The following is a 144,179-nucleotide window of genomic DNA, read 5'->3' on the forward strand; positions in this document are numbered from 1 at the left end:
TTCTTTTCCTTTGGAATGTTGCCACGATTGGTGGAAGGAAGCGTCCAGTGTTCGGCTGAAGGAGGCCGCCCTGGTAGAGGCGCACCGGTTGGCGATGGAGAAGCCCGACTTGGTGGAATTCTTACCTGACTGGATGTTGGACTTCCTCTGGAGGTGTGAGTTCCAGCCTGCTGACTACAGACGTCTCGGAGTGTTCCGTCTGGAGTCAACCTCTGCTTCTTCCCCAGTTCCTGCTCCTATTCATGAGTCTTATGCTGGAACTCGTCAGGCTTATGGAGGCCCACGGAGCATTCAGGCGGCTGCTAAGAGGAGTCGTCGCAAGGCCAGACAAGGAGCCCGGGCCCCAGCAGCCATGGTCCCAGTACAGGCGCCAGCAGCCATGGTTCCAGCCTCAGTCCTGGCCCCAGCAGCCACGGTTCCGGCCCCAGCAGCCACGGTTCCGGCCCCAGCAGCCACGGTTTCGGCCCCAGCAGCCACGGTTCCTGCCCCAGTGCAGGCTCCCGCAGCCATGTTTCCGGCTCCGAGTCCGCCCCACACAGTCATGATCCGGGCTCCAGAGCTGGATCATACAGCCATGTTTCCGGCTCCAGGGCCGGCCCCAGCGGCTATGGTCCCGGCTCCGGGAGCGCCCTATACGGCCGTGTTTCCGGCGTCGAAGCTGGAGCTTATAGACAGGATTCTGGCTTCAGCAGCCATGTTTCTGGCTGCTATTCCGGTCCCTGCAGCCAGGGTTTCGGCCCCAGTTCTGGTCCCAGCAGCCATGGTCCCGACCCCAGCTGCCTTGGTTCCAGACCCGGATCTGGTCCCAGACCCGGATCTGGTCCCGGCTGTCACGGTCCCATCTCGGGTTCCCTCCTCTGGTTCCTCCTCGAGTCCCCTCTCTAGTTACTCTTCTAGTCCCTCCTCTAGTCTCTCCTCTAGTCCCCTCTTTAGTCTCTGTTCGAGTCCCCTCTCTGTTTCCATCTCAAGTTCCCTCTCCAGTTCCCCCTCGAGTCCCCTCTCGAGTTCCCTCCTTTAGTCCCTCCTTTAGGCCCTCCTCTAGTCCCTCCTCGAGTCCCCTCTCTAGTTCCCCTCTCGAGTTTCCTTCTTTAGTTACTCCTCTAGTCCCTCCTCTAGTTTCTCCTCTAGTCCCCTCTGTAGTCCCTTCTCGAGTCCCCTCTCTGTTTCCATCTCCAGTTCCCTCTCGAGTTCCCTCCTTTAGTCCCTCCTCTAGTCCCTCCTCGAGTCCCCTCTCTAGTTTCCCTCTCGAGTTCCCTTCTCTAGTTACTCATCTAGTCCCTCCTCTAGTCTCTCCTCTAGTCCCCTCTTTAGTCTCTGTTCGAGTCCCCTCTCTGTTTCCATCTCAAGTTCCCTCTCCAGTTCCCCCTCGAGTCCCCTCTCGAGTTTCCTCCTTTAGTCCCTCTAGTCCCTCCTCGGGTCCCCTCTCGAGTTCCCTTCCCTAGTTACTCCTCTAGTCCCCTCTGTAGTCCCTTCTCAAGTTCCCTCTCTGTTTCCCCCTCGAGTCCCCTCTCGAGTTCCCTCTCGAGTTCCCTCCTCTGGCCCCTCCTCTGGAGTCCGCTCTCCAGTCTCCTCTCGAGTCCCCTCTCAAGTCTCCGCTCGAGTTCCCTCTCCATTCCCTATTCAAGCCCCTACGCAAGTGTCGTTGGAGGTCCCGCCGTCTACTCCCCTGCCGGGGGTCCTGCCAACCCGGTGTCCTGTGCCGTTGGAGGTCCCGCAGAATACTCTTCTGCCGGGGGTCCTGCCAACCCTGTGTCGTTGGAGGTCCCGCCGTCTACTCCCCTGCCGGGGGTCCTGCCAACCCTTTCTCCTGTCCCGTTGGAGGTCCCGCAGAATACTCTTCTGCCGGGGGTCCTGCCAACCCTTTCTCCTGTCCCGTTGGAGGTCCCGCCATCTACTCCCCTGCCGGGGGTCCTGCCAACCCTGTGTCCTGTGTCGTTGGAGGTCCCGCCGTCTACTCCCCTGCCGGGGGTCCTGCCAACCCTTTCTCCTGTCCCGTTGGAGGTCCTGCCGTCTACTCCCCTGCCGGGGGTCCTGCCAGCTCTGTGTCCTGTGTCGTTGGAGATCCCGCCGTCTGCTCCCCTGCCAATCCTGTGTCCTGTGCCGTTGGAGGTCCCGCCGTCTACTCCCCTGCCGGGGGTCCTGCCAACCCTGTGTCCTGTGTCGTTGGAGGTCCCGCCGTCTACTCCCCTGCCGGGGGTCCTGCCAACCCTTTCTCCTGTCCTGTTGGAGGTCCCGCAGAATACTCTCCTGCCGGGGGTCCTGCCAACCCTTTCTCCTGTCCCGTTGGAGGTCCCGCCGTCTACTCCCCTGCCGGGGGTCCTGCCAGCTCTGTGTCCTGTGCCGTTGGCGGTCCCGCCGTCTACTCCCCTGCCGGGGGTCCTGCCAACCCTGTGTCCTGTCCCGTTGGAGGTCCCGCCGTCTACTCCCCTGCCGGGGGTCCTGCCAGCTCTGTGTCCTGTGCCGTTGGAGGTCCCGCCGTCTACTCCCCTGCCGGGGGTCCTGCCAACCCTGTGTCCTGTGCCGTTGGAGGTCCCGCAGAATACTCCCCTGCCGGGGGTCCTGCCAACCCTGTGTCCTGTGTCGTTGGAGGTCCCGCCGTCTACTCCCCTGCCGGGGGTCCTGCCAACCCTATATCCCGTGCCGTTGGAGGTTCTACCGGGGGCCCTGCCAGCCCCATGTCCATCACCGGTCTCGCCGGGGTTCCTGCCAACTCCTGGTCCTTTTCCGTGGGGGATCCTGCCGAAGCCTGTCCGACCGGCTCCGGTTTCTGTCCGGCCGACACCGGGTCCTGCCCGATCTCCGGAACTGACCCATCAGCGCTTTCCTGCCCGGCCTCCTGATCCTGTCCGGTCTTCACCCTCGAGCCCGGCCCCCTGAGAGCCGCGGTCTTCGCCCTCGAGCCCGGCCCCCTGAGAGCCGCGGTCTTCGCCCTCGAGCCCGGCCCCCTGAGAGCTGCGGTCTTCGCCCTCGGGCCCGACCCCCTGACTCTTCCTGCCGTTGCCTTCGCCCTCGGACCCGGGTCCCTGACTCTTCCTACCGCTGCCTTCGGTCCTCCATGGTCCCCACCTTGGACTCTGTTTTGACCCCGGGCCGTCCGCCCGAGACCCCTTCCTGGTTCTCTGCCTTGTCCCCGGGCAGTCCGCCCGAATCCCCCTTTTTGGACTGTAACTTGCCCCTCGGGCCGTCCGCCCGTGACCCCTTCCTGGTCCTCCGCTGTGTTCCTGGGCTGTCAGCCCAAGACCCGTCCTCCGGACCCCCTCCACCCACCCTGCTTGGGGTTTTGGACTTTTTTGTTTTGTTTTTTTTAGGGACGTCTGGAATCCGTCCCTTGAGGGGGGGGTTCTGTCACAATTCACATGTTATGTCACGCTTGTAGTTTTGTCTGTGTTGGTGTTTTTCTTGTCTTTGGGTTTCCTGTCTTATTGTGTAAAGTGTTCACCCCCGTTTCCTGCCTGCTTTCTGTCTGTTTCCCTCCCTGATTACCCGATTGTGTTCACCTGTTGTCCTTGTGTTTCTCCTCCCCTGCCCGGCTGTTTCTCGTTGTCATGATTACCCCTTCTTGTATTTAGTCTTGTCTCTGTCTGTGTTCAGTGTTGGGTCATTGTTTGTTGGTGACGGAGTTCACCGGAGAGTGTTCTGTTCTTTATTTGTCATTTATCCTTTATCCTTGAAATAAAGGGTTTCTCAAAAGTTATCTGCATTTGGGTCCTGCTTCCTTCACTCATCCGTGACAGTTGCAGCTCTTGCCCCCCCCTCCCTATGAGCCCAGTGTGCTCCGATTGGTCGGGACGTTGTGAATCGCGCTGAGCTCCGTGGAGGTGTGATTTCCTTGTTTAGCGATACACAGCCAAACTCACCCTGAGCACACACAAAGTCAAGTAGTAAAAACAATAAGTGTAAAAACAATAAGTGTGGCTTGATATTGAGAAAGAAAAAGGTTGATAAACGCTGTGAGAATGGGTCTGCAGAGAGAATTTTGCCGCGATCCCAACTGTCTGTTATCAGCCTGCAGCCAGGGAGGAGAGATCAGCAGAGCTGCATGCACTGAGTGTGTGAGGAAGTCCGTGGATTGGTCAATTTGGACCAATCAGCAGGGGCTTAACGTAACGGCTCCGCGGACGTAACGTAACGGCTCCACGGATTGGTCCATTTCGTTCCGGGGACAACATGACATCATGTCCCCGGAAGAATCAAATGGACAGTGACGTATCTCCAACGAGGCGTTTTGGGGAGGTATTTTCTGTTTTAGAGTTTTACTCCCTACATGGTGACTCTGCAGACCGTTTACATGCATAAAAACCTTCATAACACACAAGGGGACGGGTAATAACCGGAAAAGCATGACATGTCACCTTTAAATGAGTAAGTAATGGCTGATAGAATGCAAAGGATTCCTGATGTTATTACTCTGGATATGTCATGTCAGATTCATTCCAGCGTAGTAGCACATTGTGTGTCCATAAGCTTAATCATATCAAACATACTGTTGATGAATGCCTGCCAGTGTGTACAGTATGCTCTGCTGTCACTGCACAGCCTTAAGCCTTATGTCACACTCACTCAGAATCTCAAGCATGTTGGGATTTAGTGTAAATACTTTACCCAGCAAGAGAAGGAAAGCTGTGGATATCGTCAGTATTGTTCTCAAATGCCGGGGGTTAGTTTGGGGTGCATTTCGCCATGGGGGTTGCTTAAAGAAATACACAGTTTGTTGTTGTCTTATTTGTGGAGGTTTTGTGTCAGTAAAATCAGTGCGATCCTTCTGTGAATTTACCACTGAGTGAATTGTAGCTCGATGTCACAGGCCGTCTGGTGCTAACATTAGGTGACATGTTCACTAGACAAGAGCAAAAATAACATTTATTACGTCTTCATCCTATTAAGATTTGTACTAGTGATATGAATACTATATTTACAGTGTTGACCATCATTTTCAATTGAGCTAGAATTGTTGTATTGACCTACATTGGCTCTATGTATGCCTTAAATCCATTTCATGTTCCATATTCCATGAAGAAAAAAATTAATAGAATAAAGAATATAAGATAACAAATTATAAACTAAAAGATTGAAAAATACAATTTGTGTAAATAAAAAAAAGAGATTTCTTATTTTGTTATTTGGTTTTAATTTCAATAAGTATTAATATTGAAATTTAGATTAAATTGCTTTTTTAGTGTTTTTCAAATTAATAAAACCCTGTAAAGCGGCTGCAAGTGACATCTTCATAAACCTGCCCTATTAATTAATTTAATTAGTCGACATTTGAGTTTAGTCATGACCGAAAGAACGAGATCGCGGATACAAAGAACGAGATCGCGGATACAAGCGGCCGAGATGGGTTTTCTCCGCAGGGATAAGGTGAGAAGTTCGGTCATCAGGGAGGGACTCGGAGTTGAGCCGCTCCTCCTTCGCGTCGAAAGGAGCCAGTTGAGGTGGTTCGGGCACCTAGTTAGGATGCCACCTGGGCGCCTCCCTAGGGAGGTGTTCCAGGCACGTCCAGCTGGGAAGAGACCAAGGGGTAGACCTAGGACCAGGTGGAGGGATTATATCTCTTCGCTGGCCTGGGAGCGCCTTGGGATCCCCAGTCAGAGCTGGTTGATGTCGCCAGGGAAAAGAAAGTTTGGGGCTCTCTGCTGGAACTGCTACCCCCGCGACCTGACCACGGATAAGCGGGAGAAGATGGATGGATGGATGGATGGATGGACATTTGAGTTGAGAAACTCATATCTGTGTGGAATGTTTGAGAGCCAGTGCTTTGACAGCCTGAGGTTGCAGAACTTGAAAAAGAAAACACTAACGTTTGCTGTTTCATTAACAGAGTAAAAACTCCTCAAACTAAGTTGGCCTGTCATGGTTCAGCCGGTGTCATGCTAATCAGATTTGTATTATGGTGAGTGAAATATGATGTATGAGCATCTGCTTTCCAAATGAGTTTGAGTCAGGGCCTGATATCTCTGGGCAAAGGTAATCATTTCTTCTTGTGTCTTTTAAGCTGAGAGATGGAAGAAGGTGCAGCAGAGGTGGGAGAGAGCCAGATGGATATTACGCTGACTTTTGAGGAATGGAAGGCAAACAAAAGGGTAACGAGGAAGGAAGGTAAACTCAATCTTCCATTTCAGAGTTTTTTTCTCTTTATATCCGTCATGGCTTTCATGTGCAGTGTCCTAATGACACTGGCTGGTAAACAGAGAGGTGAAGAACAGACTAAGAAAATGGCTATGCCCCAATATCAACCCTTTTCACACTTGTAATGCAACAAACTGTTCATTTCCTTATTGCCTGAAAAAAGCATGTCTGTGTCCAATAAAGTGCATATCTGCTGAATTAGAAAGTTCTGTCTCATTCCCCATACAACATTTCTAAGACCTCACCTCCATAGACCTGAAATGATTGAATATTATAGATTTTGTGAAGTCTTTTATGTTTTCAGGGCTCCAGAAAACAAACGTTTGCTGTCAGGTTAAACTCTGTAACCAAGCAACAATGGCCTTGGTCAGGCAGGTGACCAAAAAGAGCTTTAGAGTTCCTCTAGAGCAGGGATGGGCAACTTTGATGGTGGTGGGGGCCACATCATTGATGTCCTGGCCACCAGGGGGCCGCATATTCACTTGGAACACACACACAAACATTCCATGTGTTGTATGTAATTATTAACAAATATACTAAGTCTGACATCTTCATTGACATTTTACAATCAAAGGGAACATCCTCTAATAAGCTCACTAAACACATATCAGTTCACAGAAATGTTATTTCATTTTTACAAGTGGCATGTTTATATTGAACAGGTTATTAAACAGTGGAATAAAACTATTTTAAACTATTGGAAAGCACGGAAAATGTGTGTGTATTGAGATTAACCATTAAGATGACATAAACATGAAGTCATGAACACTAACCCAGACATTAGTTGTCTAACTTGAACCTAAAACACTTGTAGCCAGTCTCTGCATTCCCCTTATTCCACAATAAGGGGAGTGTCAACACAGACACCTGTCAGCCCGCACTCTGCTGTTCCTCAGCGCCACTCCCCCTCCCTCCCGCTGAAATTATGAATGAAAAGCGTAGTAATCATAGATAACACGGCAGGGTCCGTGACAGTTTGTTGTCATCTGATTTCAAATAAACAAAGTCTTGGTAAGAATATTAAACTTGTTTCGCCAAATTCAGATGATAAATACAACTTTTAAGCTTGTAAAGGCATAATTACAAGAGGCAACTTAACGTCTCACAGCAGGCATAACAACAGCCGGTGTTTCTTGTGAGGGTTTCCCCGGGAAACAAACACAATACACAAAAATGCATCACAGATTATTTTGCGGTATTTGAAATCATGTACGAAGCTCGCGACGTAACTAGGAGTCTAGTGGACGGTATCAGAACTACAAGTAAAACAAATAAAAAATATATTTAAATTTTTTTTTTCATTTTTTTTTTCAATTAATTACGTTGTTTAGAAATTAATCTCAGGGCCACAAAAAGAGGAGGTGGGGGCCGCATGCGGCCCGCGGGCCGCCATTTGCCCATCCCTGCTCTAGAGACACGAGTAAACCTTCCACAAAGACAAGCATTACTGCAGCAATCCATAAATCTGACCTTTATTCTGTTTTGGCCAGACAGAAACAACTCCTGAGAAGAATAAATAAAACATGAATTGAAAATAAAATAACTTGCATATGTTATTCTGTCTGGACTCCGCCCAGTGGCAAAGATAAAATAAGTGTGAGGAAAGAGGAACTGAACCATGTGATGGCAAATCATGATGAAGTATTGTGGAAAAGAACAATAACATATGGTATCTGTAAGGGAAACTTCTGCAGCAATGGAGAGTCAGGACTCAGAGAGACACAAGGAGAGTTGGAGCTTTGATGTCAAACACTGGTAGTTTATTACAAGCATCGGCCGGAGAATTCATATCACAAGTCACAGCAGCAAAAGGTTCTGACTGCACGGGTGGGTTGTCATGTCAATTCTGATCACCCTCTCATCTTGGTAGACCTTTTAACTAGCTTCACTAAGAGTCAACCCACATATTGGGGGAAGGTATACGTGAACACCTGGAGGCACTGAATCACTTATCGGACTCTATGGCTCTGTGACCGAGAGTTGACCGGTCATAAAACAGGTAATGTCAACAATAGCTGAGACTTTCCATTCCTTAAGACAGATAACAGACTTAGGGTTCGGTCGTAAAACGTCAACAGGCAATAAAGTTATATATCTTAGGAGTAAGGAAGAATTATTATTTGACACTTAGAGAGAGAGAAGAAATATTCTCTAACAGTCCACTGTTTTTATCATCTTTGATAACCTGAAAACATTAGTCTAATAATAATTTGGTCAATACTTAAATCAATAGGTGTCTTCAGATTTGAATGTGGTCTCACCGTACATTAGGGGTGTAACGGTTCACAAACATTTCGGTTTGGTACGTACCTCGGTTTTCAGGTCACGGTTCGGTTCGGTACAGCATAAAAAATTATCACAAAACATAACATATTTTTTTAAAATTATTATTAAACTGTGAATAATGTATTCACTCAAATAAATACAAAATATAATAAAATAAACATTAAGGTGCAGCATTTCGATGAACTGAAATAATCTGTATTTGAACTGTACTGTTCTAGTACTCACAAAACATAAACTATTAGTTTTGGGTTTTTAATTATTATTAAACTATGAATATTCACTCAAATAAATGCAAAATATAATAAAATAAACATTAAGGTGCAGCATTTCGATGAACTGAAATAATCTGTATTTGAACTTTACTGTACTAGTACTCACAAAACATAAACTATTAGTTTTGGGTTTTTAATTATTATTAAACTGAATATTCACTCAAATAAATACAAAATATAATAAAACATTAAGGTGCAGCTTTTTGATGAACTGAAATAATCTGTATTTGTACTGTACTGTACTAGTACCTAAGCAGCCAGTTTGACATTAGGACTTGCTTGTCATTGTATTTTCATGTTTTTTTAAAGAAAGATGTACTTGTCCACATTGCTTGCCGAAAGGGCAGATCTGCTGGCACTAGCAATGTCTCCTGATGTGGAGAACACCCTCTCGCTAGGGACAGAGGTAGCAGATACAGCCAGGTAGCGCTTTGCTAACATGGCAACATAAGGATATTTGCCGTTTGTAATAGCTTTGGCTCGGTCTGAAGTTTTTGCGAGTGGTGGAGGCTCAAATGCTAGCGGGAGTTGGGTTTGCACTTCAGTCTTTTGGTACCGGTGATATTCACGTTCGGGTGATACCTTTTTAAATGAGTGTGCAAGTTTGATGTATTGCCAGCCGCGTAACCAATTTTAGTTGAACAATGCCGACAAACAGCTTTGGTTCGGTCCACCTGTCTTTGTCCGTCATCCTTGTACATAACTGCGAAACCAAAATGTTCCCAAACCGGAGACTTCAATGATGCTGGAGGATTTTCGAGCTCAACTTTATCTGCGTTCGCCATTTCGACAGTTCCTCAAATTACTGACTACATTTGAACGCATCCCTCTGACCAGCTCGTCCAATGAATTGACTTGCTCGCTCTATGACGCGTTGAACACAATGGAAGCAAATTACTCTGAATGCTGCGACGCAGCACCTGAGATTACTTCCAAGAAGTTGTTCACGTTCTCAATTTTTTACGTTTAACGTTATATTCGTTCGGTACACTTCGGTACACACGTGTACCGAACCGAAGGGCCCGTACCGAATAATTTCGGTACGAGTACGTGTACCGTTACACCCCTACCGTACATCAATTTACATCACAAAGTAGAATAAGACTGAAACATTCAACCACAATGATTGATACAGACAATCACAGTAGAAAATCATCTTTCAACAATGTTTGGATCATCTGTTGTCAAAAGCATAATAATGAACACACATAAAACACAGACGCATAATAGCAAAACATCTTCTTTAAAATAATATGTTTTTAACATGTAACCATTAGTTGATCTCACTTATCAAACTATAAAATCAAAACCAGCTTGCAGTTCAAAGATTTAGTTTAAGGCAATCACTAGTCAAATGCATTTAAAACATAGGATCATAAGAGATCCAGGTGAGGTATACAATCACAGTTAAGGTATACATTCACAGTGGTGATTTGATCAATTTGTAATCTGCAAAGTTACAGTGTCCTCAATTTTAGGATTACTTTACATTTACTTCATTACATATTAAATCAAAAGACTATGGCATGATAACATAATTACATTACTTCAACTATCAATCATTATGTCATTTCAAAATCTCAAGGGAAAATTAAACAATTCTCAAAATGTTTAACAATCTGAAAAGGAAACATTAGGCAAATATTCAAAGACTTTTGTAAAAACCTGGAAAGGAAGGTTTAAACGTTTAAAACTTGAAACATCATTTTAGGTCTGTTGTTAAATGTGAGCTAGTCCCTGTGGATAGAACCTCTTCTCAATGATTCTAAATGTTATATTAATTCACCATTTACCGTTTGATAAAAGATTAGTTTATCAGAAATACATTTCCTCTTCCATAAAACATAGGTTTGAGAAATGAATGTTCCAATATGAAATCAATTACTCAATATAATTGACTCTCCCCTCCCTTTTCTTACATATGTCACATATGTAATAACAACAACGTAGGAGTCTATTTAAACATGGTATCGTCTATAAGCTATTAATCGAGAAGACGCAGTATCAGTATGCAACTCGCAAATATCTCTTCTCTCTTTCCTATCCCTCTCTTCCCTCTTCTCCCTATTCTCCCTATTCTCTCTATACTCTCTTCCTCATCCCTCTCATCTTCCTCATCTCTCTCTCATCCTTATCTCCCTCTTTCCTCATCTCCCTCTTTCCTCATCTCCCTCTTTCCTCATCTCCCTCTTTCCTCACTTTCCCATGTCTTTCTTCTCACTTTCCCATGTCTTTCTTCTCTCACTTCTGTTAGATATGAAATAAAACATACGAGTCCATGTAAGCATGGTATAGATCATAATCCATTCCTCGAGAATTCTCAGTATCACCTGTGCGCAGCTAACAAAAAACAGGAAATGCATACCTTTGTTAAAAAAACAAAACAAAGCAAAGCCGATTTGGGAGGAAAAGCTTCAACCCCCTTAACATCTGAGTTACCACTGAAGGCATAGCATGAATAGTGGGCGTCTGAAGGTGTCATTACTGAGAAATGTCAAACAAATTCAAAACCTTACGGCCCGTCCACACAGCGGCGTGCGTTGACGCTTCACCATTCACTTTGAATGGGGTGACGTCACTTTTAGCCGAAATGCATCGTGGGAAGCGACGCGGAGCGTAGCTGGCGTGGCTCGCTGCAAAAGTTGAGCAATGTTCAACTTTTGACGCCTCGGCAGAAGCGTCAGCCAATCGAATCATATGCCAGTACAAGCTCTAGCCAATCAAACCGCTGCTTGTGTGTCAGGGGCGGGAGATTCATGTGATTGGTTGTTGGTCGAGTTTCAGACACGCCCGCCGGCAAGCGTCAGCCGCTGTGTGGACGGGCCATTACATTTGAAAACAGGTTTGCATTCCTCCACTTAAGGTGACGTTATCATTGGAAACAATAAAAACGAAATGTTTTGATGTAGAATCTATCAATTGAATCGTTAGAGCCAAACAGAATGGTTGTATTGTAGCCTGAATTCTGTGCAGCCTCTAGTTTCACCAGGTGGAAACATGGTCCATATAATGTGAATACATGCAGAATTAGACAGTAAGAGGCCCTTGACATCAGGCCTATACTAAAAATAGTAGGGGCTTTTAACAGCTTGCCAACTTACAGGCATCTTCAGCATAGCAGTATGAATAGCCTTAAAAAACAACCCACTCTGTGGTAACGAGAGTCATATTTCTGACCCATATGCCCTAAGTGAAGCCGTTAGTCTCATCCGACTGACCCAAGGGTTGGTGTGACAGGGAGGCTTCCAAGTGTTCAAAGCAGATGTCAAGCTTTCAGTTCATCGCTCGGTGGAGGGGAGCAGACCCACGTGAGACAGTATCAACGGCTGTAATGTTCAGTTTGAGGAGCGTCATTCTATCTGGGAGCAGGAAATGGTGTCCATTCTCGGACCAGACCATTAATGTCATGTAGAGCAGCCATAGCATCTCTGTGACTGCACTCAGCCGGACTGTAGCAGGGCAGAACTGGGTGACTCTTCGTGAAGCCGTCCGAGGCCATAGACAAAATGGAACGACGTACTAACAAAAAAGGACACAGGGTCATCAATGTCTCTCTTTACCATTGGCCTAATCATAAAACAAATTAGTTTGAAAAATGTGGAACACTAATCCATCATGTGAAATGTTGAGTTAATTTAAATAATTACTTGTGTTGAAATCAAATTAACATTAACATTAGAACTAAAGTCAGTTAAAATTGGACTTGCACCGATCAGAATCTAATCAATACACAATTTTCCCAGCTCTGTAATGAAAAGGATAACAAGCAGGGATGTAAACTTGTCACCTTTTGGCGAAATTCGCCGTTTTGAATCCAAAATAGGTCGTTTGTGTGAGTCATGTAGATCTGCAATAAAAATATTATTGGGGTGTGGGGGGGGTCTGGGACCCGGAGTAATCTGCGGCCGCGACCTGTTATGTGCCATCATGACACTCATGGTGTTCTTTTTTTACATATTATAATGAAGCGCGAGCTGTGTGCTCGAGTCTTCCTGCCTGTCGGCTCTGCTCATGGATGTATAATAAGGCTCTGCTGCTCCGCGAAGATGGTATAGCTTCAGCAGCTACATTACCTACGGGTGCGTTCGTTAATATTAACTGTGTGGTCCGGAGTCACTGTGGCACAGACTGGACCGCTGGTGAACAGCTGTTAGAACGGGGCGTTCAGGTGTTCAGAGCAGAGCTCCCTGTCGAGCAGCAGAGCGTGATGTGAACTGAAAAATGTTTCTGTCGCAATATTATTTAAGGAATCGTTGAGCTAGCTAACTAGCATACTGTCACGGATGAGTGAAGGAAGCAGGACCCAAATGCAGATAACTTTTGAGAAACCCTTTATTTCAAGGATAAAGGATAAATGACAAATACAGAACAGAACACTCTCCGGTGAACTCCGTCACCAACAAACAATGACCCAACACTGAACACAGACAGAGACAAGACTAAATACAAGAAGGGGTAATCATGACAACGAGAAACAGCCGGGCAGGGGAGGAGAAACACAAGGACAACAGGTGAACACAATCGGGTAATCAGGGAGGGAAACAGACAGAAAGCAGACAGGCAGGAAACGGGGGTGAACACTTAACACAATAAGACAGGAAACCCAAAGACAAGAAAAACACCAACACAGACAAAACTACAAACGTGACCTAACATGTGAATTGTGACAGAACCCCTGGGCGGAGGGGGTCCGGAGGACGGGTCTTGGGCTGACAGCCCAGGAACACAGCGGAGGACCAGGAAGGGGTCTCGGGCGGACGGCCGGGGGGGCAAGGTACAGTCCAAAAAGGGGGATTCGGGCGGACTGCCCGGGGACAAGGCAGAGAACCAGGAAGGGGTCTCGGGCGGACGGCCCGGGGTCAAAACAGAGTCCAAGGTGGGGACCATGGAGGACCGAAGGCAGCGGCAGGAAGAGTCAGGGACCCGGGTCCGAGGGCGAAGGCAACGGCAGGAAGAGTCAGGGGGTCGGGCCCGAGGGCGAAGACCGCAGCTCTCAGGGGGCCGGGCACGAGGGCGAAGACCGCGGCTCTCAGGGGGCCGGGCTCTCAGGGGGCCGGGCTCGAGGGCGAAGACCGCGGCTCTCAGGGGGCCGGGCTCTCAGGGGGCCGGGCTCGAGGGCGAAGACCGCGGCTCTCAGGGGGCCGGGCTCGAGCCGGTGCCGACCGGACAGGATCAGGAGGCCGGGCAGGAAAGCGCTGATGGGCCAGTTCCGGAGATCGGGCAGGACCCGGTGTCGGCCGGACAGAAACCGGAGCCGGTCGGACAGGCTTCGGCAGGATCCCCCACGGAAAAGGACCAGGAGTTGGCAGGAACCCCGGCGAGACCGGTGATGTACATGGGGCTGGCAGGGCCCCCGGTAGAACCTCCAACGGCACGGGATATAGGGTTGGCAGGACCCCCGGCAGAAGAGTCTTCTGCGGGACCTCCAACGGGACAGGAGAAAAGGTTGGCAGGACCCCCGGCAGGGAAGTAGACGGCGGGACCTCCAACGACACAGGACACAGGGTTGGCAGGACCCCCGGCAGGGGAGTAGACGGCGGGACCTCAAACGGCACAGGACACAGAGCTGGCAGGACCCCCGGCAGGGGAGTATTCTGCGGGACCTCCAACGACACAGAACACAGGGTTGGCAGGACCCCCGGCAGGGGAGTATTCTGCGGGACCTCCAACGGCACAGGACACAGGGTTGGCAGGACCCCCGGCAGGGGAGTAGACGGCGGGACCTCCAACGGGACAGGAGAAAGGGTTGGCAGGACCCCCGGCAGAAGAGTATTCTGCGGGACCTCCAACGGGACAGGAGAAAGGGTTGGCAGGACCCCCGGCAGGGGAGTAGACGGCGGGACCTCCAACGACACAGGACACAGGGCTGGCAGGACCCCCGGCAGGGGAGTAGACGGCAGGACCTCCAACGGTACAGGACACAGGGTTGGCAGGACCCCCGGCAAGGGAGTAGACGGCGGGACCTCCAACGGCACAGGACACAGGGTTGGCAGGACCCCCGGCAGGGGAGTAGACGGCGGGACCTCCAACGGCACAGGACACAGAGCTGGCAGGACCCCTGGCAGGGGAGCAGACGGCGGGACCTCCAACGACACAGGACACAGGGTTGGCAGGACCCCCGGCAGAAGAGTATTCTGCGGGACCTCCAACGGCACAGGACACAGGGTTGGCAGGACCCCCGGCAGGGGAGTAGACGGCGGGACCTCCAACGACACTTGCGTAGGGGCTTGAATAGGGAATGGAGAGGGGACTCGAGAGGAGACTGGAGAGGGGACTCCAGAGGGGACTAGAGAAGGGAACACGAGAGGGGATTTGAGAGGGGAACTAAAGAGGGGACTCGAGGAGGGACCAGAGGAGGGAACTCGAGAGGGAACTGGAGAGGGGACTCGAGGGGGAACTGGAGAGGGGACTCGAGATGGAAACAGAGAGGGAACTTGAGAAGGGACTACAGAGGGGACCAGAGGAGTAACTAGGGAAGGGAACTCGAGAGGGGAACTAGAGAGGGGACTCGAGGAGGGACTAGAGGGCCTAAAGGAGGGACTAAAGGAGGGAACTCGAGAGGGGACTCGAGGGGGAACTGGAGAGGGAACTTGAGATGGAAACAGAGAGGGGACTCGAACAGAGACTAAAGAGGGGACTAGAGGAGAGACTAGAGGAGGGACTAGAGAAGGGAACTCGAGAGGGAAACTAGAGAGGGGACTCGAGGAGGGACTAGAGGAGGGACTAAAGGAGGGAACTCGAGAGGGAACTGGAGATGGAAACAGAGAGGGGACTCGAGAAGGGACTACAGAGGGGACTAGAGGAGAAACTAGAGGAGGGACTAGAGGAGTAACTAGAGAAGGGAACTCGAGAGGGGAACTAGAGAGGGGACTCGAGGAGGGACTAGAGGAGGGCCTAAAGGAGGGACTAAAGGAGGGAACTCGAGAGGGGACTCGAGGGGGAACTGGAGAGGGAACTTGAGATGGAAACAGAAAGGGGACTCGAACAGAGACTAAAGAGGGGACTAGAGGAGAGACTAGAGGAGGGACTAGAAGAGTAACTAGAGAAGGGAACTCGAGAGGGAACTCGAGAGGGAAACTAGAGAGGGGACTCGAGGAGGAACCAGAGGAGGGAACCCGAGATGGGACCGTGGCAGCCGGGACCAGATCCGGGTCTGGAACCAAGGCAGCTGGGGTCGGGACCATGGCTGCTGGGACCAGAACTGGGGCCGAAACCCTGGCTGCAGGGACCGGAATTGAAGCCAGAAACATGGCTGCTGAAGCCAGAATCCTGTCTATAAGCTCCAGCTTCGACGCCGGAAACATGGCCGCATAGGGCGCTCCCGGAGCCGGGACCATAGCCGCTGGGGCCGGCCCTGGAGCCGGAAACATGGCTGTATGATCCAGCTCTGGAGCCCGGATCATGACTGTGTGGGGCGGACCCGGAGCCGGAAACATGGCTGCGGGAGCCTGCACTGGGGCAGGAACCATGGCTGCTGGGGCCGGGACTGGAACCGTGGCTGCTGGGGCCGAAACCGTGGCTGCTGGGGCCGAAACCGTGGCTGCTGGGACCGGAACCGTGGCTGCTGGGGCCAGGACTGAGGCTGGAACCATGGCTGCTGGCGCCTGTACTGGGACCATGGCTGCTGGGGCCCGGGCTCCTTGTCTGGCCTTGCGACGACTCCTCTTAGCAGCCGCCTGAATGCTCCGTGGGCCTCCATAAGCCTGACGAGTTCCAGCATAAGACTCATGAATAGGAGCAGGAACTGGGACAGAAGCATGGGTTGACCCCAGACGGACCACTCCGAGACGTCTGTAGTCAGCAGGCTGAAAATCACACCTCCAGAGGAAGTCCAACATCCAGTCAGGTAAGAATTCCACCAAGTCGGGCTTCTCCATCGCCAACCGGTGCGCCTCTACCAGGGCGGCTTCCTTCAGCCGAACACTGGACGCTTCCTTCCACCAATCGTGGCAACATTCCAAAGGAAAAGAAAAATGTTGCAGCTCCACCTCAAAAGGATCGTCTGCTGGGTCCATTTCTGGTTGGGTCATTCTGTCACGGATGAGTGAAGGAAGCAGGACCCAAATGCAGATAACTTTTGAGAAACCCTTTATTTCAAGGATAAAGGATAAATGACAAATAAAGAACAGAACACTCTCCGGTGAACTCCGTCACCAACAAACAATGACCCAACACTGAACACAGACAGAGACAAGACTAAATACAAGAAGGGGTAATCATGACAACGAGAAACAGCCGGGCAGGGGAGGAGAAACACAAGGACAACAGGTGAACACAATCGGGTAATCAGGGAGGGAAACAGACAGAAAGCAGACAGGCAGGAAACGGGGGTGAACACTTAACACAATAAGACAGGAAACCCAAAGACAAGAAAAACACCAACACAGACAAAACTACAAACGTGACCTAACATGTGAATTGTGACACATACATTGTCACTATCTGCTAATGTTATCTTTAGCCTTCGTCTTCTAATAGTTTTTTTTTTTTTTTTTTTCATAGGCTATAAACGGAGGTGGTATAAGTATAGATATTGTACTTGAGCAAAAGTAGAAGCACTCAGATCTTGTACTAGAGTAAAAGTAGAAGTACCAGAGTGTATGAATACTATGTTACAGTAAAAGTACTGCATTCAAAATGTTACTCAAGTAAAAGTATAAAAGTATTCTCATCAAAATATAGTGAAAGTAGCGACAGTAAAAGTAGTCATTATGCAGATTGGTCCATTTCAGAATATGATATGTTTTATAATGATTGATCATGAAAGTGTTCTCAAAGCTGGTAAAGGTGCAGCTAGTTTGAATGACTTTGTAGACTGCAGGGTAGCTGGTGGATTTACTCCAGGTGGAACTAAAGTCTGATTCAACACTTGGTTAGATTTCACATCATTCATCCAGATCTGTAAAGTAACTAAAGGTATTAAATACATGTAGTGGAGTAGAAGTACACCATGTACCTCTGAACTGTAGTGGAGTAGAAGAACAAAGTAGCAAAACATTTAAATACTTAAATAAAGTACAAGTATCTCAAAATTGTACCCAAGTATAGTACTTGTTGAGTTTATGAACTTAGTTACTTAGTTACTACACCAGTGGCTATACAGATAGAAAGACTAAGCCTTGCACAGAGGCATGAAAATACATTTTCAAAATGCTCAACAGTGCTGCAAAAATTATAAACTGACTGCTACACAATTAATGCTTTTATATATTTCTATTAAATGTTATTATTACCACTGCTGCCTTAGTTGTTTTAGTTGCTCTGTCTGTTCGCATTTGGAAGTCTCATGATTTATTGTGTGGGCTTGTGAAGGAGAGGCCCAGGGAAAACAACATATATCTTGGAACTGCAATTACTTATCTTAAAGAGATTGCAACATTATACTCCTTTAAAAAAATTGCTCAATTCATTTAATACATTTATTATGCACACAATAAAAACCTCCACAAATATATTGATCCTGGCTTAACCAGCGACCTTTACTCTATTGTTCATAAGCTCAGTAGTTTAACAACTATTAGAATTGTAGTAATGTCTGTAGACCAATTGTACTAGAAATAATTTGAAACAGTTTAATAAAGAATGTTAAACTATATTTAAAAACTGTAATTGAACTTCAACTTATATCAATTATCTGATTCCAGTGGCCAGTTGGAATAGACAATCAACAAAGTTTCCATTTTGCAGCAACAGCGCAAAAGGTTTCAACCACAATTAGTATTATGTCTGAGTCTAGTTCTGTCTTATCTGCTTTGTTTCGGAATGTGTTCAATACATTACGGTTTTTTTTTTTTGTTCATTCATTATCACCATACAATACATAGATTAAGAATAAGTGAAACAAATAATACAACATTGACCTAATTGAGCAGACAGATTTTTGTTGCAACCCTGATCTCCTCAGGCCGGTATTTACGACCAGCAGTGATGCCTCTGAGGGTCTCAGGGTGTAAGACAGATGCAGGACATAAAAACACTCTTTTGCTATTTATTTTCATTTTTTTTTGCAGCACATTTGTAGCACATTTATACTACAATATATAATTTTGCTTTACATCTTTACATTATTTATTTTTCTCAAGTCATTTACTTTTGGTGAGATAACTAAAGTTTAGTTCATTTTACCCTGGCTATGGACTGATTCATTATTAGTTGTTACAAAGCATACACAAGACGGCGGGTAGGCAAACCAATATAGAAACAATTAGACAAACAAACATGAACTCGCAATAAACACCAGCGCGACAGCAAAGTTCATCCAGCTCAATTTAGTTCGAATTAAGAGGTTTCAGAGGGGGTAGGGAATTATAGAAATGGAGCACCTACTCGCGCATCCACCCTTGTACAAGTGCTAAGATCGTGCCTGAAGATCGTCCAAAAGCGATAACTAGCTTATCCTCTTGCAACACCACTACTCTATTCTAGTGGCGCTATGATCCCCCGACCAGGAGAACATAGACTTTTTTCCGCTACCCTTTCTCTCCAAACAACAGCACAGTTAACTGTAGTCCTACACGACCAGCCTATACACCCGCCATCGAGTTCATCACAACGATGAAACACAGTTTTGTTCTACACCTTGCTTGCCACTGCCCACCCGTGATCAATTAGCCTATAATTTTATGTATGCACCCCGGATCGCCACCAGCTGGTCCAGCAACGTAGGCAACGCTTCCAAGCAACGTAGGAAATGTTCCTCCAGCAGAGTAGAGAGCTGTGGCGCATCGGGTGATGCACGCGTCTCGCGCTGCCCCGGTCTTACCAGCAATGCAGAAGACGGTCACAGACAACGAGTGCTTTTAGACCATCTCGTTTTTAATAGAGATGGCGGTGGTGAGAGTTAAAGCTATAGACAAAAAGGCTGTGACTTTCTTCCTCTCAGCTGCACGGCTGCAGCCACCCAACAACGGGGGGATATTTACACACACCCCCGCGGCTGCTGCTAGAGCCGTGTTCACAGAGGCAATGGGGGGAAATATCTCGGGCTGCTTATTTTTAACTGCTGTGTTGGCGGCTGAAACCCCCAGAATTCGGCGATTTGTCCAATACAAATCTTTACATTGCTTTCATACAGAAGCTCCACTTTACTGATGTATTTCTTTAAGGTTACTCTGAACATAAGCTGTGCATGCTTGTATGGTACTTCCGTTCCAAGCAGCTACACAGAGACAATCAGCCAAATGTTCATTAACCAAAAATGAAACACAACCGCTCAGTTTCACAGGTAATTTTAGGATACCGTCAATCACAGATTCTGGTAAGGCAATGTCCAAATGTAGATTTGAAATGACACTTAACAGTTCTGAAGATGTATTGGTATCCTGCCGACAACGCCAATTTGTAAGGGAAACTTCTGCAGCAATGGAGAGTCAGGACTCAGAGAGACACGAGGAGAGTTGGAGCTTTGATGTCAAACATCCATCCATCTATCCATCTTCTCCCGCTTATCCGTGGTCGGGTCGCGGGGGTAGTAGTTCCAGCAGAGAGCCCCAAACTTTCTTTTCCCTGGCGACATCAACCAGCTCTGACTGGGGGATCCCAAGGCGCTCCCAGGCCAGCGAAGAGATATAATCCCTCCACCTGGTCCTAGGTCTACCCCTTGGTCTTTTCCCAGCTGGACGTGCCTGGAACACCTCCCTAGGGAGGCGCCCAGGTGGCATCCTAACTAGGTGCCCGAACCACCTCAACTGGCTTCTTTCGACGCGAAGGAGGAGCGGCTCAACTCCGAGTCCCTCCCTGATGACCGAACTTCTCACCTTATCCCTAAGGGAGACACCAGCCACCCGGCGGAGGAAACCCATCTCGGCCGCTTGTATCCGTGATCTCGTTCTTTCGGTCATGACCCATCCTTCATGACCATAGGTGAGGGTAGGAACGAAAATGGCCCGGTAGACAGAGAGCTTTGCCTTCTGGCTCAGCTCCCTTTTCATCACAACGGTGCGGTAAAGCGACTGCAGTACCGCTCCCGCTGCTCCGATTCTCCGGCCCATCTCACGCTCCATTGTTCCCTCACTCGAGAACAAGACCCCGAGATACTTGAACTCCTTCACTTGGGGTAAGGACTCATTCCCTACTTGGAGTGGACAGTCCATCGGTTTCCTTCTGAGAACCATGGCCTCAGATTTGGAGGTGCTGATCCTCATCCCAGCCGCTTCACACTCGGTTGCGAACCGATCCAGTGAGTGCTGAAGGTCGCAGACCGATGAAGCCATTAGAACCACATCATCTGCAAAAAGCAGTGGTGCAATCCTTAGTCCACCGAACCGCAGACCCCCTCCCCCACGACTACGCCTCGAAATCCGATCCATGTATATTACAAACAGGATTACAAAGCGCAGCCCTGGCGGAGGCCAACCCTCACCGGAAATGGGTCCGACTTACTGCCGAGGACCCGGACACAGCTCTCGCTTTGGGAGTACAGAGATTGGATGGCCCTGAGTAGAGACCCCCTCACCCCATACTCCCGCAGCACCTCCCACAGTAACTCCCTGGGAACTCGGTCATACGCCTTCTCCAAGTCTACAAAACACATGTAGACCGGATAAGCGTACTCCCAAGCCCCCTCCAGGATCCTTGCGAGAGTAAAAAGCTGATCCGCCGTTCCACGACCAGGACGGAATCCGCATTGTTCCTCCTCAATCTGAGGTTCGACAATCGGCCTGACCCTCCTTTCGAGTACCTTGGAGTAAACTTTCCCGGGGAGGCTGAGTAGTGTGATGCCTCTGTAATTGGCACACACCCTCTGATCCCCCTTTTTAAAAAGGGGAACCACCACCCCGGTCTGCCACTCCTTCGGCACTGTTTCCGACTTCCACGCAACGTTGATGAGACGTGTCAACCATGACAGTCCCTCAACACCCGGAGCCTTCAGCATTTCCAGGCGGATCTCATCCACCCCCGGGGCTTTGCCACTGTGGAGTTGTTTGACGACCTCAGTGACCTCCCCCCGGGAGATTGGCGTTGATCCCCCGTCATACTCCAGCTCTGTCTCTAACATAGAGGGCGGAGTTGTCCGGTTCAGGAGTTCCTCAAAGTGTTCCTTCCAACACCCTAACACTCCATCAGTTGAGGTCAACAACGTCCCATCCTTACTGTACACAGCTTGGATGGTTCCCTGCTTCCCCCTCCTGAGGTGTCGGACAGTTTTCCAGAACAACTTTGGTGCCGCCCGAAAGTCCTTCTCCATGTCTTCTCCGAACTTCTCCCACACCCGCTGCTTTGGCAATAGAGGCTTTGAACACCGACCACTCTGGTTCAATGTCCCCAACCTCCACAGGAATGCACGAAAAGCTCCGCCGGAGGTGCGAGTTGAAGGCCTCCTGAACTTGGGCCTCCTCCAGACGTTCCCAGTTCACCCGAACTACACGTTTGGGCTTACCAGGTCTATCCAGAGGCTTCCCCCGCCACTCGACTCAACTCACCACCTGATGGTGATCAGTTGACAACTCCGCCCCTCTCTTTACCCGAGTGTCCAAAACATACAGCCTCAGGTCCGATGATACGATAACGAAATCGATCATGGACCTTCTGCCTAGGGTGCTCTGGTACCACGTACACTTATGAGCATCCTTATGTTCGAACATGGTGTTTGTTATGGCCAATCCATGACTAGCACAGAAGTCCAGTAACAAACCACCACTCCGGTTCAGATCAGGGGGGCCGTTCCTCACAATCACGCCCCTCCAAGTGTCTCCATCATTGCCCACATGTGCGTTGAAGTCTCCCAGCAAGATTAAAGAGTCCCCTTCAGGAGCCCCATACAGGGCTCTTTCCAGGGTCTCCAAGAAGGCCGTATACTCTGAACTGCTGTTGGGTGCATAAGCACACACAACAGTCAGAGTTTTCCCCCCCCCATAACCCGCAGGCGTAGGGAGGCGACCCTCTCGTCCACTGGGGTAAACTCCAACAACGAAGCACCTAACCGGGGACTTGTGAGTATCCCCACACCCGCCCGGCGCCTCACACCTTGAGCAACTCTGGAGAAGAATAGAGTCCAACCCCTATCCAGAAGTAAGGTTCCAGAGCCGACGCTGTGCGTAGAGGTGAGCCCAACCTGATCCAACTGGTAACGCTCCACCTCCCGCACAAGCTCCGGCTCCTTCCCCCCCAGACGTTCCACGTCCCCAAAGCCAGCTTCTGCCGCCCGGGTCTGGTCCGTCGAGACCCTCCGCTTTCACTGCCACCCTTCTGGCAGCGCACCCGACCCCATCGTTGTTTCCCGTAGGTGGTGGGCCCGCGGGAGGGAGAAGTGGAGGTGTTGCCCACGTTGCCTTTTCGGGCTGGGCCCGGCCGGGCTCCGTGGCAAGCCCGGCCACCAGACGCTCGCCGACGAGTCCTCCTTCTGGGCCTGGCTCCAGAAAGGGACCCCGGGCTTCCTCCGGGCCGGGTATCCTCACTTCTTGTTTTTCCTTTCATGAGGTCTTTTGAACCAATCTTAGTCTGGCCCTTTGCCTGAGACCAATTTGCCATGGGAGACCCTACCAGGAACACAAGGTTCCAGACAACACAGCCCCCAGGTTCATCAGGGCACACAAACCTCTCTACCACGGTAAGGTGCTGGTTCTTCAGAGAGGTGCTGGTTCTTCAGAGAGGTCAAACACTGGTAGTTTATTACAAGCATCGGCCGGAGAATTCATATCACAAGTCACAGCAGCAAAAGGTTCTGACTGCACGGGTGGGTTGTCATGTCAATTCTGATCACCCTCTCATCTTGGTAGACCTTTTAACTAGCTTCACTAAGAGTTAACCCACATATTGGGGGAAGGTATACGTGAACACCTGGAGGCACTGAATCACTTATCGGACTCTATGGCTCTGTGACCGAGAGTTGACCGGTCATAAAACAGGTAATGTCAATAATAGCTGAGACTTCCCATTCCTTAAGACAGATAACAGACTTAGGGTTCGGTCGTAAAACGTCAACAGGCAATAAAGTTAAACATTTTAGGAGTAAGGAAGAATTATTATTTGACACTTAGGGAGAGAGAAGAAATATTCTCTAACAGTATCCAAAATAATCTTGTTGTTAGAAGACATATAATCTGGGATTCCACATTAACCTGAAGCACACATCCTACACCTCCAAACAGTTTGGCAGATGTTATTGCAAAATCTGCTTGTTTCTATGTTACATTATTTGAATTGATTTAATATTAAGGGAATCATCTGACAATACTGTAACAACCTCCACGAGGAGTAGACTGCTGTCTTGTGCACAGCCCATATGTTATTGATGTTGTGGTGCTGCACTTTGCAGTGTGAGTTCTCTGGATACACAGAGGCCTCAGTCTGCAGTTGACTGTTAAATATTGCATTGTGATGAACTGCCTCTTGTGCACCACGGTCAAGGCACCAGCCACAATAGTGGTTAATCTATTCTGCTGCCTTCAGGCATGAATGGAGAGGATGGGGGAGTGTGTGAAGTGGACTTTCTTACTGCCATTGTGGAAAATGTACATGAGATAGAGGTATAAAAACATTTTATTAAATTCAAATCCAGGCTGGTATCCTTTTATCAAATCTGAATCGTTCTACATTTCTTTACATACTTTTTCTGATCTAGTCAAGTGTTTGATAACTAAATAGTTAAAGCAGTATTTTGGAACGTGCTTAAGAAATCCTGTCGCCAAGCAATGAAATAATCCAGTTGAGGATTTGACATCAACTTTTCTTGCAAATAAATATAATGTATTATTCGCTCAACACAAACATTACTTGTTGGAATAACTAACTGCTACAGTAGTTGCTAGCTGGCTTTGTTGGGGCTTTGTTACCTTTGGTAAGAAACAAGACAACAGTTTTCCTCATTTTACAATTGTTAAACTAAGCTTAGATAAGAGAAGTTTGAACCTACCTATTTTACTCAAGGCAATAAAGCAAATGAAGGTGTCAAACCAACATTTTAGTCTGTCAAGATCAACCTTTGAAGAACTTAAACACTTAGTTGGACCTTTGATATCAGGCGACATTTTCAAAAATTATTTTAACGCATTTTTATATAAGTGCCTTTGTACCTAGGATATCATTGCAGCTAATTAACTCTTGGAAAAATGGGCTTCAGCAATAACTAAAGTCAAAAAAGAAATGTTGTCTTTCATCACAACCTTTCGTCCTAATTTGTGCCAAAAATTCCATGCAACCCTCCTTCGCTAAATCACATATCTTGCTATGTGCTGTGGAAGTGATTTTTTGTTAAATTGAGTCAGCAGTATTACGAAGTTGAATGGCTGGTTGTTATTTATTTTATTGAGGTAAATACTATTTAATTGAATGGAGCAAAAGTATCATACTTGGAAAAACGGTGATTGAATGGAGTTCGGCTGAGGTGAGTTATGGTCTGAATCTTCTCCCCAAGGTAATCCCTCTCTATACATGGGGATGAAAGGATAGTCAGGGCAGTAACATTTTAATTTGGAGATGGTACAGTAGCAACATTGTTTTAATGTTTTCAGAGCTTAACAGGGAAATCTTCCTCTAAGCTTCTGGCAGCACAATAAAGCTATTTCTTTTGATTTTGAATTACAGTAAAAGCTTGTATTCGACATTGAAGAAGATTAAGTTATGTCATGCTGACCTTAAATGTCGCCCACTCACTTTATTTAAGGAACACAGCGCTGAAGGTCCGTCAAGGCCACAGTATAAATATTATTTTGTATCAGCTGTTTGTTCATACAATTTGATTAATGCTCCGTATTTAAATCGACATATGATTTCAGAAGTCACAAGTGATCCATGTTCCATAGCTTCTTCCTCTATTCTGAACCCAATAATTGCAACTTTGTGAGACACCTCTCTCCTTACGTGACCTTTTACAACTAGGTCATCACCTGACTGTGAAGCATAGGTACATCGCACATGATTCCCCTACCCATCAGCTCTAAACGTCCATTATAATCCCACCAACCTTTGATCGTGATTTCCTGCTAATCCGGTTGAAAGTGTTGGGTGAAGACAGCCAGAGGCAATATGTCTGCTTGGGGTAGGATACCCTTTTCCTCTCGTCTTCTTCTCGGAGAAACGCCGTTAATTACCTCCATTTGTTCATTGAAACTAACCCAAGTGACCAAAGTGAAAGTTAAGTCCCTGATTGGAGGAATCAGCAGCACGGATTGTTGCGTTCTTATTGATGTGAGCTGGAAACCACAGCTGGAGAGGCAGTGGAATTTTTCACTGCACCCTTTCTATTAAAACTTCATTATAACTGATTAAAGTGACTTTGCAACACCACATCATCTGGTCCCATCAGATGAGTGGATAACCAGAAGGTAGGGATTTCTTCTTTATTTTTTCTCCTCTGAGATTTAAGTAGACTGTGCTTTTAAGCCTTACATAATAATAATAATATTAAATTGAATTTATATAGCGCTTCTCATCTGCCAAGACAAATCCCGAAGCGCTTACATCATACACTTTACATGCAAAACACACACGCACACACATCTCATAACCAAAATCACCTGCCACCACCCACCAAGATCTGACCTTTTGTTCTCTGCTGGTTAAGCAGATAAAAGACGATGGACATTGACAATGACATTGGAAGTCATTTAAAAAAACTTCACGAAAATAGGTGCTGAGCCTCAAATCCTGTCATTGAAAAAACTGTGACATGATATGCACGTTCTTATATTCCTGAAACACCTAAGGTACCATTCAAGTGTATTACTGCTAGTGTGTGAACTGTATGATACTTTGTCGGTAGGTTTTTGGCACAGTTGAACATAATGTTTAGTCTCAGATATTAACGTGTTATTTTTCCTGCTGGTTCCAGACCTCTCCTATTCCTAATTCGTTAATTTCCGGGTCCCAAATGCTGTGTATCTTCTCAGTTGTTTCCTCCATGACCCCATGCAGACAACTGGGACTGTATTTATCTTATCACACTCATCAGACCTCAGACATTTAGAGACCAAAAAAACGTTTAATCAATTGGTATTATTCTACAAAACTGCTCAGTTTCAGAACAAGCCTTCTTTCTGTAACTCAAATGTACTCCTATGATGCTCAACATCTGTGATCGCACCAGGAGACAGATGAAGATCACCTGTGAGTTTTCGACACTTAAGAGCACCTGCTCACTCGGTTAAAGCTGACAGCGCTTATATTTTTAGTCTTTTGAATTCTCTACATAGCTGTGGAAGGGCAGAGCTCACTACTAGAAAGTGTGAGAGGATAATGGCTCATAATATAGCTAAAGAAATGTCACAGCTATTTACATCAGCTACTATTATTAAGTCAAACAGAGATCTTTCAGTTGACTCACGGCTGTGTGTTTAACTACAATATTCAGTAATAATCCACCACAACTATGATATGTATAAGCATTACATTTGATTTCAATACATATAGTTTGTTTCCGGTATTTACTACAACTTTACAAAAATGTTACTGTCGAGGGACGGTCAGATTCAAAGGCCTTTCTGTCCTAAAAATATTTGCTTTCTGGGCAAATAACTTTCACGTTTTGTCTGAGAAAGTCTTAAAGATTTTGAATATCAGTACTTTTTGCATATCCAAATGTAATTCTATATATTGGCATTGAAAGAATGATATGAATGGCTGAAAAGAGAGCTACCTTCATCAAGTTGTATCCTTAATTCTTTTCCACATGCCTTTACTGCTTATTAAAGTTCCATGAGTCATTGTCAGAAATCAGTGTATTATTGTCAGCTGCTCTCACCACTAATTATAGCAATCAGACTTGGCAGAATTTGGCATTGAGATCTTTATAATAATCAGTTGCCTTTTTATTAATATATCTGCAAAAAGACACCATCAATTAAATGTGATTGTTGAAGAAGCACTGTCCATTTTATAAGTTGCACATTGCCCTGTTTTAGCACTCTGTTATGATTGAGATGCATTTTAAGAGGATTTGAGTCCCTTGGTTGAGTCTGTGTTCAGCAGCCATGTGTTGAATGGGATTAAAGCAGTGTTGTTATCTGACTGTGGTCTTTGGCCCCTGCCTTGCTGTTCTCTCCCATATCATCACTTCAGGACCCAAAAGAAGCCAAACCGATCAAAAAGCAGTGGCATCAAAGAGAGAGAGGCAACCCGTTCTCATTCAATGTTATTCGGCTTATCCATAAACCCATGGAAAGACCTACATGACACGACAAAATGCACTTCTGTATGCTGCTTTTAAAAGGTATTTTACTCTACTTCTCATAAAATAGGAGACGCACATATCAATTTCAGAATTCAGACATGGATCGACAAAAAGGCATTCATCAATTGTCTTATCCTTGAACAGAAAGCTACCCAGAGACGTGCATATAATTCAAGCTTTTTCATGTCGTTGGTTGAGGCTCCCGATTCCACACATTGACATTGTGAAACACAATATTCAGAAAGATCAGTGTATTTGTCAAAATTGCGTTGACCAGCAATACAGAAGTCTTTACTCAGTATTCCCTGTTTACAGTGCACAATACACCCTATATGCTTTATAAGGAATTCACCACAGCTGTGACATATATTTGTCACTTTGGGTTGAAAGGAGAATCGCAGCCATCTACCTAGTGCTGAGAACGTTAGAGGGATGGCTCGGAAGGTCATACTCGGTCAGACGGGTAAGCTGTGCGGTGATACTCACTTTAAGAAAGGTCAGCTGTCAGTTGAGAGATAAGCCAGCAGAAAGGAAGCATCAAAGCTTAACACAGCAGAAGGAACTTCCATAAAGTGAAAAGCATGTAAAAAAAGAAATAACATTTTAAATTTACATTTGGGATACCTTTTTATATAAATATGATCCAATGATTAATACAAATAGTTTTAAAAAAGCTCAATATTAAATCACATTATTTTTATTATTTTTGATCAATAATAAACACTGAAGATGTATAACCCTGCTGGCTTAAACACAAGTTTCCCTATTAGCCTCTGTAACTACGCTGCATTAAGTGCTTTGACCCTGGAAAACCTGCTTGCATTACTTGTTCTCTACAAGCTAAAGATTTACCTCGAGACATTTATGTAACAAGAATAATGGCTGATTGGACTCAAAGTGAAGTTGGACAGTTTGAAATGTATTACCAAAGTGCAAAAGTACAGGAGCTGGACCACCTAATGATGTCACAAAGTAAGTTCTCAAACTGAGTCTGAAATTGGATATATGCAAGTCTGTATATCTGTAAACCTTTCAGCTGAAATGGCATGTGGTGGTGACTATTATTGAGAAATAATGACTTACTGTGATTTAGTTGTTTTCTATTTTAATAGGATAAATTATTCTTTGCCACCGGATGAAGCAAACTTTGGAACATATTAAAGCATTTTCCATAGACACATGTTGCCCAATAGACCTGTTAATAAAACATCAGCATGAATGCAGGACAAGAAGACTCTAACTTCAACAAAATGATGATCATCTATTTGCGTGGGGCATGCTTTCCTCCTGTAGTGACAATTCATTCGATTGTCACAAAACCTTGGCTTGTGCCACGGTGAATCGACATAAGAATAGACATTCATGCAAAATAAGAATTCATTTACGTTTCTTGCAGCGCTCCCTTGAGGTTTGCCTTTGTCCCAGCCCTACCGCATCTCATTTCAACCTCTGTCAGAAAGTACATCGTTCTATCATTCTCTCATCATTCGCCACGGACCACTTTGAATTCTCATCTCATTGTGTTTCACAAAGCACAATTAGAACACAGAGAGTGATGCAATATTACTCAAATCCTTCTGAAGGACTTCTTCCTTGCCCTTACTTCCTCCTCATCCCAGCCACACAGAAGTACTACCGGCTCATGTTGGTGTCTCACGTGTATTTCCTCAAAGTAACTCTGAGCAAAAGACCAAGTAATTGGCAACAAGAACAAAGCGTGAAACAATATTCAAAGCCCTCCCCCTATTGCTTTATCCTGTCTGAAGGTTCCCAGAAAAGTTCCACCGGTGAGCCAGGTCAACCTCTTTTACACAACTAGCCGTCCTGTGACATTTCACTGTGTTACTAATGAGACAGGCTTGGCGAGGAGGACTGTGCTGAGACCAGCAGCCCAGCAGAGTGCAGCCCCCAGGGCCTTTCACTGGGCCCTGATTCCAATTTACCCCTCTGATGTATTCTGCTGCTGTTGTATTCCATAAAGCTAAAAGTCTGCTATGCACTTGCCGCAGGTTACCAGCACTGTGGTAAAAAATTGAAAACAAAAACGATTCTGTTGGGGTGTAATTGGTGTTATCAAAAGACTTAATTTCAAACGACTTTGAATGTAATATGTAGAAAGTCCTCCACAACCGACAGTGACTTATCTAGACCTATGAATTCCCCAAATGTTCCATATTCAAAGTAGTTTTATCGTCACGCCTTAAATTTATTTACATTAAGTCAAGGACTTGAATACGGAAGACATTTGATTGGTGTAAAGTCTCTTGGTTCTGGGCACTCTGTGGGAGCGGGTGGTTTGCATATTTTCTGAATACCCCCTGAAAGGATATGTATTCACTGTCGTGAGGGTACAGGGGCTTAAGCTAAGGAGGTCTTTTTAAATTGCTAAGCTAAACCTGACCCTTACTGTGATCACTGCAGTACACAAAGACACACAATGCTGAAACATGAATTAATTGTAATTCTCCATGGTGAAATACAATGTAGCTATCCGGATACAGCTATTCGTAGTAATGTAGATGTTCTAATCATATCTGTCTGCTTTTGACTGAATGAAGGCCGGATTGGAACATTCAGAAAAGACAAAATGGCTGTGTAATATGAGCATTTGGTTGCATTCTCGGTCAGGTTGACATAGCCTCTGTGATAACTATTCCTCCAAATCGTTTTCTATCTGAAAATATTTCCACCATGGATGGTTCTGACATGGCCTGCCCAGGAGTACATATGTCCATTGGACACAGTGGAGGCACAGGGAGCCATTCAGAAGTGTAATCAACCTCTCTTTCACCTATGTTTGCTGATAGCTCTCTGTGTGAGCAACAGGCTTTAATCCCGCTCTCTCTCAGACCGGTGAGAGTTGCCATAGAAATACAGGTTGGTAGGTAGTGACCTCCACCATGCACTCAGGCTATTCTACCACTTCGGAGGGGGCATGTTCACAGGAAGAAAAGAGCGCACAGCCCATGGCACTCAAGCAGCAGGATACTTCGAGGTTGAAACTGCGGATATAAAGGCCATGATTGATTTTTCAGCACTCTTTTTGTACGTTTTTACGTCTCTCTTCACGGTTTTGTTGGGGGTTTGTTTTAAAGTGCAGTGGCCTGGTCCCCTACAATTGTTAATATTTTCAGAAGCAAAGAAAATGAATAAGGTGTATGTCTGTGGTCCGTGTTTGCAGGGGGGATCGCAGGGGTAACAGGTTGGTTTTAGAAGTGCTCTGACTTTATGCTGCAGATTCAAGTCAATGTCCCGTTTACGGCAACGATGAGCTTTGTTTGCGTAGTTTATTAGTCTTAGGTGTTTTTTATAGATACTAGAGTAAGATACGGTAAGCTTTTTTGCTCTACTTGTTTTGGCCAATGTACATAATCCCAACTGGAATAATACAAGCTTTATATCCACATTATGGCAACACTAACTAACCCTAACCCTTTCGAAGTGTTGCGCTCAAAGTGACATTTTCTAAAAAGGATTTGAGGGAACACAACCAGAAAAAAAGGATGAGAATATGTATGGCACTAGAAACATTTGAAAGGCAGCTAAAGGATGAATCAGTGTAATTTAGTTATTAGAACAGAAAGAAACAAAAAAAACCTTTTCAACCACTAAAACCATTGAGTAAATAATCTCAAGCCTCATTTAAAATGCCATCTGTTTAAGTGCAGGGGAAAGTAAAGTTATTGCTGAATTTGAGACCACACAACAATTATCATAAAACAACAATACTTATTGTTGTCCTAACTTATCTATGAGAACATACAAGTGCTCAAAGTGCCGTGTTACTTACTGTAGAACACTTTTAACTGCCCAGTCACTCTGAGCAGGGTGTAACGATTAACACCTGTCTCCACTAACTGTTAACGAGCAGGTGATCTGCAACAGTACCACAACCTGAACACACCTGACATACATTCGATCATCACCACGGTAACACTATCAGGGTATATGCAGGAATCCTGAAGTCAAATGTAAGACCTTTTAAGACCCTTTCCATACATTTTAAGACCTCATCGCCACTTTGAGTTTTAACCGGTTACATTGGCGACACACTTCACCTCACATTGACTATATACAGTATTGATTGTCCTTCCTCCTTATCTTCCAACCGTTTGGACGCAAACTTGCATTTCCCCATAACGATGTTGTTTAACAACCGGCGTAAACGGACCTTCACACTATCAAGCAGTGAGCGAGCGATGTCCTGTTCAGATGACGTCAAATCCAACGGGATGTCATAAATAAACTACACAGAATCACACTACACACCTACGCCATGATTACATTCAGGATCACTTTAGAACACAACCTCTTTGGACAATTTATATACTTATTGAAAACAAGCTACACAATGTAATACCTTTAATACGTTTTTAATACTTTTTAATAGCCTTAATTTTCGCTAAATTGATCAACTTTTAATACTTTTTAAGACCCCGCGGACACCCTGACTATCCATAAACTGTTCACAGCCTTGTGCTGCAAAACAATTAGATGAAATGATAATTCTCATTTAATAGGAACTATATGAACAAAGGTTTGAATACTGAGAATAAGAAGTTGTGTTTAGTCACACATTGCTTGAATTGAATCTCAATGACTTCTGTATTGTACACTTTCCTGTCCAATGCAACTGCATCAATGTGTCCAAAGCAGGTGTGTAAGCTAATATCCTTTTTCCAACACACCTAATTATTCCATGCTCACTGTTGTCCAAGGTCTACCTTTGTTTCTGGCTTCCATCAGCTATTAGGTTTCTTGAAATGTCAAAGTGTTCAGGTGTCACATTTCAGGTGTCCCCGCTATGAAATCCAAAAATCTGTTAGTCAATCAATCAATCAATGTTTATTTATATAGCCCAATATCACAAATGTTAGTGAACAGCTGTGTCACAGGGTGGGGATGATTCTTTGTACTTATTTTGGAAGAAGATTGACAAAGGACAGGTCTCCATCTGTAGTCAAGTGTCTAATACACTTGGCCATTGTTTCCCATAAGGATACCATTGTAGTGTAAATCGACAATCTGGATGCAAATACCACATGAACACCTGAGGAAACATCACCTAAACAACTTAAACTAAGTGAAAAACAATTGATGAGTTGCAGAGCTATCATTAAATCCTTTGGTTTGGATTACACTGACCTTGAGGCCAGATAATTAACCACCAAGAGGCCTGTGTTTTACTTGCATGATAAATACCTCATGCAGTAAATCGTGGGAACTCTTCTCACTCAGACAGACAATGAGAGGAGGACCTTTTCTCAGCATAAAAGCTCCAGTCAGCAGCGCCATAATTGCTTTTCATACGGCAAATTTGCTTTTACTTTCCTTCAGTTAATGAAGATAAACCAGAACATTCTTCCCACAATCGGCAGTGCAGTAGAGCTAAATGTCAGTGGCTCCTGGATTTCTTCATTCATTTTGAGCAAACACACAGGAGAGAGGGTATATGGCATGAATTGATTGACAGAGTTCCATTACAAGGGCTTATCAGACCCCTGTCTGCAATTATCCAGGTTCAATATGGCAGTGGGATTTGATTTGTGCCGGTATTATGGTCACAAAGATGTGTGCAGAAAGGGGTACTGCTCCACATACTGACCCCTAAATAATGTCCATTAGCATGTTCCCCCCTGCTAACACCCAGGCAGCACCCACTGCCAGCTCATTGTTATGTCAGTGTTTTCCTGTTTTTTTCACGTGCCTTTTAAAAGCGGAATTTGATATTTATATTTGACATTTGGTTCATGGTTTGTTGTCTTTATGTAACCTTTGGCTGTGAAAGTCAAAAGTGTACTGCCCGGGTGGTTAGCAAACAACAGCCCATGAGCCGGCTGCAGTAAACAGAGAAACAGAGGCCAACTGAAACAGCAGAGATAGCATGTGAGACACCGCAAACATCAAACAACATCCTTGTTGTTCTTTTGTTCTGAGTATTAAAATGGTCAAAATTGAGTGACCCCCTGCAGCGTTAAAAATTGAGCCACTTTAGAGTGAAACATATTTTGTAAAAGGTTACTTGGTTGACTGTGCCAAGCTGGTGTGGGAGTGTGGTTCTCATAAACCCTTACGGCCCGTCCACACAGCAGCGTTAAAAAATCTTCCAACGCTTCTGCCCATTCACTTTGAATGGGGTGACGTCACGTTGCCTCACTTTTCGCCGAACTGCATTGTGGGAAGCAAAGCGAAGATTTCCAGGATTCAAAAGTTGAGCAATGTTCAACTTTTGAAGCTGAGGTGGAAGCGTCAGCCAATCAAATCCCGTTTATGCAAATCTGACAGTACAAGCGCTAGCCAATCAAACCGCGTGCAAGCTGGGAGATCCAGACCGCAGTTCATTTTCTATATTACTGAAAATGGAGGAGAAATTAGCTATTGCGGTAGCAAGTTCTTTATGACTAAGGTTGGGTACCGAGAACCGGTTCCGAACTGGAACCGGTTCCGATATTTCGATTCCAACGGCATCATTTAGAAATGTGAATTTCGGTTCCGCTTTTCGATGCCTGAGGAAATGTTTCTCGCCGCTCTCCGTAGCCTACTGTATGACTGCGGCGGGGCGGGAAATGTAGCGTTGTACCTACACTTCCTACAGCGTAACCTGAGACCAGGGATCTGTGGAGGCGCTGCGCTGGCAGCTCTGGGAGAAAAAAAAAAGTTTTGACCGTTGGTGCTCATCCTAATTTTCGGCCTTGATGTAACAATATTTGTTATTTGATTTGAACATTCAAATAAAATAAAATCAAGTTTTATTTATATAGCACATTTATAACCGATTTTTGGTCGAGCCAAAGTGCTGTACATATAATAAAAATAGCATAACAGTAGAGACACTTTACAGCAAATACAACAGCACAGATTGTTCAGAATATCAGTATGAGAAAAACGACACCCCCTATCCTTTGACATTCATAATTAAGTAAATGTAACACCCTTTTCATCGCGGTTACACTTTTCATTTGCCCTGTACGATGGGTGCTGTAAGTGATGAAAATGGGGGATGTTGGCTTATCTGGCAACCGCAGCTGCCAAAGTGCGAGTGAGCGTGGGAGTGAGCGAGGAAGAAAGGGAGGGTGCACCGGTACCAGCACTGTTGTTCTTAGCATCTGGTGCTAGCTGCTCTAACGGATATAAGAAGTAGATGTTTCTACAATAATGTGGAGGGAGAGTCCTCTCCAGTCAGACTGAGAGGCTGATAACTACAGCTCAGTGAGGTAAAGGACTCTGAGTGTTTGGATAGTTCACTTTAGTCTAAGTTATCTCAGTGGGTCTCAAACGTTTTGATCACAATTTATGTAAACACATATTTCCAAGGCACTCCTTTATAATTATTGGGATAAAACAGGTTTGAAATCATTCCAATGTATACTATAGGACAGTAAACCAGTAAACATATCGTTGTAAACTGGAGAGATAAAGAAATATGCATAAATAAAATAGTAAAATAAGGTATTCTGAACAACAACAAATAAAATACGTTACATGTATTTTTTATTGGCTATGGTAGGTTATTGGTTATGTTGACATACTTATTTAATTATTAAAATGTAAACCGATCTTTTTCATATGGGTGTTTAGAGTTGTACCCCCTAGATCAAGTCTCTAGTAATTCTGCTTAAAGTGCACCAGATTGAAGCATTTTATTTTAAAATGTTCAAACATTTCTTCCCGGTATGCCTGAGAAGGCAGATATGCTTGTTTTTCTCAACAAGAACTGTTTTTAAATGGGGGGGGGTTCTTTAAAAGTTGGACTGTTGCACTGTTGTAGCTTCAGTGGTTCTCAGGTTACAGTTACATAGCAGTGAATATAAACAGACTGATTAATGTGAATATACTGTAAACTAACCTGTATAAAAGTTTCTCGAATAAATGTAATTGTTTTGGTGGAAGAAGCATGTATAATTGTTTTACCCTGCCCCTCAAAGAATCGGAATTGAGAACCGTTAAGAACCGGAATCGAAAAGTAGAATCGGAATCAGAATCGTGGAAATTCAAACGATACCCAACCCTATTTATGACCAGTCGCTAATAACTTACCAGGATACAAACCGGAGGAACCAGGCATGGAGGGAGGTGGCAGAGACAGTGGGTGAAACTGGTAGGTTTTCGCCTGTTTGGGGATTTTATATCCAGTTTACTTCGTTTTAACATTACTATGGCTTTGTATGTCGGGGGTGGGAGATTCATGTGATTGGTTGTTGGTCGCGTTGCTCGCCAAAAAATCCCCAAGCTTTCAGACATGCCCACCTCCAAGATTTTCAAGATTTTTTTTAACGCTGCTGTGTGGACGGGCCGTCACTACAGTAATATTATTGCACTTTTAGAATTCCGGCACAAATTAGGCATCCTTTGGGTACATATTCTCAAGGGTATTTAAAATAAACATTGGTTTTTTAGCTGGATTTTAACCATAGATGTACCTCTCTAGAGAGCAAAGGCAATCTTGTATGGACAGCCTGTTTGCTGGCTTCGATCACTTATACCTAGCTTCCAGTTAAGAAAGCTCAGATTATTTGTTATACATTTTCAGCTAGGGAATTTGGCTAGACCCCACTCCCACCAGTTCTCCCAACTCCAACCCCCAAAGGGTGTTAGTATGGTGCTTACCCAAGACGTCATCTTCTACATCAGCTAGGGGTGTAACGGTATCCGTATTCGTCCCGTACCGTCACGGTTCGGACGTCACGGTTCGGTGCATGCAGTCACATGACGAATACGCCTTTTTTTTTACAAGTGGGAAAAAAGTCTGTCATTCAGGGCAGTATCCACTACACTATATATAATCCAGGGGGCGGCATTGCGCCTAAAAGCTGTTTGCCAGCCGCCCTTAAACAACAAATGAAGAACAAGAAGAAACAACAACAAAACGAACAAAATACCAGAAGAAGAAAAGTTAGTTTTGCGAGTTCAGATAACACACAGGAGCTAGAACCCATCTGCTTCTTTTAAATCAGCTGTGTGGGAACATTTCGGGTTCCCTGTGGACTACAATAACGATGAAGTGCGCGAGTGGTGGATCGGACGAGGACGGTGTGTCGGCGTTGTTCGACAGTGGTGCGGTATGCTAATGGAAACACACACCAAACATGCTAAATCATATCAGAAGGCATCACCCAGATTTGCCAATCACCGGAGCCCGGCAAAAGACAACAGCAGTTCAACAGCTGATCCCCGCTGTTTTTAAGAAGCCAATAGACATGAAAGCCGAGAGACATAACGGAAGCTTTTGGCATATGTTTTTCAACGACTTTGCGCTCTTGAAACAATTTTATTTATTATTTATTTTGTAATATTTTCAAGACATTCTTTTTAGTTTTACAGCTTGATGAAATCTTTTTGTTTGACATCAGCCATTATAGATAATCTGGCCATCTGAGTGTGTGTGTTACTGTTTGTGGTTTGTTTTTATCTGTGTAATACAGTTAATTATTCAAAATGTTAGAGTTCCTTATTTTTATAGCCTACTGAAACTTGCACTACTGTTCAAAATAAATAAAAAACAAACCTGGAATTATGCATTTGGGACTTTTTTTTGCTTTTTCTTGTTGTACCGAACCCGTACCGAACCGTGACCCCCAAAACGAGGTACGAACCGAACCATGACTTCTGTGAACCGTTACACCCCTAACATCAGCGGTTTTCAAAGTGTGACGCAGCATCCACACGGCGGCGTGCGTTGAAGCTTTCAGGTGGGCGTGTCTGAAACTCGACCAACAACCAATCACATGAATCTCCCGCCCTGGACACAAGGGCACGCGGTTTGATTGGCTAGAGCTTGTACTGGCATATGATTTGATTGGCTGACGCTTCCGTCGAAGCTTCAAAAGTTGAGCAATGTTCAACAACGCAGCGCGAGGAAATACCTTTCCCTTTTAAAAATGTAATATATATCTATGTAAAAAACGGACAAGTCAAATCAAGCAATCTGATTCTTAGCCGTGATATAATGAGCGTATATCACGGGTAGAATTGTAGTTACTTTTCACAACAAGTCAGTATCCCTTAGCGTCTGAGAAAAGCTACAACCGTTACAACTGTTACATTACGTCCGTTACAAAACTAACTAACTAACTAACAAAGCTTAAGATGGAAACATGTAAGGGATAATGTGCAGCAAGGACTTACTTATTGACCGTTGTTAAGGACGCTCACATCTGCAGAAAGAAGTCCGGTCGATTTAACTGTATACAGTTGGGCTGAAAAGCACACTGCATGCAGTGTGCTTTTCAAACTGGGACAAGAAAACAGCGGAGAAGTAACGGGGCAGAAACCCTCCTTTTTACCCAACGGTCCAGACATAGACATCAAATGGCAAAACATATTCAGTTGCCAGTTACTTTGGCTTTAGGGCAGGGATATCTAGATACTTTCCAAGGTTTCACATAACTAATTGTGCTACTTTTAAAGCAAGCAACGATATTTTCAAATCTGTAATCAAAAAGGTCCGCAAAAACGCTATCGAAGCAGTTCCTACCGTTGCTACATAGTTCAAACAGTAACAACGGACTATTTTTGATCTGCCTGTCGGGTGTTCTTTTACCCATAATGACCGCCTCGCTACACATTATTATCCCTTATTAAAGGGGACCTATCATGCAAAATGCACTTGTGTACGTCTTTTATACATGAATATGTGTCCCCGGTGTTCCAGGGAACTCACCAGGGCCCTTTCTCATTTCATAAAATCCCCCTCCTCGACTCCTCGGTCCTCCGGTAGTGACCCGGAAATGAATTTCAGTGCGCCATGGACATCTCATTTCTCTAAATGCACTTCGAGGATCGAGCATCGAGGAGGCTCTCTGGAGGAGCTATAACCGAGGATACACTGATGGGTCCTCCACGGCTCCTTTGTGGGCACTTTTCTGGGAACAGAGATGTTTCAAAGAGTCGTGACGCACGGCCGGACTTATCTCCTATCGCCAATGACAGCTCTGCATGCGTCCCCTGGATATTATTTTATTAACTGCTTTCATCGCAACGCGATGTTTACAGTGAGAACAGCTGTGAGGTCCGTGCAGAAAGCAGAGCAGTGTGAGGCCCATGGTGGTGGTGGGGTTATGGTATGGGCAGGGGTATGTTATGGACGACGAACACAGGCCACTCGATTCACAACATTACCCTAACCCTCACACCAGATACTGCCTGGTTTTCGGACCCCCCCAGACCACCCCAATAAAGCAAAAATGCACGTTTCAGAGTGGCCTTTTATTGTGGCCAGCCTAAGGCACACCTGTGCAATAATCATGCTGTCTAATCAGCATCTTGATATGCCACACCTGTGAGGTGGGATTGATTATCTCGGCAAAGGAGAAGTGCTCACTATCACAGATTTTTTTCAGATTTGTGAACAATATTTGAGAGAAATGGTTATTTTGTGTTATATAGAAAATGTTTTAGATTTTTGAGTTCATCTCATGAAAAATGGGAGCAAAAAAAAAAAGCATTTATATTTCTGTTCAGTGTAGGTATGGCCCTACAATATTGTTCAAATATAGCATGATAGGTGTCCTTTAACTTCGACCTCCGGAGGAGTGGATTGAGCATTGCCCATCTCCAGAAAAAAAAATACACCTAACCGACGACATGCAGAGCTACGTGAAGAGCATGGTAGACCAACTGGAAAAGTCGGGCCGAACCACGCCCCTTAGCTGTGATATAATGAGCATATCCCACGGCCTGTCGTGAGCTATTGCTTAAGTGTATCTCGAGCCGGTTTCTGAAACTTACCTACCCAACCTTTAATGTAAATAAATAGCCAAATAATGGAACAACGCTCTCTGTCTAATATGTTCGCTAGCTGTTAGTGTTGTTGCATAGCAACCACCTAGCACTGTTTTGTGCAGAAGGCAACAGAGGGACTATTTTATTTTGAACATCATTATTTACCAATAAAAACTATTTAAATTAGAGTGTGTATTTTTCTTTCACACTTGGTAACCGTTTTATAAAACGCTTCGCGTCGGGCCGAACCACGCCCCTTAGCTGTGATATAATGAGCATATACCACGGCCTGTCGTGAGCTATTGCTTAAGTATATGTTTCACTATGTTTTTGTGCCAATCAAAATATATAGAATTTAAAAATGTTATCTTTTGGTTTAAGTGTAAGTCAGAACATTTGTTTCAATATCTCAGCATCTGGCCCTGTAATCACTCGTTATTTGATGGCCATTTTGTGCTACAGACTGGTGAACATTTGCTCACTGCACCTCTTAATTATCTCCTCCGGGCTTAAGCCTGGGGGGGTCATGCATTCAGTCATATGTATGTGTGTGTCCGAACACTTTTTATACTCATTTATGTATGTTCAAGGACAAAGTGATTAATTGAAAAGCCAATTTTAATGATACTGTCAATGACTGCTGATTGCTCACTCCACCCAACCACCTGGTAGCCTACTGTCCACAAGTAATCAACCATTTTTTTTGCCAGATCCAGTCGCAATGGTATTACAATTGTGGTTTGAAAAAGTTCAATCATACTTTTAGCATGTGTGTAACTATCAGTCCACAAATGCTCTGACTGCAACCAAGTGGATATTTTCAGGCTATAGTAAAACTATAGTATCTAACACTGGAGAGCTGGTTAGCTGCGAGTCTTGTGGTGTGTTTGGCTAATGGAGCTAACAGCTAACATGGCTGATAGAGTTTACAGAGCTAATAGCTAATGGAGCTAAAATGGGTGTTTTCTCTTAAAATAATTTGAAGGGTTAAACAACGAACTGCATAAGTAAAAACACATAACGAATTAGCATATTGCTGCTTAAATCTGAATTCTGCAGCAGGACAATTTAGAAAAAGGAAGGTATTTGACTTCAATTCTTGTTTTCTCCTCCTAGCAGGCGGTGCATTTTTCAGCAACGTGTCCTGTGGTCAGCACAATTACGGCAGTCTGAGGCCAGTAGCGACTTGATAGGCCGAAATAAATGCTTTGAGTCGCAGATGCAATCAGTTGTTAAAGGACAGCAATGCCTCACAAATCCCTCAGAGGGAGCGGGTGGGAGGGGGGGGGTCTGCTGTGGTTGGGTCAGCACCTGCGTAGCATTAGACACTGATTCTGTTTGACACTGATTCTGTGCTGCCCATAGACTGTATAGTTAGCCAAAGACAAAATATTACACACACACACACACACACACGGTTAAAAAAAACACACAGTGGCTGAGTATTTACACACTAGTCACAACATGCCAGGGGAGTGATCTGCTAGCAACACACTCCACACAAACCGCACGGAGATCATCTCGAGAGGCCTCTAAACAGAGAGAATATAAAATGTTAATTGTTTGTCTTGCTACATAAAAATGCAGCCAGCACAGACAGTGTATTTCCATAATGACTCCGGCTTGGTGTGCATATGGGCGGTAGCTCCCCCCGGCAGGCGCTGCATGTGGAATGAGCTGCTGCTTCGTCTGCCTCTTTCATGAACTCTCGGGGGCTCGTCGACCAGCACTCGCTGCCCTGACATTAAATGCAACACCTCCAAGCCAGACAGGTGGGCCCTGTTATTCAACATTTATGATGTCTGCCCATGCAAATTTCAAGACGACCGGCCGAGGAGTGCGTGGTGCTGAATGCAGCCAAAAATATTTGTAGAAGGGATGTGGACATTCTGAGATTATATACACTCTGAGATGCATCGCAAACTATTTTCAGGAGAAATTCTGCCGTTGGAAACTTTATCAGTCGCCTCTCTTAAGTCCATTTTAGAATGAAATCAAATTAAAATTAGAAAGAAGGATTACAACTATTTATAAAAAAAGTTGGACAATAAAAGGATGAAGTGAAACTCACTCTGTTCAGTTTTTAAATTGATATTTTCTAGCTTTCTCTCAGATACTGTTGCATTCCCAAAGCATCACAATGAAGTTCTACTCAAGCAGCTGTCAATAACAAATGCTACAGAATATACAGCATTTGTTAGGCATTTATAAACATATATACAAAAACTCACATTTATTTGTACTATTACAAAAATGCTATCATTAAATCTGATGTTAAATTGGGCTGAAATGTTAGGTAAACCGACACAGGGTGGGTCTCGTCACTGCAACAGAAATGCTGCTTTTTAATTCCTGCTTTACTGGAAAAGTCAATATTGTTGCTGTGCTCATCGATAGAGGCACTTCCACCATGCCTGCAGCTTTCCTTACACAAAATGGTGACTAATTATAATTATAGGTTGATAATATTGACAAGATGGTTGTACTGCAGATGATACAGGCACATGAGCAAAGTGAAATAAGATATTCCTCAGTAATTGAAAAAAGTATGCTCAAGTGATTATATATTTTGTGTTCCTTCTGTTGCCCCGCTACCTTGCAAAGATGCAAAAACTGTAAACTATATTTACCTTTACATACATCGAAGATTATTTCTTTTTTTTCGATGTACCTCATGAAAAGGATGGCACTTCTCTGCATAAAGTTGATAGCTTTAAATATCTTGGTGTATGGCTAGACCCTGAACTTTCATTTAAACTACATATAAAGCATGTAATACAAAAAGTCAATTACAGAATCAGTGTTTTACACCGCTCTCGCAATTGTTTTACGCTCAGTGTCCGAAAGAGAATTGCTTCTCAACTTATTCTTCCGATTAATGGACTATTGTGATGTTGTCTACCAAAATGCACATAAATCAGATCTTGCTCCACTCAACATAGCCTACAAACAACAGACTCTGCAGATTTGTTCTTGGTTGTCCTTTTCGTACACATCACTGCACAATGTATAACCAACTTAAATGGTCTTCTTTAAATGTATGAAGACACATGCAATGGCTTCAGCTGATATTTAAATGCATTTATCTTAACTATCCCCCTTATTTAAAGCAGTATTTTGTACCCTACTCACCAATTCATCAAGTTAGACATTCTGTTCAGATTTATTCTGTCCCCTCTGCACAAAAATTGATTGGCAGAAGAGCGTTCATGTTTAAAGCCCCAACTGACTGGAACACTTTACCTGCTTCTACTAGATCTCTTGCTTCATTGGGTATATTTAAACATGCATTGTTATCTCACGTTCAACTGGTCTGTACTTGTTATAACTGATATTGATGAAACTGATTTGCTCGACTGTCTCAAATTGTAATGATTGTGGGCATTGCTTGAATTTTACTTAACAGACTATGTGGTGTGTCTTGTGTGTCATGTTTTGCATTTTGTCTTTTTGTTTGTGTATGTCTGTAAGTTGTTGCTATTGTCGGGACCCCCTTGAAAACGAGATGGTGCATCTCCAGGGGTTTATCCCAATGAATAAAATGTCTATTTATATATGTTGTATTCCTTCTGTTGCCCCGCTACCTTGCAAAGATGGAAAAACTGTAAACTATATTTACCTTTACATACATCGAAGATTATTTCTGTTTTTCGATGTTCCTCATGAAAAGGAAAAAAGATTAATAGATTGTGTGCTGGCCCTTAAACAACTTAGGTGTTTTATGGCCATTTCATCATATATTCTATTCTTAGTTTCCCGTTAAACACATGGGAAATAAACAGCTCAGCAAAGCTTCGCTCAGAGGTGCACAATTTGGCAGAGAAGCTGAGGAAAAAGAAGATGAGGGAAAAAGTTAACCCCACTAATGAGCTGGCGAGAGATTTACATAGCTTGATGACTAAGGATCCTGGGTAATTACTCACGTGCACCTCAAGGTTTAATCTGTGATGAGTATAGGTCTGGTTGCAATGCCAGCCAATCAATCCCAGTCTCAGGAGGTCAACGAGAACAGGAGAACAGGAGCCCCCCCTTTGTTAGTGGGACACAAGGTGCTGTTCATGGCTGCTGTGAAAACAAACATTCACATTCTGTGATATGAATAGGTATTGTGATTAAGCTGTGAAAAATGTAATGACAGTGTTTCCTCCAAATAAAGGACAGGAAATGATTCAAACTTAACTTAAAAGTGCATCGCGACTGCATATGGTATTGTGTATGCTTTATTTGTCATTGTCATTAAGATTAATTTGCAATGATGGTTCAAATTGACCTGGAATCAACAACTTGTGAAGCGAGGGTAATGTTTCCTAAAAGCAGGATTTCACTCCAGAGGCTAAACACACAGGCAACTTTAAACCAGTGCATGTTTTCTATGACATTACTTAAGCCATTCAAGGACTTCATTTGGAGTGAAAGCATGTCAGATTTGATTGATTGGGATGATATAATGCTTGCCCCGGGTACTACACAACTGTCATGGAAATAGGTTGACAGCTGGGGTGGTTACTTTATCAGACTTATACAAACGGATTTATCTGTGGCGCCTGGCCCGTGATTGTATTAAAATATGTATTGAAGCTTTGAGAGAGTGGAGGAATTCATGTTGCCTTCCAGTGAGACAATGAAATTAAACGTTCTGAAGATGTAAGAGACACATACATTGCCTGGAGATGAGCTGGATCAAACTTAAGTGGAAAGGTTGTAAGCAGGTGATCATGTCTTGGAAGAAAAGGCAGGTGATAACTACTGTTCATATTCATATTAAAGCAATCTAGACGAAACACTTAAAGTATGTCCCCTTAATTACTTGTGTATAAATAACTATAAGAGGCTAGTGAACTGTTTCTGAAAGGAATAACACAGTAATACAGACATTAATCACAGCTCAAGATGGATTCCAAGGTTATTCCAGATCATTATTTCCTCTAAATAATATTTGTAAACAGTCACTCAGAATGCTGTTGCTCTTTTGTCTATCTGTCATGTAGTCCTGTCCACCTGACTGATTTCAGAATAGATTTCTCAAGAATACAAGTTGTTGAGAGGCTCTTACATAAGAAGCCCCGTAATCTTTATGCTTGATTAAATGTATACAACAAGCCAATATTTACACCATGCTTACTGACAGTCAGTGGAACATGCCCAACAATTCCATTTCAAAAATATCCTCCTGCAGCAGTAGGTAGCAGTACACACACAGAGCATTGACTCAGTGCTTGCCATAGAGGTAACAATCATTTTGGTGGTTCAGCAGTCGATGTCTGTATTAAATGAGTGCTCCAGTTCCCTTCTTCTGGAGGGGCTTCACGCTGTGCCTGTGAATCAGCACCACATTTACAAATGATATTGAGGGCCTCCTAATCCAAAGTGCTTAATAAAAGAAACGTCTGCATTAAAATGCTGAGGAGACAGCCCGTTTGGGATCAACGGCAATCACTGCATGCAGTGCACACGCCTTCTCTTTCTTGGAAAGACAACCTTAAAACAGGCCTGGTTTCACCTCCTCTGCTCTGTGTGCCAATGCTCTGTTTTGACCTGCCTTCCAGGGGTGATAAAAGACCCACATGTGATTACAATTTCACTGCCGAAAGCCGTCAATAATTCATAGCTACGCATCCATGCAACTGGTGATCTACAAGTCAGTCAGTTCTCCTCACAATCTCCCACCCATCCCCCGCCCCTGCTTGTATACAGTACAGTACATCCATCCGTCCTCTGACCTCCGCTGTAAATCTCCGAGCCCAATACTGACACCAGGCGGCGTAGGCAGGTCGCTGGGTAATGAGATAAATAAAACAACAGATTTTATGGCTCTGGAGGATGCCGCAGTAAGGCTTAGTAAGCCTTGCACTTGATTGTAGTAAGTCACATTTACTGAGCACTGAACTCCCACTCCATTAGCTGCAGTGCATAAAGGCTGTTAATCCAATGCAGCTCGGAGCGGGACATCCTGACAGTGCACGAGCCTAACTCACTTACCCCAGCACACATGGGAGGCAGTAAAGGCAGACTTACGCAAATTCAACAAAATGGCTTTTAACATTGTAACCATGAGTCCAAAAATCAAGGGAAAAGCCTACTAAGAATATATTATAAATACATTAAGTAAATGAATAGTGTGTTGCATTTTGTCTGAATTGTTTTCACCTCACAAGAGCTGTGTTTTTTCTTTCTTGTCCTGTTGCTTTAGGATGCAACCATTAGGAAACACCAGCCCTCCACGTTGCAGTGTTAACCTCCTCCTGATGGAGGGCCACTGTGAGGCTGAAAACACGAGCTGAGCGTGGAGCCAGCTGAAAATAAATGCTTTGCCACAACCCAGGTAAGCTGCGACCTGAGGGGCTGTTAGGCGAGACAGGATGGAGTCGTGGATATATAGTGCATGACAGTCAAAGACTACGACAACCAAAAAGCCAGTTACTCATTTATCAAGGCGACATGCAGCGTCTTGAAGAATGGATGGCTGCAGCAACCTTGGAGCAAGTGTAACAGCCTGACAAACACACATGATGAATCTACATTAGCACAAGGGCCTCAGCCTCTAGGCAAAGAGCTCATCCTGTGATCACAACAGGAAACAGAAAGACAGTGATCTCCACTGCTGTCAGCATGGGATACGTATAGTCTGGGTGCAGCTGGTCAGGAGAGGGCCTAGAACTATTAGATGGGTACTACTGCATCTTTAAATGTTACACTAAGTATTTGTAATTCGGTCAAATGTACTGTATACTGGATAAGTCAAGTTAGTTTATTAGTTTTGTTGACTTTAAATGACATACTGTATAGTTTAGTCTCAAGGACACTTCTTTACTTCCTGTGTTAATACTTAGTGTAAAGAAGATTGTATCCAGACGCACTGTAAGAATTCTGTATATTAGTCCAAAATGTATTTGGTCAGTTTTTCTCATACAATACTATTTCCATATCCCATTGGACTTTGCACAAAGGATTTCTAAACTCCATGTTTAAGTTATCACACTTTTTTTACACTAAGAATTCAAACCTATTTCCGTGAAGCCCCAACACGTTTCGGACCATCATAAAAAAACTTGATTTAGTTTAGGTTGTTTAAAAGTTAATGTGTTCCCTTTCATTTTAGTTCGCCAATGTAATCTTCGATGACCCTTACAGAATCCTCGAGCGACAGATAGACACGTACACGCAATGCCTTAAAGCGTCAATAATCCAGAGGCTGCTTTAAAATGGCAGTCCTGCAGGTCTTTCTAACAGATTTGTACAAAGCAAGAAGCTGTTGGGAGACGGAAGGTGGAGTGGAAGCTAATTAAAATCTGAAGTTACCTTAAAGATGTCTCTCTTTGACGCCCAAAGACATTGAGTTATCCATCAGGGTGCTACAGGGTTATGATGGGATTTTCAGTAAGTGGACAATATTCTCAAAGAGCTCATGTCCTTGACAAGTATTGTTACTTAAAGTCATCAGCTGATGACTGCTTCTCCTGCCTCAATAATGAAGCAACTGAAACGTGCATGCAGGAGCACCGGCCTCCTCGTGTTAGCTCTTTCCTCTGAGCTGGATTGTCGGCTCATTTATCAAGGAAACATCATGTTAACATAAGTCTGCTCTAAAACAGGGGAAGCATCTCGGCTTCCCCATTGTCTACAGTGACATAAAAAAAGATATGGATGCAGTTGACAGAAAGAGTGATGACATTCTAAACTGGCTGCGAACTGCCGGTTGTCTCGTGCAATGAAATGGATAAAACGGCAGGCAATCCATGTTTTGTTGATAGAGCAACTGCATTAGTGTCATTACATGTAACAATCGTAAGCTAACTTTCTCGATTCCTTAGGATTTTCTATTATGCAAGAAAAGTTTTTGTCATTTAGAAAAAAAAGTCATGCTGTCAGTCTTAAATTCTGCTGTTGATCTTTGTGTCATTCATCAAAACTCCACAAGAACATGCAATGGCGTAATTATTTAAACAATGATTGGCAGCTGAAATCACATCATATTTCTGGAGAACCTTTCCAAAGGGTGTACATTTGCATAAGCAAGGCGGATTATTGCGACAGTGGAGCAGCTGCTCTCACCGGGAGGCCAGCGCGATAACAACTTTCAGTGATTTGGTGTAATCAGAAAAACTTTCTGTTTCGACGTTGAATTTGTGAGAATATGAGATGAGGAAGGTCTTGGAGAGGGGAAGGTAAACTCAGAGTAGAGTGACACCAATTTACATCCACTAGCTAAAATAAATCAGTTTGAGTTGTTAGAAACGGTGTTATTTTGTGGCTTTTAACGAGATGTAAATATGTTTATGACTTTTCTTGTTTCTCACAATGCAGATTGTTGGGCCATTCCATGATGAATAGCTCTGTGTGTTCTCGAAAGCATGGAGTTGTACTGTACAGCGTATTGTGGGAAATGTCAGGTCCTTTCATATTTGATATCAAATTAGAGCAGTTTTATCACTGAACTGACCTCCGAAGAGACATTTCCTGTACTGAATGCTAAATGTTCATTGTGATTTATAGAACACTGGTCGATTACAGACTCAAATCTTTGGTAACAGCCGACTAAAAACCACTTCAGTTAGACATGTTTCCAGCACCTCAGAAATCACACAGAACAGAAAGGGGGATATAAATGGATTTTTAGAAAATGCCTGCACTGATTTTTTTTGTTTAATATGAATGAAGGGAATCAATCCATGTAACCTTCCATCACATTTAGTGTCTGCCTTCATCCAAACTTGACATCAGATAACTTCAACTTTCAAGGAATAATGAAATCAAAAACGATGTCAATGCTCTTTCCACTAGTGGGAAGCTTTCTGACTTTCAGACATCTGTGAGAGCAGCATTAGAACAGGCTCCGAATGGGTGACAGGCAGGCATTCTGAAATGTGTGTGCTCAGGGCGGCCAACATCACACTTTTCGAAAAACCCTTCTACTGATACCTGAACCCTCCAGCTTACAAGAGAATTAGACCTGTAAGATGTCTGACACATTTCTATTTGACAGTTTCTTCCCTTCTTTTGGCATTTCTAATTTGAACCAACTGAAGCAGGTGTCACTCCCCGCCAATCCTGACTCTCAGCCTGGCTTTTCATTACAGGGACTCGGATTGCACTGAGGTGTGAGATAAATTGGTTATGTCTAAAGTCAAATTATATCCAGGGTCTTTGCAATTCAATTCACTTATCTAAAAGAGGAGGGGGAAAACTGCTAAAAAGGAATGTTCCAAGTTGCCACTTTTGCTGAAAGACGCATTCACAAAAGAGGGAAACTCACGCCGGATTGCCTGCCAATTTCTGGCCCAGACATGAGCGAAGTGTTATTTCACCGCCATTCATGTAATGCTTGACGGGAAAAGAAATGGCTTCAAAATAGAAAAGTCAAGTCCCTCTCAGCAATTATTTGACAACTTAAAGGTGCTTTTGAATGGCATGAAACCTTCAGGCCCACGCAGAGTGGCATTGTAATTTTACGGTTGTGCTATTTTAGCCATCTGGAACTTTGGCTAAACACACGCACCCATCTGCACACTTTGATTCTGATTATATTGAGTTGCAATTTCTTAGAGTTCCATTAAAGGTAGTTTTCTTTTCTTCGGGTGACCCAGATTAGATTTGAATAAGCCTTTCATCTTTGTTCTATTTAAAACGGATCAGAAATAGTGTTTTACTAATTTTCTTTTTTTTTATAAGAGCCAAATATGGTGATGAGTCAGAGAGAAATGTAAAGTAACACTGGATTAGAAAATTAAAATCTAAGTGTCTAATATGAGCTCATGATAGTTGTGGTGATCGAAGATTCCTTTTATACTCTAACCAGTATACCAATTGTATACTCATGTTATAGTTTATGTTGATTACCAATAGGTGTTAGTATATATATAGATTTTAGTTATTTCAGTCTGTATCAATGTGGTGGACTGACACAGCTTTCAAATAAAAATAAAAAAACACAATTCCAGCTACTTTCTCACTTTCCGTTACTTATTTGTTCCATCAGCAGAAAGATCTGCCAGAAAAATGTTAACTCACATTAGTCAGCATAAAGAGATTTTTGAATAATATGACAAGTTTTGTGATGAATGAACCCCATTAGGATACTTTGGTCAGCATTGCAATTGTATTATTGGTGGAGTTAGTGCTGGCCCAGGAGCCAATGCAGTGTTTGTTGTAGCAACAAATGAAATCAGTGGCCAACAGCTGCAGTAAACACAGGAAAGACAACAAGGAAACAAGGCATGTACCTAGAAAAGTCAAAAATCAACCAGTGTGGTTCTGCAAAGCTACAAATACATCTCTTTTATAGAACGTGCGGTCACTCGCAATGATACCAAGTGAGTGGAAATGGAAAATGAGTTACTGTTCGAAGATGAATCCCTCTCACTGATAGTCTAGTGTACATCCTACTCTACCATACAGCTGATGTTTTACTTTGACAACTGCAAGCAGTGTTTCTTATGACTGCCTTTCAGTCATGGAGGTGACTGTCTCTGGGGCGCTAGTGGAAGAAAGCTGACACTGAACTTACTCATGACCCACTCACGCTCTCTGCCTTCAATGAGTTGTGGGACTGAGCAGTCCCTAAAAGGATTTAGTAAATGATGAAGTCATGCCTGCAGCTAGAGGAGGACAGAGCTTCACTGGTAAGACAGGATGGACTTCGAACAGCAGAACGCTTTCTTCCCAGCTAACCCTAAGCTACATCTCCAGATTGTGAGGGCCAGGGCAGCCTATTGGCAGGCCAATTGATTTCCTGATTAATAAACCTCTCCACCATTGGCATTTACCGCTGCCGACATCATTTTAATGTGTGCGTGATCAATAGCACCATCAACACTGAGAATATCCCGCCGTCAAGCTGCGGGGGATTTGTCCAGGCTTATGTTCCCATCAGACCGATCATGGTGAGGTCCGATAGGGCATACAGCATGGGTGCAACAGAGAGTGGGTGTGTTAGATTCTTTAAATGTGAGAGAGGTATGCTTTTCGCAGGAATAAAGGTGAGAGCTTGGTTCCTAGAAGTAGATATATAGTAAATATGTGGTATCTGCAATGCCAATAGTTGTACCCTGACTTGCATGCTTTATTTCCACAGTAGCCTGATTCAGTTAGTGTTGCAAATGTTAATGTGTGTTGGTGAGTTGTCAATAGAAGTCTCCGAAGTTGTGATTTACCCTCGATTCGTATGTTAATTTTGAATCTAGCTGCAATATGCATTAGGCAGAATATGTTATGTAAATCACACAAACTAACATCTTAAGTGTAAAGTTAAAATTAAGCAACTGTATTCCTTCTACTCTACCAACCCCATCCTCTCCCCTTCTTTTAGCTTTATACACCGTAATACTACATTATAGGGTGTGTTGTGGGGAATGAGATTGGTTGTTTCAGATTGGAATTGACTGTAATAAGTATGAGTTTATGGAGGCAAATGAAATGTAACTTTAATTATTAACACAACGTGAAGAAGTTACATTTAAATATATAAATACAGCATAATAGCTATGAAGTAATTTAGTTTGAGATACGGTTTTTTATGTTCTGTATGACAAAAGGCAAGTGGACCTGATTCAGGCAGAGGAATTTATAGAAATTTGAATACAAAAACATCTGTCAAAAAACTGTAGATTCGTATTCTGACCTAAAGGCTTAGCCCCAATATCTTATGGCCAGCAGGAGAAGATTGGTTCACATATTGAGAATTTCAACTAATTTAGATTAGGTGGAACCATTGAAGCACATTCTACACTGAGTAATAGCTTCCTTAAAGGTGGGGTAGGTAAGTTTCAGAAACCGGCTCGAGATACACTTTTTGTTATATTCCATGGAATGCTCTTAACATGCCGATAGCAATGAATATCTGAAGTGCTTTGACAAAAAATCCATAAAAAAATGTCATCTGTGGAAGCCGTAATACTGTAAAAAGTACAACGGTATTACAGTATTATTGCCGCCCTGTCTGTCAGCCTTCCATCTCGTGCACGCACAAATGTATCTCGTGCCGTCATTGGGCGTGCATTGCAGCAGTACTTCAATGACTCGCCAGCAACAGGCGGCCACTTTCACCAGTCTGCTGACGTCATGTGTGCGTTCATGTGTGTTGGAGGAGGTGCTCTGTAAGGAAGTCTGAAGGAAGGGGCGGATTCTTTTCGGCTGTGTACTTTCAAATTTTAGAAACTTACCTACCCCACCTTTAAGGCAGCGGTCAAACTGCCCCGACACTTCCTCCTGCAGTTATCAAGAAACCATAATGTGGGTGACCACAAAACATGGAATGCAGAGAGAGAAGTTTTATAGTTTAGTTGCAGTGTTTGTTTACTTGCTGTAGCTGGTTTTATGACTTCTTAAAAGAACGTTATGGCATTTTCATTGTGTTGATTTTACGTTCAGCCTCCAAAAACTAGCTATGCCATTTAAAATGTCCATCATAAATATTCCAAATGTTCCTCGGTGGGTCTTTGCAAAAATATGAAATGACGCTCAATATTACGGGACTGACCTTCAGCGCTTGGCAAACTGCTTCTGGAACACTCTGAAGTTATGAGATTTCCTCTGGTGGGCTCAAAGAGCATGTTAATATTGTGTGGCATAAATGCTAGCATCAACATAATATGAATGAAAAACATGACCTTGCCACCAAACTATGATGTGGGATGGCAATTTTAAATCAGTTTTATTGGAGGAATATCCTTACTTTGTGGCAGCAGCAATGTCTACTACTGCTTGGTATCAACTTGAAAGTCGATGAATGTCATTTTAACATCAGAAATAAATGTATTTGATAAGAAACTGTTATAAAATAAGTTTAAAAAGCCTCAGACAAGTTGCAATATTACTCGGTTAACAAATGAATCCCCTTGCCACGCATATATTTAATACAAAACCACAAATTCTATTAACACGATTAAGTCCACAGCCGTGCTAGCTGTGAAGCTGTACTTAGCATTGAGACATATACTAACATTCATAATGACTATACTACCATGCCATTGTTTTTTATTGTCATAATCGTGGTTAAGCGTGTTAGCATTCTCACATTCGATAATTATTACTAAACTCAAGTAAAGCTAAGGCTAATGGGGATGCCATTTGCTGGGTTTTCAGATGTAAAAAAAAGAATTAATCCAATTTAAATTAATCCTTGGTTTCATAGTATTTATATAGTCATAACCACCACATTACATAGTATATATTGTGGAATGAACGTTGCATATGTTCTCAGTGACATCTGATTTTGATAAGATCAAGACTTTAAACTTCAACTGTTCCTTCCATCAATCTTTTAAAACCACATATGCTATTCAAGGTAATGGGCGGCTGGAGCCAGTCTCGGCTTAAAAAAAGGACGGTAGATTGCGGACAGGATGCCACTAACGTTGATAATCAGAATAATAATTCCTTTTAGAAATGTTAGCTACTGTGAATGTTTGTATGGAACATTGCAGAGCCACCATGGCCCCATACATACATTCCCTGCAACCATTGGATTGGATTGGATTTACTTTATTAATCCCCGTGGGGAAATTGTTTCTCTGCATTTGACCCATCCTAGTGTTAGGAGCAGTGGGCTGCCATTTTGAACAGCGCCCGGGGAGCAGTGTCGGGAACGGTGCCTTGCTCAGGGACACCTCGGTGGCACTTGGTCTTTCAGGGACTTGAACTGGTGACCTTCCAGTTGCCAAGCCAAGTCCCTATCGACTTCGCCACCACCGCACAACCATAAAACATATTCTCAACATGAACCCCCTGTTAACTCCTCATGTGCTGTAAATTCAATAACATAGATAACACATCAATTTAAGCATGAAATGAAATTGATCCATACCTAGGCTTTCCTGGTCAGACGGCCAGTTTGTTTGCATTTACATCAAAGGCTGGACATTTTAAAATCACCTCTCAAACTGAGATCCATATATTCTGCACTGAGAGGCTTATCATAGCGCCATTCATCACAGACAACATGCTAACTTGCAATATCCCAGATCAGACCTTGGGCCAGGCCGCTGGGTTGACAAATGAAGGAGTAAAGAGTTTGAATGTGCAGATGAATGATCCTGATGATTGCCCAGGACTGTAGTAAAACACTATGTCAACTCTAATGCTGTTACCATTCCGTTGGTCTGCCAAATGAGATGCTCCCTGGCTTGTCTGAGTGCTCAGAATTCATTTCAAAATAAATGGCGTGATGCTGGTTTAATTTGTGCGAGTCTACAAAAGTTCTGGGTGAGTGGAGTCGCAAACATGCAATGTTTCTTAACAAAATTGTTGAAAGGATGAAAATAATTGTTTAAATGTGGGTTAAAATACTTTTGCATGGAAATAACACATACCATTCAGAGATGGGGTATCTGTATGTGTTTGTTACAATGGAATTTTGTTTTCTTACCTTGCTGTAGGTAAGGGAGAAAGCACATTGTTTTTTTTGACTATCCTTAAGCCTCACTTGAACTTTAATTCTTCATATACTCATATTGTATAGGTAGAAATAAAGTACATGTAATCTCTGTGGGTGTGTGTCTTTGTGTGTTCTGTAGCATGTTTTGTAGTTATTACGCTGTCATACTGTAAGCACCATCATCCATCAAAAGGGCATTTAAAGACAGTTTGCAGGCTGATTCAGATTGTCCGATGATTTGTATGTGGTTAAATTGACAAAGCAAAGCTGACAGGGAGCGTAGTAGCAAACTTAATTGAATTCCCTAATTGCTAAATCGTATTTGTTTTGTGGCATTTCTCTGGAGTTTCATGATGCGGAAATTCCACACAGCACGTTTCAATTCACGATGCTACACAGAGATCAGTTTTGTTCCGTCAAACTGTTAGACTTACATAGGGCTTTTATTTGAGGCAATGTCTTTTTCAGCTTCCTGCAAGGTTTGATGTTATCCGTAATTTCTTTCAACCCCAAATAGGAATTTCATTTTGTATTGGTTTAAATCCTGCTTTTTTATGCTCTTAATCCCATGTGTGCTTGTGGTGCTAGCCTTTCATATAAATGTTAAGCTTGGAAACCAAAAAGGGTCTTTATGGAGGCGTCCTACGGTGGGAAGCTCACCTCGTTATCATTGGTGGATAGATCTGGAGGCACAAAGAGAGGCTGCTTTGAAACAGCTGGGGTTGCGGAGTTGAGCGTTGGTTGAGACCTGTGCCTGAGGCCATTTCCTCTGCATGGCTCTCATCTCTGGCCTCCAGAGAGGGGGGGCTGACGGAAAGCTTCCAGGTGACAACTGAAGGGGGGGCGGGGGGGGGGGGCAGTTTTGATAAAGACTTTGAGAGAGACCCAGAGTCTCAACCACTGTGACTTCCCCCTCCTTACTATTCGTTATTTTCTCTATACAGTGAGGGTGGCTCACTTTCACATTCAGCATGTCAAATATTGTTGCACTAAATTCATGAATATTACGAGAAGAAAGGTGTCCTCTAGTCGAGGTAGCCTTGAATCTATTACTTACATTTTTTTTCAGATTGCATTAGATTGAACAAATGCTCCTGTTATTGACCCCACACCCCATACATGTACATTGAACAATACTGAGAAACTTGTTTCTATCAGTATTTTTTCTTTAAAAATAAATAATTTAATGATAATAGTAACATTTGTTTTAGTAGTAGTAGTAGTAGTAGTAGTAGTAGTAGTAGTAGTATCCTTATTACCAGTATTATTATATATTATGTATTCATCCTAGTAGTGAGATGGATTTGTATTGTAAATAATTTTTGGAGAGTGTCAGGAGTATGTTAATATAAATACAGTCTACTATCTGCTTAACAGCCACAACTTGCCCATTAGTGTGTACATGTATATTGAGTTGGTCCCAGTTACACAAAACAAAGATACATTCCGTTTCAAAGAAAACTTAATATGTAGATCAGAATTTGTCAAATCAATATTTCTTCAGATATCAACTCAAGCTTTCCTGACTTACATGTCCTTCTTCATTTCTGTGTATGCACTGCAGCACATTGATAAAAGATGAGAAACAAGGAATAGTTTGGAACATGGATAACGATTTTTTTCAAGGATGCCGTTTGAAAGCTGCAGATGCAAGCTGCCAATAAAGTCAATGTTGTTTGCTGTACAGTATGTGCTATATTCAGTCTGTGGCAGGCAGGGAGTCTGTCAATGTAGCTCCAGAAATATTAACCGGTACCTTCTACTCACTACGGCAGTGGGTCCTACTTTCCCAACATTGCAACATCCTGAATCCAACCACATTTGAAAGCACAAGCTGTAATAGCAGCGTGCACAGTGTGTGTAACATGTTCTGTTCTCGCTGTATCTGACAGTCTGACCTATTTCTTGTAGGCACAGGCACACCTTTTCATATTGAAGTTTCACACTTCCATGTTCAGGTTTGTGCATGTTTCTGTTCCATATTTATTACCTCATCTCTGGATTTCCACTCAATTTGAGATGCACAAAGAAATGGGTTTGCAGCACTTGAGATATTCTACCAAGTATATAAATAGATAGAACAGTGTGTTGTGAATGTCAACCGGAGAGAAATCCACAAAGGTAGCTTTGTAAAAGGTCCTTAGTGTACAGCCGAGGCAGAATTCATTTATGCTTTGGACATTGTGTATTATATTTTTGAAGTACTTGCTTCTTACTGTCCATCTTTGAAATGGAAAAATACAATCCCATGTGTGTGCAGCATCAGTGAATGGGCTGCCATGGTGAACATTCACCAGCCATTAAGGCACAACTAAGCGAAAACGTTCATATATTCCAGCTCTAAAGAATTACATAATTTGACTTTAAAATCGTAAGACAACTTGTTACATCATATCCAAAGGTGACATACACCACCGCTGGAAGATTAGGCACAGTAATGCTCGAGGTATGGCCATGCTAAGGTGTGTGTTTTTCATTTACAAAAACAGGGTGCAATCGCTCATGGATTAATGAAAGAGGAGGGGACGCATCCACGGGTTACATGCCATGTCATCATCAGTAAATATAACAGGCAATCCTCTGCCATCAACATGCATGTTTTTCTGTAAACACTTGTTGTATCAACTATAGTGCAACCACATCTGTCTCTTCTCTCCTGCTCATTAAACGGTTTTCTTTCAGTCAGCTAATAGTGGATGTTTAGACTAATCCTACACCGAGAAACAGTCATTTACATAACACATAAAAGGATGTGGGTGAGTGCAATCTGCTTTTCTACCCGGGTGTGGAAGATGCTGATGGTGTTCGGAATGGCATACATCATTTTTATTCATGCACCTTGTGTTCGCCTCCTCTGGGTGCTACAGTTTTCTCAGGTGATCTGGAAACTGTGAATTACTCTGAGGTGTGGATGTGAGTGTAAATGTGGATGTGAGTGTTAGACCTGGGGAGAACTGCTGACCTGGTCATGGTGTTTCCTTCCCTTCCATCCACTGCTTGCCGGGGTACGCTGACCCTAAAGAGGAAAGTGGATGTTAAAAAATGGATGGATGTTCTGAGAATGCATTGTGGGCGATGAGATAGATGCGTGTCTGTGCTTCTGTCGGGTCTCCACTGCACTCTCCAGTCCACCTGCCTGACATGCGTTTGAACTGTGGCAGCAAAAGCCTCGAGTTAACATTCTGATCTGATGTATTAGTAGTCTGCACAAAAAAACACTACTGTACATAGCTGCAGCATGCTGCTGCTTTGTTTCCACTGATGTTGTACTTCCATATGTTAAGTTATTTAAGCATGAAAAATCTCTGCACTGGAGATTTGGGAATTTATGTAAAATATCCGTAAAGAATCTATGCGATATCAGGCTCACTTGGAGTCCCTGCAATGACCAGCAACATAATCAATTACACTTGGCTTATTTTTAAATGTTGTCTAACTTTCAAAGACTTGTCTTTAATTAAAACAATTATTTCTAGATCAATGAATAATGTCTGACATTACCTCTTTTAAAATTGCACAACTTTACAAGGCAAATCATTTATCCTTTTTTATTTATAGTTTGTATGTATTCTTGTATTTCTTAATTTTATAGTAGTTTTTGAAATATTTGTCAAGATAATTTCATATTTGCACATTTTTACAACATAATTCCTCTCTTTTTGTGTTTGTACCAACATACACCAAAGCAAAGTGCTAGTATATTCAAACCTGCACCAGTTGTTAAAGGGATACTTTTCATGACTGTAATAGAATTTGAGAACTTTATCAATTTTGTGTCAAGGTATATAACATGCACACCCACACACAGAGCCTTTTAATGCTCACAGAAGTCTCCTCTGGCTACATTCCAGCATGCTGTAAATCTGCCGTCTATACAGAAGGAGCGGTTCTTTAAGTTGTGAGCATGCAGAGATTGGGAAGGATCCATACATTCCATTAAAAGTAATTTCTTGTCTGATCCTCTGCTGAGTAAACATGCAATCCGTCCAAGTAGCCCATTATGAACAAAGATAATGCCAAACTGTGTAAAATCAATTCATGAAAATAGGGGAATGTAAAGTAAGTCCATTTCGCTGGCGAGATGCAAAGGTTGGCGTTTATGATATAAAAAATGTTTAACAACCTAGCAATATTTCTTAATTTTGTTTTACTGGAAAACTGTGAAATATTTATAGTGACAAAGGAAGCAAGTTCATTTCTGTTATCTTGGTACGTCAAAGTATTTTAACAGGTTATACAACTAGAAGTATGCAAAAACAAAAGTGTGCAGTAGGGCTTAAGTCACCTTCACTATCATAACCAGGGATACAGCCATTTCTGTTATGTTGAGACATTAAATGTCCTTCACTTGTTTTCCAACATAATATTTGCCTCGTTATATAATCATTCCGAATGTAGACACACAAGGCACAGACAAAGCTGCTGTTGCCAAATGTAATACATTAGCAATTCGCCACACTGTTTTAAGCTTCAAAAACGTGTTTACTTCACTTGTTGTATCAACTATATGGAAGTCACAGCTGTTTCTTGTCTCCTGCTCATTAAACTGTTTCCTTTCAGCTAGCTAATAGACAGAATGGATGTAAACTAATCCTACACCCGGAAACGGTAATTAACATAACGCAAAGGACCATGTGGGTGGAGGGCAGTCTGCTTATACTTGGCTGTGGAGGATGTGTAGCTGCGGCTGTTTGAAATGGCATACATCAGTTTTAATTATGCGTCTTGAGTATTTTGTTTTAATCAGTAGCTTTTTGCTTAATATACAATTCTGCTGTATTTTTACGAATACAGAAATAACATTGTTTTATTTGCAATTTTAATTACTCTTCTCTTAAGGACAGACTGAACCAAAATCGAATATGCCTTAGAAACAAGCTGTTTTGTCACAAATGGTGTGTTATTTAAATGTACATAACAAACTGTAAATTGATACAAAAAGAGTTATGCTGCAAACTTTAGAATACTTTAAAAACAACAAATATTCCTTCTTACTCTACAACGCTGCTGGATTATAAAGCTGTGGTTAGTTTGTACCATTAATGTCATAGCTGATTGGTTGCCAGCTATTTGGTCTAATGGCCGCATGACATGGTTTATACCCGTTAATTATAGTTAGATTATTGCCTGCCTCGGCTGTTCTGAGAAAGCTGGGGAGTGGACGAGCGCCGTCAGCTCTTTCTGCCCCCCAGTCTCTGACTCCCCCAGAAAAACAATCCTCAAAATCTTAAGACTGTGCCCATCATCATAAATTGTGCAGTCTGTTCATTGTCTCAAATACAAAAAATGGGGTAATGTTCAGCTCGTTACAACACAGCAGGGTGGGTGATAATGATAGTAAAATACTTTGATGGTCTGTTAAACAGTCAGTTTTGGAGCTCCTTCTCAATTAAAAGAATATTGTTCATTTACCAGATCCTTCTGATTAAAAAGGCACTGCACAAGGTTTTAGTAAATAAAGTTATCGTGTGTATAATCATTCAAAAACGTTCCTGAGAGACAATAAAAGCCAGATGAATGGGCTGTATTTCCATTTCATAGACATTATATTGCAATTGATCCTTGGCGGAGACGAGGGGGACAGCAAGATGTGACACTCCCCGTGCAGCGCACCTGCAAGAGGCCGGCAGAGGCCTTGTACGTATTCAAGGTTGATTCTCCTCCTTGGGGACCATTAGTAACAACCTTTCAGAAGTACTGATTGGAAGGAGCGGCACTCTGCATATCAACAGGAAGTAACATCCCCAGAGGTTTCGCTGTCTGGTCGAAAAGGTGTAAAGAGGAGCTGACGACGGGAGGTGGTGCGAAATGAATTAGAGGAGAGGGGAGACACAAAGGAAAAAAAGGAAAAGATCGAGGACAGCCAGAGAGGAGAGGTGATTAAGATGCATTGGGGGGGGGGGGCTTGGGGGTAGTTGGGAAGGAAGCAAGTTAGTAAACGCTCTTAATAGGCAGGATTAAAGGCAGGATTCTTAAACCAAATTCACAATATCACCAACATTATGAATCTCTTGACAAACTAAATGATTTCTCATTGCCATTTTCTAATTTAATAAAATGTCTGAAGTAAACAAAAAATACATTTATTACAGACGGGTTGTGTATATGGAAATATATTTCAAAAACCAAGTACATACCATCAATGGTTCATAACAAAGTATATGTTTTCATGTGAAATGTATCAAATCACTGTTGAAAGAATAAATAATGATATTTTCAGCCATTCTCCATTTAGATATTATCTTCCTCTAGTATGCATCATTTTAATGAAGTGCCTTGACATTTCTTTATATCGTTTGATCACTGTGCTTCCTTGCTTTCTGCAATGATTTAATGCAGCACCTCAAACACTACTGTGAGCTGATTTTATAGTTCAGATAACACATCAGAGGTCATAGGGCTGAAGCTTTCTACGGCATTGAAAACGAGAAAGAGCAAAGAGCTGGGACACAGCCTTTAGCTCAGCAGTGAAGAAAAAAAAAAAATATAGAGATGTAACCGAATGAAAATATCCTCAGCCGGAGTCCGGCACTGCTGCACCGTGTCACAGCAAACGGGTGAAATATCACCTCAGCAGGAGAAAAGTGAATCAAACAACACCCAGCAAACCTAAAGAAGAAAGAGTTCGGAGTGTATTGGTTCATCTATCAACACCATCTCTCTCTTCAAGGCAGAGCAGGCAGGGAAACCATAAGTCACATTTGTAAACAATAGTCTCTCCATCTTTGTCACCCGGCGCCGGTGCAACGACTTTACTTCAAATGTCTGGAGAGGAATCTGTAGAGGAGGCTGGATGTTGGGATACATTCTTTTTTTAAACGGTCGGACAGGCTGTCTTGGAGGTTTTACTTCAATAAAGCGATCCCCGAGTCCCCATGCTGTGTGATGTTAATTTCTTAGGAAATTGTAAGAGCCGGTACAAAGAGAACGTCAACATATTGATGGAGCGGTGGCTGGATGGAAGGAATTGATTGAAAAGTGTGAAGACTTCTATGTGAGAAGAGCCTTTTTTTTTAAGTGCCATGAGTCATCCAGGTTAGCTCTTTGCTTTCTGTGTGTGCAAACACGTCTGTCTGTGTGTGGAGGGCACACTGAGGTACACACACTACAGCCAATTCCTTTATGGTGCATTTCAAAGAACTCCCAGCTATTCCCACACACAGCCACCAACTGGATCTCAATTGACACCGAAAATATGTTGTATCAGTATCCTTTCTCCCTCAGGGGATTGAACCTGTTTTGTATTCAGCCCCTCTAGGTAAACAGTGGTGGGAAACTGTAATGCAAGCAGTAACACTTTTGAAAGACTCCAGCCTTTACAACATCCCTCTACAATTCATCAGTCTACTAAATATTCCCGAATAAAAATTAAGTAAAAATGTCATTTATATATTGAGTATGTAAGTCGCTTTAGATAAAAGTGTCTAACAATTAACATGTAATTTAAAAAAACATAGCAAAACGTCATATTTGGAGAAAGTTTGACTAGGGAAAATAGAAATACTAATCTTGTGTTTTCAGGACCTGAACTGACAGTGAAGCAGTTTCTCCATTCGACTGTTACCAACAACAAGTGGCTCCAATGGTCAGCGTTTAAACCCAATGTAAACAAAGCATTTAGGCATTTCACCATACTGTTCACTTTTCATTTCAGGCAATGTCCTCCCCTCAGTCTCCCCTGTACAGCTGTATTATATAAATATACATAATATAACAAAGAACAACTTTAACTTCAGTTTGTGTAAGGTAAGCGTTTTGCTCCTTGTGCTTTGTAAGGACAACTTGCAACACATCTCGTTGAGGCGTTGGAGGGACTAACACAGTATAGTCAGCACAAAAAGTGTGATAAGAAGTTTTTCAACATAAAAATGAAGTCTAGTGCAGTTTAAATATATTTTATATAACTTAGTTCATGTGATCAGTAAACAAACATTCCTTGCTATGCACTGCTAAGGTCGCAAATCCTCGCACCAAGTTAAAAAGACACCGACTTCTCTCCCACAGCCCCGCTGGACAGCGTGGGGGGGGAACAGCTGACAGCCAGAATTAATTGACATGCCTCCGAGAGGTTGTTCTCTAATAACATATTGATCCGCCAGGCCTGATATGCAAAGCATCTGCCAGGGAGTGTCGCTGGCGAGGTGAGACAAATGCCCTCAGAATACCTTGGACCGAGCCGTGTTGATTAAAGGAGGAATTAGAGCCTGTGATCACACAGAACCTGCGTGTCAGGTGTTCCACACTGAACCTGTGCTCATTAAAAGAAAACATATTCCACACGGACAAAAAGCTATGACAGATTCACATTAAATTACAAGAATTCACAGACAGGTTTTTTTGTTTTTTACACTGTGTGCCTGAGTCTTAACGGGATAACAATTATAGATCTGCTGCAAAAGGTGTCACTGAAATCTTTCAAACTTTTCAAATATGAACGTTGCAGCAGTCAAGAAATGAATATGAACACCTGCCTAAAGCCTAAATAACAAGGTTAAAAATACTTCTATGTATATTAACTACAAATGCACAAAACCATTAAGTGTGGAATACAGTTGAACTTCACAGGCTGCTCTGATATTACATTGATGTTACATGTGAAAAATGTATGTCTTTAACATTTTTTATAAATTGTAGAACTAAGGTTATTGGTCAAAGATCTGGACTTAGAGTGTATTTATTTGTATTTTTGTTGTCTTCTTTGTGCTGTATTCCAGTATTCCTTAGAGATCACTGAGAACAGCTGAAATACTGTAAGTGGTCCATGATAACCGGCATTGACAGGGACATTCCTTACAAGAGCAAAGTCCTCTGTAAAAGGTCAAACAAGATACTCTACTTTCAATGAGACACAGGTCAATGTGGGTTAGGTTAATGTGGGTTAGGTCTCGCAGGCGGAGAGATTGTTTTGGTAAAACTGTCAGTCTTAGAGTGCCTGACTATGGCAGCAAGCAACTACATTGGCAAAAAACAACAGTAACAATTATTTATCATGGATTTTATTGTATATGTGAATGACAATATGACATTGGCGTAAAACGAAATATTTGGATTGTGTGTTCTTGCGTGGTAACAAAGAGGGCTGTGTTGGTACAATGAAGGATGTTTTCCATGCTTCAGCTACTCAAAGCAGAGCAAACAGGTGCTTCACACACTAGGACAGTCATGTGGAAAAAGGACTGGGAAGCGTCAAAATGTTACACAACATTAGCCTACATTTAGTGGCCAGATATCTACATAAGTGTCCTGCTCTCTGAAGCAGCTGTTGGCTATGCTTGGAGGGTCTGAACCGTGCCGACTACAGCTGTCCAACTGTCATTTGTATTTGGGGAGAGAATAGTGTAGAGAAAAACAAAAATGTGTGTTTCTTATTTTTGCTCTTATTCTTCGTTACTACCATTACTTTTTTTACACATCAATACATCATCCTTTGCTTAATCCGGGCTCTAAAGTTGTGATGATAAACAGAATGAAGTGCTTGGGGAAAAAGGAACAAAAAGAGATGTGTCTGTTTGAAATGTAGATGGTCTTTTAAGAATTACTATCAAAGCAAAACTTTTCAAATAAATAAAGCTCAACTACTTGGGCATAATTATTAATTAGACCCTAACTTTTAATGAGAAACCAGAGAGCCAATCAGTGATTGTTTTTAATCAGCATACTGAGGAGCGTTAACCAACACGTGCTTCAGGTGGCAAACAGAAACCTGGTTGAAAATATTTTATCATTTACTGCAACAGCAGAGTTTGGCAACTTGAGTGCAAAGTGCAAAAGCAAGGTCTCCACGATTGTTAGTATTGCAGGGAAGGTGATGGCATTTTCCAGAAACAACTACGCAATATATTTTTAACACTGCTGTACTGTTTCGTTCACTATGGCATACAGGCATTAAATGCAGAACGACTATATTAGGTAAAAGTTATTTCTTTCTTTACCTCTTATTTGCATGGAACCTTCCATTTGCATTATTGTATATTTGGCATAAGGGAAGGACTGACCAGCACAAAATGGTAAAAACATCACATCTAACCAAGCAATAGTTTTGCAGATTTGTCTTTTGGTAAAGTTGGTTGGAAGTGGTTATACCATCAAGCTTTTGCTAACTACAATAATTACCCATAATTCAAATGGTCATGCTTGAAGTTCTTGGTTTCTATGGCTATGATGACAAGAAAGAGCAAGCAGCCAATCTGCTGTTCCTGGCTGGGATACAAAGCGCACTAATTAAAAGTCTGTCCAGTCTATACTGTAGTCCTCACTTTGCAGAAAACTCTTATTGGAAAGGAGAGCATAGAGCCCTCTGTTTTGCATTTTGATGTCTTTATCATTGTAATTGCTGGTTAAGTCATCCTGCATTATTGATGAGCTCGTACGGTAAAAACAAAGCAAGCAATATGCATGCTAAACAAATGCCCTCCAGTGCACGATGCTCGCACAGGCCTATGCAGTCTAATACTTTTTACTTGTAGCGCCTCAGAGTTATCCACACAAGCAGTTGCCTTTGGGTGTTTCATAGTTTGTGACTGGAAACATGCCTGAAGGAGGGCACAGGGAGGCAATTATACACTGTGTCTACCACTGTGTTTCTGCTCCCTTTATTTTGGCATATCCAACATGGCACATGCTCTACATAATGTCTATATCAATAAAGCAGATATATCTTAAGGCGAGACACGGCAGGCAAAAACATCGTTTTTCATGTACTGGTCAATTTTGAGATTCTGTGCTATTTTGATTCTATAACATGTTTTCTTTCAGGCTTTTGGAAGGAAAACGTACAAAATACACATTTAAGTGTTTATTTTACTATAGTTTGTCTATTTGCGTCTGTAGATTTCTCGTAAATTCACCAAAAGTTAGCATTCTAATGTAACATAAAGTACCGCGACAGCTGTGTGCACCATGTCAACAGAGATATCGCTGGAAAGCTCCGTCTCTCCTGCACAATTTCATTGGATCCAAATATGGTCATTTCCTTTGTATCAGCAACCAATCGTAAAAGCACAAAGGGGTCTTAAACCAAGAAACGAAATCTCATTGGCTGGTGTCAATTTCTGACAACGTGATTCGTTCAGATGCGTCACGTGGTGTGCTAAAACACTTCCTGGTTAGCTTTCCGCTAGAAATTGAAATCTCAAAATGGCAAAAGAACGGCGAAAAAAACGTTCACAGAGAAGACGACAACAATTGTCACTTGCACGAAGCAAGGTTATACAAAAAACAAATGACCCCGAACATGAAATACCTTCAGGGAGTGCGTCGATGCGCAAGCTGTCATCCAAAGAACAGGAGGGTTTAGCTAGCGCCTCACTGCAATCTTTAAAGGTCGTTTTCTCAAAATGAGTTTTTTCTCCTACTCTGAGTTCGAAATTTCAACTTCAGTAGCACGTAGATACACCACACCTTCCAGTTATATTCCTATCAATATTATGAAGGCTTTTACAGAAGGGTTTGTTCATATATAATTCATAGCCTGAATTATACAACATTGTACACCTAAAAACATGGCGGAAATTGATATTTTAGGGCTGTTGACAGTATTTTCTGATTTACGGAGTGACAAAAAGAGATATCCAATATCCCTTCTGTAAAAGCCTTAGATACTAATATGAATACAAAATGAGACTTTGAATCTGGCTTTATCCAAAGTTCAGATTTCGATTCCTGAAAGGTGTATATGCATATTTAATGAGATAATGAATAATTTGGATATTTAAACATGCTATTTCAGAAAACTTGTAATACAAAAGACAATTGCCTTATTGTAAGTAATTAACTGGAGAAATTTCTAGCTGATACCTTTAAGTTAAAAAAATGACCCTATTCACCTGGGGTGTCTCGCCTTAATACAATGTCCTCAATTATCTCTTGGTCTAACTCTAAGCCAAACGTTGGTTATTTTCCAAAATAAGTGTCTCACTCGGAGCAAGAAACCATGACTAGTGAAAGCAGTTTTATTTGTCTTGTCTTGTTTCTCTCTCTACTCACAACCACCATATGGACGTTAAAAGTGGATGACTAGCCAGAAAATAGGAACTTTATTATCAGCATGTTGACTACCGTTGTGTGAAACTATACGACTGTAATAAGTGTCAGCAGGATTGAAATTAGTCGGCACCCTGCAGACAACTCTTGATCCTCGGACAAAATGTAGGATGCAGCAGCGGTTCCCAACCTTTTTCAACTCGGGACCCACTTAAGGATCTGAAAAATGTTTGCGGCCCACATTCAACCATAAACAATACGGAGGCTAAATAAAGTTCTGATTGGTCGATTTAGAACATGTGACACGTTGTTAATCCAGTAGTGCAGACCGCTGTCAAGGACTGTAATGACCGTTGCTAAGGAGGATCGATAAAAAAAAATCTTAATAATGAAAATGTTTCCAAACAAATCATAATGTTTTGCAAATTATTTGGCGGCCCACTTGCAATCCCTTCGATGCCCAAAGGTTGGGAACCGCTGATCTACAGTATATTATCAACTAGTGAATGTCGGGGTGGTTATTCCTGACCAAAAGCATAAATCAATCTTTCTTGTATCCGAAAGGCATGCTGCCACTGGACTGGGTAGCACTAGCAGGTGGGTCACCCAGCCTTAATCAGATGCTAACCCTAAAGTCCATTAGTCTGGGTTTCAAAGGAGAGTTATGTATCCGTTATATTCTAAATGCTGAAACAGAGGCCTTCTCACCCTGACAGAAATAATATTCTGGTGGACACACTTGTTATATACACAGACATAGATATGGGCCACAACTACTGCAGCCAACTGACACTATTTGTGTATGTGTTGCAATGCATTCGAGACCCCAGTGTAAGTTACTTGTCATGCATCATGTTCTGCCAAGTAACATTTTCTAAGTTATGAAAAAAGTGACAGCAGAGCTCCACAAACTGCTACTTATGCAGAACAGTGGATCAGAGCTGATTGATAATTGTTTATGCCCTTGGCAGTGGTGAATATGTGTATTTCAGGAAATCACCAAAGCCAGGGCTACAAAGAGCAGGAGGAGTGCGAGCGAGCATGCAGAAGTGGGTGGTAAGTTTAGAGACGCATATGATACAGGCTGCTTAGTAAACACACTGTGCTACCTCCTCCCATGCCGCTCTGCACAGACATCAAGCATGGGCGGAGGGGAGATAGCACAGACACATGGAAGTCTCAGTGATATGAAACACAACATGCCGCTCGTCTTTTCCGAGAGAGAATATTGGTTACCAATCGAAAGGTAATACAAAGCATGAAACAATCGTCCTCTAGTTAATAGGTCTTTCAGAGAAATTATGAATATTGCAGCTTTATTTAATTGTAACACCTTTGAAATGATGTATGCCTTTGAAGCTGCAATATCTGATGATGTTTACTTTTTCTTTATGGCATCATTTTAAGAATGTGTAAGTCAGCAGGTATTCTGATTGCACTTCAATACGTATTTACTCAGGGAGAGAATGTTATCAGGATGTTTTTGGATGTGTCATAAAGCAATGCATTACTCGGTAAAGGTGTTTCATCTTCGAGTCCATTTATCATTTGGGATTATATTACAATTTGTTTAAAATCCTCACAGCTGACAAAGACGTAGAATGTGAGTTAAAGGGATTTGTGCAAGGTCATACAGATTATATCGTATTCTATTTTCGTTGATGTATCAAATTATGGAATTCCTTTTAATTTCTGGGTTATAGATTATGCAAAAGTAGATTTTCTCTTCTGAAATTTAAAAATATATTTTGTCTTTAGATTTAATAGAAATGAAAACAAATCCCAAAGCAAATCAATCTTTTCACTTATTTCATTCATTTACAGATGAATGGTGTATCCTTGATTCCTAATTCATCGGGCCACCATGTCTTATACACATGACCATCTAAAATCAAAAGCAATTTTTTTGTACCATCAAGCTGTACGAGTGATCTTTGTGCTTTGCCAATCATTTTAGACCTGAGGTTAATATTATATAAAACAGGAAGCCTCACAGCCACAAAGCTTTGACGGAAGCGTCAGTCAATCAAATCATGTGCCAGTACAAGCTCTAGCCAATCAAACCGCGTGCTTGTGTGTCCGGGGTGGGAGATTCATGTGATTGGTTGTTGGTCGAGCTTCAGACACGCCCACTGGCAAGCTTCAACGCACGCTGCCGTGTGGACGCTGCGTCATAGTCATTTCTTCTTCAGCTCAAAGTATTTTTGCTGACAAATCAGTAAGTGATTTGCTGTTTGCACGGAAAGAAACACTGTTTTTTGCAGTGTACAGTGTGGGATTCATTACATGTTTGTTTCCATAATATCAACATCATCCATTCTGGCGTGTTTAACGTCCCCTGCTGTTAGAGACAGCAGGATCAATCGTGAGTCACTTATGTGACAATTAATTTAGAATAGATTCAGTGAAAGACTAAAAGGCAAGTTTATAAGGAAGGGAAGCATATCATTTTTTAAATGTATTAATTTGTAAGGAAATGTCGAAAAAAGTCCAACACATCAAACCCTATAACATAGAGTATAAGCCTCTGAGTAAATGCTGTATTCCAGTGAAGCTATGGCTCCTCTCTCTGCCTGCACAATGTAGCGCACAGTCTAATACCAGTTATTGAAAAATGACACATTCCAGTTGAGAAGTAACCGTATCTGCTTTTCTATCAATAGCCTGGTCTCAGAGCAACCTCAAAGGTCACGAGTTGACTCCAAACGTCTCGGTCCCGGTAGGCTTCAGTCGCAGCTTTACACCAGTTCTGCAGGAAACTGTATCATGAGCCCCACCGCTGATCAATGCCTTTTCAGCGTGCCCCCACCCCGCACTGAAACCACATGTGGGCGTCTAACTGCCTGCCCCCAATCCATATCTCTGTGTTTATGTATTTACAGCAAATGAAACATTCAGACGGAAAGACGGCTGACATCGATTGGCTTGTGGGTACACTATTTTTGAGTGACATTTCATAAATGGAGCCGCCTCGTGAAATAGTAATGAGCCGATGGTGATTAGCATTCAACTTTAATATGGCATGATTGATTAGATATTCAGATTTCACTTGGCCAAGGTTAAATATTGAAGAAAGGGGTATGAAAATCCCACAAACAATGCATTAACTATTGGAGGTTTTGCCTTTAATGCTGTTCATTGGTCAATGACAACCATGCTATAAACAACTCGGCCCTCCCTGCTCATGGACCTTTGTAAAAGGAAATGTCCAGGTATTAACCTAGGTCAGTTCTCTTTGCGAGCCGCTGTGTCTATTTGGTACTTGAGGTGGGTAACACAAACAACCTTGCTGCTAAGTGCTCCCTTCTGACTACATTACCCTTGTATTGGTTACATAAGTATCTTGAAATGAATACATTTGTAGAAATATAAATATTGTATTTTTCTAAAGAAAGAAGGTTTATGTGCATTGGTGGGTACTGGTTATATCAAATGTGTTCATATAGGGTGCATGTGTTGCTTTATAAAACCAAGGACACCGTGTAGGTAGTACACGCTTAGTATTCCGGCCCAGCATGCAGAGGGAGATTGCACCTGTACAAGCTGTTAGGTGATGTCTGTGTCACTTGGATGACCAGAATCTGTAGCCAAGCATTTCCTTGAGGTATGGAATTGGTTGTCTCAGGAAAATCTGATTAGTCACCGCTGACAATGCAGAGACAAGGAAATTACTTTCTTGTGCATATCATTAGAGAAAAATCAATATGACAAATGTGGTGGGGGCTCAGGCTATTTATTGTGTCTGAACTCAGGGCAATGCAGGCTTATTTTGCATTAGCCTCTTGTTGCTCCATTTAATTTGTTCTCAAGACGGGAAAAAAATACCAATGGCTCAGACAGCGCTCGAGGCAGATCCTGACGATTCCTCCCCTGACCATACAGTATGACTGTAAATGTCGCCAACTCATTCCAACCCGTGACTTAATTACCTTTTAAATAAATTGGCTCATAAGGTATTGCGAGTGGTACTTCAAGGTGAGACCTCCTCACACGTAATGCTCTCATTACCTGCAGTATTTGAATTCAAGGCTCGCACCGCAGTGTTGTAAGACAGAACGACGAGAAATTGAACTAACTGCTCATCTCAGCTTTTGTGGTGCTTCAAAGATGTGCAAAAAGAAACGCTTGTGTGGATGAGGGCACATCAATCAAATAGATGTGTTTATTATTTTAATTAACTGTGTTTCAACCATGGTTTCAACTAGGGCTGAACGATATATCATGTCATGGCGATAACCGCGATATGGGCATGCATGCGCAATATTCACATCGCAGGGACGTGCGATTTTAATTTAAAAAAAATTAGGACATGTGATATTAACTCAAACACGTCATGTTACAATTATTTTGCTGCTTGCCACAAAAGGAAAACCTGCACGGCTCTCATGTCAGGGGTACTTGAGTGAGTGACATGCAGGCTCTGCAGCATGCACAGCAAACCACCAATCACAATCATTCTTGATCAGATCACAGCAGGCCCCGCCCCGCTAGTTTGCAGACCATCAAAACACCGGTAAAAAATGAGCGAGGCACAGGAGGACAATACCGGCGAGAATGAAGATTTACTTCCAAAAAGAAAAGCAACATCTGCCATCTGGAACTATTTTGGATACAAAAAGGTTCTTCTCTTCTTCATTCACAGGTGAACCCCCTTATTTGAGGGTAAGCAATATGCATTATCATGTTATATCATGACTTAAGGTATGATGAGTCAACCAGTTAAGATCCAGACGTTCGTGACTAAAATCCTTCATCCGGTTAAATATAGTTAAAAAATACGCAATATATATCGCAGGGGAAAAAAATATCGCAATGTCAGTTTTTTTCAATATCGTGCAGCCCTAGTTTCAACACTGCAGTATAAAAAGGGCCTATGTTAAACACTACGTGTATGTTTTACAAGCTGGACAGAGCTTACTACAATATTAAAAACAAAACAAATAGTTACTCTGCTTATCTACATCTGTCGTAAGTTGTGTTAAATTGTAAACACCATGTTTATATAAGGTATAAAAATGAAAATAACTGTATGAATTCCCACGTCTTTCATTTGATGGGGTACATTGTATAAAATAAAGGCAAAGGTACCATACAGTGCGTCATGTTGTAAGATTAAGATGATATCATAGTCATCCGCCTGACAGCTTCCCTGCCTTGTCTGACTATAATAGAGAGCTTGTTCTTGGAAAAGGGAAAGAGTTCATTCCAAAGATTAATTGGTTTGAGAGAAAGGCACCATGTTTCTGAGTTCAAGGTATGACATTTAGAGCCAACAAGGGAGTGAACTTCATTATTAAGATTTATGAAAATGATTCAGGTAGAAAATTCCATTCACCCTTCCTATTATTAATTCCATCTTAAAAAGCCAATTGAATTAAGTGGTGCATTATTCTCTGTAATTATCATGTCTTTTAAAAAGTGACTGATGCCGGATAAAAGAGATGCGGAACACAAAGCACTCTCTCGTGAACCAATGGAAATGAATCCGCTTTGTACTGATAACTCTTTGTTGTTTGAGTAATGCCACATAAAAGAGAAAGGAAGCTCACAGTATAGAGTTGTCTTCCTCAGCACAGTCTCGTTTGTTTCTGTAAAGCCAGCGCTGCCCATTAGTACACAGGGGAGATGAGGAGATATTGAACCATTATTGATTTCACACTAGGAAAGTCTTGTGATTTATATATATTGTCCTTTTCCAAGGTAAGCAACCAATACGAATCGGAATGGCTGAATTCTATACTTTTGTCTTTGTAATTATGACAGTTTATCCTTTCCTTACTTTTGAACATCACATTTCAGCAGTGGGCCGAAGAAAAAGACACGTTTTTATCTTGTATGTAGATCATGTTCTATACAGTAGCATGTGCAAAAGCACTCCTACATGCAGTATGTGTAGTCCAAGCAGCTGTATCAAGTCCCTTGATCTAACATTAAAACAGTTGGTAGCGGTGACTCGTGAAGAATTGTAGCAATACACCATTAAAAGGAGGAAAAGAAGAGATCTTGCTAATATATACTCAGAATACTCAACAAATTGATGTTTAATCAGGAATGAAATAAACTGCAAGCTGTTTCCGAGATACTTCCACATTTAGCACATTTATGCAAGATATCTAATTCTGGTGTAAATGTAAAGTCTTCTACAAACCTTGTTGCTATGTCTCAGTGAATCACATAACTGGAGAACAGCATTGTTAGTTTTAGTTTCTGTAATGTGTGACTGAAAAATTCCTGATATGGCGCTTTTAGAAAAATGAAATATGCTTCCCATAAATGTTAAACCTATATTGCCTAAATGCTTTTGCAAATGAACTTGTATGACAAACTTTACAATAAATTGCAAGCGTTCATGCAACCAGCAACTGTCTCTTGACATTAAAACTAAGTAAAATCATTTATTCAAGACGGACTGTGAATGATAATGTTTCGGGATGTTAAAACCGCAAGCCATCATTATTTTCTGTCAGACCCTGTTCATTGAAAGAAGCCAAAATCAACTTCGATTTATTTTGGACCATATTTGCCTTAATTTGCCATCTGTGCTTGTGTAGAAGGGGGAGCCTGGACTCGGATGAGAGCATCTACAACTCTTCCTCAAAATCCTGCTTTCAAAGTCCTGGAACACCCAGAGAGGACTGACATGTGGGGGGTTTGATGTGCAAGCAGTTTCCATTCATACAAAAGCCAGCAAGCCTTCTCTTGTGGGTTGCTTTCTCTCTCTGACTCAACTGTTGTTTAATTTAACAGTTGATATCCATGTAATCACTGATCATTCATCAGTTTCACATTTCGACCAGAAACATTGTATGCATCATTTAGCAATGGCTTTGTAATCAGCAGCTAAAGACTTCTTTCTTTAAGTGATTTTAAATGGAAAATCGCTTTAAACCGCATTATCACATTTCCATCCGACACACACAAGCACCAGCACAAAAACAAAAGGCATTGACAAAAGGTCTGTGCTGAAGAATTGACTGGTCTCTATTTTGGAGTTTCAAGGTGAGCACTGTCGTGAAGACATCAGGTTTCTTATTACTTGGCTTAACGGGCTCCCTTATTAAGGATTCTGGTTGGACGCATCTTCTCCGAGAATCCTCATTAGTGTGACTTTAACAAAAGACGGAGGATTGTGCCATCTGCCTCACATAACGAGGATTCCGCACTAATTAAAAACACCTAGGAGAGCAGTTAGGAAGTGATACCTGGTTAGGTGTTAAGGTTAGGGAGATTTAATGAACAAGAAAATGAGAAAAACTGCTATAAGTTCCTCTTTCAGAATGGCAGCCATTGTATTTACAGTATAGGGAAACATATGTGCATGAATAAACATGTTTCCTTCTCCTATTAGGTTGTTAGATACCTTTAATTGATGATGGAATCATTCCTGTGGCATGATAGGTATAAATAATATATATAAAATACTGATATATATTAAAGTACATTCAGTAATATATTTACACAATACCTGGGCAAAGGCAAGTCACTTACAAGGATGCAAGGATAATGTACTGTCATTTAAAACACCATAAATTATATAATTTGCTAGTTAATGGTTACAATTTTCCTATATTTAAGCTCAATTCAGATTACACGTGTTTCATTCGCTTGGACTGTAAATGGTAATTATGGCATTCTACTTCTTCTATACAACTCAATAGAGCGGTGTAATCATAACTCAAGCATAACACTTAAGTACATCTACTGGTCACATCTTCAAGTTGTCAAATATTCCCTTGACAACTATTTGTAACCATCCAAATAAGTATGCATGTATACATGTCTTATAATGAAATGAACTGGCCTCAGAAAGCAGGCTTCAACTCAGTGAGGAGCCCAGAGAATGTCTCCAAGTCTTTAATTGATAATTCAGGCCAAAAACGGTTCCACTTGAACAGATAATTAGTTAGAAATGAATTTGTCCCAGAGTGTTTAGTCCTCTGTGCATGTCAAGATAAGGTAAAAAAAAAAAAAGGGTTGATAACTGTCGGGCCACAACGGCGTCCAATTTCATGCCAATTCTACCTGTCTAATAGGGATGAATAAATCTGACCATTAGGTGTTTTATGTAAGGCACACAGGAGCATTTGGTACACTGTGCTATTGTAAGCGCCCTGACTGTAAACTACTGATTTACATATTGCCATAACTATTAAAATATTATACTAGCTGTCATGTTCAAAGGCACTTTTCTTTGAGTAATATTTTATACTGGCTTAAAGCTACATACATGGCTGTGTCCAACACACTCAAAGAGACACACACACAAAGAGATAAATATATCATCCCTACCAAACACTGCAAATGCCCTCCAGACGCAGGTTTCATTTGAGCACATTCATTACCTTTTAATTGCCTCTAAATTGCAATGTGACCCATCACATCAATAACACTATCTTCGTAACAGGAGAAACGAACCTCAGCGGGTTACACTCTGTATGCATGTGAGTCGGTGTTTGTGTGAATGTATGCATGCAAATAATTGTACGTTTGATGTCTGTGTTTGGTATGTCATAGAGCGGTTTATTTGTGGAGCAGAGAGGACAATGTGTGCAGCTGACGCTCTATGCCCTCGGCTGGAGTCGTCAGCTAGTTTTTAAAGGAGTGGATATTATCACGATGAAGGTGAATCAAAATGTGTTTCAATTTAATCCCTTCTGATTGCACACCGTTGTGCCCTACCTAAGCTTGCCAGTAATGCTGATCTTATACATTTCCCCTGACCTTCAGTCCGTACAGAGGTGGCACCCTGCTGGCTGAAATCCTTGTACAAGAACATTTGATTAAAACAGTGTTACCAATCATCAGAAATCTACCAATATCAGATTCCTAACAGAATGCCAGAGAATATGATATGTTGAACCCAGAGAACTTTGTCTGGGTTTGCAGAGTCGTACTGAAAATAAACAAACAGCTCTCTCTCTGGGTGGTGCAGGAAGCTGTGCAGCGACATGGTAATTCCACATGAGCAGGTCTCTACAAGTTAACCGGAACTCTCTGGGTACCGAACAGTTCAAGTCTTCAAATCTAAGCTTGCTAATGTTGGAAAGGGAATTATTTTATGGAGTAATACTACAAAATATTGCAGGTACTAACACTGCTAGTATTGTCTAAACTACTTCTACAGCTCGACAAATGAATTATGAATCATATAACAAATAATAGTAGACCTAGGACCAGGCGGAGGGATTATATCTCTTCGCTGGCCTGGGAGCGCCTTGGGATCCCCCAGTCAGAGCTGGTTGATGTCGCCAGGGAAAAGAAAGTGTGGGGCTCTCTGCTGGAACTGCTACCCCCGCGACCCGACCACGGATAAGCGGGAGAAGATGGATGGATGGATAACGAATAATGTATTAATACTTAGGTCTATTAGTGTAACTTTCACAAAAATATTGCTACTCCTACTTCTGCTATTACACTAACAAAAATAAGGCTCCCATTTCTATTACTCTAAATAAAGCAATAACTCCAAATATCAATAGTCCTGATACAATCCAAATGTATTTTATGGGATATTTTTCATCAATATTCCAGATAATATGCACAAGAAAACTGTGAAATCAGTCTTCAGTAGTGAACTTATCACACTTTGACTAGACAGGTTGACGAAAGCACAGACAAATATTCCACATAGAGTGGTGTTTTTAGGAGGTATATAGTAAAGGAAAATAAAGCAAGTCATGGTAGAAGTGTTACTGCTCAGCTGTTTCAATCCACCAGGCTCAAGATCATCTTAACTGCACCAAATCAGACTAAACACAAAAAACATGCTGCTGCATTTAAAGCTGGTAGTAAAAGGCAAGAGTTGTCATTTGATTTGAATGTATTTACTTAATTTATTTAAAAGCCAGTAATCCTTTAAGAAGACATCAACTGCACATCACACACACATTTGCTATCCTTGTTAAACTGTGACCAAAGAGGCAAAACATGAAATGGTATTCAGCCCAGACTCGGCTGTTTAGGAGACACTTTGGATCTCCCTCTGAAGTTGTGATTCATCATTTCTTCCGGGAGAAGTGTTCATACTTAACAGCAAAATGTAATCTAGGCAACAGTGAATTCTTAGTGTTTCCATTACTGGGAACGGGACAATCCTCTCCGAGGCAATATATTATATATCATTTCAATCATGGGAGTTATTCACCCTCATTATCTCAAAGCCTCATGGAATACACTTGGTGTTTATATGGCCAACAGTTGCCTAAACATTCAACAGAGTACAAAACAAACCAATGCATGCCTCTAATCTGCAATGGACAGCAAGATGAACTTGAACCATGGATGTTTAAAATTGTTTGAATGCACTCAATGACTATTTCCATTATGCATATTTAGACGTGATATGTTCTAATTGTACCATTTATGATGTAAGATTCATGGCATGTTGCGAGTGCGATAAAACATGCTAACAAGCATGTGATACTCTTTCACACAAGTAGATATTAACTGCCTCCGATATAAGTCCTCGTGCACCAATTCAACAACACACAGGCAGCTGAGATCAAGAAACAAAGCTCAATGTCAAGAGAAACAGAAAACATATCTTCCAGCAGCATCCAATCAGAACTCTATTTTTACAGCCAAACGTGGCACTAAGTTGACAGTTCCTCCACAAATTCCCTCAAATCAAGCTCAGGCAGTCACACACCAGAAAGACCCTTTGACCTCTTGCCATGTTGTTCATTACAGCGATGCAGACCTGTGCTGTGAGCTGCATATCTGCGTTGCGATTACCTTTGTGTATTGCTTGGCACATAATTAATTAAAGTCTAACATAGCATTGTCTGAAAATATGAAGGTGTGAGGTGTTGTTAACAGCAGATCAAGACCGGAGCACCATTCCTCCATCTGAGCAAAGGACTCTTAACTGTAAGGGAGCAATTAAGTGGGAGAACAGTGTTACCTGATAGTGAGGGTCTTCAGGGAAATACTGAGGTAAGCTACATCATTATCTTTTCCACATAGACTGTCAGCACTCATATCTCAGACTGACCTGACACTGAGGGCTATATGTGCACTGCACCTTCCATTCGATTTGCACTAATAGTTTTAGTGGAAATCAGGCAGTCAAAAATGATTACAGTGATACTGAATTGATAAAATAATAGATTCCAATACATTACATGCATATCAAGTCGATACATTGTTTGGAAATAACGACATTTTAAAAAAAATTCAATATTCTCCCTTCATTAAGATTTGTCATAAAATCATGCACAATGAGAAACAGATGGAACCGCATAATAATATGTGCAAACAAAGTACAAGCCAACAGAAGTTCAGACTGCAGCAGGTGGGAAACATGCATGGCAGTTATCCAGCTGCTTTCTCACTAGATTGCTAAAGCCAAGGAGGCCAAGTACACACTAGAAATGATTAATCAAAAGGTCAAATCAAAAGACCAAATCGCCATAGTAACTTGTTTCAGATAAGGTTTGACACCATAACCGGTTCATATGTTTAGGACCTCTTCTTCTAGATTTCCCTCAAAATGTCAACGATTGACTTAGTTTCCCTTCCCTCTGTCAAGTCATTCCATGAAAACCACTCTTATTAAACTAATAATAATTAATGTATGTGTGTGACACACAGATCATACATTCTGAAATGCTCTAATAATGTTTGTATTAATCGCAAAATCCTGGTCTGTTGAATCACCTTTTCCTTTCACAGAATTATCCAAAACGACTGCCCATGTGAAATAGCTGGCTTTAAATGATTAATCTCATGCCATTAGTCATTTCCCACAATCACTTCGTAAGACCTGCAATTTCCAGACGGCTCAAAAAGGATCAAAATAAATTGCAAAGGCATCCATTTTAATGCAAGATAATACCTCTGCAGTACTTTGAAATCCAAGAATCAAAAGTCACCCACGGAAGCCACGTCACATGTAGTGATTTCATTTCTTCAGTCCACTTAGCTCAAGCTCTCCTCGAGGAGCTGATTACAAGTCCAAGGGAGGACTTTTCTTTCTTGGAGCAAGTAAAGGCCACTGCCCTGGTGATCTGTGAGGAAGTGGACTCATCAAAGCCTCCAAAGCACTTTGAAGGAGACTTGTTCCGTCCATCCCAATCCCCTGCAAGATACAGCGCTCAACACAAGATAAAAATAAGTAGTTTGAATAACCTCTGTCCTCTATGAAACACGGAACACTGGGTGGAGGTAGGAATTAAGGTATTTAGATCAATAGAGATCTGCAAATGTATCTATATCTGTTACACACAAGTAGAATAATCAGAACTAGTTCAGTTGATAACAAGTGGGTGATTTCCTTCTGAGATTACTTCACAGCAAATGTTGAGAATTTAAGGTTGCATAATCGTGTACACATTCTGCCCCATGTGGAGGTGTTGATTGCCTTAGCATGTAGCTAGTATGTTATTTATTCTTGTCAGGCCCAATTAATGACTGCATCAGCCTCTTTTTCACTTAATCACCCCGTGCACTGCTGTTTCTCCATATTCCTCCACTCTTATAGTTACTCTGAAGTCATCATTTGACTTTCTTTACCTCTGTCTGAACTATAGTTAGCTATAGCTCACTGGATATTTATGGTACTTACAAGATCGCCTCCCCTCCCCTCACTCAGACACACTCACACTGCCACCATGACTAAGTAAGCATTTGAATATTTTATTCATCTAGCATCCTTTTCATCATCGAAGTCTGAAAAAAGATGCATTGCCGGAATCAGGAATCATCCATGATCCTGGAAGAGTGATAAAAAGGAGGCTATATATAGATGATGAATTACGATCCCAGAGAAAAACAGCTTTCTGAATATTTCATGGGACAGACGTGTACTTCTCTGGTAGACAGTAAGAAGAATTCCATTCATTCTTCAAGAAAAAGTTCCAATATAGTCTAGTTAATTACTTTATCATTCTTGTAATGTGCCTTCTATAGATTAGTTTACTCAACAGAGACATCATGTAAGTCACACACAAACCCACACACGTTTTTTTGAGTATCTGGGCATCAAGTTAAAGTCTTCACTTTGTGGATTGAAATGGCTGGGAGTTTGAGTCAAAACATCAGAAGCAAACAGGTGTTTATACATCTGCTGCCTCTTGGCTCAGTGCCTAATTTCCATAAAATGATGCATTAACATTTCCACTGAATATGCAGCCCTCTTTACAAGCACTCGCTTGGTCGCTCTTGTTAGTCATTCAAATGAAATTATAAAACATTCAGAACGGCAGTGCGTCCAAGACACAGTGCCGTGTCCTACACAAAGGCAGCATATGGTTTTGGGAATACCGCTCATTCAAGAGGTTGATTGATTGGTGCACCAATGCCATCCATCTGTCAATCACGCTTTTGCTCCGTTGAATGAGACCACCAGACTCAAAACAATTGCAAATATTAATATTCATGACAGGCCCATGTTTTTCCTATAATGTCTTTCTCATGTTGTGTGTGTTCTCTACCGCACTGACTGCGGGGTCTTATGTGAATGTAAGAATAACTTAGTTTGATTCTTTTGTACAGCAAGCTTATTCTATGATAGTGACTTGTTACAATTCCATTTTAATTTATCCAAGTTTGCTCATTTTTACTGCACCAATGGGGCCAACATTTGTTGTCGGCACCATTGCAAGGGTGGAGAGGATAGTTGCACAGGAACACAAGCCTGTTATTCACACGATCTCTGCAGTAATGCCTGCTAGTGCACACAGCATGGCATGCAGCTACCTGTGACAGCAAAAAAATGCTCTCTGTCAGCTCCCATGATTACAGAGTACTGCAATTACACAGCCCCCTGTCCTGTGTAATGCTTTCTCTGCAGCCCTGTTAAGAGCCAGCTCAACTGCAAGATACAATAAAGAACAGTTGACAAACATGGAGCCTTGTCTCCTCACAGGTGGATACCGCTGCAGGGGGTGTTTGATTGAAACAGCCCCCAACTTCCACCCAACACCCCCCGTTACTCTTGTATTATCTGCCCCCTCCATCGTGAACATAAAGGCCACGCACAGGCTTTGATGACGGTAAACGATTAATGTCCACTTCGCCCGTCATTCTGGTGTAATTACGGTCACCTCATCTCGCACTCATTTTCTGTGGGAAATCTGCAATTTCATAAATAAAATCAAGCCCTCCAAAAGGCTGCATTTCTTGCCAGTTAGTGATTAACTATTACTCAAGAGGCATTTACAATGATCCATGCAGGATGTATTGCACTCCAGCAGCATGAAAGCCAAATGGCGGTGTTCTGTGTAAGAATTGACTCAGAGGAAACACAACTTTGAAAAAGGAAATTACTTTTAGAAAAATGATGAAAAAAAATGATTTTCTCAAAAATATCAAAGGAAACGACAAACACTAATAAATGTGATTTCAATGACTGGTCACTTTATCATCAATTAATACTGATTTATAGAGATGACATGAATCAATAGGTATTGAGAAAGGGCCTTGATGTCATCTCTGGGAGAAGTTGATAGAAAATTGGTAGGACTAACTATTCAAAGATGTGTGTAATAGGTGACCGTTTATTCAGACACACAATTAAAAATGTAAGTCTTTGAATACTGTGTGGCTTTTGACACAATTAGTTCATGTCTACAAACACAGAATTGAAAAAGCAAAATAACATTTCAAAGATGTTATTGGTCCTTAATGTCACAAAGAGACTGCTCAGTGTCTAAGTGTACCACAGTTAAACTCAATAGAAAGCTTTTAAAATGTCTAGGTGCATTTTTGTCGTTTACAATTGCCCCCATGATTCTACTTTTTTCTCAGTGCCTTAAGGTTCTACAACGGCTTGATAGCATAAAAATGCCAAGCATATTTGGATGGAAAAGTACTGTTGCCTAGAATGGTTATCACGGGAATAGCCGCAAGAGCTGTAAAGACAAATGTTATCCATCACATTGATTAAATTCCTCTTAGCTGCTGTCCTTGGCCAAGTAAGTTTGTGTGAACGGCTGTGGTGCTAACAGCAGTCCCATGGAGAGTTAGTGGATTAATTAGAATTGTACCAAATGGCCAGTCTTGTGGAAGTCAATCTGCTCCCGGTTATATTACGTCACCTTTCCGCCTGTGCCCCTCTGGTGATTGCTGTAATGTCTTAATGTGATTTGCTAAATTGTCTATGTCAGTACCCAATGGACCTGTCAATAAGGTCAAGAGAAAAAGTAGCCTCCCCTGCATGGTATTGTTTGTCCTTGGACAGCTGACTCCAACAAGTAAATGCAGAACCAATGTTCACCCTGGTCTTCCTCCTCATGTTGTCACTGAGCACTGGGGAATTGGTATCAGAGGGGCTTACCGTCAAACTCAGCCTTGTTCTCATTGTTCACACACTAACTGGCCACTTCTAAAAAGCGTGATCAACGACGACAAAGACAAACCACATGATACAATAGACAATAGACAGAACATAAACATCTTTTTGTAGATAGCAGTAGGTAAGACACCATCTATAGATCTCCTATGCAAGTCTCTGCCAAGCCCCCTTCTGACCCATTCCCTTGGGCTTTTTATTTTCACAACAATATCATCTTACTTTATTATTAACAAGAGCAACAGCAAAACCACCAAATGAAGCTCAGCGCAAGGGGGTATATACATTCACTCCGCAGCTGCATATAATTCCTATTATAAAACGGACAAGTCAAATCAAGCAATCTGATTGGTTCTTAGCCGTGATATACTGAGCGTATACCACGGGTAGAATTGTAAGTTACTTTTCACAACAAATCAGTATCCCTCCGCGTCTGAGAAAAACAGTATACCGTTGGGCTGAAAAGCAAACTGCCTGCAGTTTGCTTTTCAAACTGGAACAAGAAAGCAGCGGAGAAGTAACGGGGCAGAAACCCTCCTTTTTACGCAGCGGTCCAGACATAGACATCAAACGGCAAAACATACAGTGTGCAGTTCCTTTGGCATTAGGGCAGGGATATCTAGATACTTTCCAAGGTTTGACATAATGAATTGTGCTACCTTTAAAGCAAGCAACGATGTTTTCAAATCTGTAATCAAAGAGGTCCGCAAAAACACTATCGGCCAATCAGATTGCTTGATTTGACTTGTCAGTTTTATAAATATGTTTACATTTCTTCCGTTACGGAACAAACTTACAAAGCATAAGATGGAAACATTTAAGATTAACTTCGACCTCCGGGGAGGTCTTACTATGGAGGAGTGGATTGAGCAGTGCCTATCTCCAGGGGGGGAAAGCACCTAAACGACGACATGCAGAGCTACGTGAAGAGCAGGTAGACCAACTGGAAAAGTACCACCATTCAAAAGCTTTCTGATGCGGATCTTGAAACAAAGCAGGGAAATGATGACCGTTAGTGGCCACAGGTGCGAAAGCTCTCTCTCTAGAGCTACTGGAAGCCGAATCTCGGGTACCGGAGAAAGTGGAGGAATATTCTCACCACGCCAAGCAACAGCCTAGAACAACCTCAACAAGTAACCACGTAAGCCATGCTACTGATGCTGGACAGGTTTTCAGTGGCTGCACAATACACGGCAACATACAAATGAATGTAAATAAATAGCCAAATAATGGATCAACGCTCTCTGTCTAATATGTTCGCTAGCTGTTAGTGTTGTTGCATAGCAACCACCTCGCACTATGTTTCGCACAGAAGGCAACGGAGGGACTATTTTATTTTGAACATCATTGTTTACTAATAAAAACTATTTAAATTAGAGTGTGTATTTTTTTTTCATATTGCCACACTTGGTAACCGTTTTATAAAAGCAATAGCTCACTTCAGGCCGTGATATATGCTCATTATATCACAGCTAAGGGGGTTGTCGACCCTCCGCTTCGCGTCGGGCCGAACCACGCCCCTTAGCTGTGATATAATGAGCATATACCACGGCCTGTCGTGAGCTATTGCTTAATTCTATTCTATTCTATAATCAGCTCATCACGGGCGTTGTCTATAACCTATTACATTCACCTCATTCTCCAGCAGCCAATCACTGTGCTGCAGCCAAACTCTAAAATGGTTCTCCTCTCTCCTGCAGTCAGCTGTGATTTCAGGTGTTCATGCTGCCGCCCGCCTCCTCCCCATCCACCTCCTTTCATCACATCCAGTGCCAGGAGAGCTAATCCAAAGACCTCATCACACCTCCTCTTCATCCCATCTCCTCATCAAATCCAGATCTTCAGCATCATCACCAGTGTCTAGACCCCGGGGGGTTCCCTATATGCTCACGGCTGCATTTCCCCCTTTAGATATATACGATTTCAGGATCGGGGTCTAATCACCATAGACTTAACATTTACAGTATCAATAAATGTTCTTTTAACAAAATGAAGTCTCTCCTGATTGAAGTGCAATCATTAAGCATTTCAAAATACTGTGGAGAAGGGGGTAATTGGGACCATGTTGACATTTCAATTCAAGCACATTTTGTCATCGACAGCAAAGCAAGAAATCTGGCCAAAATTCAGACCACTTTGAAATCCCTGGCCAGGTAATTGTTGAGATCTACAATCCTATCAAAATGGTATGGTCACGGTGTTCAATTGTGGACGGAAAATCACATTAACTGCCCCCTTAAGCTATTTGTTTTCTCTTTACCTTCAAGAGGTTTGCTGAGCATGCAGCTTTAATTCAGAATCACAGAATCACACACACACACACACACACACACAAGTTTATAGTTAAACACATTTACCCTTCTAAAAGGCCTGAATTCCGAAACAAAAGTAATACCAACTCTATGGCAGGCAATCACTGATGTACAAAGTTCTGATATAGCACGCAAGCCATTTTTGGCACAAGTTCTATAGTGGCATGCAATCAGCTGCTGTTAATTCATCTTATTCATATTATTCGGGAAGGGTTCAAAGAAAAGATTTCCTTTACACGATTAGTCTTCACTGGGTGGGCCAACTCTATGCTAGTATTCCAAAGGCACATCTTATCGCAACCCCAATCTCCATCTTAAGTGCCCTCCGGTTACGTTCATTGAATTAGCTCACATCAAAGCTATTTCACACGACAAGCCTTTTAAGATTAAATGCTCCTTTAATTCTCTGATTACAAACAATTTACTCCATTGGGAAGCTGTTACCTCGAACAAAAATGATAAAGTTCCTATTTATCACTGAAAGGATATTATATGAAAACAACATGAGTGCACTGTGACTCAAACAATTGAATTGAATTAAGAACTTCAGAGTTACCATTTAATGCAGGCACAAAGTTCCATCAGATGACAGCACGCAATGCGTCAGATTTTAAGCACACTACAAAAGGTTAGACCAGGGGTCGGCAACCCGCGGCCCACGGGCCGCATGCGGCCCTTTAAGCCCTCTGCTCTGGCTCCCTTGAGCTTAGACAAAAATAAGAAAAAAATAAAATAAAAGTATTTGTAGGACTATTTATATTTTGTTGCATGGTTGAAAATGTTTCGTATCTTGTATTTTGAGGTGACACTGTGACATACAGTATAAATAAAAAACAAAACGGTTTTAATTAGGTCAACTAAAATATGCGCCAAATCCTGCTACGGTCCCGCGCGAGCGCCTTTTCTTGGAGGCTAATAACCTGACCCCCGGCTCGATGAGCGAACTATGAATAAATCAAAGAAAAGTACCGGAGGAACACAGGATTTAATTCTGTGTGGACAGAGTTATCTGCTTTCACAGCAAACGATGTTGGTTTACCGGTATGTTTGATATGTAGAGAAGTTGTCAATGTATCGAGGAACAACAAGGGAGAGGAAGACAGCTGACGATCTTCAGTCATAATTCAATGGGGTATGTAATTTATTTCAGAAAACACTTTTTGTTATATTCCATGGAATGCTCTTAACGTCCCGATAGCAATGAATATATCAAATGCTTTGACAATAAATACATACAAAAATTAATCTGTGGAAGCCGTAGCGCTGTAAAAAGCACGACCAATCATCTGAGCCGGCCCGGCTAAAGTAACTGGATGGCCTACCTGCCTGTCAGCCTTCCATCTGTGCACAAACTTATCTCGTGCCCTCATTGGTCATGTGCGCGTTCGTGTGTGTTGGAGGAGGGACTCTGTAAGGAAGTCTGAAGGAAGAGGCATATTTTTTCCGGTTGTGTACTTTCAAATTCTAGCGCACTCGAGCTGGTTTCTCCATTCTAACCTACCCTACCTTTAACTCTTTTTAGGGTGCAGCTATATGTTTTATTTATTTCAAAGTGGGCCCATTTTAATAATGGTTTTTTTCCTTCAAATGTGCAGAGGACTCCCCAAGTGCTGTGTTTAATTTATTTTAAAGTAGGCCTGTGTATTATTTTTAATTCTCCTTATAAGAGTTCTTTGTTTCTTATTAGAGGTTAACAGTTTTATATCATGTAATAAATAGCATAACAAATGCAAAAAAAAACTGTATTTTTTGTCTGATATAACAATAAAAAACTATGAAATATGTTTTGCGGCTCCAGACAAAAAAAATGTTTGGAAAAAGGAGCAAAATGGCTCTTTTGGTCAAAAAGGTTGCAGACCCCTGGGTTAGAGGAAACGGCTTTGTTGATGTTCTTCTGTAAAAAACGACCTACTGTAGAAATGACAGTAAGAGGCATCTAACATCCTAGTCGAGACAAAACAAACACGGCACCAAGGAAGCGCCAGCATCAAAGAAGAAAGCCAAGCAAGGAACCCCGGATTTGATTTATGATTTTAAAAGTAAAGGGTTTATAGAAAATCATGGGCTAAATGCCCTTCTCTAATTGTATTAGCTGCCTGTGAGAAACAAACACAGATGGATGCTAGTATGACTGTCAGTGTTGTCTTCAGAAGATGGATCACTGAGCTGTCCAATCAGCGGTTTGGTATGAGCCTTGAATATTTGTCAGTGCTGGTTATACCACGAGTCACTTGGACAGTCGGCATCAGTTGTTCTAGGCATTCAGTGAGATTGATTCGTTCTGTGGGAGAATTGGGCTTCACCATTCACCTAATCTTGATAGATGTGACAGTTTTGGGAAAGCCGAAGAACAGATTATTATGAATGAATATGTGACTGATGGTACCTTTATCGCAGACTGACGACTGAACCATTTGCATAGATACATCTAAAGAACAAAAACGTACTTTGGATTAGCTATTGTACCATAGAATGCCCCATCTCCCCTAGTTATTCTCCTCCCCCTTGTCATTAAGCTGCCAATCAGAGTTAGGGAGGGGCTTGGGATCCAATCAATCAAGCTGATTGGGAGTGTCAGGAAGTAGCTGCCATAAGCAGCCAGAGGTTGCGCCTGTTGCAAACACCATTTACCCGACACAGCATGTTTAGCCAGCATGATAATTAGAGCAAAGTCCTTGCTCATCTCCTATCTTAACTTCAGTCTCAATGTAACTCAAACTGCAATTGGCAAAGACTAGGGTCTACCAAAATGTGTTTCAAATGCCAACACTGACAGTATACTCTGATATTTTCAGTTCAGTTTTTACTAAAAGAGATATTTAAACTGACAATACTAAAGTCTGTGCCAGTAGTGAATACGGTAATATCCTGCATATTTCAAACACTGCTTACATTACGGAACTATTACTCAAGATGTGTATTGATAACCTGACTAAACTAGATCGTATTAACGTACTGGCAGAAGTATTGTCTTTTCCTGCCTTGGAGTAAAAAAAACTTTTCTGATTAAAATGACTGTCATAGTTGTTATATTATAAGCCGTTACCCATTTAATCATTAGAACCACATAAGTGATGATTATTTATAAAACTCTTATTTGTAATATATATTTTGTGAAAGCACCGATAGTCAACCTAACAATATTGTTGCATTATCAATATTAAGGTTTTTTCAGGCCTTACCTAGCAAAGAAAGACAATAACAAGGTCAATAAAATAGCATAATAACGTTCAGAGAGTATCTTATTTCATGCTCAGATCAGACCCATGGTTTTTAGGGCAATATATCGGTCATAAAACTACATTCCTTATATTCTGAAATTCTGAAATGTGGCCGAAGAAAACGTCACAAAGGAGTGTGGTTGGGAGGGGCAGTGAACTCTTCACTGCATGCTGCTAGACAGAGGGTTACTCGGTTAAAATGCAGAGGAACAAATGGTACCAAAGAGAGTGCAGTACTGCAGTTGCTGTCAGTTGGTGTGCTACAGGAGCCGATTGTTGAGAAAGGTCAAGCTGACACCAAATCCACACACAATAATCACACATAAGCTACGTCGTTCAAAACACCACAATGTGCCCTGATACATTTAAAAACACCCTGCACATGTCCAATCGATCATGTTAAACAGAGACTCGACTAAAGTTAAAGTTCTCATTCATAACACTCCGTTCGATGTCTCACTATGGGATGCGCCTCATCGCGGAGCAAACAGAAGCATCAATCTCATTACGCCAATCCTGATTGGCTGGTGATCTTGACGTCAACGTCAGGGGAAATCACCCCCTATAAGTAGCTTGCGCCACGACGCATGCGTCATTCAAACACCTCTTCTCGCTTCAGAGCACATCTCTAATGGTAGCCGGGCTAGCTTAACAGTCCACAGACTGAACCAAAGCTAATTTCGGTCGACGGGCGTTAGCCGGCTACCCTATTCTCTCACAGAAGAGTATTATAGTCAACCTCGCCGAATTCTTCCTCTGGAAGTAAGGTAAGATTTTGACTTTCAAGTTAGCAACACACCAGTTGCTAGCTTGTGCTTTTTTCCCTCACTGCCGATACCACGGTAGCGAGGACGTTTTTCTTCTTTTCTCTTCCCCGGAGGAGAAAAGGATTTAAAGAATATTGCCACACCAGGTAATATTCTTGGAGAGGAAAAGACCCACACTACCTTTTTTCTCCGGATAAAGGACAGATTGGGACACTCTTTCTCGACGTACCTGTTAAGAGCGGGTCCTCTCCATGGACGCCTCTCTCCCTCACACCAGAGGAGTCAGGGACTCGAAGGCTCGGTTCTGCGGCTGCGGGTTGAAGATATCAGGCACAGACTCACACCAGGTCTGCTCGTCCTGCCTCGGGCTGGAACACGCCCAGGAGGCTATCGACAACCCCGGCTCGTGCGGGCATTGTGCCCGCCTCACCATAAAGAGCCTCCGCCGACGGTTAGCACGACAAGCTAGCCTGTCGGAACAGGATCCCCTCATGTCCACTGATTGGCCGGCTGGCAATCAAGACACGGGGGCGTCCGACGCAGAGACTGAGTCCCTCACCTTCACGGCCTGGGGCTCATCAACTGCGGCAGCCGCGGAACCGGGTTCCCGCGCCATATCAGGCCGGGACCCGGTGGCGGCAAAGGACGCGGGAACGGGACCCCACGCTATACCAAGCTGGGGCTCCCGGCTGGACCTCACCATGGTTTCACCCGCGGAGGATGTCCTAGAATTGGATTACATGGAGGACGAAGAGGATGCCTCTGAGTTCCTCCTGTCTGATTCGGACGAGCAAGAAGACGACGTCTTCGTGTCACCAGCTCAGGCTGCAAAGCCGGGAGCGATGGCTGCTCTCTCGGCGATAGCACACCAGCTTCGCCCTGTCTCAGTATGGACCTACAAGCCGTGTGTCAGCGCGCTGCGGCCAGACTAGACAAGTTGGCCGAGAAAATCTCCGGTTCCGGCTGCAGCTCAGGCTCAGCCAACCCAGAATTTCGGCCAGCAGTCGAAGAAGAAGCGAGCGGCGTGACAGCCCCTCCTTCTCCCCTCCGTGAATGTGTTCCCGCCGCTTCGAGAGATGCCTAAACGCCATCCTCAAGTCCGCACAAACACATGTCACACGTTGGTTGATTCCTCTGTCATTAAACATTTGCCGCTGACGCATCCAGGCTTCAGGCCGAGGGCGCAGCTAAAAAAAATGAATAGAAAATCAATAAAACCAATAAGCAGCCCGCCAATTTTCTCCCCTTTTGAGAGCAGCTACGGCATCTCTCAAAAGGCGGATTATTGACGGGTCTGTGAAGGCACCACCGCCACGCGCAGTGCCGGCTGGAGCTGTAAGCGTGACATCTCAGCTGGCTCTAAGGAGCATACAGCAGGAGAGACTCACGACACCCAAGCTGCCTCGAACCCTGCTCGGTTTAAAACACCGAAGACGCAGAGGTCGCAGCCCATCCCGAGTCCCCAGCCCAGGCTGGAGACAAGGGCAAGTTGGCCGAGGAAATCTCCGGTTCCGGCTGCAGCTCAGGCTCAGCCAACCCAGAATTTCGGCCAGCAGTCGAGGAAGAAGAAGCGAGCGGCGTGACAGCCCCTCCTTCTCCCCTCCGTGAATGTGTTCCCGCCGCCTCGAGAGATGCCTCAATGTCATCCTCAAGTCCGCATAAAACACATGTCACATCTTTCTTGTCTGAATAAACCATTTTCCGCTGACGCATCCAGGCTCCGGCCAAGGGCGCAGCTCAAGAAAATGAAAAGAAAGACAATAAACAGTCCGTTAACTATAAATCCCCTTCTGAGAGCAGCCACGGCCTCTCTCAAAAGGCGGATAATAAACGGGTCTGTGAAGGCACCACCGCCACACGCATGTGCAGTGCCGGTTGGGGCTTTAAGGGCACTACCGTCACGCACATGCGCAGTGCCGGCTAGAGCTGTAATGGACAGCCCGCCAATTCTTCCCCTTTTGAGAGCAGCTACGGCACAAGGACGGATTATTGACGGGTCCGTGAAGCCACCGCCACACACATGCGCAGTGCCGGCCGGGGCTTTAAGGGCACCACCGGCACGCGCAGGCGCAGTGCCGACTGGAGCCGTGAGGGCACCACCGGTACACACATGCGCAGTACCGGCTTGAGCTGTAAAGGCACCTCTGTCACGCACATGCGCAGTGCCGGTCGGAGCCGTAAGAGTGACATCCCAGCTGGCTCTAAGGAGCATACAGCAGGAGATACTCACGATGTCTGCCTGGGCTTCTCAAAACAGTTATAATTGATCTGTTTTCACAAACCCAGAGAGATTCAACCCATATTCTGGAGAGAGAGGTTCTCTCTCTCCTAGAAAGAAGGGTTTTATCTATAAAGCCCACCGAGCGGAGTCAGATTACGGAGGAAAATGTCCTCGTAAAGCACCCACTCAACATGGGCCTCATAATAAAACTAAACCCCGAACGCCACGGCGTACGGAGAGTTTTGGTTATTATGAAATGCGTAGTGGCACTACACCCGACTTTTCCAGTGCGGGACGCGCCTTTCACGGAAGGTGGTCACCACGGACGCAGGTCAGACGGGCTGATAGGGGATATACGAAGGTCGCCCGGTGAGAGGTCTCTAGAACAGAGACTTCCAGCGGGCACGCGTAAACTACCCGGAGCTTTTAGCGGTGTTCCCCACCCAAAAACGCTTCCTGCCTTCTCTCAGAGGACTTCATGTCCTCGTGAGGACAGACAACACAATATCGTGTATGAACCGCCAGGGGAGATTGCGTTGTCTCCAGTCACACACACTGGCACACAAACTGATCCCCTGGAGCGGCAGACGTCTCCTGTTTCTGAGAACGACACAGGTACCGGGAGCTATGCACCTAGGGACAGAATTACTGTCAAAAGGTGCACCACTCTATGCAGACTGGACTCCTCATCCAAGGATCGGGAGTCCGCTGTGGGTGTGTTACGGCCGAGCAGCGTTAAGTCTGTTTGCAAAGGGAGAAAATGTTCAATGACAGCTGTTTCTCTTTAATGCACGATTTAAATGCACCGTTAGGCGGGGACGCACTCGTACACGATTGACCTCCGGGTCCTCTGTACACGTTCCCACCCCTGGTTCTGTTACCCTTAACTCTGGCCAGAGTGAAGGAGCAACGCCACACACTTACTCTGATGTTTCCGCCCTAGCCCGTAATGTACGGGCTGGCGGAGATATATCAGCTGTTGTGCGGGCAGTCATGGCAGCCCCCACCACACAGGGACAGATTGTCTCAAGCGGGGGGGGCGATCCTTTACCCACGCCCAGAGCACGGGGCACTATGGGCCTGACCCGTGAGTGGTACAATCTGAATACAGTGGGACTCCCTCAGAAGGTGATAAACACTATTCAGAGTGCGAGAGCTTCCCCCACCAGGTCTCTTTACGACTGTAAGTGGAGGGTGTTTGAGGAGTGGTGCCTTCAAGAAGGACACATCTCTTTTCAATGTCCTGTCGGGGTGATTTTACCATTTCTACAGGACTTGATCGATAAACACAGAGCTTTCTCCTCCACGATCAAGGTGTACCTGGCTGCTATTGCTGCATGCCATGTGGGCTTTGAGGGTAAAACGGCTAGCCAACATCCTTTGGTTTGCCGTTTTATGAAGGGAACTCCCAGGCTCCTCCCTGTCTCCAGGTCGCTGGTGCCCTTATGGGACCTGGCATTGGTTTTAAATGGGCTCAAAATGACCCCATTTGAACCCCTGGAAGGAGCTGACATGAAACATCTGTCACTCAAGACAGTGCTGTTACTGGCCCTGGCATCCGCTAAACGGGTCAGTGATATCCATGCACTGTCTGTACATCCCTCATGCACTCAGTTCGCCCCAGGGCAAACGAGAGTGTTGTTGAAACCCAACCCTGCCTTTACACCAAAGGTGGTTGGTTCGTGTACCCCGATTGACATTGAGGCATTTCCTCCGCAGCTGGTTTCCTCCGGGGAGCAGCAGCAGGATCTGTTGTGTCCAGTCCGGGCTTTACACACATATATGGACAGATCAAAAGAGATTCGTCTTAATGACCAACTCTTTGTGTCCTGGGCTAAACCTCACAAGGGTAAGCCTGTTACTAAGCAACGACTATCCCACTGGATCGTGGAGGCGATTGCTTTGGCCTATACGAGTCAGAATCTGCAAGCACCTTCGGGTCTGCGGGCTCACTCGACTCGGGGCCTGGCTACATCCTGGGCTTTGTTCAAGGGTGTTTCCATCCAGGACATCTGTGCAGCGGCAAGCTGGTCTTCGCCGCTCACTTTTGTCCGCTTTTACAGGCTAGACGTCTCCGCTCCAAGCGTGGCCCGAGCAGTGCTGGGCACCTTGTTGAGTCGGGACTCCACCTGTTAAATTCTGGTTGATCGGTGATCTTCGAGATAAGCTCGTCTGGCAATACGGGAGCTACAATATCCCATAGTGAGACATCGAACGGAGTGTTATGAATGAGAACTATAGGTTACTTACGTAACCCCAGTACTCAGAGTAACATGAAGTGAGATGTCTTGAGATGGCTTATTTTGAATGACGCATGCGTCGTGGCGCAAGCTACTTAGGGGGTGATTTCCCCTGACGTTGACGTCAAGATCACCAGCCAATCAGGATTGGCGTAATGAGATTGATGCTTCTGTTTGCTCCGCGATGAGGCGCATCCCATAGTGAGACATCTCACTTCATGTTACTCTGAGTACTGGGGTTACGTAAGTAACCTATAGTTATTCGCTATGACCAGGGCAGTGTTGCACAAAGACATGAAATTCCAGATTTATTTTTGGAAAGTTTGCCTCGATTTGACAGGATGGTGCCTGGATGCTCTGATGGTATCAATCAATCAATGTTTATTTATATAGCCCAATATCACAAATGTTACATTTGTCTCAGTGGTCTTCACAGTTTGTACAGAGTATCAGTATGACAATACGACACCCTCTGTCCTTAGACCCTCACATCGTACAAGGAAACACTTCCGGAGAAAACCCACAGTTTAAAGGGAACATGGGAGAAACCTCAGGGAGAGCAACAGAGGAGGGATCCCTCTCCCAGGACGGACAGACGTGCAATAGATGCCGTGTGTAAATTGAAAAGATAATACATTTTGCAGCATAGGTAGTCCAAATGTTTGTAAATGCATGTGTGTATAATAGGAAGATGAATCCACGAGGATATCCATCCAGGATTTATGATCCAGGACCACAGCCACGACTCGCGATCCAGGACACAGGACCGCAGGATCTTTGAGGTATAAAGATGTGCAGAAGAAATTATGTCTTCATTCCAAAAGAAGCAGCATGCTTGCTTTTGCATTACTTATGTATAGTTTATATATATAGGATCTGATAAAGCTGCACAAAATAGGTTCATAGATGAAGTAATGCTAAATGTTTTGTCTTAGGCTGCGGCCACACGAGGACGAAAACGGTCGTTTGCGTTACTGTTTAGTGTCATATAGACCGTTCGGCTACACGAGGACGACCGAATACGGCACTAAACGACTGAGGAAACGATAACGGGTCCCAAGGTGGATAGAACGGCATACGCAACGCTCTGGGGGGGTCCAACGGCTCCGTGTGTACGCCCTATACGATCATTTTCTGATAATGATGAGGCAATAGCCCCGCCTCTCCCCACCTCTGCTGCTCACCCCCGCGTCAAAGTAAACTGCACCCTGAATTCAGATTATTTATCCGTATTTTATTATTATATGATATAGAGTTGTTATTCATTTGTTTTAAAGCTCAATAAATAACAAAGAAGACCTTTGACCGGCACTTTTATAATTTTGTCCGGAAGATTTAAACTTTAATACACGTTGACTGGCGAAAAACTCTGCCCGGTTCCCTCGGCCCCCACCGCGGAGAATAAACAGAAGGGCAACCATGACAACCATGCTTCTTCGCTGCTTTTGTGGAGGGAGTTACAGCGCCACGTACAGGCTCCTGCATATGTACTGCAGCTTCTCCAGCGGTTGGAGCTAAACGGAGCGGTCTCGTGTGGACAGACACTATCCGGATAACTATTGCGTGTGGACGGAAGCTTGTTTGCGATTGCGTTTGCGTTAATCCTATGCGTTTAGCCGTTTTCGTCCTCGTGTGGCCGCAGCCTTAAGCACTAGATGTTGATTTCCTAAATTCCTAACACAGGTACTTCTAACGGTAATAAAAGTTATGAGCAGAGAACAGAGCCAGAGAGAGAGAGCAGGTCTGCATCGATTACCAGAGTAGCCAGCTTGAGTAGAGAATGTGACCCAAGCCCCTAAGCCATCTCTCCATCAGCCCCCCCCCCCCACCCTTAGCTAAACTAGTGCTGTCTGTCTCCCTGAGCTGTCAATAGAGCCTGATGGGCCTTTTAGACACTTATCAATATTTAACCAGCCTACCCGATTGACTCAGCAATTACTCCCTAATTGATTTGAGATTGATTATCATCAGCACTATAATGGCACTGTCGGTCAGATGCAAGTGCTGATAAAAATCCCTGGTGTAAATTAAATGCCATTTTCATGCAACTAATGTGTGAAATAAAAGGTGTGTGTGAGTGTGAAGAATGTACCATGTCAGAGTAGAAATCTTCAGACTTGGGTAGCCCTTCACTGCTGCTTCTGGTGAGAAATCCCTCTTGCTTCAGTCACAAGGAGGGGGAAGCCTCAGCACAGATGGGTGTGTACAAACTCTGGATGTCTTCATTGCAAGGCTGAAACAAAGACACACATTTACATGAGATTAGTTAGAATGTACCGTATGAGAGTCAAGTTAGATTGTCACAGTGTGGCTCCAGATGATGTTAACACATGCATGTGGATTTCCTTTCTGAAATCGAAACATTACTTACTAAACCATTTTAAGTGACATGGTTAATTGTTCTGCTTGTTTTTATTGATCATTTCCTAATGTGTTGTAAACTAATTCTAGGTTACATAAGCATTGAATACAGCCAGAAACACTTTTGTTACGGCTATATGAGCTATCTCTTCTCAAGCATTTTGAAAAATAGTGTACTTCAATGATTAAGTGTTGCCCAGCCATACGGCAAGTGTGAGACATGTTTGTCCATGGATTCTTCAAATGCAGGAATCATTTAATGGTTGAAGATACAAGAACCCTGGGTTCCAGAATACTACTGAATATCAGATCCCTCACTTCCTGATAAACACATATTTCAAATCTCATGCCCCAGTTGGTGTTGCAGGCCTTTAGGTGAAAATGTAGCCAAAGCCTCTACTGAGATGATTTTTCTATGTAATTTGACTATTATTCTCATTGTGAAATACATTCAAGGCATTCAATAATTTAAAACAAATAAGGGAAAGTGTTGCATTCTAAAAACGAAATTGTAAGTCAGCATGTGGATCATTCTTATTTTGCTTGATATTGAGCCGGGGAGTCTGGTCCAAATGAATGAATGATGCACATATGAGCATTTTCTGCCCACATCAATACATTGTGGAGTGATCCCACCATCAACCACATTCAAATGATTGAGCAGTATCACATCGTCTTACAGAAAATGCAAAGCTGCTTCATTTCACTTGTAAAGGCTGTGTAAGAGCTCTTTCCTTTCAGGCCAGACTCTATAAGTTGATGCCAGTAACACCAATCAAAGCTTTCTCTACTGGTGGTTTGTGTGTGTTTTATGTGTGTGTGTGTTTTGTGTATGTTAGAACAGCAACAGAAACATGTGAGAAAGCTTTCCAGGAAGTGCAGCAGTCGCTTGATGCATTTCTGATATTCTGTTGGAAATCTTTCTGGACATGAGGACTGCTAACATTCATCATTAACTTACACAATCCTCTGTGAAACACTATAGACACGAGTGTGCGATTTAAGAGGTTTGCAACACATTGGTTCCCAAAGTGATTTTGGCGCAGTGATGGCGTTTTACACGTTTAGTTGGAATCACACTTGAGAGATGCATTGATTGCAACTAGTCATTAGAGTTCACGCTGCTTTATCACCAAGCGGCAAACTCTGGGGAACAGCCGGGAAGCCAATACGGAAGTGCCACACACTGCAGTTCATACATGGGCCGCTAGGGACTGGCTGCAGAAAGGAGCAATTTCCATAGACCCCATGTTAAAATGCCCAACTTTACAGCATCTACCCATGGATGCAATAAATATTATTATCGATATAGTTAGATTCCACCATCATGATTATGAATCTGTGAGTGAATTGTTTTCTAACACGACCCTTTTATTTATATTAGGTCTTAAAGTGTTTGCATAAATTAGGGCGTGGTCACGTTGATGGACACGTACATGCCTCACTATCAGCTAACAGCAACTTGTCCACTCTGCTAGGCTACAACCATAGAGGCTACAACGTTAGTTATGCCCCTTTCACACCAGCGCCTTTTCAGCTCCGGCTCGGAGCTGGAGCCTGAAAAGCGCCGGGTTTTCCTGTTCACACCGCAGCGGCGCCGGCTCTTAGCTCCGGAATCCGCTTCATTTCCAGCTCCAAAAAATTGTCGGTCCAGAGGCAAGAGCTTTGGAGCTAAGAGGCGACGTCGCTTACGTCTCTCTTACGTCGAGGCGTGCAGGAAACTAAACCCACCTCCCATGGGTCGACTGTCATGCCTGCCTACAAGCAGTAGTGCCTATAAACACACTTTATAAAGTCAGGCAACACTAACCAGGCTTCGTGTGATTCTGTTTATTTGTGCCTTACTTTGACCATCCGTTCGCTGTTATCGATCATTGTGGAGAGAGGCAGACGTGTTGTTTTGTATTATTGCAGCTATCGGATGCAAGTAGTCAGTTTAGCTTCGGTTGCTATGCTAACATCACCCGTTTTATACCAGAGAAACTTTCATAACAGCGTTGTGATACCAAACAGTGTCAATTCAGACTGACACACATTCGCTAAGGGGAACTGGGGATATGCATCAGCTGCTTGTGTGACAGTCGGACAGTGAATACTTTAGAGCGGCCGCTGCAGTGTGAGCTAACCGGGAGCTAACGGGAGAATAAACTCATGTGGAAGAGCAGCACTGCAGCGGTCGGTAAATGCTGCAGAAACACATTAATAAACACTGAACCACGGCACTCTGGAGCAAAGTATAAGGTTGGAGAAGTCGTTATTCAATTTATTCTGGCTTCGTGTGATTAAAAGCAACACGATCATCGACCCGACGCTGTTGTTGTTGTTGTGAGCGCCGTAATGGGTGCCGTTGGGGAGCAAATCAGCGATGTAAACGGTGACGTCATGACGCAGCAGGGGCAGCTCTGGGGCAGCTCTGGGGCGCCAGTGGGCGGTGTGAACAGAGCGGGAGCTGAAAAGGGAAACCGGAGCTGAACCAGAAAAGCTCCCGCTCGGAGCTAGAAACTGAAAAGCGCTGGTGTGAAAGCCGCATGTGTCATAGTACTGTACTTGACCCTTTAGCCGTGTTCGTGGTGAGTGTGCCTTTTAGGGAATATTGTTACAAATACCAGACAATTAAAATGTCGTGCTGTGCGCTTGAATGTACTAACAGAACTTCCAAGAAGTCTAAAATGATAATATTATACATGTTAACCCCGTTCGCAGGTGTTTGTGTGCTTGGTAGCTTAGCTTGTTACTTATTAGCCAGCTAAGGACGTAAGCCTTTATGCATACATATACATTTTAGTTTATGATTCAGCCTTGGGTAAGACTTTTATAGTCTATGGCGCCCATAATGCTAAACGGGAGCAAATGTTAATAGGGAACCCAATTATCCCAGCGGTGGCCGCCGGAGCTAACGGAGCCGCAGGGGGCTAGCTCCAGCCGGCGTCCCGGAGCTAGCCCACTGCGGCTCCGTTAGGTCCGGACGGTGGAGTCCGTCTTTTCTCAACGTGTGAATGACAACCATTAAGAATAACAAAATATAGCTAATTCTCTTGCAGATTGTCTCATTTGATTATGAATGTAACGTTTATATAGGGGAACTACACTGTTAGCAGTAACTTGGTATGCATGTATTTCATGTTAGCGTAGCTTCTTAGCCTGAGCTAGCTCTGTTCACTTCCAGTTCGGAGGCAGCAGGTCCCGCCTCGGCTCCGCCTCTTTGCCCTTATTTGGAGCAGGCGGGATTAGACTCTGACGTCACAGTCGAGCCGTTAGTGGCCGACTCCGCCTACTAAGGGCTTCACGGCAACTCTGCAGAATCCTATGGGTGACGTCACGGACACTACGTCCATTTATATATACAGTCTACGTTTATCACGTATGAAGCCTGAGCATTCAACATTAGTGACTCTTGCAGGTTATGTTAATTATTTGGAAAAGGCATAAAACCAACCACATAAACAACCAAACATTACCCATATTTCAGTGCAGTTTGTACTATTTTCAACGTTTCCTGACAAATTAAGTAGTGCTGAAACCAATAGTCAACTCATCAGTTAGTCTGTAGACAGAGTTAATCAGCATTCATTTAACTCAGCCTCTGGGAACTTTGGGAGGGTAATTTATATGTTCTTATTTATCGACTACCTATTATGACAAGTTGAACTATATTCATAGAATAGATTGATTGATAATGGACATATTGATAATTGCAGGGCTAAACGTAACTGTCCCACCTATTTAATGAATATGGTAGTTTTAATGCAGCATTGTGTTCTTCCAATCTTCTAAAACTGTATTGTACCTGGTCAATTCTAATGTTGGCGTGCTACATCTATGATGAATGTTATAAAAGGCCTATTTTCTCACTCATGTGCAAACACATGTTTTCACAACCTTTGGTATAATTATGTATCGGGTTGAAAATTTAAGATGTATATTTTCAAACACTGAATATGTATCTAGCTGTATCAACAACACGGTCCCATTGTCAGTAATTAACACCATTTTAACAAAAAAAAAGGGGGGAGTAATATATTGCAATTTTTCAATAACATTATACAACTAAAAAACAATTACAAAACAATTACAAAACCACAGCTTTATTTTGTATTATATTATTAGGCCTACTAAATATTACTTGTATATTACTATACATGTTCGTGGCTACTACCAACTTCAAAATTATACAGGGAAATTACATTAAACGTTTTTGATGTCAATGTATACGTTTTGGATGTTTGTGCTAGTTCAACACAAATGTGTCACCTGGTAGCAGCTGGTGTCATTCCTTCTATCTGACATCTTCCTTCAGAGTCTGCCACTGTAAACAATTAGCCACAGCTGTAAACAATTAGCAAACAATCAGCAACAGCCTAGCTTTAGCTTTAGCCCACTAACATAAAACCGTAGCAACAAATGCTAATAGCCTTGTACAAAAAGCAAGTTTCCAGCTTTTAAACTAAACCCAACATACAAATAAATAAACAGTAATGTTAGCCTGGTTCCAATGCTAACACTGTACAACACACTTAGTAAAAGAAAACGCTAAGAGCCGCCATGTTTTGGTAATATATTAAGCCTAATTAAGGATTAATAAGCGCTTATTAAAAAGGAAATAGCCATTGCTTTTTTAAAGGCAAGAAGACAGCCTAATTAAAATGCATATGAATTACTTACTTGTCTATAGAGAACAACGTCTTGTTTAGTTAGCCAGAAAAACGCAGACAGAAAGTAGTTTCTTCTCAACTCAGGTTCGAAAAGTCCGGGACTTACTTTGACGTCATCAGGTGTAGGCGGGGCTATCCGAAGACGCACAGGTGAAAAGTTATACAATTAATTACGGTATAATTAATCAGAGGTGGGAAGTAACTCAGTAGCCTACATTTACTCAAGTACTGTACTTAAGTAGCCTACAATTTTGAGGTACTTGTACTTTACTTGGGTGTATAACCATTTTATGTTACTTTGTAATTCCACAATTCAGAGGTAAATATTGTACTTTTACTCCACTATATTTATGTGGTACATTCAGTTACTTTGCAGATATAGATTAATGATAAACAATATCATCAACACCTAAATTAGACTTTCGTTACACCTGGAATAAGTTTACATTCTACCCAGCAATAAATTATGTAATTCAAATTAGTTCCACCTTTATGATGAACATGTCAATACATCAACCACTATAACAAAAACATTGCATAATGATTACTTTACTAATACTCTTGTACTTTTACTTGAGTAACATTTTGATTGCAGGACTTTTACTTGTAACAGAGTATTCCTACCCTCTAGTACTTATACTTTTACTCAAGTACAAGATCTGACTTCTCCCACCTCTGCCATTAATGCTATCATTAGCTGTGGACAGTGGTTGAACTTAGTACATTTACTCGAGTACTTTTGCACCTTACTGAACATCCAAGTAGGCTAGGCCAGTGAGCACCTATAGGAGCCTGGAACATAATGTAATCTGGTGATTATTGTTATTAATTAGGCAACATGTTTACTTTTTGTTAACACATGAAAACCACACTGTGTAATAATTGTGTGATTATCATATTATCTTTTATCATTGTGCTCAATGACCTAATTCATGAATATAAGGAATGCATTCTATATGCTAAATGCTAGATCAAAATACAAAAAATATGGCAATACTAAATCAATCAAACACATCATACCACAATTCAAAAAGCTTTATTTACATTACCATAATGACAAACAGTATTGCCCAAGCATTGTACAAATAATGACAAATACAACAAACGTCTAAATGTACTTACATTTAGTAGCGGTGAGTAGAGCAAGCATAAAATATCCAAATGACAACGAGCTATGAGCTTATTTGATTCGTGAACATAGAGCATATATTATATTAGTTGAAGGTACTTACCCACAGAGCCACATAGAAAGAGGTTAGCACAGATCAAGTGCCATTCATTGCTCCTCTTTGACCATGACAGTTTAAGAGGCAGACTGTGAGGACCGATGCAGGTCATTAGCCCACTAAAATACCTTCAGCATAATTTATTTCTGAAGTGATTATGACTTCACGATCAGCTAATTAGGAACTCTGCTTAACATTTTCCAGAGACTGTTTGTAAAGCATTAACTTCCACTGATTAAATACAGTGTCCTTGATGAGTGCTCGTCTGTGTGTTTGACAGAAGACCTTGCCGTCGCTGCATGCAAATTCCAACACTGCACTTAGGTTGTTATAGAATGATGAGCCGTCAAGTGTGTACGTCTCAATTACTGTGAAAAGATCAAACAATTTTAGGGGGAATGTTAAGTGTGTGCACACACAAGCCCTTCTTCCAGACAAAGAAATAAGCTGTCAAATCATGAGCTGGAATCTCCAAAGGTTTTTTGACGTCATTTCATTTATTTTGTCTAATTTGTTGTCTCTAACCTTTTCTGCTTAATATCTGCTATGATTTGATTGTGTCCATTCTGCCATACCCGTCATTCTCCAATCTTTCCTTCCATCCTTTTACTGTCTTTCACTTATCCATTCTTTAAAAGTCATCTCAGGTTAGCTGGAATGTCACATCGCTCAAGTGTGCCCTCTGGGCCGGCTCCTGTTATTTTAAGGGGTCATGTACATTTATCCGAGCAATGAATAAAGAAGCACCCACAGGCTGGAATAAGAGGCCTGAGAGCTACAACTGGAAAGGACGGGAAAACAACATTTGCTTTGGTGAAGTGGGTTTTAAAAAAAGGAGGCTTTTTAAAGGTCAACGGTCAAAGATGGCTGTCACTTGTCATTAGGTGACTTTTGGCCTGGCTCAATGATCTTATACTTATTCCTGATTCCCATCCACCCAACAAATAAATAAAGACTTGTGACTTACAGATAAATAAAAAAAGGAGAAAATCCGTTGCAGTGTTTTCAGTAACGTCTTTTTATCCACTTTTATGTAAGCAGTATATATTTCGACTAGATACAAATATTTTGTGGGAAAACAATTCATCCAGTTGTATAATTGACAGTATGCAAACATTTTTAATTAACTCAGATGCAGTCATGCATACTCAGAGGAAAAAAGCAAGTGGAAGAATGTGTAGCTTTCGTGACCATTAGCTGCTGCCTGGAATTCTTGCAGTGGGTGTAGTGCTCATTAAGCAGTGGTATAAAGCACAATCTCATAATGACTAAAGATCTGTTGTCGGGTAAGCACTAACAAAACGATTGATTCGTAAGCAGAGGAAAAGAGGAGTCCAAGAGGAAAGGGAGAAAATTATAATGAGAGCGTGAGAGAGGGAGGGGGGATTGGAGGGAGAGGCATTTAGTTGGCAGACAGTTTCCTGATTCAGCCAGGCTGGAGAGCAGGGGTAGCTGTCTTCCTCCATGTACCTCATCTATCACTGCCTATTTCTAGGAGACTCACCTGTTTCTCACACACACACACACACACACACACACACACACACACACACACACACACACACACACACACACACACACACACACACACACACACACACACACACACACACACACACACACACACACACACACACACACACACACACACACACAAGGCAGTGAGAATTCAATCTTTCCTTGCCTCACAGTCATCTGCAGAAATGCATTCCATTCCTTCAACCTTCGCAGCAGGGCCCCGAAACCTGCCAATAATCATCCACCGCGGCGGGAAAGAATCACTGCAGGTAGCCCAGCTTTCCTCGTGTGATCTATTTCCAATCTGAAAAGTCCCACAGGTAGATTAGGAACAAGTAGAATCAGGCTTTAAGCAGGGATCCCTTGTGGAAACACACATCTGGTATACTGTTCAGAAGCTCAGAGACATATTACTTTCTTTCTACTTTTGAAAGAAGTAAAATGTCTTTGTTTACCTCATGACCTATTCCTTCATTGGATTTCAGAAAGTATTCCCTGTCGCAGCGAGACTGCTTTGTTTTGTTATGGCAATTTAGAAAGCAAACAGTTGCTTATTTAGACATAGAGCAGGTAGGATATTAAGTTGCTAGGATAAATGGCAACTTGTTTTGTCACCATGACCTGTTCCGTAAAAGTGTTATTATTGTTACCCTGTTCCTAAAACGTTTCTGTCATTCGTCAGAAACATGGCCGCTTGAAGGCAGAACTCCAGAACAAGCTGAAAACACATTTGACATATTATGGCCATATACAGTTAATATGACTGGTGAAGAAAATTGAGAACAATATTCAACTCATTAGCTTTTAAATGTAGTATGTCTTCTATTTTTCGAGCTGAAAACAACAGAATGAGACAGGTGAGGGATAATCAAAACTTGTAAATGTGCAGTGAATAAAGTATTACGCATCAATTATACCAGCATATTCTTCAATATCATAAGATTACGGCAATAAATATGCAGTTTATTTGTAGATCACAATTTAGGCTTCACAATAAAACACAAGAACAATGGGTGTTAATTGGAAAGCAAACATAGGTGTTGATAAGACCTCCTTCATTTGTATTAAAAACGTGTAAGCATCGTAGCATAGGACCCAGTATATCACTGATAATCACAAAAATAAATGTCTGTCACCATCTAAATCCAATATAATGAAAATGTTGCATCAAGATTACGTTTGGAAAATGCTGGGCCCTATACGCATTCTTTCTCGGCGGTGCCAAAAAATGCTATGGCACTTTTACAAAACAAAGATTCTTTACACTTTATTATACATTCCTGTTGTTTTGCATTTATGTTTACACAGGTTTCTCATATTGGTGCAAGCTGTCAACTCGACATCTGCTGCACGTCAACAGTGTTGGCTAAGATATTCAAAAGGGAAATCAATATTAGCATGTAGCCTGCCTTTCCCCTGTGAAACAGCAGGCTCATCATCACTCTGACAGGCCTCCAGATCATCCACGTGGAACGACTCTGGACGTAAAGACGACCTTTTCACTGCGTCAGGTCAGAACAAGGAGAACGATGATCACAGCCTCCATCCGACCCTTTCAAGCAAAACTATCTCCTTTTGATGAATGCCAACACAAGTTTGCTGAAATCCGGACTCTTCTCTTTCCTCTCTCTGTCTCTCGCTGCTCTTTTACTCATTTGCATAATCCCTGTGACACTCTGATTAATAACTCCAGTGTGATTTGCATATCTATGCCTGAAATTCAGGACAGACATTCACACAGTAAATACAGTCCGGCGAGAAACAAAATATCGGTTGGACGAGGGATCTCCAAGGAGAGGGATACATATTCTTAGGTTGAATCACACACACAAGTGACCACACACATACACAAGTGACCACACACACACACTTTCACAGACAACGCTTACAGGGTGCTTTCAAACCCTCCTTCCCCAATCCTTTTCTTAAGCTCTTGGCCCCAGCCAAACACAGAAAGGCTGGGAAAATGGAGACCTTACTCCAGCTGTTCCTGCTACAAACAGCAGTTTAAGAAGATACAACCCCCCCCCCACCACCCCCCAAAAAAATGACCAAGGCAGGGTTCTGGTTAAACCGTCCCTTGGACAGTGATGGCAGATTAGATGTTAGAGGCTTGTATTTGCTTCAACAGTGCCCTCCAGTGGGAGAAAATATGTGCTCCTCGTGTCTGAATAACTATCAAATGATGACACTCTTCAGATAATATCAACAAGTTAAATGTCAGTTAATATACTATACTATTTAAGCTGATTTACAAATAGCTGTTGAAATGTCATTTTCTTTACAATTGCTACAGTTTCAAACTAGCATACATATTGCTCAGTCTGAGCATTTTTTCTTTTTCTCAAAAGGTATTTTGCAGAATTGTATCCTCATAATAAATGATAGTGAACCTGTTATTTGAATAAATCCGACCTATATCTTGTTCTCAGACTTCTGATATTAAAATGAAGTTTGCTCAACAGTTTTGCCATCCAAAACCCCAAGAGTGAATCTCCCCACCTCCGTGTAGGCCCCGTGCATTTGTGTCATCTGACCGAGTTACACACACACCTTCACACACATTCAAATCCTCCCTGCCTCAGGGAGACCAAAGGCTGGTGATGACATGGCAGCAGTGAGGTAATGACATTTCCTCCTGCGTAATGCGGCCGAAGGCGGGGCTCCGGTGACGAGCCCCGCTCTAATCGGCAGGTACAGCTTTCACTGCAGCTCAGGACCCAACCACAGAGGAGCGGCTAAATAATTGAACAGGTGCAATATGTTGAGGCAGGGTGGGGGAGCTTCGGTCGTGGGTGAGGGGGGGAAAGAGGAGGATAACTCACCCAGAATGTCTGCAGTGTCCTCTGCTTGGGGTAAAAGTCATCAAATGTTGGTTTGGGGGAAATGTCAAAGTACTTGCCTCACATTCTGTGGTGTAGAAACATGCTCCGTTCCACTTGACGCCCCTAAAGCAGTTTGTTTTCAATATTCCATTTCTCACCACACACACGATCTTTAATGATTCTTTGCTGCTATTGTTTTCAAGTCTCCAAGTTGCCATGACAACAAATTGGTGATGTCACGCTAGCATTTCACCCTTGTCTCACCTCATGTGAACGACGGCCATAGCAATTCCTGATTTCACAGAAAGGGTTGTCAGCAGTAGAACTGTGTGTGTGTGTGTGTGTGTGTGTGTGTGTGTGTGTGTGTGTGTGTGTGTGTGTGTGTGTGTGTGTGTGTGTGTGTGTGTGTGTGTGTGTGTGTGTGTGTGTGTGTGTGTGTGTGTGTGTGTGTGTCGGGTTGAGTGACCTTGTGAGTGTCCCCGTGCAGAGTTTAGGGAGAGGGGGGGGTTCAGTAAGAGAGAGGCTGTGAAGCAGGTATCCAGACTCCCAGCCAGACATGGCGAGTGCCACAGCTTCAGTGAGCTGAAACCGACGGGGCCTCTGTGTGAAGGCGAGGCGCTGCCCTCTGACACGGACAACAGCACTCCTGTACAGCTACAGGTTCTCTGTGGACAGGACATTAGATAAAGGGCCCAGGGAAATTGAAGAGAGAATCAACAAAAGTCAGGCTCGAGGAGATAATACGTTTCAAAATAATAGCACCTGAATGCAATTAACGGTATAAATGATAGAAATTGCATCAGAACAGGTGAGTTATTTTTAAAATAAAACCACACTGAAGGAGCTGCAACCCCTATAATAATAACGTAATGTAGCTCAAAATCGGCTTTTTACATTTTTTTAATTATTCAAGGTTGGAAGGTTTATGCAGATAATTCTGTTTGTGTATTAGGCTTTTAACATAATAGTCAGATATTTTAACTCTAAGTCTCTGTAATTACGATTGTCTCGTATTTTCCGAAATAAATGTAATATGCGGCCTGTATTTTATTTAAGTTATTCCAGGGAATGAAATGTAACTTTACAGGTGGATCCACAACCATTTTTCTAGAAATAACGTTTAAAAAGTTAGGGTTGAATTGTGCACAATAGGAAATAAAAGTTTTTTTTAAAGTATTTCTATTGCAACCTCCGTACATTTTTATCTGGGGCTCCATAAAAAATAAATAAATCGGCGTCAAAGCCTTCTGTGTCATCTCTCACTCAGAAAAGTTTGACTGTGCCAATCAATCAAGTGTTGCTTCATGGCAGAATAGTGTGTGTTTCCTCTCAAGAACGCCCGTCAAAGGAGGCATTGTGGAGGAAACCTCCTCTGGACCCACAAAGGTGTCACAGTAAGCAGAGGTTGTCAGAGGCTTGTCACTGCAGGGTGGTTTGAAAGCATGACAAATACTCTCTCTGGGGGCGAAGGAGGACGAGCGGTGAGGAGAAGTGTTGATGTATGTGTGTGTACGCCAGTGTGTGAAGGCCTTAACTCACTTTAGCCTGTTGCATCAACCCTTGTCAATCCTCCAGACAATAGGTCTCCATCCGTCCGTTCACCTTCAGGGGCTGACGGCTTTATTATTCATCTTGACAAGCTGTGCCGAGGGGAGATCAAAATCTGTGCCTAATTGAATGCTGACAGCTTAGGTTCGCTCACATTCTAAGACTGATTATTTGACTGAAAAGGATTATTATGGGCTGAAGATTCCATCAGAAAGTCATTTTGGCTGAGGGTTCAGATTCAACGTCACTTATATCTGACAGGCAAGGCACCTTTGACACAGCTGACAGCTACATCTTAAAGGCAATAACCACCTCGCAGGAGATCAAGGCATCCTTTCTCCATTTTCCTTGGACTGCGTCACATTATTGGCAGCCCGACGTGGCAGTGATTGATGACTATTTCTGTTTTAAGACATTGAAATGACTTAATCACCCATAAATCATGCAATATCATAGAAAACTGCCTACCTTAGTGATTCTAATTAATATATGTTGGGTTGGATGTGTTCTTTAAAGTTAAATCTATATATTTTCATCCATCTTTTGCAAAAAAGACTTGTACTTATTGTTTGCCAGTGTTGCTGCTCTTACAAGTTGGATTTTGGCTGTTACTACACACTTTCTTTTTTATTCATATATGTATATATGAACTGAAAAATGATAGTCAATCTACATATGTTATTCTTCCAGCAGTAGAGTTTGTTTGAGTATAATCTATTCGGGTTCATACTTGTACAATACAATATCTCCCACCAGCGAAATCCCATATAACCAACTTGTAATTACGACTAAAAGCTGATGTCGACATGTTTTCCCATTTGGAGGTTTTCACTTTACAGAACAATGTGACTGAATACAGCATTGCAGTCCTTTGCAGTCTAGCTAATACAAGTTTAGGTAGTTTACAGTCAGAGTTTGGATGCAGGTTGTCCCCACTTTGTGATTTATGATGATGTGACTTCAAATATTTGCCTTTTGCTATTCTAATTGGAATCCATTATTTGTTATCACAAACAGCCTCTTTAAAGCTGCTCCTTGAAAAACAGCTAGAGTGCTTGCTTGTTTTTGTGTGCCAATACAATACGTTTAAACCAGCCTCTTGCCACAGGTACTAAATAAAATGGTCCTGTCACAGCATCCTCAAATTCAATGTATTACCAACAAGCTAAGTGGGACCTAATGGCACAGTGACATTGCATTTCCTTCTGTGTCATCTTGATGCAATGATACCATGTAAAACACTCAATTTCCTCTGGTTAGTGAGGCTTGTTCTTCTCTAGAAACCGAGGCTAAACAATGCAAGCGCTGTCCCAGTTAATAATAATTCAAATGTAAATTCTGCAACAGAAAATAAATTCTTCAAAAATATTCAAAGGCTGAAAAGAATGTAGCCAAGTGAACCGATTATAGAATTATCCAAGCAAAACAGATAAACAAACGGGCATCATAATAACATATAAAAGAATAATTATCCTGTACCAAACGGCAGCAGCGTGTCTACAACAGAAATCATCCTCCTCTATGCTATTTTGGTGCTTCTTTTTTTCGTGTCAGTTTTGATAAGAGACCGGTGGAATAGATTATAATTTTCATGGGTCTCAAGGGGTTGGCTTGGCTCCTGTTAGAATTCATTTAGTCAGATAGCCTCTGTGGATTATGCCTGTTTTCAAAGGCCTGCATTTCTGACAGGTCATTATTGTACACCACACTCGGACCTACTGCAGGGAGCAGCATGTAGCGAGCCGCTCCATGCAGCCACAGCTCCGCACAGCAGTGTCTATGTACACACGCACGCTATCAAACATGCCAAACGGGGGGTAAGAAATGCCCGCCCGTCTGATGTGTCGGTAGTTCAGTGGTGGATCTAATAGACCTGCTGCCCTGCTTCCCCATAATCATTACTGCTGCTTTATAGTCCCAGGGCCAAGCAGAGGCATCACACTCGCATGTGCACGCTGCAAGAAATGAGCAGAATGCTTGATGGAGAAACCAAAAGCCTGCATTTTAACTATTAGGAACCTTCAATATTAAAGCATGAAATGACATAGCGAGTCAAATTTATTTAACCTTCATTGCTAATGCTGAGGCTAAGGACTGATTCCCACCGGAGGTCACTTTAAACAAATGTGTTCAGTCATTTTTATAAATCTGACTATCTGAAGGTCATTGTGACAGATTTAAACACTGAGGGAAATGTACCATCACTTCCACCACTGGTGCAGAAGGAGCCTTATTATTCCTTTCTGCAATGGCCATGGCAAACTGGATTAAGGAGGAAAAGGTGCACATTTGATGTGTGAACTGTGGACAACTATTGCTTGCTTTTTATAATTATGTTTATGATCATATAGCAATGGATAAATTGATATCAGCTTATGAGGTGTGCATTAACAATGTGTGCCATGTGGTTGTTGTTTCTTCACAAGTAAATGATCCCTTAATTAATATTTTCAATGGAGATCAAAGGGCAAGAAAAATCTCAACATTATAATTTACATTTTTTAACTTAAATACATCAGATAAATACATCGGGAAGCATCTGTTTTTAAATATATTCTAATATATTAGTATCTTGGTGGTTCATGGTAAACAGAACCTTTAGGTTTTCATAAAATATTGCCTCAAAGAAATGGCCATTTAAGTTTTCAGAACATCAAAATAAATTGCGACTTCACTTGAGGAAGCAGACCGGAGAGATTCCAACTCAGCCTAACACAACTCCCGTTGACCTCTCATAAGCCACAGTGATTGGGGCTTTGACAAAGACCTGACCTAGCTGTCTGACAATCGAGTGGCAGACACACTTTGCGGAATAGCAAGTGTTTATATTCCGAAAACGAGACTCAAGAACAACAGAAAGCAGTCTTAATACATCCCAGAGGTAACATGCAACTGGTCCTCCCTATAGTGTATTTTGTTTTACAGGCTACAGCTCCTAATTAATAAAACAAGAGAAAGAACAGGATTTATGTGAAAGCTCAATGGGAGTGTGTACACGTAAAGCCTTTCAATGTGCCCTCGTAGTGTTAACAAATGAACTGACTCCCATTAAAGTGCCAGTGAAGTGCATTTTTTTGCGCCAAAATGAAATGGCAGTTTCATTCCTTACATATCATTGTGCCTGTTCATGGCTAAAATAATTTTAATTATTGATTGATTAATTATGAAAAATTTAAAAAAAAAATAATAATAACGGCCGTCTGAGCCTACCGGAAGTTGCAGACGATAGCGGCGGTGACGTCACAAGATGGGCCCAGTTGTGATTGTAAACATGGCGGAGACTTTGGAAAGTGATACAAGTGTGAGAGAAATGATTGATTTTGACAGTTTTTCTCGATTTAATTCCATTTCCTGCCTTTCTACAAATATATTAGGGACTATAGTGTTAACAAATCCAAGAAAAATGTGTAATGTACATAATGAGTGTGCACACTTATCTAGTATCCTATCCATGTGAACCTGTTTTATTTGTGATGACCTCATACCCTCACCCGGGAAGATGTTTTTCTTTAAATTGAAGTTAAAGGCATCAATCTGGTGCACTTTGAGGGCAACATTAAGAGATTTATGGATACAGCTCTCAACACTCATATCAAACATATATTTCAATAATCAAAAAACATTGGAAGGATTTCTTAACCTATTTTACACAACTAACATAGATGGAAATATTTGTTTACATAGATGACCAAACCAACTGAGATAACTTAGGCTACAGTTTACAATCTAATCACTCAGAGTCCTTTACCTCCCTGAGCTGACATTATCTCTCTCAGTCCAACAGGAGAGGACTCTCCCTCTTGAAACAGCTAATCTCCGTTAGCTCCGAGCTAGCACTAGATGCTAACAACAACCCTGTAACTCTCTCAGTCTCTCTTTCTCTCTCTCTCTCGAATCGACCAGTGGCCTTTATTTGTCATGAACAATCAACGAATCTACGAAACATTGACACCAGCCAGACTCACCTTCATCTTTTGGGAACAGAAACATCGCCACTTCGGCAGACTTGACATTACTACAGCCAGCGGCAATGCATCGCTTCCCGTGTGTTTTTCCTCCCTTTTTCTTCACTGTCGCCTCCATTGTCAGGTTTTCTCGATTGGCAATCACTTCCAGTCGACTCCGACACACTTTCCAGTAAAATACTCGCTCAAAAACTTTGATAAATTCGACTTTGAAACAGAGAAACAATACACTGTGATGAATGTAAACACTTAGGAGGCGACCATCTTGTGACGTCACGCAGTAGCTCGCAAGCCACGCCCACGAAGGCGGAGGTCAACTGCGGATTTCACGGCAGCAAATTCAAAACTCATCAAATTAGTTGCTATTCCAACATCTTTTGATATGGGTTTCAATGGACAATTTTGGTCATTACTATATGTATTAGCATAACAGATCATGCACAGGCGCACACTTCACGGGGTCTTTAAGGAGCATTAGAGGAGAGCTGCTAATATTCACTGCTAATTAGTGCGAGTTGGCCGACTGTCGATCAAAACCGTAAGAGCAGAATTACAAAGAGCTGCCATGGGGAATGAGCCGATATCTAGATTGGACGAATGTAAACAAGTGAGAAATTGTTGATGATTAGGTTGCAACTGCTGTGGGACCGTTCCCTGAAAGTGGTGTGCAAAGAATTAAGCAGTTCGTCCCACTATATCGTCCCATTGCAAATTGTCTCCCTGAGTACGCATCCAGGAGGGGAGGCGCCTGTTGAATGTTGAAGAGAGTGAAGACGGACACCCGCAGAGGCTCACTCTGCAAGGTCACTGTTACCGAAACCTTCCTGGTAATTATTCTTGATACAAGGATTAATATCTAATTCAAGGCGCAGGCCACGGTGACTCTTTTGTTATTAACTTTGCTACAGTGGGGAAACCTTTCAGGATTATTTCAATTCAGTGATTACTTTTGGCGTGGCAGCTGATTGCAAACTGTGCTGGTAGGTTTACTCACCACATTGATTTCCTTGCCAATATTGAGGGGAGAGCTCCCAAGACGTATCACCCTGCTCTCTTTGCTATGCTCTGTAAATGTTATTAGAGATGGGAGCTGATGGAAGCTCCTTCCTTGCACGGCACTGAGGAAGAGCACAAGGTTAAAAGAAGAGACGAGTTCCACTGAAGTGGAAAAGGTGTAGTCTTAAACGTACTCCTGTCATAAGAGGGAGCCTGTTACACAGACTAAAGAAATGTTTTATTTCTAAGTGATTAAACAGATAATTTTCACTATCTGGTATAAAAGAGATTGTGACAATATCACCTTATCTGTAAAGTGTTAACGGGCGTTTGTACATTATCCATCAAGTGCTATTTGGCATGGTTTTGAATCACTTTATTAGGTAGCACTTTACAATAGCAATTACTCATAGGATTCATAAAGGGTTTCTAATTAGGTAGTAAACACTTTATTAATCCTTAAGAACCATTTATAAACCCGTTTTAATTTTCATACATCAACACAGGCTCACTATTTGGCAAGAGGACTAAGTCTTATATTGGCTACCTAGCTTACTTCGTCTTCTTCATCAGCCAGCATCCTTGGTATCTGTTGTTCACTGAGTTGATTCCCCCCCCCTTTCATCTTGATGTTTCTTGGCATCTCTTTATGACCATTTATTTACGAGTTACTAACATTTATTACTGCCAAAAGTAAAACACATTCCCATTTATTAATGAGTTACTACCGTTTCTAGTAAGGCTTAGCAGTACAGATACATGTGAACTCACTATTTGGCAAGCAACCGGTCACAGTTGCCCTGTTTATCTCAACTCTTATAAAAGCTTATTAAGGATTTATAAAGTATTCACAACCTAATTAATAAATGAATTACAAACTATTCGTAAACCCTTTATAAGGTATAGTCTTATTGTAAAGTGGTACCCTTTATTGACTCTAAACAGTAGCCTTAAGCCACAAATTGATGATGTTAAATGGATATATCTCACAGACAGAGTAATGTTTATAACTTCGAGCAGTTCTATGTTAACTTCCTTACCAATTTCTTTCCCTGCATTAAGTTGTTACTTTTCAATGCATCCGTATCTCCATCCGTACCGACTCTGGTTTAGTGTTACTTTGTGGAAGGTGTGTCAACACCGTGGACAAATTGCCAGTCGAAGGTTTCTCTTTAGAAAGATTTATAGAAAACTGTTGGTGATTTAAATACTTTTTTTGCAGTTAGAATCAATGCAAACCATTATCACCTCAATACTTAATACTTGTACTCATGAAGCAACGCACCAACAAATCTTAGCTAACATTTAGTCAAATGTCGATGTGTCTAGTTACAGAAAATGTGCTTGGTTTGTTGTTTGGCTGTTGGCCTAAGGCTAAGCTACATAGATCTGCTAGCTTGCTGAATGGCCGGCTAAATACTTTGCAACTGAATAAACAAAGGTGCATTTGTGTATTTATTTAGTGCTAAAGTTATGAATGTAAAGTAAAGTAAGCCACTGAATGATTTTAAAATGTGGATTTTACTTAGGTGATAGCATGAAAAATAGTTCTATCCAACCTGCAGACAAAAGGTGATTTAACACTTCAACAGAAGCTCCATCTCATCGGAAAACAACAGACTTGGCAACAATGCTTACATAAAACTCTGAGCTACTCCAACACCCCAAGGCACCTGTCTCCAGTAACTACATGAAGAAATACAGACACCTGGCGAAGATTATGAGCATATAGTTAAAGACCAACATATTCTTCTCAGTGTGGAGGCTGCTTATGTCAGCTTGTTGGGGTGTTTTTCTGCCCTCTAGTGGTCAAAAGCTAATAAATGCAGCTCTAATAATAAATCCCAGTTACTGAAGAGCAACTGAACATTTACACATGGGATAATGTTTGCGCCCTTTACACTGTTTTTCATAATTCCCACCTCTAGCTTTTTCTTTAACTACAAACGAGCCAAGGACGGGGTGCAAAATACAATGCACACACTATTGCTGAGTCAGGTCCCTGTGGGTTAGCTAATGATACCAGCTCCCGGTAGATGGATAGCCGGGCGGCGCTTGGCTTCAGAGGCGAAGGCCAGCTCGGCCATATTGCAAAGCACAACAGTGTCGCCATAGCGCTGCTTGGCATGCTGCTGGGCCTCTGCACGTTAGTCACATAGAGTCACCCGGGGAATACTTTCTACCTCTACTGATCACCGGCCTGCACCTCCTGGCCCATGAGAAATCAACAGCCAGGATTTATAGATTTACCTTAGATTGGCTGTCCCGCATTTGTACCCCCATAAATACTTTTACAGCTTTGCTAATGCCACTGTTGGGAATAAACAAGGTTACGGCGGACAAGATGAGGCTGAGATTTAGTTGGCAACTCCGACAGCGCAGGGCAATGAGGAAGGAGGTGTAATGTCAAAAGAGGGAGAAAGAAAGTTCCATTGGGGAAGAGCACTTTATCGCAAAGCAGGGTGTACTTTTACATAACAATGACAAACATCTCTCTCAATTTCCCCTGCATTAAGAGCTCAAGTCCTGGGACAACTATTTCCCTCTCGCTCTACATGTACCAAATCAATTCCACCCATAAAGCGCCTACCTTAAACAAGTTAAACATGCAATTAGAATGAATAAATAAACATCCTGTCTTCAAAAAAACTGATGACCTTGGTGGTAATTCTTATCAAAGACATTACGGATTAATTATGCAAGCACATTACTTCACTTCAGCTTTAAATGCTACTCATTCGGACAACTTCATGAAACTTGCAGGGTTTAAAAGCATAAAATATGCATGGACAGGCCATCACTCTGTCCATAATGAATAAGCGTACCTTAGAATTGACACATTTGCTCTCGGAAAGAGTTGTAAGACTGACGAGCAGACGTACACATTAGAGTTGACTAAGCACTGCGTGTCTTTCTCCCACTATTTGCTCCTTCAAAGTCAGCAAAAGCTCACCGTTAAGTTTGTGCAGGAAAGAAGATAATTCAATAAAGGGCATTCATTGTTTATTCTGGTTTCAGTTCATGCGGAGGTCACCTAGAGGGACAAAGTGATTGTTTAGAAAGAGCTCATGTGTGTACCAAGATCTAATTTGTCTTTACAGACATCTTGCATTGATTTAATTTAACCTCGTTGAGACAATCATGAGATGAATGACGAAAGAAAGCACCAATACATGTCTTAACAGGCCATGAACGCAGCATCATGGTGCATTTATGCTCTAATCATATTTGGGTAAATGTTTAGATCTTTTATCGATTCTGTGTGTATGACCTCGAGTGAACTCTATTAGAGAATCCTCCTCTTTCAGGATGCGCATTCCTTCATTTAAAGGTGAACAGACATTTCTATTTATTGAAGTGTGTTGGTGGAAGAGCTACCAGGGTCAAGAGGGTTTAAAAGCATTCCAATATAATGGTCTTTGATTACTTCTTAGCCCACAGCGTACAGAGCGTGGCATAATCTAACTCCCGAAGGCTGTATTTGTATGCTCACGTCATTTAACGATGCTGTCATTAAATGATGGGACCTCAATGATCATGTTGGATACTAGGTAACAATTAGTTCAAACTAAAAGTGGCAAAAATCTCCTAAATTACCTGGGATACATTTTCCAAACTGTGAAGTTGTTCACTTATTCACTGTACGCAGCAGTGGGGGGTGCATGAAGAGAGCAGCGATGGCTATCGGGGAAGAAGCAGATGGTGATTTGCGGAGTTATCCCATCGTGTGATAAAAGAAAAGATGACACATGCCCCATCAAACCAGGAGACGGAAAGCTTAGAGCTATAGCAAATGGTACGTCTTTAATTTGTAACTCCATGCTTAGGTGATGGTTTAGTCTGTGCTTTACCATCAGCTACAGCACAGATTCACCAACTCATCATGTGCATCCCTGCTGTTCTTTTACCTTATGTTTTTTTTAATTGTAGCAGATTTTATAACAAGGTAGTATGGAGATTCTATTTTCACCAGGCTGAAGCAAAAGGAAACACACTTAGGAGGTATCTTGAGGAGCCGTAAATATAGTGTGAAGTAGAAATGGTAAGGCGTTTTAATGTGAGTTGTTCAGTTTAAAAGAGCTTAATATTAGCCTAAATCAGTGGTTCTCAAACGTTTTCTGTCAGGCCCCCCCTTTGGAGAAAAAAAAAAGTCAGGCCCCCCCAACACAAATAGTCAGGCGGTTTCCCATTAATGTACCGGGCGCTACAGTGGAATGTTCTACTGCAACAATCCCCACACATATTCACAGTGTACCCACGACTGTTACAATGAAGGCTCGATAATCAGCTCATGGCATATACTGTAGGTGTAAGCAGGGGTAAAGTGCTATTTTTACAAGTGGTGTGTGGACCCCCAGGAAGATTTATTTTTAAATATTGAAGTTAAATGCATCAATCTGGTGCACTTTGAGAGCAAAATGAAGAGATCTATGGATACCTCTCTCAACACCCATTTGAAACAGAACTGTAAACAGATTTACTTTATCTTTATGGATATTTTACAAATAACCCTTTTAAACTGTATTCTTGTTTTACTGTCATATAGTATTTCATAGCTGTTTTTCATATATTCTCTTATTTTTTTATAACTATAATGATCATATAAATGTGTGCCTCGGAAATAATTGTTTACATTAATGGTTACCAAAACGTTTGAGACCCACTGAGATAGTCCTTTAGCTCACTGAGCCTCTCAGTCTGACAGGAGAGGACTCTCCTCCACTTTGTTGTTGAAAAGACTCCTTATATCCATTAGTGTAGCTCGCTAGCACCAGAAGCTAACAGCAACGATCTCCGGTATCGGTATCGGTCTCTCTCTCGCGCACACAAAATGGCTCGTTCCACACACACAGAGCCGAGCTTTAATGAAACACAGAGACCCAGACGTAATGGTACTGTACTGCATCATATTATTTTCAAATCAATAATTTTTCAAATTATGATTTTTTATAACCATTTTCCTCCTGGTCTCTCGCGCCCCCCCTGGCATGCCCACTTTGAGAACCACTGGCCTACATGAATAAGGAAAGTACAGGATGTATGGGTGAGATTAATTTGTTAACCACACTTAGTATAACAGCACTTCTCATTATTTGATTGGTAGAAAAAACAATTGTTTGCTATAAAACAAAACTGAGACATGCCTCTTTGCTAAGATATTAATACAAGTCAAGCTGTGTCCCTCCACAAACACTGCATTAATCACTAATACTTATTCATTCAGGACTGCAACCCCCGGTTATGCATAGGTTTATTGTCAGTTTTTTTAGTAATCAAACAATTAGGTTTCCAGGAACTATGTGCTTACAGTCAGGGAATATATTAATGTATGTATTATTTTTGTCCCAAATGCTTTCAGGTTTCTATTAAAGTGTCAGTGGAGATTATGTAACGCAACTGTTTTATTTTTTTAAATATTCAACTCAAAAGTTTCTTTAATTCATGAAATGTAGCTTTTGTCTTAGGTTATTACCTTAATTATTGTTATTTTATTTTTTATTTTTCATTATTGGACTCATAATGTTTCAATCTCACTCTTGACTACACCTTATAATTAAAATAGAGAACCTGTGATGTTGGCTTCTTTAAATTCAAATAAATAATACATATAAATAAAATGACATCCATTAGTTGCTTGTTTGGTTTGTTGGCTCCAATATCAAATAACAGAAAATCACTTTGCTTAAAATCCGGTGGGGAAACATTACAAACACATAATTGTACAGAAAGCATATTTGAAAAGCAATATTCATATTTCCAGGAAAATGTGATCACCTTCATAAATAAATGAAATCAACATTTTAATTTCAGAAAGCAAAACTCTAATATGTTGGCACAATTGTAGTTGTAGGCTACTACATTGAATAAAATGCTAATAATATGTTCACATGTGCAGCTTTGGCTCCAATATTTGTCACAAAAACGTAATACTGTCCATCTTCTGTATTGATGGATTAACTTGGAGAGCTAATAAAGAGAATCAGAACTTTTTTGCCAATTATAACAATAAAACCAATTGCTATAAAATACCAGTGTTCTGATGTTATCTCCAATTGAGCCTTACATTCCTGATGTGACAAACTTTGTTAACACAGCTAAACCTGGGGCTAGCCAGTAAACATGCTCACAGTAAATGTGTCTGCAGTGGGGATGGATTGAATGATGTACTGTCCTGTGAGAGCATCAGTATTCAGTAAAAACAGAAGCTTGCAATGTAGGCTACTAGGCCCAACAAAACAGGAGAAAAACTCAGAAGTTGAAGTCGTCATTGCATGTGTGGAGATACCTTATTGCCTGCCGCGTGTTTGTGTTGCCTCCAGTCTTCCTGGCATTTTCTTTTCTTTCTTTTTAAATAAGAAAAAGTGAGTTTACATTGCCAGAAAAACAGGTCCCGTGCTTAATGTCCAACACTGTGCACCAGCCAACAGACTGCACACCTGGTTGCTCTCTGAATAAGAAACATATTATGGCGGTATTACTCGTGGGCAGCTGCAGTATTAAACAGAGACGGAGCCTGTGTGGAGGAAAGGCACAACATACATCTTTATCTGCGTCCACTTACAAAAGGTTATCTTTCATATTGCTCAAATGTTACCTGATAAATGTCCTGGTAACTCTCAATATTTCCACTGCGGGTGGCACATTTGTCATCGTTGAGATTGCGGGCGGAGTAGGGCACAGATGGGAACACCTCCTCCCCTCGCGCTGGCGTTGACGTATGAGCTGCAGGTCGAACCAGACGAGCACGTGTGATTGATCACGTCTCGCGCCTGGATCTCTACCTGAACTGAACTAAGTGCTGGAACTTAATGAACTATACGGCAGATTTTACAGAAAACTTCACAAAATCAATTTGCAATGTCACATGATCAATGGAGGAAGTTGTCTGTTACAAGACAATTTTGTATCTCACATTGCATTTAAAGTAGGCAAATATAATTGTTTATGTTTGTCAAGTATCCCTCCTGAAGACATTACAAACACACCTGCCATTGCAATTATGCTCTCACGTGAATCTGATGAAACATGGCTGTGATGCTACATAATCTGCATTATAGAGAGAGGAAGCATGTTATGCCCTTTTTAAATAAGTAAACATTATATTAAATGGATTACATGGAGTTATTCAGAAGTGCTTCTTCAAAAGGAGACAACTTTCTTTGAAATACTGCCCCCCCCCCCTGCTGTCAAATCTGAACATGGACATGTGTAACAACAAAGCCTTCAAGACAAAAGCTGTGAGGATGTTCCTGCTTAAACACAAAGCGCTGCGTGCCTTCTGGTTAGTCAGTTAATTAAAATAGCTGCTGGTATCATGGCTGCTTTCTGAATTATTCCTAGGCTTTAATATATTTCACATATTCTAAAAAGGGATACAAAATGGACTTGTGTTTATTGAGCTTCCTGAGCTGCAACATAAATATAACTGAATGGAATTAGATCAAAGTGGGAGAAACGGATGTGAGGTCCTGTGAAGGTAACGACTGTTTGATTCATTATGAGGGATAAATTAAATGCTTATTCATCACATTCAGTAAGAGCGGGTTTGTTGTCTCAAAGACTTACTCAGTTCAATAAAGACTAAGCCATCACACTGCAAATAATCCATTCTAAATTACCAAAACATTCATTCAAATCCTAGTGTTAAAAGTGATTTTCTTTCAAAATCATAACAGCATTTGCAAACAATTTGCAACAATTTAGTTACAACTACACTTTTATAATTTATTATAACATGTTTTTCTAAAAAAATGTGAGTGTCCAAAAGGTAGAAATGTCCTTGCATTGGTTACAGTGTGATTAACTGATACTATTGTAGGTGTAGTAGCAAGCTCAAATCCTCCTCTTAGGAAAATACATACCAGCATAGTCTCTCATGCTCACATTTCTGTGCAAACCGAGAATCAAGATCTTTTTTCAGCCCAAGCTTAAATAAAGGAAGATACAGTGTATGTCCGTGGTCAAACCACCAAAGCAGTGTTATACTGAACGCATGCTGAACAGCCGTTCACTAAAGAAATGTAATGTTTTCACTCTTGTGATGTCTAAATATCAGACAGCACAAACTGTATATCTGGCTGTGATTGACACGCACCCAGTACACTCCAAGTATTGCTTACACCAAAGGAGGTTGAAAAACAGATTTGATTTTGAAGTCTTTAGTTATGATAGCTACCAAGGGGAGAAGTTCACCCTCCGAGGTTTACTCTTTATAATCACACAGATGGGGCCAGCCAGGGATCGTAAAGGTAAGCTAACCAAGCCCTAGCAATTGCCCAGACTGCAGTCTGTTTGGGTTTGTTTGCTGTCTCCTCAGGACTGTGGTTTTTCCACCGTGTTGACAGCCTACCATCTGCTGCAGACCTAATCTAGATCTGCTATACCTTCCTGTGTTTACTCTGCTGCAAGTTTGGGACTAAAGATAATTATTTATGGTAGTATGACTGAAGTGTACCCACAAACGTTGACATATGTAATCAAAGTTTGGGACTAAAGATAATTATTTATGGTAGTATGACTGAAGTGTACCCACAAACGTTGACATATGTAATCAAAGTTTGGGACTAAAGATAATTATTGATGGTAGTATGACTGAAGTGTACCCACAAACGTTGACATATGTTCAAAGTTTGGGACTAAAGATAATTATTTATGGTAGTATGACTGAAGTGTACCCACAAACGTTGACATATTTAATCAAAGTTTGGGACTAAAGATAATTATTTATGGTAGTATGACTGAAGTGTACCCACAAACGTTGACATATGTTCAAAGCTGTGACAGGAAGGAAACAAGACAAAAGTTATCTTAATAAAATATGTTTTATTCAGTAATAAAAGAAGAAGATGACATCCGACGACCATCACCTGAAATTCAGTCAAACAGGGTAGAGAGAAGTGTAAAGAGGAGCTCCAAAATAGCACATGTTTACAGAGTCTACACTAAACAAAGTAACATACTGTAGCTACAGAAACAAAGAAAGGCACTCAGTCTTTTTTAAATTTAGACTACAAAACAGGTCGAGTTGTTTTCAAGTTCCAATTGTGCCACAATAACTACACAAACTGCCCCCGTTTCCTTTACTTTTTCTTCCAAAGGATATGCCACAATAAGGATACAAATGGTTCTGCTGGGCCACAATATCAAGCCATGGCATCTTGAATATATAAAGTGTAAACACAGATGTAAAAAGAAACACCATTACAAAAATAAAAAGGCTTGTTCTACAGCATATATACAGAAACACTATGACATAATGAGAAATGTGTTTTTTTGCAGGTCACCAAATACATTACTCACCTGTAGGGTTCACCTTTGCTTTGGTCCTCTCTTGGTAACTGTGGTGTCTTCTTTTGGTCTGGCAGATCTGGCAAATTGCTGTGAATTTTAAGTTAAGGTCTGTAGGCAGCAAACATTTGTATTAAATGGGCAAAGGTTTATTCTGAATTGACGAAATTCACAGTTCATTTCTCTCTCAGCAAGGACTTGTTGTTTCTTTAAGGAGAAATAATCTCCTTCTTGATTTTGAGAATGATCAAATGTTAACCCTAACTCGATAGCACCACAGAAGGTATAAACCAAAACTGCAACCTCACTGAAAAGACACTTTCAGCTGTAGGCAAGGGTTCACAGAAGGAAAGTCATAGTTCGTATCATGCTCATATACGGTCATGTTTTTTTTAGTGCTGTCAAAATTATCGCGTTAACGGCGGTAATTAATTTTTTTAATTAATTGCGTTAAAATATTTAACGCATTTAACGCATGTGCAGAATGGCCCGCCCCATACGTGCCACCAGTGGCAGCGCCAGGGTATGAATGGGGTAGGCTGCACCCATACCAAGAAATGTTTTAGCCCTACCATGAAAAATGATGTTAAAGTAAGCAAAATAAAGTCTGCCAACTCGCGCGGAGTCAATTGCACCGACAGCAGTTAGTAAGATTGATTTCAGTAGCCACGGTTTTGAAAGCTTTTGTCATGTAGTGATCGTCTTCTCAATAGAACATATTTGATAACGGCGTGGTGTTGTTGCAGGAAGTCCCGACGGAGAATACTTTTGCTGTAGTACAGGGGTGCACATAACTGGTACACAGGTTATGTGCGTAATCTGAAATGCGTACCGTCACTTGTGTCTCAAAGCGCATTTGCGTACCGACGTACTTGTGAAGCTTTTCCAGAAGGCGGTTAGATCACCGGACGACAGAGTCGGTCTCCGTGTGCACAGACAGGCTGCTGTTAACGTCGGTCTGTACAACGGACTTGTGCTAAAACTACGCCAACCGGCAGCGGAGGGAGACTCCCCCCTTCACTGGAGAACTGCGCTAAAACAGCTGATCACAACGTTCACACTCTGTGGTCACGAAGTACTCCACTAGCCGCCGCCGCCGCCCCCGTCGACTTTCCTGAAGTACTCCCCCGTTGATAGAAATCAACACGTAATGAATTAAGACCCCACGGTTTGATCATTGATAGGTGTGTGGGCTGTCTTTCATTTTGACATGCAGAAACATGTTATAATAAACATAGATACTGTATGTTAAATGGATATATCCGCCTTCTTTCATTTATCTTTCCATTCCCAACAATATACATAAATAAATGGCATATTTTGGACATAGTTCGAATGGTGATTAATCATGATTAATTAATTTTTAAGCTGTGATTAATCTGATTAAAAATTGTAATCGTTTGACAGCCCTAGTTTTTTTCTCATGTGGTTTGGAGCATGAATTCAATCGGAGGAAAGGTTGCAGCTGTTGGTTCATACATGCCACAAGCCTACTGACCAAAAACAGACCTTTTGAGAGTTTGGGTGTCCTACTTTCTGGAACTCACTAAGTGACAGCTAATGTTGTTCACATAGATTGAAATGCTTTGCAGATGTGGCAGGTTTAATAAAGGGAGAGAGAAGCCACTGGAGTGTTGTCTCTTAATAAACCTTACACTTTAAACAACTAGTGTTCCTTGCAGGTTTTTCTTCTGGCTCGCTCATTTCAGTAGCAGGCTGTTCGGGGATTCTTCTCTGGCAAGTGCCATACTGCAGTCTCTAGCTAGCACTGAACAAATAATTACAGGGAATCTGAACTGGGACCGGCCGTCCTCTGACTGCTTAAAAAGACATCTGTACTAACATGAACCTGACTTTTTGATGCTCTAAATGGAAAGAAACTCTAAAAACCAAAATACAAATGCAGCTTAAAACCAACAACATAATAAATAATAATGTATATATACACAGTCTATGCTTATAACCAATGTTGTGCTCTATTTTGATTATGAAAAAATATGAAAATGTAAAGTATGATAGCTGTTCAAATTTCTAAAATATTTATGGTGGCCGTTTCCTCTAACATCATACTCCAGCAAAGAAGCCTGCCACTGAATAAAGCCACATGCAGGACATCTCCAACTAATAAATCACGCTGCAGACTTCGCGGTTCATTCTCTGAACTCAAAGACTAATATGCTGTCGCCGAGCTAATTGGTTATGGGATGCAAATTAAAACGGCATCAAAATCAATAGCCGTGTTCCGTTTGACAAGTTCAAAGGTTGATGTGTAATTATGGGAGCGGAGGCGAGGAGCAGCAGGTGGAGGGTTGGGGCTGCCAGAAAATTAGCACTCCTCCTCCTGAAGGCACGGAGGACCAAAGCCAACACCGCTGCTGTGATGGAGGTGCCCACCTAATTATACCCAAACACCACCTCCTAACTGCCCCTTTGTGTATGTTCAGTGACATCTGATCCTGATCCTTGGTATAGATACCAGGGGCCTATACTGCGAAGCTGGTTCAACCTAACCTGGATATGTTTGAGTTAGCCGGTTGGCTTAATCCAAAACATACGCGCTCTCGCTAAACTGTCCTACGACACGGGTTATCAAGTGGATCGCTCAAGCCAGCCGTGTCCTATCTAGTTAGGTGCGCGTTCACATGAAAGGGGTGGTATTTGGAGCATTCGACCAATCACAATCATGGAGAAGCGCACTGACAACGCAGCGTCATACTTCCTGAATGAAAAGTGAACTTTAATACTAGTCAAAAATGAAGAAGTTAAACTTTAAACATCCACTTGATCCAGGATCAAAGCCACATAGCTGCACCTGCAAGGTGAATACAGCTGGTAAAAGAAAAAGTGTTTGAATGCGTACATTAACAGGTTTATGATATCACTGCCCCGTCTAAAACACGATCTGACTTCAATTACATTTGTCTCGAGTGTTTCGTCAACTTATGTGTTGCTTAAAATAATACTTCTGCATACAGTATGTGACGCTGTGAGTGTTGCACGGCCAGATACGGCTCAGCTGACTCAGATAAGGAGATATATGATACATTATGAAGTGATATGCCGCGGACTGTACTTAATGTACTCTGATCCGGTTACTTATGTTGTGGCAGATATTTAAGTAAGCTTTCTTAACGCTAATGTTATAATAGTCAGATTGCTCTGAAGATGGAGGTGATATTCTATTAATGTTCACGTTCACACAGTCGGTGATTTTTGCCGGCCGTCTTTCCTGCAACGGCAGCTTTTCTGTATTTCCTTTCTCCTGTAATATGACTTGATCGCTTTAAACTCCGCACACTGAGCTCTGATTGGTCAGCAGGCGGTGCTTTCACTGAGTTGAGCTCTTAGCCTGCAACCTAACCTGGTCCCGACCAGGTTAGCTGCTTAGCATATATTACCATGGAGATCTAGCCTGCTACAAAGAGAACCAGCTTCGGATGACCGGAAAGCCGGAGTTTTCCCTGAATTTAGCCGGCTAAGCGAAAATCCTGCTTCGCAGTATACCCCCCAGGTCTTAATTGGTCACTTGTGTGACACACTTTACATGTAATATAATATACTGCACAAAACGGTGTAGGCAAAGAGTTTATATCTCATTAATTCAATAAAATGGCCTTCTGATATTGAACAGGAAGTTGATATTACACAGCCAAATGAGCCCCGACTTGCTATGTGCATCGCCAATATATTTGTTTTGTGTTTTAGGGCAACTTAGTAGAACCACAGACTTTTTTTCCTCAATAACAGGCGTCTCAATTCTAGACCATTCCTCAAATGTGTCTAAATAATTGATCAAATATTGTTGCAGTAAAAATAACAATTTTATATACTTCAAATCTGTGTCTAACTGCCCCAAATAACCAAACCCTACCCAGGCCTCTACTCCTTAGAAAATCTTGTCCTTGTTTCTTGTTCATGTGAGAGGTAAAAGGATACGACGACGAGGGGTTTGTCATAGAGAACGTAGCCGTTGGTGTCCCGCAGGGCTTTCTCGGCACTCTGCTCACTGGGGAGTCCTACGAAGGCCTGCCCTTTCATCCGCCCCTCCTTCATTAACACAATGTCAAACCTGAGGAGAAAAAAAGCACAGACACATCATTATCTCTCCAGGATTAAAGCCGAGTCAACATGATACCGTAGATAAAACCAGTGTTACAGGTGCAAAGGCCATCTGCTTCTGTATAAGAAAATAGGGCTGCACAATTAATACAAATGTTATCAAGTTTGCAATATTTAAGGCAAAATATGTAAAAATATCATTGTGAATCAACTATTTTGGCGCTGCAGAGAAGGTCCCATCATTATTTCAAAAAAATCTCTGTTTGGTACAGATCATATCTTAATTGCATTATTTAAAAATAATCGCAATTCTTTATTTCATGCAACCTATAAGAAGTCTAAGTTTAGGAGACAAAAGGACATGCTTGCACACGGGTTTAATGATAAGAAAGTTGCATTATAAACTGAAGTTACCCTCAAACAGTGATGGGTTACCAAAGGGCAAACTGTTTTCTGGCAGAGTTGCATCTTCACGTTTATCACCTACACCTGCGTTCAGAGTTTGGCTCTCTACGAAACATAAGCTCGGTTTGACGACTCAGGTGGAATATTCATTTCAAGTAATGCTGATGCACAAACATTAAATGTCCCTCATGATCTCCATGTCAGGTTAGATACTTATTAATAACATAACACGCAGTCAGCATGAATTACTAAAGACTCTCAGAGGAAAGTGACAAATTGCCAGCGTATAAAAATAGCTCATGAAAGGCAGGACACGCTACGTTGATAAGAGATAAAGACATTGTTTACATACATGTTTCTCTCGGCTTCTGATGAAGGGTTGACGTATCTGCCATAGATATACTTCAGGTCCTGTAACACAAATGACGAATATCAGGAAAGAATATGTAATATATATGTGTTTTGTTGAAGGAGAAGTCATCTTAAAACCCACAGCTAAATGTAACTTTAACACCGAATGACATACGATGACATGCAGTCTTAAGCAATAAATGAAAACTCCAGAATAAGCCTCATATCCAGTAACCCAAAGTGGGTCAAGCGCTATAAATGTACCTACTTTCTCTTCCACTTGCTTTGCGATATTCTTCACGTACAGTCTGCAGGTTGGCTCACCCGAGTCGTAATTCTTATACACAGACATCCTTTTTATCTCTGTTTCAAAAGGAGAGAAGAAGAAAAAGAAACGTGATGCAAGGTGGCTCTCAAAAACAGGTACAAGGGATCATCACCTGAGCAAAGGTACATTCAAAATAGTCTAAACTCAATAACATCCCTCAAGGGTTTTAAGATAGACTGAACTGAAGAACTAGATGCAAAGTGATTTGGCCATGGTTACAGATATTTTCAGATATGAGACTCAGCTGGTGTTTGCTGTATTAATGGACGTTAAGACATGTTTTACATTTCCACAAATACATTTCTAGCTCAGTACTTGTTCCAATATTTACATTACAGAAAAAAAGTAAACATCAAATGTTGTTTTATTGTAGTGAAGACTTGAGTTTTAGATATTACTTTAAAGAACCAAAACATTCATCTTGTATAATTTCTATAAAGAACAGGATTTGTGAGAGGCAAGAAAATGGTTCTTAAAGTTTTAAAAGGTCACTGTTGTACAGGGTCAACAGCATGAAGACAATCATTCTTGGGTTAGTATTCCATAACCTGAATCACTTATTCCGTCATTTGATCAATCAACTCGTTTTTCTACTTTCCTGCCACTACTTCCATTTTGAGACTAGTTTTGTTGGTCCTTAGGTAATAATAAATAATAATAATAATAATAATGCATTACATTTTTAGAGCGCTTTTACAGGTGCTCAAAGCACTTTACAAGTACACATTACACATATTAGACATGTAAGAGTCATTACTGCGGACATTACCCACAGGAGCAAATGCGGGTAAAGTGTCAAGGACACAACGGCCTGACGCAGTGGCGGCCGAGGCGGGATTCGAACTGGAGTTCACCAACGCCCCTTGATCTGATGACCAACGCTCTGATGACCAACGCTCTAACCACTGCGCCAAAACCGCATACCGGTATCACCGAAATACCGGTTACTGTTTGTTTGTTTTTTAATTAATTTTAAACGTGAGTCCGTGGCCAGTGTTATAAATTAATCGTTTTTCTTCCTATTTTATGTATTTTTCATTGTTTGTTCAATACTAGAAAGGTAAAAGTCCCACAAATGAACTGTGATGGGATTTGTTTTCTCTCACCAGTGAAGGCAAATGTTGATTTTAAAGATGAGATGTGTTTGTTTGTGCAATGCCGAGATCTCATGACCATTATTCTATTATGTATTTGTTCTCTAGTCGAATCTCAGGTTTAACATTAATTACAACGGTCTGTTTGCATTGACAAGATGTGCTATTCACGCGGCACACCTGATGGCGGGTGTTATAAAAGATATTCCATAATCGGTTTTCTTCATATTTTTTATGTATTTGTCGTTGTTTGTTCAGTACTAAAAGGTCCAAGAAGTCCCACAATTGAATTTAATATTCATTTGACATGTTAACTATATCGTAAAGCGCTTCATGGGAGTAATTGTGGGATGATACATTTTCAAAGTATCACGATATGTATCGGTTGAGTATCGGTATCGTTCAGTCAACGATATGCATCCCTATCCTTAGGGCAATAAAACCCCTTTCCTGATTCCAACATCCGTGTCTTTAGGGTAGCAGTAAATCAAACCCCCCAGAATAAACCCAAAAAAGCATGCAAATATGGGGCATACCATCTCTTGACAGCCGTCCTTTCTCCAGCTCCTTCCTGGAGATGACATCAGAGGGGAGATCCTCCTCGTCGTCACTGTGCTCCTCCTCCTGTCGGGACGCCTGAGTGCTGGGGTAAAGCTTCCCAAAACCCTCCGACTCGGTCACCTCCTGACCACTGCTGGGGGGGGGCTCCAACTCATCCGCTTCTAAAAAGGGGCACACACGTTCCAAAACACTTGATCATGTTGTAACTATATTACTTTTGGAAGAAATGTTGGCAGAAGCTGAGCCGTATTTCATTTTACCGGTATGTGTCTATGAGACAGAACGACACTCTCCCTCCAGCACAACTACACATGGAAGTTTTCAAAGTGTCTGACAAAAGCAGATGGTGAAGTAATCACTTCCACGGTGTTTATCCTCCAGTAAACCAAACAAACTCAGGACGGGAGAGTGGAAGCAAATCCTAATACACCATATTGATCTTTAAAATGTCGAACCGTGCCGGCATTATAAACTAAACGAGTCGAAAATAAAGATTTTAGTTTCCGCTTTAATGTGAGAAATTCCGTCTTTTAGCATGATATTTGAAGAGAGGCATAAACACATTCAATCTGTGTCAGATTATGAACTGTAATCAAATCAAAATCCATTCCTGTTTTGCAAACATGGGTTTGAAAGACAGTGGGAGGGATAACGCTGGCAGACTTTTGAGGAACACACACACGTAGTAGATGGAATTACTAAGAGCAGTGAGGCTGTACAAATCCGAGGAAGATGTGTGTGTGTGTGTGTGTGTGTGTGTGTGTGTGTGTGTGTGTGTGTGTGTGTGTGTGTGTGTGTGTGTGTGTGTGTGTGTGTGTGTGTGTGTGTGTGTGTGTGTGCGTGCGTGCACCGGAGCGAGAATCGTTGGGGAGCTTTTCTGATACACTCTCGGCAGAGAACTAGATCAGCGCTTTCAAAATGATCCTCCTCCTTATCAGTCCCCCACCTCCCGCCTCCCCTTTCCATTTAAATAGCTTGTTTATCGGATCACACACAGCCCCTTCCCCAAAACAAGACTAATCCAAAAAGCCACCTGTCATAGTTTATCTTTCCCTGCCTTTAGGACATCTTTTGTGTTTGACTTTGAGATCTATTTTACTTCTCAGAGGCTTGCCAGGGAGTGAAGTTGTAGCGAGAGAGAAGGGAGATAAGGCGGAACTGCACAGCTGACAAGTAACACAGGCTGTGCCCCCAATGACATTTCCTCATACAGATAAAGGTAAAACCTTTTCTGTGCGACTTTCTCTGCTGTGATATAGTGCTGTGTGGCACTCGGCTCTGACTTCACCCACGGTAAGGGCTTTAGCTTATGTCAATAGGAGTATCAAAGCACCTTCTGCTACAATGTGATAATAAACATGATGTATAGCATTAATCAAATCCTCACATTCCTGCTCAAAAGACGAGAGGCAGTGCTCTTTTTATACTGTATGTGCAGACTATAGTATTCCTCTGATTTATGTTTACTAGCCAGTTGTAAAATGGGCCTTTTTGTGTTACTTACTGATAATTAGTGAATTGAGTTTATAGATTCCCTTCGCTAAGGTCTTCCCAAAGACACATATAATCAATAAAAGATAGGAAACAGAGGATATCATTCAAAATGAAAACTGAAACTTTATGTTATTAGTCAGTTGACATGAAGTCAGCCCGGCAGGATTACAAATATGGCCACTTTCTGGTTAAAACTAACATTTTTTATCCTGAAAATGCGTTAGAAATGGATTCAGCATTCTCAATGACCGCCTAAAGTATTGTTTAAATAGGCTATAATGCCATTAATTTCAATTAAGGCAACGTATGCTAATTGAGCAAGTTGCCCATCATATGCAGGTTAGCATCTGGCAGTTTTTATGTGCTGGGGACCCATACTATACATATCTAACATAAAACGTTGGTATACTCAACATTGCTCCCTATCTCTGTTTCTTATCCTATATCTAATAGAACTGCTCGGGTCTTGATAGATTGAGTGGGGAAGTTCATGAGATCTTTCTAGAGGGTTATCAAGAATCACTTTTATCCAATTACCTTTTCCCTCTCTGTCTGTGTATTCTCTTGTTCCGATTAACCCAGCCAAATCTTTTTTCTTGTTTTGTATCTATATCTACGCCGGGATCCGGAGTCGAGGCTGATCCTCTTGCTGTAGTCCTGTGTCTTGGATCCTCTATCCCAGGGGTGGGGAACCTTTTTCCTCTCAAGGGCCATTTCAATGTTCTCAACATCCTCCGAGGGCCGTACAAATTATTGACCTCTGCTTAAAAATACTAAAATCACAGCCCACTCATTTCACCTTTCTTTCATGCTGTGCAAAGAAAAAGCAACCTCTTAATCCAGATATCTTGCCATGACTCACGCATGCACGTGCACGGTTGTGGCATGACCACCAAAACAGAAAGATATGGACACAAGATGTGTGCAAATGTATTTAGAGTCCTATCCATGTGAACATGATTTAAGTGTGGGGGGGGGGTACCTAACCTCCTCTAGGGGGGTCTGGGGGCATGCTCCCCCGGGAAGATTAGTTTTTTTAAATGTTGAAGTTAAAAGCATCAATCTGGTGCACTGAGAGCAACATTAGGAGATCTATGGATACATCTATCAACACCCATATGAAACAGAACTGTAAGGAGATTTTCTTTTTCTTTATGGGTATTTGACAAATCACTCTCCTTTCAAACTGTATTCTTGTTTATTAATAACAACTTTTTTTTACTGTCATAGTATTTTATAACCGTTTACTTTATTCTCTTATTTGTTTTCTAACTATAATGATCATATAAAGATGTGCCTTTACCTCACTGGTTGTAGAAAAAGCTTCTTATATTCGTTAGCATAGCTAGCTAACCAGATGCTAATAACAACAAAGTTATTGACTGTATGATCAGTATGACAGATGAACAGATCGCCAAAGACAAAGACACGCAAAAACTGCGGCATGTGTACGGCTCCTTATGGGTACTGCAATTTTTGGAAGTGCCGGAGCAGAGCGGCGTTCTGGTGCTCAGAACTGCACCCCCTGTCAGACGAGACATATACCACGTGATGACACATTAGGCTTGTGTTGTGTTCAAGGACCCTGACCTTAGCCAGGAAAAACAGGCACTCACTTGTTTAATTATTTTGCGGTTTTTTCTTTTTTGCGTGTGTTTATAAATTACCTCGAGGGCCACACCAAATGGTCTCACGGGCCGTATACGGCCCGGAGGCCGGAGGTTCCCCACCCCTGCTCTATCCTGAGTTCTGGATTAAGTCGTGGACTTCGGGTCGTGGCTGAACCTGTTTCTGCTGTCCTGCCTTGGGTCTCGTCTTGCTGCTTCCCTGATGGCTTCCACAGGATTGTCGGTGACATCCTCGTGGATTCATCTTCTTATTACAGACACATGCATTTCCTAACATTTGGTCTATATGCTGTAAAATGTATTATCTCTTCGATTTACACACGGCATCTATTGCACGTCTGTCCGTCCTGGGAGAGGGATCCCTCCTCTGTTGATCTCCCTGAGGTTTCTCCCATGTTCCCTCTAAACTGTGGGTTTTCTCTGGAAGTGTTTCCTTGTACGATGTGAGGGTCTAAGGACAGAGGGTGTCGTTTTTCTCATACTGATATTCTGAACAATCTGTGCTGTTGTATTTGCTGTAAAGTGTCTCTACTGTAGCCTATTTTTATTATATGTACAGCACTTTGGCTCGACCAAAAATCGTTTATAAATGTGCTATATAAATAAAACTTGATTTGATTTCCGGCTTCACTTTGCTAACTGGATTTAATTCAAGATTAGTGCAAAAATGTGCGAATAATTGGGAAAAGATGTAATAATCTATTAATCGCCTTTTTAAGCCCAAATAACAGATAATTAAAGCTTCTTAAATATGGAGGAACTGCTGCTTTTGTCTGGTTTAAATCAACGTGAAATAAGTACTTTGACATCACTTTGGGCAAAAAAAAACAACTTGAATGTACTTTTTTCTCTGTCAAAAAATGATGAATGAGTTAAGAGTGTGTGGATATGAAAGTGATCACACGTTGGAGTAGGTGAAGATCTAAGGTCCCTTACCTCTGCCTTCATCTTCAGACTGGCATGGCTCCCTCCCCTCCTCTGTCGCCGCCGCCGCCGCCTCTGGAACCGCAATGTGGAATTCAATTTTCTTCTGCACGGCGGAGGGGGGCTGCTCGAACACGTCGGAGGGCTGCAGCACGGGAGCACTGAGGACAGCAGAGACAAACAGCACCCCCCTCAACAGAAGCCTCTAAAAAGCACCCACATTAAACCGGCACCTGGGCGGCTTAAGGGTTGTGGTCAACCAGAGATATTTCCCAGTCCACGAACCCACTGAGGTGTGTGCGTGTATTTATAGTTTCAGAAACAGAGTTTGTGGTCTGTCATTAAGCGAGTGTGTGTGCGTGCAGCAACAATAAGTCTCTGAGCCACTAAAGGCGGTCTTTATTTAGGAAGACATTTGTCTGGAGGTTTTTGTTCTCCTTTTTTAAGCTGCCTGTGAATACTGTCTCTGCTTGAGGACTGTGACATGCATGAGTGCCTTTGCTGTACCTCTGAGAGTCTGCTTTGGGAGCGTAGAGTAGATCCTTGATCCTGGGCTTCTTTCTCTTTGAAGCTGTTTTTGGTCTCAAGGGTCTCTTGCATGCTTGGTTGACCAGACCCATCAGACGAACAATCCTGAAATAAAGCAAGCATAGGGAATAAAGGACAAAAATGTCTACTTTGAAAAAAAAAGAAATCGCCCACCTATTAGAATTTAAAGACATTTCCCTTCAAGCCAATTGCGTTTCTAGAAACATTATTACTTCTGAATGACATGTTAAGGCACTGGATCTACTGGCTTTGTCGATTTAATGCAAAACTAAATGAGAGTCTCAAATGTTTGTGCAGGGATAAGTGATCTGCAATTCCTCCGCACCTCTCTTTGTCTTCGTCTTCCCCACTCTCGTACTCTGATTCTTCTCCGCTGGACATCTCCATGTCCTCCTCGGGTAAAGGGGGGTATTCAGGCGGGAAGGGAGGAGGCATGGGGAAGGGTGGTGCAGGAGGCAGGTGCTCATACTGCAGGAAACAAAGCGACATGGCTAGGGTTACAATCAGTCTGGCTTCAACTGACGGATTTCATGAGTGTCGTCTTTGCTGCGGTGCCTGGTAGGTTTGGTCAAAACTCGGATTTATTGGTTTGCAAATATCAAAGTGAAATACATATGGAGCCATGTTTACTATCACAGTAGGGTGGAGCGATACTATGTTTAAATGAAAGCACTACTTGTGTTCAAATATTAGCCACACAAATAATATATGACTTATAAAAAGTGTAGTTTATTGGGCTGTAACTGATGGTGATTTTAATGATCGATTCATCTGATGATTATTTCCTAAATGAATCATTTGGTTAATGAAATGCTGGAAACAATGCTCACATCACAGGAGCCCCAGGGGACTTCTTCAACATGTGTACTCAAATGATATGTGAACAAACCCTTCATTAAAAGAATATAAAAAGTAATCCAACTGTACAGATGGTGTTTATCAGTGCTATGAGAAAAAACATTTTGCATGTAAAGGTTTTTCTAAAATTGTTTATTTGAATGTTCAAAAGAGCCTTATTCAATGCTGTTGAATAAATGAAGGATAAATCCACAGCCACAAATAGACGTGTAGTGTAGTAAAAGTGCAGTAAAATAAACGTAAAGTATTGTGTATGTTTCTTCCCACTAGTCTGAAAGAAGACATGTTACCAGTCCATAACAAAAAGTCTTGCCTTAACATCAAATACATTCTATCCATCCACCTAAAACTACTCCTTTATTAGCTTGTTTTCCTTTAGACAACAGTAATGCACTCAAGCTTACCATGGGGGGTCTGGCAGTGATTTGGCCAAACGGACACGGCAAATGCATCTTGTTCATCAGGTGTAGTACCTGTTGAATTGGAGATATGAGAATGAGACAGTGATAATTGTATCTTATATGATTCATACCAAAAGCTGGCAGAAAGCTGGTAATATAAAGATGGAACTTCTGTGTGAACTATTCATATCTTAATGCACTGTAACTTTTTAATTCATGTACTTTTTATTCATGTATTTTTTATTTTAATGTTTCTTTTATTATCTTTTACTGTTTGTAAATGCCTTTGTCTGAATGTCTTTCATTTTTGTAAAGCACCTTGAATTGCCTTGTGTTGAAAGGTGCTATATAAATTGCCTTGCCTTGCTCAGACAGGCAGCCTGTGACTCCATATGTAAAACTGTTAGCATTTTCATTCAAAAATACAAGGATCAGAGATAGAGGCTGAAGTGAGATAGAGGCTGAAGTGAGATAGCAGCGGTGAGGCTTCTCTGCGCCACACTAGCACCACCAAGACGCCAACGCTGTAAACAGCACTGAAAACACAGGCAGTATGGCTCCCAGGGAAATGTTAAACCCATAACTCATGCCTCCCACTTATGGTTTATTATTAATACTTGGTCCCAAAATTGAAATTTAAAAAGGCAAATGTTTGCTGTTTGATCTTAAGAGGCTTAAGAGGGATATTCCTTTGTACATTCAACAATATGAATCTGTCACATTTGCATTCATTTTAACTAATTCCCACGACAAAAAGGGGAAATGTAAAAAGTACAATCTACACATTTGACCAACATCTGCATATCAAAGACTTGCAGGTAACTGGGAGAAGAAGAAAATGATATAAAAGAAGCAGGATTTACTCACTTGAACATAAAACTTTGGCACACTGATGAGGGCGTGTGTTATGTTTGTCAGAATGCCATGAGAAAGTGGTGGGTATAAATATTTCAAAGTGGGATTCGATTGAAATTTCAACCTGTAGGAGAGTGGAAGGAAAAAACAAAATGACTTCAAAGGAAACTCTGTAGCTGCATTTTAACAACACACATTACATTCTCAACTCACAAAATATGTCTAAATAATAGAGACACGTGAATATGAGGTCCAGCCAGGTGGCTTATTCTTTAGATGGCAAGCACTCAGCCAACAGAATGTGAAACTCAGCCAATAAGGGACGTTGCGACCAGCATGCCATGTCAGCAGCACCAAAGCTTGTCCTCGTGTAATAAAAACTTTTATAAGCCAAGACTCTGTGTGGCACAAGAGAACAAACCCAAATCTACTGAGGCCTAATGAACAAAGACTTAAAGTGGGGGGGACAGTGAATTTAGTTTAATCTGCCTTTTGGCTGGGTGACAAAGGAAGCTGTTGACAGTTCTGCTCGGACTGAGAGGAATATGAAAATACTAGTAGGTCAGTTAGTTCAATCGAATACATTTAAAACAGATTTAATCGTTTATCAATTTAGATAAATGGGTAATTATGCATAGGAGAATATACTAATTTAACTTAAATGATCAAAAAAACATAATAAAATCTTAAAAAGAAAATGAAAATATTAATTACAGAAAAACACAAGTTGGGTTTGTAACAGCTTGGTCCATTTTAGGAGGGAAATAAAATAAATGATAAATACAAAATAAGAACATATCCAAACATAGGATGTGAAAATAAAAATGTGCACATTGTACTACAATACACACTGATTAAATTATAATATATAAGGTAGTGTATTAAGCCCCTAATTATGTGTTTTAGACCCAGCTGTAGTGACAGTCACAGTGCCAGACTTTCTTTTCTTTTTTTTACCAGCGAATGCTTTGGATGCTAAGAAAAAGAAAGAGTGATCAGCTAAACAACAAATATGTAATAAAGCTAACCGCATCATATCAGGAGATGCTGCTGCTCCAGGTTTTATCTGAGCACAAGGTAGGATGGAATGAGAGCTATCAAAGACCACCTGGGCCCACCAACTGGCAGCACAGACGGCCTGCCCGTTTAATTGGACACAAGGCAATTGCCGGCTCTGAAAAGTGCTCCCAGATTCTCATCCAGGATTATTGTCAGCAAGTCTCCAGACAGCGTTTAGACATAAACGGACAACTCCAGGTTTGGACAGCATGTGTCTTACATGCACGTTCAACTGTAGTTAGTATCACTCGGGTGGGTAATGATTTGGCAAAGGGAGATAGGGGCTGATACCAAACTCCATTCTTTAACCTCACAAGACAGGGCGAGGTCAAGTACTATAATTCAATATGGTGCCTATAATATAATAATATGATGCACTACAGAATGACCCACGGCTTGTGTATTACTCTAACAAATATATCAGACAAAAAAAACGAAAAATAAAAACGGCATGCCTTGTTCAATTTAGCTATCATTGCATCAAGATTAGCTCATATTACACCAACACTATAAAAAAACTCCAAATGAACTTGTATTTAACACTCACCCAAGGTTAGGTGCAATGCCGGTTTCTATGAGGGGAATGTTTGGTAGTTTGGTTTCCTGTTTCTTCTGCTCCTTCCTGGCTTGCTTTCCACTGAAGAAAAAAGGAAACATGTTACAAAAAGGATTCAACTGCAGCTCTCCTCCTTGGTTCTGTATACTATGGTTTTTGTAATGCTTTTTATTTAGTTTAAATGTGATGAGAATATGTTTACACTAAAGCTGGGAGGTTAACATCCATGTTCAAAGTAACATTTCTGATAACTACAGTGTTTGTAGATCAAATGTGTATGATTTAGGACACTTACCTGACGGAAACTGATGGGTCCTTTAATACTGTTACATGATCTTGGCTTTTTGCAAACTCTGCAACAAGTGTTTGATCAAGAATCTCTAATTGATGGAGCCTCTGAAGAGCCTAAAATAGATAAAATGGGGATTGGGAAAAGAACAGAACAGATTGCATTTACCTCTATTATGCATGCAAAGTTTTGTTTAATGTCATATAACTAGAAACATTGCATAAATAACTCACTTTTGCTGCTGACTTATCACTTCTAAAGCTTGCAAATGCAGCATGTTTCTGTGGAGATGAACATCGTATTAGAATACACAGCAGCTCCAATTAATTAATAGATGTAAAAGCTCACACTAAGTTTCAGTAAAGCACAACCTACCAAGCGTCCTGTGTTAGAGAAGACCCTGACTGTCTCAGCTCCAAAATACTTCAAGAGGTCTTCTTTCTCGCCCTGGCTTAGATCAGATGGTAAGTGTCGGATAAGCAGTGTTTTACTGCTGGTTGTTTGGACCAGGTCCTCATTTGTGTCCATTTCCCTGTAGGATAGATAGCAGGCAGAGAGTAGAAACAGTTACACAACACTACTGGAATAATGTGAAAATAGTGACCAGATGAATAGAGACCTTTTTCAAAGTGAAGCATTCAACTAAAACAGTTATTAAATAGGTAATTAGTGGTAACACAGACATCAAGTCCCTCCACATGAATGATGTGGTCTTACAACACAATAATAAGTGGGTAAGAGACATTCTTACATTACTTGTTATTAACATACATGTTGTGACACGTGAGCTATTTTTTAAAACAAACACTGCCGAATTAAAGAACCAAAATGATTACTTCTTACAAAGCCGAAGTGTTGTTGTATCATATAAACTGCCTTTTATTTAATAAAGAGACTGAATGCTGCATCTACACTGGGCTAGCTCAGACCTAGCCCCGTGCTATGTGAACGAAGCTCATATCACATGCATGTATTTTTCCTTATTACCTTTTGTTGCTGACTATAACATATATTATGACTCTAGGACATTAAATGCAGCCATTAGTACAATGTTTGAACAAATAATTAAAAGCTGAAGTGAAATATTACATTAAATACCCGCCTGCTGCTGCAGCCAGTAAACATACCCACTTCCGCCAGGCTCTTCTTCTTCTATTGCGGATTTCTGGCGGAAGACAACTAACAGAGCCACCTTTTGGACTGGAGTAGTAACATTCAAATTTGACCAGGGATTAGGAGAACGAACGAGTCTTTATGAATCCCAACCATAGATCCCAACACACATTCAACCAAATGTGCTTAACATGTTAACAGCAGAGACAGTTTTGAAAGCACAGAGAATGTTTGGGGATAGTTAAAATGGCGCTCTAATCAAATCACTCTAGTGCAACTAATACATGAGATTGGTAAATACCATTATAAGAAAGTGTACTTCTAAATGTGTAATGTGTGTTGATGTGAAGTACCCATGTTTGTATTTTTTTTATAAAATGATTATAAGAAGATTAGTAGTAGTATCTTTTAATTTAAAGATAGATTAATACAACAAACAAAACCAGTATTCTTACATGTAGGTTTCATTTTTAAGGGTCTTGTATAGAAAGGCTATATTTTTGTTTGAATTATTTTCTATTGTTCTATTATTTTTAATAATATAAACTCTTGGGGTAATTAACAAAAGTGCACTTGAATAGTCCAACTCTTGTAGTTAAAGTAAAATTAAAAAAATAGTGTATGTTCTCTGTCCATCAGTGGTCAAAGTGAGGAACTGCACAGTATATTCTCAAATGGTACATTGTGTGTTAAAGGGGCAAAGTCAACATAATGTCAAGAGGTAACAGTGTTGATGTTATTTCAAAGATCTCTATGTATTATTTTTGTTGAGTTATCTACTGCAATTAACATGCTAACCAGCTAGCCCCGGCCCGACCTGTCCTCCAAAAGGCTCAAGTGTACGGTATAGAGGCAGGGGATTGTAAATTGCACGGTCCACGATGAGAAGACTGAGAATTAGGGTTAAGGACAGTATATCCAAATTTTACTTAGACAAGGCTACTTTGTTTATTTGTACATACAAGTTGAGCTGAGTGTATTTACATTGCTTTTTCATGCTGTCCTCTAGTGGCCACAATGACAATCAACAAGTTAAACCTTTTCGGTGAAATGCAGAGGTCGGTTCTGTGACACTTCAGGTGAGATTTGACAGTGACCTGACTGAGGAAATCTATTTATGTATCATATCTAATATTCTCCAGTTGTCACTGAGCACAAATCCAAAAGCAAGAAAACTATAAAGATATTAATGCTAATTATTTATATGTTTTACAGGTGTCAAAAATACTGTTGTGTTAATAAACAGAGGAAAATTAACAGCCCTACATATTTAAAGTGTAGTTGTTGTCTTTCACCAGCAGGTGTCAGCCTTGCCATGTGAAATAACAGCTGCTGCAGCAGTAATGAATGTGACATTTCCAACTACTCTATGAAGGATAACATAACTTGCTTTCCTTCTTCAACTATATTCTTACATTGTATTATGCATTTTGTTTAAAGACTAATTAAAATAACTCCTATTATTATTAACTTTCATGAAAATGGTTCATTTGTTCAATAAAGATTTAAGGGGGTCACAAAGTAAACAATGTAGGCCTACCACTCATAGCTCTGAGGTTTCTGTTGGATCAATGCAAAACTATCATAACCACAGAGATTGGGTATCAGTTAAGGGAGGCTTGACCTTCTGCTGTCCAGGCTTATGAAGACCTTCAGCTTCCCATTCCCACCCCCAGAGAAAATCTCCCCTACACTTCTCGAGATGCCTCCAAATTCCTGGCCAAATGAAGCCTTTTCTTTGAGGAGCGACGCAAGGGCATTCCTCATCAGGGGGACACACAATACCCCCTTTCACCGTGGCCTGGCTCTGAAATTTCACAGGTGATGGGAGGAACGGCAGACACTCAATCCTCCTTCCTCCCTCCGACGTAACGCATCAGCCTGAGGAGGAGAGAGATTCTCATTGGGAATGATTCGGCCGAGAAAATAGAAAGTAAAGCAAATCTGACTTAGTTGCTGTTAATTTAGCTTATAAACATATTTGAATAGATCAACATTGCTGATATAACTGTACATTACTATGTATTTTGTACAAATAAAATATTACAATTTGACAACTTTCATGACTACAGGATGTTTTTCATATCAGATTAGGTTGACAAAAAGCTCTACAACTTTTTCTTAATAAAATGCTATTTCAAGTCTGCATATCAGTCTAATAAAATACTTTAAGTGAAAGGTGTGTGAGTGTGGAGTACAGGAGGAAGGGTAGTAACTGCAAAAGTGAAGTTTCGGGTGGCAAAAAAGACAGAGAAGGACTATTACTGCCTCTGTTGGCAACCTGAGGTAATGATCCTGTCAATCAATCAATCAATCAATCAATCAATCAATCAATCAATCAATCAATCAATCAATCAATCAATCAATGTTTATTTGTATTGCCCAATATCACAAATGTTACATTTGTCTCAGTGGACTTCACAGTTTGTACAGAATATCAGTATGACAATACGACACCCTCTGTCCTTAGACCCTCACATCGTACAAGACATTATGAAGTACAAAGCAGTCACTGGGATGAATATTGATATGTGTATTTGTAGTCATTTAGCTGAGGCTCTCATCCAGAGAGAACGTTAGTTGTTTATAGTCATGTCTTTCTTTCATGCAGTGGGCTAATACTAAAGCTCAGGAGCTTCTTGCATGATATTTCATTAGAGACACAGACTTCATTTATTTTTGTTGGAGAGATGAAGACTCTCTATTTTACTGAGAAATAAATTGCCTGGTGCTGAAAATTAAGCTAATGACAGCAGACAAGTGGGCCCAAAACGTTATGCTACTGTTGCTGGTTGTTCGGTTGTAGAACTATGGCTGGAGATGAGACTGTTTTAGCAATAATATGAACCCTGTTGTGTTACTCAAACCAGTTAAATATGAATATTATATATTTTTTAGAAATGAACCTGGCTTAGGTATATGTTTGAGTAACACTATTTAAATATGTGTGGTAAGGTTCTAAACAAAGTTTCCCACCTGTTTGTTCAGCAGGGCTACATTAGAAATAAGGTCAACATTCAACATTCTTCTCATGTCTCTCCAGTATTTCCTCTCTTCTCTGGGGTTGGCCCCAAAAATACTTTTTGAATAAGGTTCTACCCTCAGATGAAAGGATGCAAACACTTTTCATCTAAAACCATCCATTACTATTACTGCGTTTTAGGAATTGCATTTACTGAACTAATAGAAAACTGTTTACAATGCCTAATTAAATATTCTGCATTTTGAACTAACAAATACAAAATAAGAATAATAACATAAATACTTCATGAAGATTATAATCGTCTTAAGCCTGTGACTTATTTGGATACAAATAATATACATTAAATAATACTGGGAGTGTACGTCACAAATATGCTCTGCCCCTTCAACAGGGTCCTACAGTCCTCATCAGGTCCATGGCCTGTGTATTCCCAGAGTGTGCATAGAGGGAAGGCGAATACACCCAGACAGTAAACTCAGGTCATGTCCAGCCTCTGAGGCTTTAAATGGACCCTTTCATGGTTGGAGCAATGAATGGGGCAGCAGGGGCCTCTGTGGTGGGATAGTGTGTATTTTCAGCAGCGTGCATGGAAACTGCATTGAAAAACTCAGGTCCTGAGCATATCATGCCTCCATTGTGCCTCCAAATATGTCACAGACAAGACTTGGTTTATTTCACTAGAAAGTGGTCTTGGTGTGCTGGGATCTTAAAGTTTTAACATTTGCATCTCAAGTAAGCCATATTTTCTTAATAACTGCATCCGAAAGCCGACCCAGAAATAGCCCTACACAACCCCTAGGAAAACCGAAAATTGTTGTTTGTGTACCGTTAACAAACAAAGTGGCTTATAAGGGAGCTTTTGAGGTGCTTGTAGTAGCATTTTGTCTCCTTTGGATAAATCCAGACTGTTTTCTGTCTGTTGGCTACAATGAACAGACAGACGTGAGGGAGGTATCAATCTTCTCATCCAACTCTGAGAAAGTAAAGAAATTAGCACGTTTCTCAAAATGCCCAGAATTCCTTTTCAGTCAGTCTGTTGCACACTGTGCATGTGTGTGTTTGTTTGACAAAGCCTATCTCTCAGATTGGTGTGGAATGCCTGAACGTAGAGACTGGTTTCCAGTCTGCACTTTAGAGCCAGTGATCCTTCAGTCCAGGCATTCATGATTACAGAAGCATACAAGCCAAGCTAATTGTTTGAATTGGCCATTTAAATGTGTAGACTCAAAGTAAACCTTCGTTAACTGTGACTTCTAAAAAAAAAACAGGGCTCCTTTCATCCAGCAGCGATGAGTTGATTTTCATTATCTTTGACCCACCCATGACAAGGTTTGGTTGATATTGTTTCATCGTTACAGAAAGTTCCACAGAAGCCATTTTGAGTAATTTCTCCCACTGTCTATGGGCAATTCTGTCAACATGAAACGTTCAATAACTTTACAGGTTTGAAGTTGAGATAAACCAAAGATACAGGGCTAGGAAGTGGGGAAATGTCCCCCTTTGGGCCCCCAACGTAATGCCTCTGGCTCATTTCAGCATGGTCTGTCATACTATTCAAATTATTGGTTATAATGTTTACAATCTATATAAAATGCAACAAAGAAGTCACTTGTAGTGCTTCAACTAAATTAAAGTGCCTCAAGCTGATTACAACAACTTTGTCTCTAAAGTCAATGTCCCATATGCGTACTACAGCATAATTATCAATGTCCAAAGCTGACTGCATATGAGTGATATTTCAACCAACCACAACACACAACATGCTGTTGACATAAGACTATTAAACGCTTGCCTAATGTGTTAATGTCAGAATGGATGACACAGCCGTCCTCCAGACAGATGTACACTCTTAAGCAAGAGTATTAAAGACTCATGTGTGCCATGCAAATTATATTAAGAAGATTATGTTTCTTATCATTTGAACAGCTGCAGTAGTTGTTATTGTATTATTTTGTTTATAAGGTAAACTAAGTGTACTGATCATATTTAACATTCCCCCTTTACACTTCCTCACTCTTTGTTAAATAAAATAACTCCTTGGATGGAATAAGAGATAATTTCTGTTTTGCCCTTAAACCTAAACAATGCTTAGAAAAGGGAGATGTGGTGTGGATGTGGATGGATGTGGGTAATCATGGCATAGTGAGTCCAGAGACGGAAATAATATGGATCTTGGGTTGTCTCTGTTTAATCAGTATTCCCAGCAAGCATGGTGATGGATGGTGATGGCAGAGGAAATGGCAAATGGTAAGTTCTGCCTTTCTAGTTGTATATGGTAGGTCCAGAAATAACCAAGCGTGCAGGAAAAACACACAGAATATACAACTTGATGTGGTAAAACAGCTTGTGAAATTGGACTTGATATCAGACATCCCAAAAGATACAAGCAGTAGTTACAGTTGATATGGCCCAAGTTTCGTTGTGTGGTTAGTCCGAGTTTTACCATGGTCAGTGTCAGGATGAAAGGCAGAGTAAAGACACAGCACTCAAGAGAAAGATGTCAATCCTCTGTAGAACACCTACTCCTCTAGACCTCTTACTGGTGTGGGAACATAAGTCTGTCAGTGCACACTTCTGCTCTTAACTGCTCTCTGTGATTGATGATAATAATGAGGGCGTTCTGTTAATGCAACTTGCACTTTTAAACCATCCTACTTATGTGTTCTCTTTCTGTCCAAGTATGAGAAGGCTCTGTGGGGAAAGGTAGAAAGGTGAGCTGGGATAAAACACCGTGTCACCTACCGAGGGTGAATGGAGGTCAGGAATCCAGGGTAAAGGCAGAATGCCAGAAATGTTGCCTGCAGACCTGAACACTAATAACCAGCATCCACACAGAGATACAATTCGGAGATTTGCAGAGTAATGGTCAAAGTTATCACGATGAGTGATATTTGCAAGAGTCGGGGTCAAAAAGTAAATTCCCACCAAAAGCATGAAGTTGTTTGAATGAGTGCATTTTGAATTTCATCCAGCAAATTATATAAAAATCAGAAACTGTTTGCTTTGATACTATTACATGTTCTCAATATATTCTGAGGTTTGGTGAGACTACAGAGGGCGCTGGCATGAGACCTATGGCGTGTGGTTTTACAATAACACTATTCAATCCTTTCCATTGTGATTTACTCACTCGCATATTTTGGAACATGTCAAAACTCATAACCGAGTAAATGTAAAGACAAAATTAATGTATTACACATATTATCACATATCTCATGTTGCTTTTTCATAGGTAAACATAAAGAAAGACTCATTAGTGATTGAACACAGTCGAGCATTTAACAGCTTGAAAGCTATTCCCTTTTTCAGTTTGTAGATTCCAAAAACAAAGCAAAAGAAAAGTGATCTAGGCTAACATATGCCAGATGGACACAACATGGCTCAAAATGCGTGATAATGTTCCTCTGTAACTGCTTGATATGGCCTAAATAGGCACTTGTGTGCTAACAAGTAAATGCTATCAACTGCTGCTTCCAAGTGGCCCACACATCCAATAGATATTGCGATATTTCACCGAATAACTAAAGACTTTGATTTATTGTTTGTGCTCATTAAAAAGACTGAGGTTAATGACCTGGAGACCACACATCACTGCATCAAATGTCATGGTTATCCAACAGCTGGGATATTTAATTGTGAATGAAAGAGGTGGACAGACTGGCAGTTCGACTTTGCCTTCCCCAGAGAACATTGTTCGTGTGACCTTTATGCAACCCTTCTCAGAATAGAAGTAGTTATACAACATCATACATGATTGCCTGCTTTGTTGATGTACAGTCAGCTTGTGTCCAGTTATTCTTTGCCTCCTGTCATGAAAATAAGGACCAACCATACCTATCCTTGAAACTTCAGCCTCTAGAAACCAAAATATATGCTGTGACCCAGCTGTTCTATTTCAGTGCACAAATCCCATAATCACAATTTTACCATAGAGTCTCGTACCCTTTGTTCTACTTTGCCATCCTTTTATGTTTGGTTTCTCCACATCACCCTAATCCACTGGTCCAGCCACACTGCCCTCTCCAAACAGTTAATTATGTCTTCAATGCCCGGGCACTTCCATGAGCTTGACAGTACAACATGCTGAATGGAGGCACACAGCTGGACTACAGCAACTCCACTTATTAAGAGAATCTGGGGACATTATAGATCCGATCACGGTTTTACTAGAGATAACTAAACAGCTGTCACTGTATGAATGCACCAACCCAGTTTTGATTATAGGTGATGATGCTGCAGCTGTTTGACTCTAATGAGGGAACGTTACATGTAACACAACATGTGTATAATCATGTTTATCTCCAGTGCATTGTTACATTTCCAAAATACCTTCTCTAAAACATGCTTCACAGATCTAAAACCAGCCAATGC

General features: G+C 41.9%; 1 protein-coding gene and 1 long non-coding RNA gene across 7 annotated transcripts; one reads left to right on the forward strand and one right to left on the reverse strand.

The window, feature by feature from the left end:
- The first annotated feature begins 4,241 nt into the window (after window positions 1-4,241).
- Window positions 4,242-84,083, forward strand: LOC117465465 (uncharacterized). 2 transcript variants are annotated; one of them, XR_011645098.1, is made up of 4 exons: window positions 4,242-4,362; window positions 5,822-5,893; window positions 5,996-6,099; window positions 82,862-84,083. It is a non-coding gene; the product is annotated as an uncharacterized lncRNA (long non-coding RNA). The 2 variants fall into 2 exon arrangements; XR_004554187.2 differs by lacking the exon at window positions 82,862-84,083 and adding an exon at window positions 45,707-45,927.
- Window positions 84,084-119,816: 35,733 nt separating this feature from the next.
- On the reverse strand, window positions 119,817-136,911 carry rnpc3 (RNA-binding region (RNP1, RRM) containing 3). 5 transcript variants are annotated; one of them, XM_034108285.2, is made up of 16 exons: window positions 136,840-136,911; window positions 136,088-136,244; window positions 135,946-135,993; window positions 135,719-135,828; window positions 135,415-135,504; window positions 133,821-133,932; window positions 132,957-133,025; window positions 132,020-132,162; window positions 131,653-131,778; window positions 131,158-131,306; window positions 127,075-127,260; window positions 125,385-125,479; window positions 125,118-125,176; window positions 124,238-124,370; window positions 120,314-120,391; window positions 119,817-120,170 (listed from the first exon to the last, which is right to left on the reverse strand). In XM_034108285.2, exons 2-15 carry the CDS (start codon window positions 136,238-136,240, stop codon window positions 120,323-120,325), a joined length of 1,542 nt encoding a protein of 513 aa, XP_033964176.1. In that variant the 5' UTR covers window positions 136,241-136,244; window positions 136,840-136,911; the 3' UTR covers window positions 119,817-120,170; window positions 120,314-120,322. The 5 variants fall into 5 exon arrangements, with proteins under 5 accessions (XP_033964176.1, XP_033964175.1, XP_033964174.1 ...); XM_034108284.2 differs by having other exon boundaries at window positions 136,811-136,865; XM_034108283.1 differs by having other exon boundaries at window positions 119,817-119,880; window positions 136,802-136,851.
- Between the last annotated feature and the right edge of the window lie 7,268 nt (window positions 136,912-144,179).

Source organism: Pseudochaenichthys georgianus, chromosome 20 (genome assembly GCF_902827115.2).
Source record: "Pseudochaenichthys georgianus chromosome 20, fPseGeo1.2, whole genome shotgun sequence".
In the NCBI taxonomy this organism is placed as follows: domain Eukaryota; kingdom Metazoa; phylum Chordata; class Actinopteri; order Perciformes; family Channichthyidae; genus Pseudochaenichthys; species Pseudochaenichthys georgianus.

Excerpts from the sequence above, each read along its gene's own strand:
- rnpc3 (XM_034108283.1), bottom strand. Across the intron at positions 131,307-131,652 it reads CCCAAAGCAGACTCTCAGAG|TGCTCCCGTGCTGCAGCCCT; the intron begins GTACAGCAAAGG and ends TGCTGTCCTCAG. Across the intron at positions 125,480-127,074 it reads AGGACGGCTGTCAAGAGATG|AGATAAAAAGGATGTCTGTG; the intron begins GTATGCCCCATA and ends CTTTTGAAACAG.